A 120,126-nucleotide genomic window follows, 5' to 3' on the forward strand; every position below is an offset into this window, starting at 1 on the left:
GCTCATAATGTAGAGACGCCGGCGCGACCACAACATTGCCCAACATCAAATGGCAAATGTAATGTAAGCGGGAACGAAAATGAGCTACTCGTTATTATTGTGTGGTTGACGGACCGTTGTTTATCAGTTTGGACCATAGACTGTAAAAAATAGGTTTGGACCAGTGCAGCGCGAGCCGATCGTGATCATGCGACACTGTTACTACACAGCTCTAATAAGAGATCCAGTAAAGAAAGCATTTGAATTCGCCACTGAAGTAATAACATCGCTGCGAGATCTAGTGAGAAACATTCACATAGTTTGGCAGGAATAGTAGGCTATAATGCCTTCAAGTAACATTACTTCGGTTTTATTTTGACATTATGAATACAATGCAAATGTTAATCTTAACTAAAATAAACATTTGTTTATAACTACTACAATACATAAATACAATTACATAAAAAATTTTCCAAGGAGCTGTTTTGTTTTATATGCTCCTAAGAAGAGTCAATTATAGCTCCAGAATTGCTCAAAGTAAAAATAAATCATATTTTATGATGCTAGTTTTAATTTAAAAAAGAAGAAAAATAAATAAATCAAGGAAATTGGCATTTCTTTCTTTTTGCTGTATCGAAAACATACCAAACCGTAACACATGAGTATCGTATTGAACCGAACCGTGAATTTTGTTACACCCCTAGTGGTAAGTGATAAATTACACTGGATAAAATAGCTCCACTTGTCTTGTACAAATGGTGTAATTTTTCAGCAGGTAGGCTAGAAAAAATATGTTTATGTTAGCTACCTGCCTGACGGCAAATGCTGCTTGTAACAAACAGTTAGTGCAACTTTTTTTTTCGAACGGACGGAATATGGTTACATATTATATTATGTTTTTTTTGGGGGGGGGGGGGGGGGGCCTCCATGTCCATTTTGCTTGGGGCCCCCAAATTCCTTCAAACGGCCCTGGGTGCCCTGGGCTCATACAGTGCATAATCATAAGGGATTCACAGAGAATCGGGAAGAGGGGCTAGAATAGCATCATTCCTGTAGAATATAGTGCTCTATTAAGAGCAGATTATATCAAGTGTTCCACACAGCCAGGGCGAACTCGGCCTGGACTGATAAGTATTAGGGGACTTACACACTGCCCACAGAGGTATATAGTCGATCAGCGATCGATGCTCTAGCAGTTTTAGCATCCTGAGCCGATAGCATCAGGCAGACAATATTGAATTATTAAACCGAGAGCAGCTTAGCCTGCAAAGCGGGAACCTCTAGGTTGTAAAACCTTATAAATGTAGACGGGGAGGCCCAGCCTGCCGCCATACAGATATCTTGTAAGGCAATCCCACTAGACCAAGCCCACGACGCGGCCATGCCTCTCGTGGAGTGTGCTTTGACACCTAACGGGCATTGCAGGCCCTTAGATGTATAAGCTAGCGCTATAGCATCAACTATCCACCTGTATAGACTCTGTTTTGATGCAGCTAGTCCCTTAGAACGTCCGCTGAACAAAACAAAGAGCTGCTCCGTCTGTCTAAAAACAGATGAGCGAGACACATAGGCTCTTAACGCCCTGACTGGGCAAAGGAAGCCAGCGTCCCCTTCCTCTTCAGAGACCGGCAGGGCCGACAGGGAAATCACCTGTGCCCTAAACGGTGTGTTGAGGGATTTAGGAACATACCCGTGCCTTGGTTTGAGTATGACTCTTGAGTCATTAGGCCCAAACTCCATACACGTCGCGCTCACTGAGAGCGCTTGTAAGTCCCCTCTGCGCTTTACTGAAGCGAGAGCCAGAAGAAACACTGTCTTGAAAGATAAGTGCTTTAGGTCTATTGACTGAAATGGCTCAAATGGGGCGCCTTTCATGGCTTCCAGAACCGTGGAAAGGTCCCAAATGGGAACTGAGGGAGGTCTGGGAGGATTCAGCCTCTTAGCTCCTCTAAGGAAGCGAATGACCAGATCGTTCCTTCCCAGTGACTGGCCAAGCGCTGGTTCAGCGAACGCTGCTATGGCCGCCACGTAAACTCTGAGCGTGGATGGGGCCCTGCCCTTATCCAGCAGCTCTTGTAGAAAGAAAAGAACCTCCAACACCCCACAGTCTGAGGGTGATATGTCACGAACTGTACACCAGCTAGAGAACACAGACCATTTCGAAGAATAGAGCCGCCTAGTAGACGGGGCTCTAGCCTGCGTGATCGTGTTTAATACTCCCGCTGGGAGGTTAGCGGGTACCCGTTGATGGCCCACGCATGTAGGGACCAAAGCTCCGGGCGAGGATGCCAGATCGAGCCGTTGGCCTGCGAGAGGAGATCCCTCCTCACTGGTATCGGCCATGGGGCGGTACTCGTCAGCTGCATCAGAACTGGGAACCAGGCTTGGTTCGTCCAGAATGGGGCCACGAGTAGCACTGAGCATCCGTTTTCCCTGATCCGCTCTAATACCTGGGGTAAGAGCGTGACGGGGGGGAAACGCATAGAGCGGGCAGCGGGGCCAGACGTGGGCCAGCGCATCCCTGCTCTTGGAGAAAAACTCCGGACAGTGAGCGTTTTCTTGAGACGCAAACAGGTCTACCTCCGCTCTGCCGAATGTTTTCCACAGCAGTTGGACTGTCTGCGGATGTAAAGACCATTCTCCTGCCGGAACATTGTTCCTGGACAGTCTGTCTGGTCCTACATTCAAATGACCTGGTTCGTGCGCTGCTCTCAGCGAGCGCAGATTGTGCTGAGCCCAGATCAGGAGGCGTTCCGTCAGCCTGTGAAGGGTTCTGGATCTGATGCCTCCTTGGTGATTTATATAAGCCACCACCGACATGCTGTCCGAACGGACCAGGACGTGGTGTCCTTTTATCTGGGGACAAAAGCACCTCAGCGCGTTGTCGACTGCCACCATTTCCAGGCAGTTTATGTGTAGAAGCTTTTCCCGTTCTGACCACTGGCCGAAGAACGGTCTGCCCTCGAGCAGCGCTCCCCATCCCGAGGTTGAGGCGTCAGTTGACACCACCTTCACACTCGAGGAAGTCCCCAAGTTCACATCCGACCGGTACCAATCGGTCGCTGTCCAAGGTTTCAGAGCTGAGATGCATTTCTGATCGACCTTGAGGCGTAAGAGACCGGAGGTCCACGCTCGGCGCGGTACACGCGCTTTTAGCCAGAACTGCAGCGGGCGCATGCAAAGCAAACCCAGCTGAAGGACTGGAGATGCTGAAGCTGTCATGATCCTGGTTCTTCCTTTACTTTGTCTCCCCCCTCTGGTCACACACACACTCACACACACACACACATACACACACACACACACATTTACGCTCTCACACCCCTGATTACTTCATTGGTCATTACGCACACACATCGCCTTCTTCCCAGGTGTTCTCTTTCATTACTTATTATCCTCATCATCTGTTACACACCAGTCATCACTTTCCCTAATTATCTTCTCTTTTTCTAGCCTTGTTTTCCCCTGTCTCTTTGCCAGATTATTTCAGAAGCTATGCGTACGAATTCTCTGCCAAACATCCTGCCGTGTCGAAATCCTGTCCTGTTTTATCTGTTCTGTGCACGTAAGAGGATTGTTCTACCACTGTGAATTGCTACTAAGCTATACTTGTTACAGAGTACCTGTGACTGCGCTCGTTGCTTTCTGATCTGATCACCTGGAGGTCCCGGAGTCGGCTGGCTTTCTCACGGTACCCCCTACCACCAGAGACGCTCCGCTGCTTTGACGGAGGAATTGAGTTTAAGTTCCCGGCTTCACTTTACCGGAAGATTTTCGTTGTTTATTATAAAATGCTGAAAGTTTCTGTTCTTACCTCTGGACATTCTGACTCTGTTAATTAAAAGACTGCTTTGCTGCATCTCGCTCTTGGGTCATCTTTCTCTCCACACTTAATAGAATAATCTGGCCAAGAATGGACCCAGCGAGCAGCAACCCCTTTCAGGCAGCGGTCGAACTCCAAGGCGCGATGCTGGGCCGACATCAGGAGGAGCTCTCTGCTGCTAGACAGGCTGTCGAGTCCCTGTCTTCTCAGGTGTCGGACCTCTCTTCTCGAGTACTTCATCTGCGTCCTGAAGCACCTGCCGCCCAGGATCATCGTGAGTTGCCTGAGCCGCGGATAAACAATCCTCCATGTTACTCCGGTGAGCCCACTCAATGTCGCGCCTTCCTGACACAATGTGAAGTTGTCTTCTCTCTCCAGCCCTCGACCTACGCTACTGATCGTGCTCGAGTCGCCTTTGTCATTTCTCTCCTGGCCGGAAGAGCCCGTGAATGGGGAGCTGCTAACTGGGAGATCGACGCGGACTGTGTGTTTAATTTTTCCCAGTTTAAGGCAGAGATGATCCGAGTTTTTGATCGCTCGGCTTATGGAGAAGAGGCTTCACGATTACTGTCTACTCTTCGCCAGGGAAGGCGCTCTGCAGCGGACTTCTCAGTCGAATTCCGCACTTTAGCTACCACCAGTGGCTGGAATGAGCCAGCCTTGGTGGCCCGCTTCCTGGAGGGACTCTCTCCGGAACTCAAGGACGAGATCTACGCTCGGGAGGTACCTGCTCGCCTCGACTCGCTCATCGACCTGGCGATCCGTATAGAGAAGCGCTTTGAGTTACGTCACCGCGCGCGCCGCCAGGATTCATCTCTGCTGTCTGCTCCGCCTGTCGTTTCTACTTCGCCCTCTGCTGGTTCGGAGCCGGAGGCGATGCAGCTCGGTGGATTACGCATCTCTGCAAAGGAACGAGAGCGCAGAATTACCAATCGTCTGTGCATGTACTGTGCCGCGCCTAACCATTTCGTCAGCGCTTGTCCAGTAAAAGCCAGGGCTCGCCAGTGAACGGAGGGCTACTGGCGAGCGCATACTCCAAGGACTCTCCATCTGGATCATGTACTTCTCTTCCTATCTCTATCCACTGGCCTGACACTTCAGTCTTTTGTTCTGCCCTTATAGACTCTGGTGCTGAAGGAAATTTCCTCGACGAGACGTGGGCGCTAGAACAAGGTATTCCCCTCATAGACTTAAGAGACTCCACCCCCCTGTTTGCCTTAGATGGAAGTTCGCTTCCTAGGATTCAAAGGAAGACCATCCCTCTCTCTCTCACTGTCTCGGGGAACCATAAAGAGACTATTTCTTTTTTAATTTTCTCTTCCCCTTTTAGTCCGGTGGTTTTAGGACACCCCTGGCTGGTCAAACATAATCCCCTTATCAATTGGTCTAATAATTCGATTTTATCATGGAAATTGTCTTGTCATGTTGATTGTTTAACCTCTGCTATTCCTCCTGTCTCTTCTGTCTCTTCTTCACAGGTCGAGCCAGGTGATTTGTCTGGAGTCCCGGAGGAATATCTCGATCTGCGGGAGGTTTTCAGTCGGTCCCGGGCAACCTCTCTTCCTCCTCATCGGCCGTACGACTGTAGCATTGATCTCCTCCCGGGTACCACTCCTCCGCGCGGCAGACTCTATTCCTTGTCAGCCCCAGAACGCGAAGCACTCGAGAATTATCTTTCAGAATCGTTAAATGCGGGTACTATTGTCCCGTCCTCGTCTCCAGCCGGTGCTGGTTTTTTCTTTGTTAAAAAGAAAGACGGTTCTTTGCGTCCCTGCATAGACTATCGAGGGCTGAATGACATCACTGTAAAGAATCGCTATCCCTTACCATTGATGTCATCTGCCTTTGAGTTATTGCAGGGAGCAAAGATTTTTACCAAGCTCGATCTCCGTAACGCCTACCATCTCGTGCGCATCAAGGAGGGTGACGAGTGGAAGACCGCGTTTAATACGCCACTCGGTCACTTTGAATATCGGGTTCTTCCGTTCGGCCTGGTCAACGCTCCTGCCGTGTTTCAAGCCCTCGTAAACGATGTCCTTCGGGATATGCTTAATATTTTCGTCTTCGTCTATCTCGACGACATACTGATCTTTTCTCCCTCTCTCCAAGTGCACGTGCAACACGTTCGACGAGTCCTCCAGCGCTTACTGGAGAATCGACTCTTTGTTAAAGCAGAGAAGTGCTCGTTTCACGTCTCTTCAGTTTCATTTCTAGGTTCGGTCATTTCTGCTGAGGGAGTCAGTATGGATCCCAACAAGGTACGGGCGGTTACCGATTGGCCCGTCCCCGAGTCTCGTGTCGCGCTCCAACGATTTCTTGGTTTCGCAAATTTTTACCGTCGCTTTATACGCAACTTCAGCCAGGTGGCCGCTCCTCTCACCGCCTTGACTTCTATTAACTCTAGATTCGACTGGTCCGATTCCGCTCAACGCTCTTTCGATCGTCTTAAGACTCTTTTCACTACGGCTCCCATTTTACTCACTCCGGACATTTCGAGACAATTTATCGTCGAGGTCGACGCCTCGGAGGTGGGGGTCGGGGCTGTCCTGTCTCAGCGCTCACCTTCTGATGAGAAGGTACACCCCTGTGCCTTCTTTTCTCACCGCCTCACTCCCGCGGAGCGCAATTATGACGTCGGTAACCGCGAACTACTCGCCATTCGTTTGGCTCTCGGTGAGTGGCGTCAATGGTTGGAGGGAGCTCCGGTTCCGTTCATTGTTTGGACGGATCATAGAAATTTAGAATACATTCGTTCTGCTAAGAGATTAAACGCTCGTCAGGCCCGCTGGGCTCTATTTTTTACACGTTTCAATTTCACCATCTCGTTTCGCCCCGGGTCTAAGAATGTTAAGCCTGACGCTCTTTCTCGCCTCTTTGATTCATCAACTCCCGCCACTACCCAGGAGGAGATCATTCCCTCTGCCTGTGTGGTGGGCGCGGCAGTTTGGGGAATAGAGAGGTTGGTCAAACGTTCACTAACCCGTGTCGCTGTCCCGCGCTCCTGTCCTAAGCATCGTCTGTTTGTTCCCGTCCCTGCGCGCTTGGCTGTCCTCCAATGGGGACATTCCTCTAAATTGTCTGCCCATCCCGGCGTGCGGGGCACTCTTGCCATGATCCGCCAACGCTTTTGGTGGCCTACTTTGGTCCGTGACGCGCGGCGTTTTATCGCTTCCTGTGTGGTTTGTGCCCAGACTAAGTCCGGTAACTCGCCTCCAGCCGGTCTTCTTCGTCCGTTACCGGTCCCTTCGCGCCCGTGGTCCCATATAGGACTCGATTTTATCACCGGCCTCCCTCTTTCCGCGGGAAACACGGTCATCCTAACAGTCGTTGATCGTTTTTCTAAGTCCGCTCACTTTATTCCGCTCTCCAAGCTTCCCTCCGCAAAGGAGACGGCTCAGATCATGGTTGATCACGTTTTTAGATTGCACGGTCTGCCCACTGATATCGTCTCTGATAGGGGACCACAGTTTGCCTCACAATTCTGGAGGGAGTTTTGTCGTCTCATTGGAGCCTCCGCTAGCCTTTCGTCCGGGTTTCACCCACAGACTAACGGTCAGGCCGAACGGGCCAATCAGATTGTCGTCCGCATTCTCCGCAGTCTGGCTCTTCGTAATCCTTCGTCATGGTCAGAGCAGCTCGCCTGGGCTGAATACGCACATAACTCGCTCCCCTCGTCAGCCACGGGTCTCTCTCCTTTTTCCTGCTGCCTGGGTTATCAACCCCCGTTATTTCCCTCGCAGGATTCGGAATCTAATGTCCCGTCCGTTCAGGCGTTTATCGATCGCTGCAAGCGCACTTGGAGAACGGTGAGATCAGCTCTTTGTCGCTCGAGGAGACGCATGAGCACCACTGCCAACAAGCGTCGCGTAAAAGGCCCCCGCTACGTTCGCGGCCAGAAGGTTTGGCTTTCTTCGTCTAATTTGCCACTCCACTCTGAATCTCGTAAGTTGGTCCCTCGTTTCATCGGACCATTTCGCATTTGTAAGATCATTAGTCCTGTCGTAGTCAAGCTGTCGCTTCCACCTAATCTTCGTCGCGTACACCCCGTTTTCCATGTCTCTTGCATTAAACCGTCGATTCGTGCGCCCTCACGCCCCTCTATTCCTCCTATTCGTGTCGAGGGGTCTCCTGTGTACAAGGTCCGTCGACTCTTGGACATGCGTCGCCGAGGTCGTGGTCATCAGTTCTTAGTGGACTGGGAGGGGTACGGTCCGGAGGAGAGGAGTTGGGTGTCTGCCCGGGACATCCTGGACCCTTCGCTGGTCGATGATTTTCTTCGGTCTCGTCAGTCCCCTTCCTCGGGAGCGCCAGGAGGCGCTCGTTGAGGGAGGGGTACTGTCATGATCCTGGTTCTTCCTTTACTTTGTCTCCCCCCTCTGGTCACACACACACTCACACACACACACACATACACACACACACACACATTTACGCTCTCACACCCCTGATTACTTCATTGGTCATTACGCACACACATCGCCTTCTTCCCAGGTGTTCTCTTTCATTACTTATTATCCTCATCATCTGTTACACACCAGTCATCACTTTCCCTAATTATCTTCTCTTTTTCTAGCCTTGTTTTCCCCTGTCTCTTTGCCAGATTATTTCAGAAGCTATGCGTACGAATTCTCTGCCAAACATCCTGCCGTGTCGAAATCCTGTCCTGTTTTATCTGTTCTGTGCACGTAAGAGGATTGTTCTACCACTGTGAATTGCTACTAAGCTATACTTGTTACAGAGTACCTGTGACTGCGCTCGTTGCTTTCTGATCTGATCACCTGGAGGTCCCGGAGTCGGCTGGCTTTCTCACGGTACCCCCTACCACCAGAGACGCTCCGCTGCTTTGACGGAGGAATTGAGTTTAAGTTCCCGGCTTCACTTTACCGGAAGATTTTCGTTGTTTATTATAATATGCTGAAAGTTTCTGTTCTTACCTCTGGACATTCTGACTCTGTTAATTAAAAGACTGCTTTGCTGCATCTCGCTCTTGGGTCATCTTTCTCTCCACACTTAACAGAAGCCATGAGACCCAGCATCTTCTGAAACTTTTTGAGCGGGATATTACTCGATCACCTCGAGAATCTAGGTCTCAAAGTCAATTGGGCGAAGAGTTCGCTGTCTCCCAGTCAGAAAATATATTTTCTGGGTACAGAACTGGACTCGCTGTCTATGACGGCACAACTGTCGCCACAGCGCAGACTGAGTATTCACAATGTAGTTCTACTTTGACATTCTTTGTTGCCTGTTAGTCACTAGCAAAATATTTATTTAACTATACAAATAGTATATAACTATACAAACTGTCAACTATAATTCAACATTTGCGGAGGTGCGCGCGCGGCAAAAAATGACGTCATTGTAACAGCGCGCGCGCCTCCGCATCCGAAGATGCACGACTTTCAGCCGAATCTGCCCTTGCAGACGGATATTAGTACATCTCATCACACCGGCACCCAGTTTGTGCGTCTAAATCAGTTGTATGGTCTGGTTTTCAGTCTAAAACAGTTGCGTCAAGTATAAATGCCTCGTCTGTTTGGGGAGGTGCGCGCGCAGTCAGCGGAGGCTCGCGCTGCGGTGCCAGGCGAAAGTATAAACAAGGCTTAAGTCAGCGGTTGTTTTACAGACATTGATTATATGTAAACTATAGGCTATTTGATTGGACAGATATACCCCTTTCCCTCCCCAAGACACCATTTACTACACACAATAGGCTCACACATGGTGCATTTTAAATTAATAAATAATAATGAATAAAAATATTGTTTGTTTTTTTTCTCTGATTTTGAAAACTCTTCGCGCTCAACTTAAAATGCTTCCAAGACCGACTTGTCGATCGCGATCGACGGGTTGGTGACTCCTGCTTTAGATGGTAGCGCCGTCTTAGCACGCCGTCCAGCAGAGGGCGGGCAAAGATGGGCAGCTACAGCTTCCTCCATGGGGGGGAGAGAATGGTACTCCTTGTTTTTAGCACCGTCGACTACGGAGAATGCTGCTGACACGGAAGTACGCATTCTGGCTGAAAAGGGGGCGCTCCAGGACTTAGCGACTTCTTCATGAAGCTCAGGAAGAAAAGGCGCTGGTCTCGAAGGCGGCGAAGCACGGTGCCCTTGTAGAAAACAGCCGTCCAGTCGGTTGTGTGCAGGCTCCTGGGGCATCGACCACTCAAGGCCGAGGCTCGCGACGGCCTGCCCGAGCAGACGCATGAGCTCTGCTTCAATGTTGGCTCTTTTCCCAGAGGGCCGGTGAGAAGAAGGTGCGAGATCCGCAGAGCTCGACCAATCCTCACTGCCCGACGCTAGGAGAGAGCAACTGTCGTCCTCCACACACACGGCTTCCTCGTAGTCTCCTATGGCGGAAGCGGCAGCAGACAGCGGCCACCGTCGCTGAGTGGAGCTCGGCATGAGCCACAGGATGTACGAGGCATCTTGAAAAAGACGCTTGGCTCTTTTAGATAGGGAGTGTGTAACAGCAGAGCAGAGAAAGGATATAGACGCCGGAAAGAGTGAGCAGGAACGGCGACTGAAGGCGGCGAGTTGTCGACCAGCGGCTTCAGGTGCAAAGGCTCGTCCCGCAGAAGGCTTATCAGACGGCGCGGCTTCTTCCTCTCGGGATCCAGCAATGCGTGAGCTTCGCTTGAAGAGATGTAAAAACAGCTAGACCAGCCTCCCAAGGCTATATTTATAGGCCAAGGCCCCGCCCGTTTCGGCGGGATGTGACACAGTGAGCGCGAAGCGTCCTCATTGGATCTGACGTCACGAGGGGTCTCTCTCGATAGGCTGGTGCAGTTGCCGCAGAGCAGCCAATGGGCGCGCGAGCCGTCTCGCCCATGTCTGCATGCTGCCGCAACGTGTTTTACAATAGTACAAAATTAAGGATAATTTTTGGCTTCAATATCTCGTGGAAAAGAGTTTTGGTCACAGGTTCTATTTATTTTTATTTTTTTTAACAGGGCCCAGATGCAATTGAGTCCTGCTGACTTCAACATTCACATGAGTCTCTTTACATGAACATGGTAAAGTGAAAATCAAACACCTTGGAAATGAAAGGTATGTACAATGTTTTTAGGAATGGCACAAAGGTCTCTGTCTTTGGATCATTGTTTTCAATAGTGTGCTTTTTTGTCATTTGTTGTGTATCTTTGGATTATGTTGTGTTGTAAATAAATCCAAACAATCAAAAAGCCATTCTTTTTTAAATCTGCTCATTCTTTGTGCAAGGTTGCTCAGAATGACAGGGCCTGATAGCTCCTAACAGGGCCATTAGGGGAGGGGCTTTGTCTTTCTCAGGTGTGAAAACCATACATATTAATGATGTGTTTACACCTGCTCGCATAAAGCATTCTCACACAAAACACGTCTTACAAATTTTAAATCAATATATTGTCTTATCTGAATGAGCAGTCAGGGGGATTTTCACATAGTTTTGAAACAAATATTCTAGGCTACGTGATACAATTTTCAAAAGTCTTGTGAAGAAATAATCAGTGTGGGTTTCATGGCCTTATTTCAGTGACAATTGTTTTTTGGTATTTTCACAAACCATGCATAAATGTCATTATCTCAAAACTACAAACTTTTACATACATGCTACTGACATATTATTGTAGCAGAGTTTGCGCTGAATACAGTGTAATCAGACTTTAGCCGTGAAAATGTCACAAGTAACAGAAATAAGCACAAATGTCAGAGCTGTCAGAACACCTCCAGGGCCAGAAAACAGCTCAGACCCCAGAGGGTTAATAAATTCCACTAGGAACACGAATCACAGGGAAGAAGCTCATAACCATGCTTAGCATAAACAGTACCGGACAATGAAACAAGGGAAAACTATAGGGAACAGAACTCAGGAAAAGCAGAACAGGGAAGAAAATGAAAACACAATTAAACTAAACAGACAATCACATTTGTGTTTTTTTTTGTTTTTTTTTTTTTTTTTTTACTTTCCATCCCTGTGTCCTATTTTTCTGCAATCCAGAAAGGCAGCACAGCTGTTTGAGCTGTGCCCTTTACTGTACAGGCGTGAATTTGAATTTCATGAAGCCTAAGGCTTATTCATTTCACTTTTGGTAGTAAGTGAAAGTAACTTTCCCCAACACTGCTGATTTGCAGCAAAGAGACATTTACTCTGAAAAAAGAGTCTCTGCAAAGAGACTCTGTTGCATTGCTGAAATTGAATTTTGCTTCAGTATAACACATTTTAATGCAAATTCCTCTTTCCTATAACTAACCTATACATTTATGATAAAAAAAAATTCGTTTGTTCATGCTTTTCAGAAATGCTGAATAAATAGTTCTGTTTCCCTTTTGAGGGCACTGCTATACAGACATTATCCAGTCAGCAATCCCCTATAATAACTGGGCAGCTATTAAGTTAAACCTTGAATGTAAGGCCTCTAAATGATGCCTGTCTTTCTTAAATAGAATACCTTTTTTTTTTTTTTATTAGAAAATACCAAAATATTGTAAATTAATAAAGGTAGCCACTATACAATATTCTTCTTGCTTTTTAGAGTACAGGGTCTAGAACAAGGGTATACACAAAAATTGTAAATTTGAGCCAAAAAAAAGTGACTGCACCTAAAATTACAGTTTAAGGAACTCAAATTGTAATTTATGTAGAAATAGACCTTTTATTTATTTGTAATATGATGTAAAATCGTTTCAGTTTTGATTTCTTGTAAATGCTCTGCTGTGATCAACCCAATCTCCAAAGATCATTGCATAACTGTCTTGGAGTTGTAAGGTCATGTAATAACATGCAAACATAAAGCAGATGTGATTAGTAACTCTAAAGTTTCTTCTATAAAGCCCAGGTGCATTTTTACAGTAGGCTACTGTTGTTTACATATTTCTGTGGCCCTCATATTTCTGGACTTGTTCCAGCAAAAAGAAGCAAAGTTTTTCACCTGTTACATAATAAAATTGATTTTAATTGGTGGTGGTGGGGGGGGGGCACTACAGTTCTTTCCCTTTTTCATGTGTAATTTTTTTCTGGAAATCGTAAGGGGTGGTGTGGCGCAATGGATAAGACACATGCCTTTGGTGTGAGAGACCCGGGTTCGAATCCACTGTGAGACACCAATGTGTCCCTGAGCAAGACACTTAACCCCTAGTTGCTCCAGAGGCGTGCGACCTCTGACATATATAGCAATTGTAAGTCGCTTTGGATAAAAGCGTCAGCTAAATGAATAAATGTAAATGTAAAATGTAAATAACCACTATAAACAGATATGTACTTTATCTAGCACATGTGTAGGTTTTATAATAAGGTGATGCTACTGTGTACTGTTTCAATGAATGTGTCCTTTAAAACCAAACTGTCAGTTTATCGGGCATGTTTGTGCCTGAAAGATTCAGCTAACTTGTTTCCTCGCCAATGACCTCATAGCAAAGTTTGAAGGTACTGTATTCATTCATAATAATTTCCTCAAAAGAAAAAGTTGGAAAAAATTGACCACCAGTTGAACTTTTAGAGGTAGTTTTTTTCCCTCAGCTCAACTGTCACAGAATCACACGCAGAGGATTGTGGGATATCATAGGCAATAAAGAATCTATGTTGCCTTAACGAACAGATGCAACTGCTACCTTAAGAGTGATTTAACTTAGTTTTGATGGTATGTATAGAAGTTGTTTCAGTGATGTTAAAAAATGTATTTTTTAAGAATTTTTTTTTTTTTAGAATGTGACGCAATCATTGGGTTTGGTTTCTCGTCTTAATTCCTTCCTCCATTTTCTGCCTGCGGAGACAGAATTTTTCAGCTTTCGGACACATCATTAGGGTAGAGTGGGGGAAAACGCCCCCCTGGGGTAACCCCACCTGTTTTTCCCAAAATAACCACTAAAAGTGTTCAAGATACATTTTTACTGTTGCTATGCACTACGTTGATAACGGGGATATACAAATCTCTATGGAGAAGCTGACACCAGCGACATATTTGAAGAGAAGAGGATTACATGGCAAATGCTATAATTTTCAGATATTTGTAAACAAGTGTTTAAGAGAATATTGTTCTGCAGGATATCACAGTGATGTATGATAGATGAATAGTGAAGTCTGAAGTTTGAGATCATATGCTATTTATAAGTAATATAATTATATTTAAAAAAAAAAGTTTTTTTTTTTTTTTAAAGTCATAGCTTCAGGGGTAAAAACCCCTGAGGGGTATAACGCTGAGGGGTAAAACGCCCCCCTGGGGGCATAGTTTCTCTCTATCATAATTACTATAATAAAATATTTCTGTCTATCAAATCCTTTGTTTTACACTTAATGCAGTATAACTAGGTGGTAAAATCTAAATATTTGAACAAAACATGAAAAAATTACCTCAAGTGGGCATTATGGCCCGTCGCGACAAGACAGGCAAACCAAGCAATTGCTTGGGGCCCCGAGCTGGCCTGGGGCCCCAAGACAACGACTGGTTAAGAATAAAATGCAATGACAAACTGTGTGAGCGCCCCTTTGATAGTCAATGCAGTAAAGTGCAATGACACTGTTATCGGGATCCCCCTCAAGGGGGCCCCCCTCAGTAGTCGCTGACAGCAGCCAGCCAATCACGTGATCTCTGCTGCCGGCAAAATACAAAAACTCCTCGGCAGTCATCATGAAGCGGAATTATGCTTCAGGAAGCCAGAAAATAATGAAGAGAAAGGAAGAGGAGGATAAGAAAAAACAAGATAGTGGTAAGTAGGGGTGTAACGATATACGTATTCGTATTGAACCGTTCGGTACGAGGCTTTCGGTTCGGTGTTCGGTACGCGTTTTCAAACTGATCGGTTCGTTGGATCATTTTTCCTGCCGACCAAAATTTCGTTATTTCAAATGTAGGCGCGTTGCGCGTGGCAAGCGCGCTCATAATGTAGAGACGCCGGCGCGACCACAACATTGCCCAACATCAAATGGCAAATGTAATGTAAGCGGGAACGAAAATGAGCTACTCGTTATTATTGTGTGGTTGACGGACCGTTGTTTATCAGTTTGGACCATAGACTGTAAAAAATAGGTTTGGACCAGTGCAGCGCGAGCCGATCGTGATCATGCGACACTGTTACTACACAGCTCTAATAAGAGATCCAGTAAAGAAAGCATTTGAATTCGCCACTGAAGTAATAACATCGCTGCGAGATCTAGTGAGAAACATTCACATAGTTTGGCAGGAATAGTAGGCTATAATGCCTTCAAGTAACATTACTTCGGTTTTATTTTGACATTATGAATACAATGCAAATGTTAATCTTAACTAAAATAAACATTTGTTTATAACTACTACAATACATAAATACAATTACATAAAAAATTTTCCAAGGAGCTGTTTTGTTTTATATGCTCCTAAGAAGAGTCAATTATAGCTCCAGAATTGCTCAAAGTAAAAATAAATCATATTTTATGATGCTAGTTTTAATTTAAAAAAGAAGAAAAATAAATAAATCAAGGAAATTGGCATTTCTTTCTTTTTGCTGTATCGAAAACATACCAAACCGTAACACATGAGTATCGTATTGAACCGAACCGTGAATTTTGTTACACCCCTAGTGGTAAGTGATAAATTACACTGGATAAAATAGCTCCACTTGTCTTGTACAAATGGTGTAATTTTTCAGCAGGTAGGCTAGAAAAAATATGTTTATGTTAGCTACCTGCCTGACGGCAAATGCTGCTTGTAACAAACAGTTAGTGCAACTTTTTTTTTCGAACGGACGGAATATGGTTACATATTATATTATGTTTTTTTTGGGGGGGGGGGGGGGGGGCCTCCATGTCCATTTTGCTTGGGGCCCCCAAATTCCTTCAAACGGCCCTGGGCATTAACTAGCTAGCTTGCTAGCAAAGTTAGCTCACTGATGGAAGGTAGTTAAATTTGGCTATTTTGGACATTGCTGAAATAAATATTAATATATAGGCCTATACATGTTGATACATTACTTGCCTTTTACTTTTAGAGATTAAAAACTATTGTCTGTTAATTTTACTGTTGATCTATGAAGCAAACTGGTTGGTAAGAAAAGGGGCATTTTACCTCACCTTGGGGGGCGTTTTACCCCACCGCTGGGGCAAACCGCCCCCTTTGTACAAAAATATTTTTCAGTGAAAATACTAATTAATTATGAACGCTGAGCAATTTTAATATTTGGTGAATAACTCCTGCCATAGTCACTCAAAACCGGGATGGCAATTCTAGTCACATTTATGTTGTTTCACTGTAATGTCACATTTTCCTTAAGGGGGGCGTTTTCCCCCACTCTACCTATATTTTGTTTTTAGTCACAGTTCTGTTTTCTCAATGTACAGACTTCCTCTTTAGGTCTGGAAGGAGTATCAGGACCGAAATTCATCCGCTATCAGGACCTTTGATATACCTCTGATATTTCTCTGTTCAACCAAATCTATTTAATCAAATCTCTGACTTTTTAACAAATATTATAGTCCTAAAAATTTGATTATATAAATAAATGTTACATATATAGAGATAAAGAAGAACAATCAATATTTGATTATAAATCTAAACATAATTATTCATTACTTTCTGAAGGTCGCTTGTGGAGTAAACAGTGTTTCTTTCTTCTAATGTGTGGCACTGTCATACTCTTTATGGCTCTGGTAATCCCAGTCTCTGTCTCACAGGTCCATTGATTATAAGCTTTATTGTCTACAATAAACAAAGCTGCAGGCCGAGATTTGGTTTGTGATTATAATCATGCGAAAATTAGTCATTAAAAAAAAAAAGCAGGTGTAAATAGGAAATACATGTGCCAGAATAAATTGAAAAAAGTGGTAATCTAAAAATGGTGACATCTAAATTAAGTGGTTTAATTCAAGTCAAAAATACTATTTGACATCACTGAACCATTAATTCATTTTAATTATTTTTTTATGTTTTATATCAGGTAGAAGTAGTTCTAGCAATTGCAGGTTAGCCTACAACTTTTTACAGTGTACTTTTGTGCTTAGTGTTATCTATCGTTTCAACCTCAGTTTTTCTTCACAGTGAAACACTGTAAACTGTGATTTAAATACAGTAAACTGGCTGAGGTAGGGAATGAAGTGGCCAAATAAACACTTTAATGGAACACTAATCTAAGCTAAGAGGAATTCTAGGTGGACACTTAAACATCCGGAGTCTGATGCCAAAGTTGGATCAAGTTCATATTCTTTTGACTGAATCAAATTTAGATTACATTTGTTTGAGTGAAACATGGCTTCAAGGTAATATCCCTACAAACATGGTAGATATCCCTGGCTATGTCTGTTTTAGAAAAGACAGATCATCTGGTAAGGGTGGTGGGGTGTTGATCTATATTAAAGAAACTATAAATGTATAAGAGTTGATCTAAATACAAAAATTGAACACAAGGGCAAAGAGCCTTTTCTGTTGAGGGCTCCAAACTCTGGAACCTGTTGCCAAATGAGTTTAAGCCAATACTTGAAATAAAGTCCTTTACATTGACGGTAAAGCGGTGGTTTAAAATAAACCAGAACTGCACGCATATTTAAATGAAATCATTTTTGTATGTAAAAGTGTAATGTAATGTAAAAGGTTTTTTTATGCTAGAGTTGAAAGCTCCATTCTAATATGTATAATTTAGGTAGGTATTTGAATGTCTATAAGTGACATATTGTGGTAGTTTTATTCTATGAGTAGTAGTTTTATTTTTTGTTTTTCTTTTTTATTTTGTTTAGAAAAGCCTTTCTAGGGACCAGAGATGCAAATTAGCTTTTGCTATACTCTCTATGTGCAATACATATTTTCCAGTTTTGACTGGGATCATGTTTTTTTGTACTGTCCCTATACAAATAAACTTATAAATAAAATAAAATAAAATAATATAATATTGCAGCTTTCGCAAGAGCGCTATTGTTCCCAATATAATCAACATGACAGTAGTAGTCTTCGATTGTGAGTGTGATGGATACAACAGTGCAATAAGCAAGTGTCATAGTTATGGACTTTCATATATACAAATTATGTAAATAAACCATAATATTCTTTTATATTCTGTTTTGTTTCCCTTAGTTCCTTTTTCTCTGCTCCGTTTAGTTTTGGTTTCCTTGGCTACTTATTATCTCCTTGTTTGCTAGGGTTACGTATAATTATCACCTATCAGTCATTATGTTTGTCTTGTATTTTAACTCCCTGTTATGTCCCTTGTCGGTTCTCGCATGTTAAGTTGGTTTGCGATTTATCCTACATTTCTCTCTGTTCCTGAGTGTTATGAAGATTAAATAAATACTATTCTGAATTCCTATTCCGTCTCATCTTGCATGTCGTGTATTTTTACATTAAAGTGCGTATTTTGCATAAAAGCCAATAAAGGCAGTTATTTGTACAGACTCTCTGTCAGCTTTAAATAGTTTATTAAGTGGCCAGTCAACAAGACAAGAATTAATAAATGAGATACTTATAAATCTACAGAATATTGGTTTAGTCTTGAGGGTGCATATGTGGGGGTACAAGGAAATGAAATAGTCCACTGAGTAAAGCAGAAATAATAGGAAAAATGAAAGAACACATTAATAAAAAGTGGCAAGAAACAGCTGTTTATTTAGGCTAGGAGGTTTTTTGAACAATGACATGCAACATTAGCACATTTGAAAATGACATTTGACTGTTTGTGCCTCAACTATTCAATCACAAAACACTTGAGTCCATGCATACTTAGAATCACATCTCACATAGACATAAGCATCATCATATAACCAGTTACCTGCTAATTTATATTCAAAATTTAATTATCTTCATGCTGTCTACTATACATGCAGTTTTGGTGATATTCTGTTTATAGGATAATTTGATATATGATTATAGACCGTGTTAATTAGCACTGGATGAATTAACAACAAAGCTGTTAACTTAAAAATATCCAATAAGCGCCAAAAGGATAATGAGGAAAACAAGGAAAACAAGAGCAATAAGCCAACGAGGGTAACGAGCGAAACGAAGGAATCTTTGCATTAAGTCTCCATCAGTGATTAGTCTGCCATTTTCAGCACTCTGGTCTCTGGATAGATTTCGATTTCCACCATCTTCTGCAAGAGTGAAAGACAGCTTATATAAAATATAATACCATAGGTTTTTGTTTTATTCCTTCACATTCCTTCATTTATTTTTATAACTATAATTAATTAGGATATTGCATGGTAAGAGCAGAGCCGGACAGTAACGGAGTACATTTACTTGAGTACAGTACTTAAGTACAATTTTGAGGGATCTGTACTTTACTCGAGTATCATTTTTGGGGAGTACTCATGACTTTACTCAAGTACATTTGAGAGGCAAATATTGTACTCTTTACTCTTTACTCCGCTACATTTCTATCCATAACCGTGAGTAGGCTACCCGTTACTACTTCAAAAAAAAAAAAAAAAAGGAAAAAAGAAAAATCTCGGAAACCCTCAATTTGTTGTTTCCCTCTCAAACGTGATTGGATTGTGCAGACGCCACTGATTGGGACAGCCTATCAGCAATCACCTTCAGCACTTTCCGCCAAAGTCAACTCCATGGTCAGATTTAGATAAGAGACGAAACCATGGACGAAACAAGGGATGCAGGTCCATCCCGGGAAAGTGCCAACCCGTGGCCCCACCTCGCCAGACTATTTCAATTTTCTGAACAAGTTAATGATAGTTTTCGCTTCAAGTGTTTGCTGTGTTTACCAATGTAAGCACTGTGGCAGTAGTAATGCAATATTTAGAAAATGTACTCTTGATACTCAAGTACTTTTAAAAACAAGTACTTCAGTACTTTTACTTAAGTAGACATCTGACTTAGTAGTAGTACTTTTACTTGTATTCAAGTCAAATTTAGCAAGGGGTATCTGTACTTTTACTCAAGTAATGAAGCTGTGTACTCTGTCCGCCTCTGGGTAAGAGTGAACATTTTACTGAAGAATGAAGAATGTAAAGCTTGGAATACTTACTACTCAAGAAATAATATGAAGTCAGATTCTGGAAGGGAAATTAATATATGAATATATTTGTGTTAACTACAATAAAACACACATTCATCTTTCACTTTGGACCCTTTTCACACATTTGCTGGTTTCAGAAGCGGAAGTTGTCATGAATGGGTAAACTTCTATACAGCAAATATGATCATTGCATTCCTGCTGTTGCAATAGCAAAAGAAAAGAAAAATACACGATAGCTTTTCCACAAGTTTCTAAATGAGAAAAATATATAAAGAGATTGATTACAACAGTCAGAAGAGAAAAAGGTGTCAAATTTAGCCTACCTTCCCTCCCTGTATTTATGTTGTATTTATTTTTTATAAAAAAAAAAGTATAGTGTTACAAATGTACATTTAAAAAAATGGAAATATAAAAACTTTGCTAGATTTTTATGTTAACAACTGGAAACACATCATCGCAGTTTGAGAAAAGTGTCCATGGTGATCAACATGCCTACCTTTGAATTGAGGTACTGTGCAGCTTCAGCAATTGCATTGTCATTCTTCTGACATCTCAGTAATTCGTTATCAAAACTCAGACAGTCCACTGCAAATACGTCATGTCTCTTTATAGCATTGTTGCTGTCTGGGATAATTTTCTCAGGGTCAAACGTAGAATGGAGTATCACCATGATGACTGGCTTGAACTGACCTGTAGGGCAGTTAAAAGTGGATTGTTAATTGGATCATTAAAAAAAAAACGAAATCGGTTAAGTTTAATTAATTATGTTTTTTATTATTAATCTGGGTTCACACTTGTAACTTGATCAATGTACTTCATTGCAGCGTCAATGTCAGTTCCAGCACGAGAAACAATGGTGCAGAAAAACAGTATGAATTCACATCGCTCAAGGTAATAGACCTCCTTCAGACCAGATACTTTATTACGAAGACTTCTCTTGAATTCATCTTCAACAGAATCCATTGTCTGTCCTGGGTCCAAAAAAAGAGGGGGAAGATAAAACAGTTGAAGAACAGAATACAATTTAGAATATTCAGCTTTTTAACTAGTGACATCTTAGCCTTTCATTAACACAAACTTTCATTAAAATGTTATTTTATGAATCAATTAATTATCCTTCAATCCTTATGCAGCCTCGTTTTCATTCCTGTTGAAAAATAGTCTAAATATGAAATGTCAGCATTTTTAATGCATTTATGGTCAACAAATTACATTATTGGCAGTTTATTGTATGGATCTACTGCATGTTTTCAAATGGATGATTTTTTTTTTAGGACTCTGGCCCGCCTATCTATAAATTATGAAAAAAAAATATATATGTTTTTGCTCTCTCGTTTTAATTGCTGTGTAGTTACCTCTCTCTGAAAATCTTGTTCTAATTTTTAGGTAGCAGGAACAAGGAAGCAGCACTGGAATGTGGTCACAAATGTTCTATAAATAGAACCTATTATAGTGGGATTTTTTTTTTTTAAGTGCTATTAGAGGAGACGAATGTTGGAGACCTAACGAGAGCTAAAAACCTGACCAATATATATATATATATATATATATATATATATATATTATATACACACTGTTAGACCTTACCGGGTTTTTTTACAGTAAAATACTGGCAACACTGTTGCCAGTATATACTGTTAATTATACAGTGCTTTACTGTAATCTACAGTATGTTACTGTAAAAATGCACTAAATTAAAACTCAAGTTAACTAATTACACTTGCAGAAACCGACTGTCTTAAATTGACCAACTGTAATTTAAATGTATTAACTAAAATTTATAATGCACAAATAATGTGAGCAAAGTATTACTATGAACTTCTTTCATTTGAGACCACAAAAAAACTTGAGTAAATAAAGAGATTTCCACTGGACCAGCAACTACACAGTCATTGCCTTTTAAATAAAGCAACATGCAGCATATCATCAATGTTTGTAGATCTTCTCCTGGACTGAAGCACAGCCTCTAATCTTCAGCACAACGGTGACCCAAAAAACTAAATTTTACAGTAAACTACTGGCAACAGTGTTGCTAGTATAAACCTGTTTTATAACTTACAGTTTATTACTGTTAAAAAAACATTTCGTGGGGTTTTTATCTTACACTGTTAACCCTTTCAACACCACAGGAAAATCAGCACTACAAAGAGTAAAAGTAACATTGAGACAGTGTTGCAGTGAGATAATTAAGGGATGTAAGTGATTGATGAGCATTAGTGATGAACACTTGATGTTAACAAGCAGAATCACTGAAGGAAAGAGAAACACACGAACAGAAAATAGAGAAACACAAGACCTACAACTGACTTCCAGCCATTACACATCATTACACTTATTATTAACCAGTATGACTTTATTTCTGTCATACATCTACAGAAGTTGTTATTGAGATGTTTAATTGAAAATGTTTGGTTTGAAGTTACCATTATAGAAATCAGTGTTTGCTTTAGTTGGGATGCTGATGCTAAAACATTAGTGTTTCTTTCGCTGCTTGAGCTGTGTTTACAAGTCACACTTGTGCACACACACAGTTTATGAATGATTGCGGTTATAATGATTATGATGACAAAATCATCATATTGCCTGTTCATTCACTAAGGAATTCATTCTCACTCAGTCAGAGTTTAATCTTCAATCAAAAGTGTTACATCAGCACCACTGTGAAACCACAGCAATAAATTACAGTGACTCATTTTTTAACACATCATTCATAACCAAAAATAACAGAGCTATATAATACATATATTATAATATATAATATCTTATAGAAACACAGATATATCACAATTTAGCATATGAATCTCAACAATGGTGGCAATTTTTTTTATTATTCATGCAGCAGTGCATGCTGGGAGTTTTATATTATCCTGGAACCCAGCATGCATTGCGACATGAAACTTTTGATTGTCACCATTGTTGAGATTCATGTGCTGATTGTTGATGTCTGAGTCAAGTAGGAGCTCATAAATGTTTTAAAGCACTATACGATAACGATATTTTTCAGAAGACCTGATTACAATAATGTTGATATCATGTTGTAGACTCACAGATACATGCAAAATATGAAATACCCATTAATTCAAAGAATATACACAGAAAAGATCAGAGAATCAGAAATGTCCAGGATAATTGTGACATCATCCCAAAATCCCCAAAACATCTGATCAAGTTCCTCTTGACTTTTTCTTGCCAGAACAAATGTGTTTTATAAACTCACTGTTACAGCAGTCAGAGAAAGATGAATGGTAAGAAGTCAAGGGACAAGAGACCAACTAAAGCAAATACTGATCTCCATCATGGTGACAACAAACTTTATTATTAACTAAATCTCTGTTAATTCTCAACAAGAACTTTTGTACATGTATGAAAGAAATAATAGTAAACTGGTTTGTAAACGGGAAGTCAGTTGTAGTTCTTGTGTTTCTCTTTTTTCTGTTCTTGTTTCTCTGTCCTTCAGTGATTCTGCTTATCAGGTGTTCATCAGTGTCTCAATTCACTCACTTCTTTTCATTTACTCTGTCAAGTGGACTATATTAGTGAACTAATGTAGGGAATAGTGAATGAGGGTATAGGGTGTGATTGGGAAAACACTCTGAGCGTCGACTTTGAGAGCTGTTAATTCACAGTATATTCCTGTAATCTATTTTTGTTTTCTACGGTACATTACTGTTTTAATGGAAAATGGTATGATATTGTCAGAATTTGGCCTTTTTTTTACAGCAAGGGTTAACAGTGTACAGTACTGTGCAAAAGTCTTAGGCATGTTTCAGTTTCTTCATGTTATCACAGACGGACTCGATGATGGTGAGATCAGATCATCTTGGCTGTTGTCAGATTCCTTGTGCATACAGAAATCTCACTGGATTATTACAATTAATGGCAAAAAGAATGTTTGGAAATGTAAACTGATATTTCCTACTGACACACTACAGCAAAAGATATAAATAACTGACTTAAAACCATTTTTGGGGGGGACGGGGGCTGGGGGATATTAACATGCCTAAGACTTTTGCACAGTACTGTATATATATATATATATATATATATATATATATATATATATATATATATATATATATATATATATATATATATATATATATGCTTAATCTTTTGTATTTTTTAGCTTGGAAGTCTTTTTATCTTTCATGCTAGATTCCCATGAAGGATCTGGATCTTGGCGAGCTGCCCTCCTTCTGCTTCCTATCCCACTGAAAATTAACTGGGATGATCTCGTGGTTGTACTGTAAAATGCATCCCCTGACCAAGTGTGTAAGGTATATTAATAAAATGAATTAATAACAAATAAGTAGGTAAATACAAACAAGCTGGAAAATGTGCCAAATTTCACTTTTCCCAGCTGCTCCCGATGACCAGTCCGTGACTGCATTATATTTAGCACATTTATTATTTGTGATTTAGCCCACGTCACAAATTAAAAGACCAAAACTGGAAATAGAAAATCGGTTAGATTTCCTGGCTTTCTGAAGTCACAATTTAGCAAAAGTATCTACTGATGAAGTAGTTACACAAAAGAAAAAAAAAAAAAAAAATTAATGTCTGGTTTCAATTTTTCATTTTTGTATTTGCATTTTTGGTATAAAAACGGAACACGGACCAATCTTACAGTATTTCTGATCTATATATCATTTCGGCTAAAACATTGGTGGAAGATTTCCATCCATTTGTATTTTACAGTTCTGTGATAGGCGTATGCACTTTAAAATCTCATTCACAAATAACCAGGTAAAGTTCCAGTGGGATAAAAAAAATTAAAAAAAACATAAAAAAAGGCATAATGAAGGACAACAGCTACTTACTGTTCTTCATCTTCTTCAGAGGCTGAAAGTGCGTGAGGTCTGAGCGCTGAATCCTGAGTCATTGAGCAACACTTTCATTTTTAGTTTATTCAAGCTTAATGTTCTTTCAGTTTCGTTTTGACTCTAATGCGCAAATAAACGTCTAAAAAAAATCAGTTACAGCACAATAGGCTGCATGCGTCTGTTTTATAATTAGGCTACTGCTTAGGCTACATAATAATCGGTAGCAGAAAATAAATATTATATTAAATCATTTAATAGTTAGCCTATAGTTGTAAGTTAAGGTGTGTAATAGCCTACTGTATGGATTTTAACAAAAGATTAATTGTGTTACTTTATTATTGTATGATGATTGACAGGACGATAGCGGAGGCAATTAAAGGCGCAAGATAACTTCTGTTAACAAAAACATAAATAAAATTTTTTTTAATACAAGTGACTGTCTTTGTTTTATTGTTTTTGTTGTTTTTAATCTAATAAGTGTGAACCACAAACTGAGCCTTCGTTTTAAAGGGCAATTCCAAATATATTTTATTTATTTGTTATAGGCTATAATATGGGCATTTTATAATACAGCATAAATAAAAACAAACACATGTAATACAGTCATGGTCAAAATTGATGGCACCCCTGATAAATATGATAAAAAATGGCTGTAAAAAATAAATCTGCATTGTTTATCCTTTTGATCTTTCCTTAAAAAAAATTCGCAAAAATCTAACCTTTCATTGAAGTAAAAGAATTGAAATTGGGGGGTAAATCACATTATGAAATAAATGTTTTTCTCCAAAACACGCTGGCCATAATTGTTGGCACCCTAGAATTTTTTATGAGAAAAATATCTCTGAAGTATATTCCCATAATATTTACCTTTTTTAGCACACCAGGGTGACTAGGAACATGAAATTGTCCAGCTATGACTTCTTGTTTCACAGGAGTTTAAATATGAGGAAACACAAAGGCCAAATCCCCTTAATCATCCATCACAATGAGTAAAACCAAAGAATATAGTTCTGATGTGCAGCAAAAGATTGTTGAGCTTCACAAAATAGAAAGTGGCTGTAAGAAAATATCTAAAGAATTGAAAATCCCCATTTTGACCATCAGAGCAATAATTAAGAAGTTATAATCAACTAAAGATGTTACGAATCTGCCTGGAAGAGGACGTGTCTATATTGTTTGAGTGGCCAAAGACTCTTCAAGGATCACAGATGGAGAATTGCAGAGATTAGTTGAGTCTTGGGGGTCAGAAAGCCTAAAAAAAAATTATCAAACAACCCCTATGTCACCACATGTTGTTTGGGAGGGTTTCAAGAAAAATCCTCCTCGCTCCTCCAAGAACATACTCCAGCATATTCAGTTGTCAGACATGACTGGATCTTCAAAAAGGACCAGATTCTGTGGTCAGATAAAACGAAAAAAAGGGCTTTTTGGCAGCAAACCCAGCAGATGTGTTTGGTTCAAACAGGGATGAAGAGTACCCCATGCCTACGGTTAAATATACTGCTGGATCTTATATGTTGTGGGCCTATTTATTTGCTGGAGGTCCTGGACATCTTGTTCAGATACATTATGGTATTATGGATTCTAGCAAATACCAACAGATAAAAAATCAAAACCTGACTGCCTCTGCTAGAAATCTTATAATGGGCCGTGGTTGGTTCTTCCATCAGGACAACGGTCCAAAACAAACATCAAAATCAACACAAAAATGTGTAACTGAGCACAAAATGAAGCTTCTGCCATGACCGTCCCAGTTCCCTGACCTGATGAGAGGAGTGAACTGAAGAGAAGAAGCACCAACATGAACTTGTGAATCTGAAGGATCTGGAGAGATTCTGTATGGAGGAATGGTCTCTGATCTCTTGTCAGGTGTTCTCCAAACTCATCAGGCATTATAGAAGAAAACTCAGAGCTGTTATCTTGGCAAAAGGAGGTTGCAAAAAGTATTTAATAACAGGGTGCCAACAATTATGGCCAGCGTGTTTTGGAGAAAAACATTTATTTCATAATGTGATTTACCCCCACTTTCAATTCTTTTACTTCAATGAAAGGTTAGATTTTTGTGAATTATTTGAATGAAAGATCAAATGGATAAACAATGCAGATTTATTTTTTACAGCCATTTTTTATCATATTTATCAGGGGTGCCATCAATTTTGACCACCACTGTATATATATATATATATTTTTTTTTTTTTGCTATGCAAATTCACAGTGCCTCCTTTGAGCTGCATTAGACAGTGTGTAATGTACATCTAAATACAGGGTCAGATGCTGCTTCTGTGCCACCTATACTGCAAAGCTGGGTGTTTGTTCATACAGAGTTAATCAGACAGCCTAAAGCCTCTTACATTGTTGATTTATATTTCAAACAACAATACGACATTTGCTTGCAATGTTTTTCTTACAAAAAACCTCATCATTCTGCAGGACAATTGTCTATTACAGTATACAACACAGATAGAAGGGTGTCAATAAATCTGTGGTGATATACAACACGCTTTAAAGGAACACTCCACCGTTTTTTTTAAATAGGGCTTATTCACCTTCTTTCCTACATTTAGATAGTTGGGCAAATGCATTTTTGTCTCAGTGCATGCGTTGTTTTAGTTTGACAGGGTCGGCGCTAGCTTAGCTTAGCACAATGAATGGAATCCTTTGTTGCCAGCTAGCATGGCCCGAGTAAAAGTGAAAAAAAATAAAAAATAAAACCCACCTAATTACTTCTTGTGGCCTGCGTATTCACAACAAGTACAAATAGCGATGCAGATTAACACTAGGCGATTTCCTAGGCAGATACAGACTTGGGACTATATTAGGGGGAAGCACAGGCGAATCACTGCTGCTTAGGCGAAGCACTGCTACTTGGGCGCAGAGATATCACGCAACACATGAAATGTTAACATACCGGCGTGAATAGTAGCTGGCTATTTTTCCTAGAGTACATGAATGGCAATGAACATGGCTAATTTTGTGAGAGATGAAGAGGGTGACTTCTCAGACAGTCAAGAGCCTGGTGGTGTGAATCTGGGGGAATATGCCAATCTATCCCGACTGAAATAGTGTCTGTGCTGTAGAGAGTGGGACAAGTTTCTGCCATCCATTGATGACCAGGCTCAGCGCGTCAGATCAAGATGAGCGCGCCTGCAGTTGTGTCACAGCTACCGAGGATTTCACGGCGGTGATTCATCCTGCAGTAACTTTTACTCTATTTTTTTTCCCGGTGTGATAAAGTGAACTGGAAAAAAAGCCCCGCGCCGAATGGATCAAATGGACAACTGTCCACAGAGTAAGTGATTATTTTAAACGTGATGCATGTATAGATCGAAAAGTAAATGTGGATATGAGCAGGCTTCACTCAATGTGTACACTTGTCAATTTTAAGAGTGCTGGCCTAGATAATTATAATACATGAAGTGGGAGAGAGGCCGCACTATGCTTAAATATATATATATTTTTATTTGCACAGACGCGTTTCGGCGCGTCTGTGCAAATAAAAATAAAAATATATTTAAGCATAGTGCGGCCTCTCTCCCACTTCATGCATGTATAGATCGACCCATACCTGTATTCACATTAACATATTATACCACATATTCACATTTCATGTGTTGCGTGATATCTCTGCACCCAAGTAGCAGTGCTTCGCCTAAGCAGCAGTGCTTCGCTTGTGCTTCCCCCTAATATAGTCCCAAGTTAATATCTGCCTAGGAAATCGCCTAGTGTTAATCTGCATCGCTATTTGTACTCGTTGTGAATACGCAGGCCACAAGAAGTAATTAGGTGGGTTTTTTTTATTTTTTTTATCACTTTTACTCAGGCCATGCTAGCTGGCAACAAAGGATTCCATTCATTGTGCTAAGCTAAGCTAGCGCCGACCCTGTCAAACTAAAACAACGCATGCACTGAGACAAAAATGCATTTGCCCACCTATCTAAATGTAGGAAAGAAGGTGAATAAGCCCTATTTCAAAAAACGGTGGAGTGTTCCTTTAAGAAAAGTTTATTTCCATCACTGTAAAGTGTTTTTAGATATTACATATAGTCTATATGTAATAATACAGTGTATAGATTACATATACCAAAGATTTTACATAATAAACTGGGTCAGCATACTGTTAATTACCGTTAGTACCATGGGAAGAAGGGGTGCTGAGCGTGACCCCTGGTGTGGAGCCCATGAAGAAATATGGTTGGGGATAAAAGTTCACACAAACAAAAGTGTTTTGCCTATAGGCATACATATTACGTGTGTTTGTTTTTATTTATGCTGTATTATAAAATGCCCATATTATAGCCTAACAAATAGGCCTAAATAAAATATATTTGGAATTGCCCTTTAAAACGAAGGCTCAGTTTGTGGTTCACACTTATTAGATTAAAAACAACAAAAACAATAAAACAAAGACAAAGTCACTTATATTAAACACTTTTTTATTTATGTTTTTGTTAACAGAAGTTATCTTGCGCCTTTAATTGCCTCCGCTATCGTCCTGTCAATCATCTGTCTCATTCTCGCGGGTCGCGGATATGATTACAGTTTCAGTAAAAATGTATTTCACCATCATCGGTACCCACCCTCAGACGATTGGCATTACAGTATTTGCAATCACCATCCCGTGGCAAAACGGAGCGTCTAAAAGAAAAGTTCTGACTGCTGACTGAACATTGGTCAGTGAGCCTCTCCCGCTCTGCGCTGTCAAGCGCAGCTTCACCACACAGATTTAACTCCGCACAGCTAAATAAAACGTACTTGGTTACTAACGTAACCTCGGTTCTCTCTAGAAGAGGGAACGAGTACTGCGTTACGCTATGGGGAAATCTCTTTTCCGCGAGATGCTGAAGCCAAAAATTATCCTTTAATTTTGAAATAATGTAAAACGCGTTGGCAGCATGCAGGCGTAGGCAAGACGGCTCGCGTGCCTATTGGCTGCCCTGTGGCAACTGCAGCAGCCTATCAAGAGAGGCCCCCGTGACGTCAGATCCAATGGGGGCGCTTCGCGCCCACCACATCACGTTCCGCCGAAACTCACGTTGCGTGGGCCTAATAAATATGGCTTGATAAGCTGATCACCCTAGTTTTACTGGCAAAAGCGAACCAGAGCTTGTTGCATGCACGGCACGATACGCAGTACTCGTTCCCTCTTCTAGAGAGAACCGAGGTTACGTTAGTAACCGAGTACGTTCTCTTACGAGAGGTCTCTCGTACTGCGTAAGTATCTTACGCTATGGGGAACACAGTGTAAAACGCCGTGCGTGCTGAGATCCAACACCAAAGTCCCAAGGGCAGGTGCCCGGGGCTCATATAGAGCAAAATCATAAGGGACTCACAGGGAGTACGGGAAGAGGGCTGATAGCGTCATCCCTAAATGAATAGCACCTGATAAGGGGCCATTTATACTGTTTCACACTGCTAGGGCGAGAAATCGGCCTGGACAGATGAATATAATGGGTCTTATACACTGCCCGTTAGAAATATATTTGATCGATCTGCGAGCGTTGCTCGAGCAGTTTCAGAATTCTGAGCCGAAGCATCGGGGCAGATAGTTCTGATTTATTGGACCGAAAGTAGCTTAGCCTGCAAAGCAGGAACCTCTAGGTTATAAAACCTTATAAATGTAGACGGGGAGTCCCAGCCTGCCGCCATACAGATATCTTGCAAGGCAATCCCACTATACCAAGGCCACGATGAGGCCATGCCTCCAGTGGAGTGCGCTTTGACACCTAATGGGCACCGCAAGCCCTTAGAAGTGGATAGGGTCTGTTTCGATGCAGCTAGTCCCTTAGAACGTCCGCTGAACAACACAAAGAGCTGTTCCGTCTGTCTGAAGACGGATGAGCACGACACATAAGCTCTTAATGCCCTGACTGGGCAAAGGAAGCTCGCGTCCTTCTCCTCATTACAGACCAGCAGAGCCGACAGAGAAATCACCTGAGCCCTGAACGGTGTTGAGGGACTTAGGAACATATCCGTGTTTTGGTTTGAGTATGACCAGATGACCAGATCATTTCTCCCCAGTGACTGGCCAAGCGTCGGTTTAGCGGACGCCGCTATAGCCGCCACATAAACCTTGAGCATGGAAGGGGTTCTACCCTTGTCCAGTAGCTCTTGTAGGAAGGAGAGAACCTCTGTCACTCCACAGTCTGTGGGTGATATATCACGAGCTGCGCACCAGCTAGAAAACACAGACCATTTCGAGGAGTAGAGCCGTCTAGTAGACGGAGCCCTAGCCTGCGTGATCGTGTTCAGCACTCCCGCTGGGAGGTTAGCGGGTACCCGTTGATGGCCCACGCATGTAGGGACCACAGCTCTGGGCGAGGATGCCAGATCGAGCCCTTGGCCTGAGAGAGGAGGTCGCTCCTCACTGGTATTAGCCATGGGGGAGTGCTTGACAGCTGCATCAAAACTGGGAACCAAACCTGGTTCTTCCAGAACGGAGCCACTAGCAGCACTGAGCATCCGCTTTCCCTGATTCACTCTAGTACCTGAGGTAGGAGCGCAACTGGGGGAAAAGCATAGAGCGGGCAGCGGGGTCAGACGTGGGCCAGCGCATCCCTGCTCTTGGAGAAAAACTCCGGACAGTGAGCGTTTTCTTGAGATGCAAACAGGTCTATCTTTGCTCTGCCGAAAGTTTTCCACAGCAGCTGGACTGTCTGTGGGTGTAGAGACCATTCTCCTGCCGGAACATTGTTCCTGGACAGTCTGTCTGGTCCCAAGTTCAGATGGCCTGGCACATGCGCTGCTCTCAGTGAGCGCAGATTGTGCTGAGCCCAAACCAGGAGACGTTCTGCCAGCCTGTACAGGTTTCGGGATCTGATACCTCCCTGGTGATTTATATAGGACACCACCGACATGTTGTCCGAACGGACCAAGACGTGGTGTCCTTTTATTCGGGGACAAAAGCGCCTCAGCGCGTTGTCGACTGCCATCATTTCCAGGCAGTTTATATGTAGGAGCCTTTCCCGTTCTGACCACTGGCCGAAGAACGGTCTGCCCTCGAGCAGCGCTCCCCATCCCGAGGTGGAGGCGTCAGTAGACACCACCATCACACTCGAGGAAGTCCCCAGGCTTACACCTAACCGGTACCAGTCGGTCACTTTCCAAGATTTCCAAGACACATCCCTGAGTGACCCTGAGGCGAAAAAGACCAGAGGTCCAAGCTTGCGGTGGTACTCGTGCTTTTAGCCAGAACTGAAGCAGACCCAGCTGGAGCACTGATGATGCTGAGGTCATGAGACCCAGCATTTTCTGAAACCTTCTGAGCGGGACTATTGTGCCGCGGCGGAAGGATTTCGTCATGCGCTGGATGTCCAGCCTGCGCTGTGGCGATAGTTGAGCTGTCATAGACAGCGAGTCCAGTTCCAAGCCCAGAAAAGAAATTCTCTGGCTGGGAGACAGTGAACTCTTCGCCCAATTGACTTTGAGACCTAGATTCTCGAGATGCTCGAGTAAAATGGTCCTGTGTTCTATGAGCTCTGATTGTGATTGAGCTAGAATCAGCCAATCGTCCAGGTAGCAAAACTCGCATGCCCCGCAGTTTCAGGGGTGCGAGCGCTGCGTCCATGCACATCGTGAATGTACGGGGTGCCAGGGACAAGCCGAACGGCAGGACTGTGTATTGATAAGCCTGGCCCTCGAAGCCGAATCTCAAGAAGCACCTGTGACGTGACGCTATTTGTATTTGAAAATACGCGTCCTTCAGATCTATTGACATAAACCAGTCCCCCTGGCGAATTTGCGTGAGGATTTTCCTGGTTGTGAGCATTCTGAACCGGCGTTTTGAAAGCACTCTGTTCAGCTGTCTTAGATCTAGAATGGGTCTGAGACCCCCGTCTTTTTTCGGAACCAGAAAGTATCTGCTGTATAGACCCCCTTCGCTCTGAGCTTGAGATAAAGGCTCTATGGCCCCTTTGCTCAACAGTTTCGCTATTGCGGCTCGAAGTAGATGTGCTACTTCCTCTTTCACCGTAGTTTCGATTCGCGCCGCATAACGGCGGGGACGTCGAGCGAACTGTAGCGAATAGCCTCCCTTTATGATGTTTAGCACCCATTCTGATACCCCGGGAAGCTTTGCCCACGCACTTGCATGAATAGCTAGGGGTTGAATGAAATCTGGGCTCTGGCCGCGATATGGTGGCGACCGGAGAGCTCCGGTGTGCTGAAACACAAACATCGCGCTTGTAGCGTTCGAGGCGGGGGGCGCGCTGATCACAGCGGGCAGCCTGCCCGCGCTCGACTCTCTTACGGCGGGTTGCCGAGGGAAAGCGAGCGGGGGAAGCCCCGTAGGGCTTGTCATGTCCGTGAGTGAATGCGGGCGCGGGACAGCGGGCGCATTTACTATACTGAAAACACCGTCGGCGTGAGCTGACTGTATGTGCGTTAGTTTCGTTTTTACAGAAACCGTGGGACATGCAATGTGTAGTGTTTGTGGGCACTGGGTCGTGGGCACATTCACTACGTTTAATGCACAGTTAAATTTTCGATTTTTCGAGTCGATTTTATGTGTGCAAACCCTGTATTTTGGCGGGCTGTGCTTGTGTGTAGGAATGAACACTGGGTTGTGGGCATTTTTACTACACTCATAACACCATCGGCCGTGGCCGGAGTACCAGAAAATACACTCTTTATGGGATTTATCTGGGTCGCCGTAAAAACGGCATTTGTGTGCAGGCAAACAGGCTGTGGTACCGATTTGTTTACTGCCGATTACACTGGAACAGTCGCATTTACTGGAACTGGACGAGCGAGAAGTTTTGGTGGAAGTCTGGCCACAGCGGGACTTGAACACCGTTGTTTTCCTAGGCTGGCTAGGAAGACTTTCAGGCCTCGGGCTTTATTTCGATCTTAGGCCGGGGCCCACGTGGTGGGGGGCGGCGGCCAGCAGAGCAAGAGCGTGGTCTTGTGTCCCGGGCCTGTCGACGCTGCGAAGCGGCGGCGGGCTGAGGCTGCGGCTGGGAGCTGCAAGCAGACGGCTGTTTAGAGTGACCTGCCGCGGAGCTGGAGCGCTTGGGCAAAAAGTGCTTCATGGCCTGTGACGTTTTCTGTACCTCAGCGAATCTATCCGCGAAATCTTTGACGGAAGACCCGAAGAGGCCGGCAGAAGAGATGGGGGCGTCGAGGAATGCGGAGCGCTCAGAGTCCGCCATCTCAGAGAGCATCAGCCATAAGTGTCTCTCAGCCACGGTGAGAGAAGCCATGATTCGCCCTATGGCCTGTGCAGCGGACTTAGTAGCGCGAAGAGCCAGATCTGTGGCGCTTCTCAGGTCCGGCACGCAGATAGCTTCCGGTCCTTCCTCGTCCAGTTTACCGAGAAGGTCGGCCTGGAAGATTTGCAAAATGGCCATTGTGTGCAACGCAGATGCAGCCTGTCCAGCGGCGGTGTAAGCGCGACTGTGTATAGCTGAAGTAGTGCGGCAAGCTTTAGAGGGCAGCGCCGTTTTAGCCCACCGTCCAGCAGAGGGCGGGCAAAGATGGGCTGCTACAGCTTCTTCCACTGGAGGGATAGAGAGATATCCTCTGTTTTTAGCATCGTCGACAACGGAGAATGCTGCTGAAACAGAGGTGCGTACTCTGGCTGAGAAGGGGGCGTTCCAGGATTTCGCGACTTCTTCATGAAGCTCAGGAAGAAAAGGCGCGGGTCTAGAAGACTGTGAAACGCGGTCCCTTTGCAGGAAACATCCGTCCAGCCGATTGTGCGCGGGTACCGCGGGCACCGCCCACTCAAGGCCGAGGCTCGCCACGGCCTGCGTGAGTAGACACATCAGCTCTGATTCGATGCTGGCCCGTTTCCCAGACGATTTGCGAGCAGAGGGAGCGTGATCCACAGAGCTCGACCAATCCTCACTGCCAGACGCCAGGATAGAGCAGCTGTCATCCCCCACAAACACGTCGTCATCCATAACGGAAGCGGCGGAAGCGGCGGCAGACGGCGGCCGCTGTCCGGCGGATAGAGACGCAGGCGAAGCAGGCGGGGAAGCTGGCGGGCGAACCGGCGAGCTCCCACAGGCTGTAGGACGTTCAGGGACCCGCTGAGAGCGGTGCTTCTTGCGGCGCGGCGTCGCAGCGGGCGGAGATGCAGACTCAGAGAATGATGCCAGGCGAGTCCGTCAGCGAGCGCGAGAGCTGCATGAGCTTCACCCAGGCATGAAACGCAGATGACATGGCGGTCCCCGTCGCTGAGTGGGGCTCGGCATGAGCCACAGGTATGAGGCATCTTGAAAAAGACGCTCGCTCTTTTAGAAAGTGAGTGTGTGTTGCGGCGGCGAACACACACTGGCAGAGAAAAAGGATATTACGCCGGATAGCGTAGCAGGAACGGCGACTGAAGGCGGCGAGTTGTCGACCAGCGGCTTCAGGTGCAAGGGCTCGTCCCGCAGAAGGCTTTTTCAGCGGCGCGGCTTCTTCCTCTCCGGATCCAGCGATGCGTGAAGCTTGCTGAAGAGATGAAAACTAGGGTGATCAGCTTATCAAGTCATATTTATTATTACTCTCTTGATAGGCTGCCAATAGGCACGCAAGCCATCTATGCCTGCATGCTGCCGTAACGCGTTTTACATTATTTCAAAATTAAAGGATAATTTTTGGCTTCAGTATCTCGCGGAAAAGAGATTTCCCCCTAGCGTAAGATACTTACGCAGTACGAGAGACCTCTCGTAAAAGAACAGGCTGGTGGCAGACTAATAATTAATATTTCTGATGTAAAGATTTCTGTGAAACGTGTAAAGTTGCACAGAAGAAAGCCCAATAGGACCTGCCCTGTACAGTTTAAGAATCTGTAGCCATAGTAGAGGACTATTATTTTGTTGAACAGACCTGGGCTGCGTTTCCCAAAAGCATCGTAAGCTTAAGTTGATCGTAAAAACGATCGTACGACTGATCTTAATATTACGGTCTGTTTCCCAAAAGCATCGTAGCTTAAGTAGCACTTGAAAATCTTCGTAGAACTACAAGTGCTCTGGAGTAATCGTACATCCCCAAGTACATTGTAAGAAGACAGATTTATGAGGACACCTGCAGGACAACCGGCAGATTACACCTTTTACTTTATTCAAATGCAATGTGATTATAATATAAGGTTTTGATTGTACTTTATTGTACACTTTATTACTCTTTTTTGTTGTTGGTTAAATTTATGTATAAATTAAATAATTAAAAAGGTCAGAAAACAAAACAAAAAAATATAAATAATTTAATCTAATAATTTTAATCAAAATTAAATAAGTGAACAAAAAAATAAATAAAAGAAATCCTTTAAATCTGTTTAAAATTACACCTTTGTTTCGCTCTATCTCCTCTAAAAGGACATTAATTTCATCTTTTTGAAAGATATATATATATTTATTTTTTTTAGCCATTTTGTCAGTGCCACCGCGTGTGCTTTATATAGACTTGTCTTGATTGCTAATCCACAAAAGATGACAATTATGGTTAAACGTACAAAGATGCCTGTAATGGTTAAACGTTCAGAATACGATTCCATAAGGTTATGTTTCAGCACCTCACGAATGGACAGCGACTCTTCGACAGCTAAGATACATCGTTATCGGGAAACCCGGCCCTGAGCGACATCTGACGTCACATGCTCAGATTTGCTTGACCAATCGGCGGAAGGGGGCGTATCAGGCCGCCCACATGTGGAAAACGAATTTTGAAGTCATTATTCGTTTTTTGCCTGTGAACTAAAAAGCGAAAAATCAAGCCGAAATCTCGTTTTGTCGTTTTTTTGAAAAAAACGAAAAAACGAATAAAGGGTCTGTTTTCTCGTTTCTGCTTATTTTATTTCAAATTGGAAAACAAACTATCAAAACGTACACGGACATTCTAAAATCCATTATTTAGAGTATATTATGTGTCTGCCAGGATAGAAAAATATAACTTTAAGTAAATATTAAACAAAGGCAGTAAAATGATAAATTAAAAAATGATTAGTTTTTTCGTTTTCTGTTTTTTTTTTTATTGAAAACGGATTTGGAATGGACGGAAGATACCCTGATTCCTCCCGACCTTTGTTACATGAAACTTCATTTAGTTTAAAAAACGAAAAATTAGATTTTGGCTCGATTTTTCATTTTTCGTTTGTGGTTTACAAATCGGTTTATGGGTTCGATATTTCATTTGCACACGTGGGCATTTATGCATGCATGCTACATTTCATCTCACTTGCACAAAATCAGATTCAGTATTCCTCAGAAGCACAGGAACATTTATAGATTATACAACCACGAATAACACAAACAATATCAGACAATGAACTAAGGAAATGAAGGGCTTAAAGGAACACTCCACCGTTTTTTGAAATAGGGCTTATTCACTTTCTTTCCTACATTTAGATAGGTGGGCAAATGCATTTTTGTCTCAGTGCATGGACTGTTTTAGTTTGACAGGGTCGGCGCGAGCTTAGCTTAGCTTAATGAATGGAATCCTTTGTTGCCAGCATGTCCTGAGTCCTAAGTGTTTTACTTTTTTTAATTTACTCTCATAAATGATTTATGATTTACTCTCATAAAATCAGCCATGTTCATCGCCATTCATGTACTGTAGGAAAAATAGCCAGCTACTATTCACGCTGGTATGTTGACGGAAGTCGTGGGATTTTATGTGTTGCGTGATATCTCTGCGCCCAAGTAGCAGTGCTTCGCCTGAGCTTCCCCCTAATATAGTCCCAAGTCAGTATCTGCCTAGGAAATCGCCTAGTGTTAATCTGCATCGCTATTTGTACTCGTTGTGAATACGCAGGCCACAAGAAGTAATTAGGTGTTTGTTTGTTTTTTAATTTTTTTTTATCACTTTTACTCAGGACATGCTAGCTGGCAACAAAGGATTCCATTCATTAAGCTAAGCTAAGCTATTGCCGACCTTGTCAAACTAAACCAATCCATGCACTGAGACAAAAATGCATTTGCCCACCTATCTAAATAGGAAAGAAGGTGAATAAGCCCTATTTCAAAAAACGGTGGAGTGTTCCTTTAAATACAGGGTCAAGCTTAAACAGAACAGTTGCAGAGCTAATTAATAACCAAGGAAACTACTAGGGAACAGAACTCAGGCAAAGCAGAACAGGGAAGAAAATGAAAACACAATTAAACTAAACGGACAATCACATTTGTGTTGGGTTTTTTTTGTTTGTTTTTTTTCTTTCCTTCCCTGTGTCCTATTTTTCTGCAATCCAGAATGGCAGCACAGCTGTTTGAGCTGTGCCCTTTACTGTACAGGCGTGAATTTGAATTTCATTAAGCCTGAGGCTTATTCATTTCACTTTTGAGTGAAAGTGAAAGTAACTTTCCCCAACACTGCTGATTTGCAGCAAAGAGACATGTAGCCCCTCTGTTGCATTGCTGAAATTGAATTTTGCTTCAGTATAACAGATTTTAATTCAAATTCCTCTTTCCTATAACTAACCTATACATTTATGATAAAAAATAAATAAAAAAAATCAGTTTGTTCATGCTTTTCAGAAATGCTGAAAAAATAGTTCTGTTTCCCTTTTGAGGGCACTGCTATATAGACATTATCCAGTCAGCAATCCCCTATAATAACTGGGCAGCTATTAAGTTAAACCTTGAATGTAAGGCCTCTAAATGATGCCTGTCTTTCTTAAATAGAATACCTTTTTTTTTATTTAATTAAAAAATACCAAAATATTGTAAATTAATAAAGGTAGCCACTATACAATATTCTTCTTGCTTTTTAGAGTACAGGGTCTAGAACAAGGTTATACACAAAAATTGTGAATTTGAGCCAAAAAGTGACTGCACCTAAAATTACAGTTTAAGGAACTCAAATTGTAATTTATGTAGAAAAATACATTTTATTTATTTGTAATATGATGTAAAATCGTTTCAGTTTTGATTTCTTGTAAATGCTCTGCTGTGATCAACCCAATCTCCAAAGATCATTGCATAACTGTCTTGGAGTTGTAAGGTCATGTAATAACATGCAAACATAAAGCAGATGTGATTAGTAACTCTAAACTTTCTTCTATAAAGCCCAGGTGCATTTTTACAGTAGGCTATTGTTGTTTACATGTTTCTGTGGCCCTCATGTTTCTGGACTTGTTCCAGCAAAAAGAAGCAAAGTTTTTCACCTGTAATTACATAGTAAAATTGTTTTGCTTTTTACGACTTTGAAGGATTGTTGAATAAACAATTTTTTTATTGGGGGGAAAAAGTACAGTTTTCTCTTTTTCCTTTTTTTCATGTGTAATTTTTTTCTGGAAATTATAACCACTATAAACAGATATGTACTTTATCTAGCACATGTGTAGGTTTTATAATAAGGTGATGCTACTGTGTACTGTTTCAATGAATGTGTCCTTTAAAACCAAACTGTCAGTTTATCAGGCACATTTGTGCCTGAAAGATTCAGCTAACTTGTTTCCTCGCCAATGACCTCATAGCAAAGTCAGAGGTACCTCCTGATTTCTTGCTCAAAATAGTCAAAAGTTGGAAAAAATTGACCACCAGCTGAACTTTTAGAGGTAGTTTTTTTCCCTCAGCTCAACTGTCACAGAATCACACGCAGAGGATACTGTGGGATAGGCAATAAAGAATCTACGTTGCCTTAGCGAACAGATGCAACTGCTACCTTAAGAGTCATTTAACTTAGTTTTGATGGTATAAATCAATATATAAGTTGTTTCAGTGATGTTAAATAATATATTTGTTAGGAATTATATATATATTTTTAGAATGTGACGCAATCATTGGGTTTGTTTTCTCGTCTTAATTCCTTCCTCCATTTTCTGCCTGCATGCGGAGACAGAATTTGTCAGCTTTCGGACACATCTATTATATTTTGTTGTTAGTCACAGTTCTGCTTTCTCAATGTACAGACTTCCTCTTTAAGTCTGTAAGGAGTAAAGGCTTATTCTTTCTTTCTGAGCGTCTGTCTGCATCAATCTCTCACTATATAAACTCTCCTCAGTTTGTCTCATTTTACAGGTTAGCTATGGCAGAGTTTAAGAGCTGTAATGGAAAAATTTGATTTCTATTGATCTTCAACGTATATTGCAAAGTAATGTGTCACATGTCTTTATTGTCAGTGTGAGAAACAAGATATATGTATGTACGTGCCTGGGGAGGGGCTTGGTGTGACGCTTCAGGAACATATGGGACAGGATCTTTGACCCTAGTATCTGACAGTTTGTGTCTTTAGGTATAGAAACTTGAACAGCAATGGGTCCCTTATCTATATGGGTCAAAGAAACAGCCGCCGGGAAGGTAAAAACTGATTTTCCTGCTAAGACCAAACTCACCCTGCAATAAAGCCATAAAACGCACCCTGGACAAAAGATAGCAAAGACAGAGCACAGGACAGACCTGCATTATTGAGTGTGACTTCGCCTGTCCAAACTTTTCTTCTTCCTTATCTCTGCATCCCCCTCTCCTTCCTCCCTTCCTCTTCTCACGAGTCAAGTCACCAAAAGTTCACTAAGAATGTCTATATCACATAATGATGTATCTTGTGAATCTATTGTTTTTCCTTTTCATATTTGGTATCATTTTAAGTGTCTCATTTGTAAAATGGTCTTAATTTCATTGCAGTCACTGGTTTAATGAGAAAGATTGAGAACTTAGGCGAATCCTGTTGTCCTCTCTGGGTGACAATTTTTTTTTTACATTTGAGCCAAAAAAAAGTGACTGCACCTAAAATGACATTTTAAGGAACTCAAATGGTAATTTATGTAGAGAAAGACATTTTATTTATTTGTAATATGATGTAAAATCGTTTCAGTTTCGATTTCTTGTAAATGCTCTGCTGTGATCAACCCAATCTCCAAAGATCATTGCATAACTGTCTTGGAGTTGTAAGGTCATGTAATAACATGCAAACATAAAGCAGATGTGATTAGTAACTCCAAAATTTCTTCTATAAAGCCCAGGTGCATTTTTACAGTACTGTTGTTTACATGTTTCTGTGGCCCTCATGTTTCTGGACTTGTTCCAGCAAAAAGAAGCAACGTTTTCACCTGTAATTTCATAGTAAAATTGTTTTGCTTTTTGCGACTTTGAAGGACTGTTGTATAAACTATTTTTTATTGGGGGGAAAAAGTGTTTTTCATGTGTAATTTTTTTCTGGAAATTATAACCACTATAAACAGGTATGTACTTTGTCTAGCACATGTGTAGGTTTTACAATGAGGTGATGCTACTGTGTACTGTTTCAATGAATGTGTCCTTTAAATCCAAATGGTTTGGATACAGAGGTACTTCCTGAAACTGTATAACTATAGGCTATTCATTCATATTAATTTCTTGCTCAAAATAGTAAAAAGTTGGAAAAAATTGACCATGCACCAGCTGAAGTTTTAGAGGTAGTTTTTTTTCCCTCAGCTCAACTGTCACGGAATCGCACGCAGAGGATACTGTGGGATATCATAGGCAATAAAGAATCTATGTTGCCTTCAAAAAACTGAACAGATGCAACTGCTACCTTAAAGGGATAGTTCACTTTAAAATGAAAATTCTGTCATCCTTTACTCACCCTCAAGTTGTTTCAAACCTTTATGAATTTCTTTCTTCTGCTGAACACAAAGGAAGATATTTTGAAGAATGTCAGTAACCAAACAGTTAACTGGAACCATTGACTTCCATAGTAGGAAAAAAAAAATACTATGGAAGTCAATGGTTCCAGTTCCAGTTCCAACCAATTCTCTGTCAGCTTTAAATAGTTTATTAAGTGGCCAGTCAACAAGACAAGAATTAATAAATGAGATACTTATAAATCTACAGAACATTGGTTTAGTCCTGAGGGTGCATATGTGGGAGTACAAGGAAATGAAATAGTCCACTGAGTAAAGCAGAAATAATAGGAAAAATTAAAGAACACATGAATAAAAAGTGGCAAGAAACAGCTGTTTATTTAGGCTAGGATGTTTTTTGAACAATGACATGCAACATTAGCACATTTGAAAATGACATTTGACTGTTTGTGCCTCAACTATTCAATCACAAAACACTTGAGTCCATGCATACTTCTTTACTAGAATCACATCTCACATAGACATAAGCATCATCATATAACCAGTTACCTGCTAATTTATTTTCAAAATGTAATTCTCTTCATGCTGTCTACTATACATGCAGTTTTGGAGATATTCTGTTTATAGGATAATTTGATATATGATTATAGGATAATTTGAGCAGCTGACAGTTACTGCTGAAAATCACAAAATGCTAATTTCATTCTTCATTAAATGAGAGGCAGACCGTGTTAATTAGCACTGGATGAATTAACAACAAAGCTGTTAACTTAAAAAATATCCAATAAGCGCCAAAATGATAATGAGGATAACAAGGACACCAAGAGCAAAAAGCCAACGAGGGTAACGAGCGAAACGAAGGAATCTTTGCGTTGAGTCTCCATCAGTGATTAGTCTGCCATTTTCAGCACTCTGGTCTCCGGATAGATTTCGATTTCCACCATCTTCTGCAAGAGTGAAAGACAGCTTATATAAAATATAATGCCATAGGTTTTTGTTTTATTCCTTCACATTCCTTCATTTATTTTTATAACTATAATTAATTACGATATTGCATAGTAAGAGTGAACATTTTACTGAAGAATGAAGAATGTAAAGCTTGGAATACTTACTACTCAAGAAATAATATGAAGTCAGATTCTGGAAGGGAAATTAATATATGAATATATTTGTGTTAACTACAATAAAACACACATTCATCTTTCACTTTGGACCCTTTTCACACATTTGCTGGTTTCAGAAGCGGAAGTTGTCATGAATGGGTAAACTTCTATACAGCAAATATGATCATTGCATTCCTGCTGTTGCAATAGCAAAAGAAAAGAAAAATACACGATAGCTTTTCCACAAGTTTCTAAATGAGAAAAATATATAAAGAGATTGATTACAACAGTCAGAAGAGAAAAAGGTGTCAAATTTAGCCTAGCTTCCCTCCCTGTATTTATGTTGTATTTATTTTTTATAAAAAAAAGTATAGTGTTACAAATGTACATTTAAAAAAATGGAAATATAAAAACTTTGCTAGATTTGTAACTGGAAACACATCATCATAGTTTGTGAAAAGTGTCCATGGTGATCAACATGCCTACCTTTGAATTGAGGTACTGTGCAGCTTCAGCAATTGCATTGTCATTCTTCTGACATCTCAGTAATTCGTTATCAAAAATCAGACAGTCCACTGCAAATATGTCATGTCTCTTTATAGCATTGTTGCTGTCTGGGATAATTCTCTCAGGGTCAAACGTAGAATGGAGTATCACCAAGAGGACTGGCTTGATCTGACCTGTAGGGCAGTTAAAAGTGGATTGTTAATTGGATCATTAAAAAAGAAAATCGGTTAAGTTTAATTAATTATGTTTTTTATTATTAATCTGGGTTCACACTTGTAACTTGATCAATGTACTTCATTGCAGCGTCAATGTCAGTTCCAGCACGAGAAACAATGGTGCAGAAAAACAGTATGAATTCACATCGCTCAAGGTAATAGACCTCCTTCAGACCAGATACTTTATTATGGAGACTTCTCTTGAATTCATTTCCAACAGAATCCATTGTCTGTCCTGGGTCCAAAAAAAGAGGGGGAAGATAAAACAGTTGAAGAACAGAATACAATTTAGAATATTCAGCATTTTAACTAGTTACATCTTAGCCTTTCATTAACACAAACTTTCATTAAAATGTTATTTTATTAATCAATTCATTATCCTTCAGTCCTTATGCAGCCTCGTTTTCATTCCTGTTAAAAAATAGTCTAAATATGAAATGTCAGCATTTTTAATGCATTTATGGTCAACAAATTACATTATTGGCAGTTAATTGTATGGATCTACTGCATGTTTTTTCCCGCCTATATCTATAAAAATTATTGTTCTTTTTTATTTTTTTCTCTCTCGTTTTAATTGCTGTGTAGTTACCTCTCTCTGAAAATCCTGTTCTAATCTTTATAGCAGGAACAAGGAAGCAGCACTGGGATGTGGTCACAAATGTTCTATAAATAGAATTTTTTTTGTTGCTAAATATAGTGCTATAGGAGACGAATGTTGGAGAGCTAATTAGAGCTAAAAACCTGTAGGCCTATATATTTAATGTATTTTTTCGCTTGGAAGTCTTTTTATCTTTCATGCTAGACTCCCATGAAGGATCTGGATCTTGGCGAGCTGCCCTCCTTCTGCTTCCTATCCCACTGAAAATTAACTGGGATGATCTCGTGGTTGTACTGTAAAATGCATCCTCTGACCAAGTGTGTAAGGTATATTAATAAAACGAATTAATAACAAATAAGTAGGTAAATACAAACAAGCTGGAAAATGTGCCAAATTTCACTTTTCCCGGCTTCTCGCGATGACCAGTCCGTGACTGCATTATGTTTAGCACATTTATTATATTAATAATAGCTAAAGACTATGGCACTTTTGGTGAAAAAAGTCATCCTCTATGTTCAGTCTTTTAAACATGACAGTCCACGGCCACACCCCCGTGCTACAGCCCACGACACAAATTACAAGACCAAACCTGGAAAAATAGAAAATCGGTTAGATTTCCTGGCTTTCTGAAGTCACAATTTAGCAGAAGTATCTACTGATGAAGTAGCTACAAAAAAAAAAAAAAAAAAAAAAAAAACCGTCTGGTTTAAATCTTTCATTTTTGCATTTGCATTTTTAGTATATAAAAAAACAACCTCAAGCGACACGGACCAATCTTACAGTATTTCTGATCTATATATCATTTCGGCTAAAACATTGGTGGAATATTTCCATCCATTTGTATTTTACAGTTCTGTGATAGGCGTATGCACTTTAAAATCTCATTCACAAATAACCAGGTAAAGTTCCAGTGGGATAAAAAAATACATAAAATAAGGCATAATGAAGGACATAGCCAACAGCTACTTACTGTTCTTCTTCAGAGGCTGAAAGTGCGTGAGGTCTGAGCGCTGAATCCTGAGTCATTGAGCAACACTTTCATTTTTTGTTTACTCAAGCTTAATGTTCTTTCAGTTTCGTTTTGACTCTAATGCGCAAATAAACGTCTAAAAAAAATCAGTTACAGCACAGTAGGCTGCATGCGTCTGTTTTATAATTAGGCTACTGCTTAGGCTACATAATAATCGGTAGCAGAAAATAAATATTTTATTAAATAATTTAATAGTTAGCCTATAGTTGTAAGTTAAGGTGTGTAATAGCCTACTGTGTGGATTTTAACAAAAGATTAATTGTGTTACTTTATTATTGTATAGGCCTACTCAAGTTCTCTTTCATACACTTAATAAAATGAAAACAGGCCTACAACAATTTAGAAAGTGCGAAGTTCAAAAATAACCTGTGACCTAAATAATTAGCTTGACCAAATTCTTCTTAAAAAAAAAAAAAAAAAAAAAAAAAAAAACCTGGGTTAATACAAAATAAACTCATGTTCCAATCTGTTTACCTTTTAACCCAATCTTCCATGATAAATCTTGAAAGTTGTTGTAGAAAAATTGATAGTTTTTTTCATTAACTTTCTTAGACATTGTGTGGTTTTAAGCATTCGTTTCTCTTCTGGAATTTATGTATGTTTGTGCACCTTGCGTAAGCAAGACACACACAGTAAGACAAATGATTAAGAACCTTTAACTCTTTAGGTATGGAAGATAATTTAGCCAAGAGGGGTTAGAGGGGTCATTCTAAATCAGCTAGATGTGGCCATGCTGGGTGAGTGGAAAACTACAGAGGAAAGACCTCAAAGAAGGAGTAAAGAATGGAATTTCCTGGGCTGGGTGTCACAGGGTAGCTGCTGTGATTTTGTGACTAAGCCTCATGGAAGAGAAAAAATATCTTTTAAAATACAATTTGATTCTTGATGTCTCTTATGCAGTGATGATGATTGAGAGACAGAGAGTGTTGTAACTTCAGGAACCCAACTTCAGGAAGATAAAATGTTCCTTCCCTATATGCATCATAGTGTAACTTAAAACATTGAACTTTAACTTATTAAATACTTAACTTATTAAATCATAAAAGTTAAAGTTCAGTGTTTTAAGTTATATTTAGTAACATGCTATAATCATCATCATCTGATCTGCTGACAGTTAGCCAACTGACTAATTAAAAAATGTCAGTTTGTTAACCAAAATAAATAAAAATAATCCACGTGAGAGCTCAATGGTTATAGGCTACTTTTCTCAAGAGAATGCACTTTTTTTAGCAGATCTTTAGCAGTTTAATTCTTATGTTATTTAAATACAATGTAGTAGAGTATTTATAATAAATGTAAGACAGCCCCTGCAAGTCTACTGGGCCATCTAGTGGGCCCCGGCGAATAAGTCAAGAACCACTGTTTTCTGTTTTAGCCGGCCGATCATGGCTCTCCAGTTCGCTAGATGTCAGTAGTGCACACACTCAGATTGAGAACCACCACAAATCAACACAAGAAAAAGAGTGGTTCTCTTACTAAACTTCCGGGTATGGCGGAGAAGAAAATAGCCGGTATGTTTGCCCTCCTGTGTATCAGTTGTCTGATAATAGTGCATGGTAAAAAAAAAAATTAATAGGCCTAAATAAATATAACGCAATACTTGTAAATCTCTTCCCAGCCCCGTGTTTTATTATTTGCAGCAGAACATGTAAACAGCCTAGCTATGCATCATCACACTATCAGCCCTATTCTGTAACTGTTAATCATGTAAATCCAGCTGTAGTGCACATTCAGATGATTTGTCCTCCTCAGTCCGATCGCAGGATCCCGGCCAGCGGCGCGTGCTGGACAGCGCCACGCGCCAGCGCCGTTTGACCCGCCAGCTCGAGGCGCTCGAGAAAGACAACTTCCAGGACGACCCTCACGCGAGCCTCCCGCAGCTCGTCAAGCGGCTGCCGCAGTTCGACGAGAGCAACGAATCGAGTCGGTGTTTTGCATCGTTCAATCCCCATCCATTTGCACGTATTAAATATATCGAACTCTATCCGACTCTGTAACGTTGACGGTTGTGTTGTCTTTATTTTGATTTCAAGGCAAGCGGAGGAAGAAGACAAGGGGTGATCATTTTAAACAGAGGTTCCGCAAAAACTTCCAGACGCTTCTGGAGGAGGAGGTAAAGCAATCGCGTATTTCACTCATTAGCACTACGTGCTGAGAAACTCAAACACACCCCTCACTTTTTAATGGTGAATGTTACGGAACCCCAAAAGAAACCGCAAAAAAAAAAAAAATTAAAACATTATCATCATTTACTCACCCTCAGGTCTTTCCAAACCAGTATGAATTTCTTTCATCTGTTGAACACAAAATAAGATATTTTGAAGAGTGTTGGTAACCAGATAGTTGACGGTTGTCAATGACTTCCAAAGTTTTTTTTTTTCCTACAATGGAAGTGATTGGGTACTGGTTACCAACATTGTTCAAAATATCTCATTTTGTGTTCAACAGAAGAAAGAAACTCCTACAGGTTTGAAACAACTTGAGGGTGAGTAATGATCATTTTCATTTTTGAGTGAACTATTCCTTTAAAATGATAAATTACTTATAAATCATGGTAGCATTTGAATAAAAGTTACTGTTATGACAGTATGGATGTAAAAATAAATCTTCAAAAGTGAAATTCCAGGGCATAATTTAACAATCTCACAATGTAAACTTATGATTAATTCTAAATCTAGGCTGCAGCTGCTACTTTTCTTTTCTTTTTGGAGTCCTGAAAATATTTCCGTGCCATTCACCCTCTTACACATTTTTCTTTTTCTTCTTCTTCTTCCAGGACTTGAGTGTTAGTGAGGGTCCGAACTATCTGACTGCATGTGCTGAGCCCTCTAAGTTTCCTCAGCGTCATTTCTGTGCAGTGTGCGGCTTCCCTTCAAACTACACCTGTGTGTCGTGTGGATCTCGCTACTGCTGTGTCCGATGTTTAGGTACACACCACGAGACCAGGTAACACACTCGCTCATGCATGTGTGGCTGGAAGGCAACACACTTCCTCAAAAGTGATACCAGATAATAGTAACACAACTTACACAAGAAGACTACTCAATTTTGTTACTGCACACAGACACCAAAAGGAAAGATGACACAGACATATTAATAGTCATTTCACCCTTAAAATAAAAACTCATTTCGAATCTGTATGACTTTTTTTTTTTTTTCTGTGGAAAACATTTTGAGGAATGTTTTTCTAGAAATAAAGAAAGTCATACAGGTTTGGAAGGACATGAGGGTGAGTAAATAATGACCGGTCAAGATTAAACACCAATATGGTAAACTGATAGGACTAGGCAAGAATAAATGTGTTAAATTGTGCTCCTTGTCTTTTCAGGTGTCTAAAGTGGACGGTATGATCGGTTCATCTGTCCTGAACTCCTACCAAAAGCAAAGCAAACTTATGGGTCATACTGCACTCTTACAAGCTTATGTTCCTAGAAAGCATCACAGCTATTTACCTGCAAAATAAACCTATTGAGGCATATATTACTAGCAGTCCTGGGTCTGGATGCTAAAATAACTATCGGTCATGCACCCCTCTGTACAACAAATAACAATTGAAAGTCCATTTAATCAGATGAAATGGATAGAACATTTGCCAAACACACACACAAAAAAAACAGCTGTTGAAGTTTTGTAATCAGAGTTAATTCTGTGGCAAATAAGCTTGTTCTTAAATATATAAAGAATGACAGTGGAAACTGCAATTTAAGTGTTTTTGGAATAAATCTCCCCAATTGGCAGAAAGAAAAGGCATTATGGCTACAAAAGCTAAAACATGTTCTATTAAAAACAACATGCTTATTCAGGGATTTCTTTTATCATAATTAAAGTAACCTACAGCAGGTACAATGGTATTTGTATATGAAGTTTTGTAATTCAACGCAAAGTATTCTTCAAGCTTTTGTATGTAAATATATGTACATAATTGTTTATCTTATTGTTATAAAATGTTGTTGTCTGAAACAAATAAATGACTAGAAGTGGTAAAAATGTGCTGGTTTTATGATCCATTTGGCATAAATTGAGAGGTACTTTTAAGACTTTGTGATTATAAATGCCACCGACGAATTTAAGGTAAAAGCATCCAAAACCAAATACATTTCGAAATCCTCCATGCATCCGATATTAAAATAATTCTGAACTGTAATCATTCCATACTATAACCGCCCCCAAATTCTCTTCATACATACATCTATGATGAGCACTAATATTACATTTCTAGTGTTTCAGCAGGAATAACTTCAAAACTATGCAAGTACTGTGATGAAGGTGAGCAATCATTTGATTTCTTTTCTGTATGTTCTGTTAAGGCACATATACAGTTCAATATGAATAGAGCATTATTGTGATTTAGAGCCCAAATTGCATTCATTCATTTGGTTCATTTTGTGCTTGGAGCATAATTTTGGAAAAGTTCTAAAAAGCTAAAACATTCACATGGCATCAGTACAAAAATAAGTACATTTTCCTCTTCTTGTACCTGTCCCACATTATTTTCCAGACAGTTGTTTCATTAAAGCTGCAGTCGGCAAGAATTTTTTGATCATATTCACAGAAACCGACACTATGCTCCGACAGAACAACCTGGTTCTTTTGGTCCAATCAGCGCAGGGCTGTGTGAGATCTGACTGTCAATCACAGTTCGTGCACACGCCACAGATCCCCCTACCCCCTCGCGCACGTTAAAATATCACATGCACACGCCTGAAGTTCGCTGGAGTGGAGAAACGGCCCGGGGGGGTATAGTCTTCATCCGAGACATGTGTCTCGCTTTCAAAACTCTAACTCTAACAAATCAAATAAGATCATTTAGAGTATAATTGACGTTAGCAATAATTGATATCTATGGGTAGATTAGCCAGGGCATCAATACCTCCGAGTACTCCATGGTGTTGATTGATGCTGATGAGACGGGCGCGCTCACAGAAAATCTGGTGCGCACACACAGACGAGCACGAACTCGATGGGAGGGTGCTCGGTGGTAGCGGGGGAGGGGCATGAGAGTTGTAAACATTCAAAATTTGGCCTAAGTCCACTCAATCTGCCAGACTTGCCGACTGCAGCTTTAACTTTGTGTTTTCCATAATTTCTATATGAAGCGCAGCTCGTGTGTTTCTGCCAGTCCGCAGCTGGTCTTATGTCTGTGGAAAAGTTCAGACAGAGCCTTCATGTATAGACTGTGGTAATGATCCACCTGTTCCTGAGATGGACTGTCAACCTGTGGCACTGTAATGGGATGGCCCACTGGAAGACAAAAAGGAACGTTGCAATCATACAACAGTTCACCGTTTCAGCAGCAGACAGATTGGTTAGTGTCGCAACCAGAAAAATAATTTGAGAAATCTTTCGAACTGACCCACGGTTGTGACAGGACGTCTGAATGGCAGAAGCAGCCAGCGCCCCCCAGTGAAGAGACAAGGAGCAAAACCCACAATCTGCTTAAAAAGAGCCTGCAGCCGTCGACCCACACTGCCCTCAGACAGAACCACCTGCGGGAACAGCTCGTTCTCACCAAAGGAGTACACAGGAACCAGGTCAGCCCTGAGTACACAGCAAAAAAATGTATTGTGCAGTCAAGTCAAACGTGAAAGTGAAAAGTATGTATTAAGTTGGCAGTTGCTGCTTACAATATGTGTACATTTTATTTCACCTTTCAAGTTGCTATTGCTGAAATTTCCAGGGTTCCCAACTTCCCACAATTTTTTTTTACCAATTGATTTCCATGATTTCTCCATTACTGTCTCTATCTCCTGTCTTTCTAGTTAAAATTGTTGCCATTCTCTGTTTAGAGCAGTTTCTCTCAACCTGGGGGCAGGGCCGACTAAGGGGAGTCAGCAAACTTTCAAAGCTTAAAATTATATAAAATAAGACAAATCAAGCTTTAAAATAACATACTGTATGCAAATAAGTTGCAAATATATACTCAGCAAAATGTATGCTGTCATTGTACTTATTTTAGTTTGTTCCCTCAATAACTGTCATTTTTATTTAAGAAACAAGGTTCTCATGGTCTTGAGGGAAATTCACAAGTATGATTTATAGACCTGGAAAAGTCATGGAAATTTTTATAATGAATATAAAGTGATGCTCTAGAATATTTTATAGAGTATCAATTAGAATAGCTGAGTAGTTTAGATTAGTTGCTATTTGTGAGACAAAATAAATAAATACATTTTAAAAATGCAATTGCAAATTACCAAAGTGTTACGTAAATTCAATGGTTATAAAACATATAATAAATATATAAAATTAAAAATTCTGAAATTATGGAATGCAATTATAATTATTTCAATATAATTACCTCTCATAGTTTTTGTAAATAAAAAAGTTTGAAAATGAGCAGCTTTGTTATTACAGCAGAAGCACCAGAAACATCTTGGTGGTCTTTTATATCATATTTGACAATGGGCGACCTTGAAGTCACAAATTTTAGGAGCTATTGGAATCAGAAAGGTAACCACTGATTTAGAGCATTTGGGAGAGGGGTCAGAAATGAGATAATAGTTAAATGAAACTAGTTTTTCCCAAGGCCCTGGTTGAGAACCACTGGTTTAAACTAGGGCTTTTTATTTCAATAAACTGGTGCTCAATCTTCTTGTCTCTTTCTCACCCATGCTTAAGGGCCAGTCGTACAAAGCCTTTCCTGTGTTTCATGACTACAGTGTTTATTCCTGGAGACGAGGTAAGTGATTCCTCTGCCCCACCAATGATGATGACCACAGCGTTACCCACACCAGTACGGCTCAGCAAGTAATCCAAACTCTCCTTACTGACAGGCAACAGACCTGAAAATGAGAAATAGTAGGAGAAACACTTTGTTTTCTTGTCTCTCTCATTGAGTTCTGCTGTAGCTATTTTTTTTACTGACCTGCACACAAAACATATTCTCTGAAGAGAGGAAGGCGGAAAAGTCCAGCCAGGATTGCAAGCGTGGAGCGTATTCCAGGAAAGGTTTCCGCAAATCCGTTACGGTCTGTGCTGAAGCATGAGAATGCTCCCACACACATGATGCCATGAGGGTGACAACCCAAAACATAGTTCTTACTGGGATTTAATTCAGCAGTCTTTACCAGCTGAAGGAATAGCGAGTCAAAGAGAGAGAGAGAGAACAGCAAGGGTAGGAGACAGAGAAGATTCAAGAGGTGAGGCTGAAAACAACTGATGTCTTTTTTCAGTAACTGGGTATAATGATTGTGTTATTTACCTTCACAGGAAAATAGTCTCGGAAGTGTTTCCATACTTCCCAGTTTCTCACAAACTTTGTTCTTCTGCCACCTAGTGGACATATAAATCATTAGCATTTTTTTTTTTTCAATTCTATCAGACAATGAAAGCTCTTTTATATTTAAAATTGAATTGATCTTAGGTCAACCTGTGAATTTAGTTGGAAAATTATAGGTCTGCAACAACTAATCGATAAAAATCGATAATGAAAATCATCGACAACGAATGTCATTATCGATTAGTCGCGTCTTTCTATGGACAAAATGTGTCCAAAAATAGTGGAGGAAACAGAGTGAGCTGCTGCTGGAAAGGTATATGATCCAAGCAGCCCAAAACATGAGAATTCTTGATTTTAGGCTTCTAGCTGATGCATTAGCGTAATGTTTAACCATGTTGGCCTGGTACAATATGAAATGTTTTAAAGGGCCCCTATTATGGATTTTTGAAAATAACCTTTCATGTAGTGTGTAACATAGCTCTAAGTGAATGAAAACATCCTGCAAAGTTTTAAAGGGGACATATCATGGCAAATGCACTTTTTTAGCCCTTAAATGCATTTTGTTGTATATTTGGAGTGTTTAGAAGTACAGAAAATATGAAATTATTCTCTTCAGGTGCTTCGTTGATATCTTTATATTCTGTTTTGGTCATATTTTTCAACCTGTTCCGATTTTTCTGTTATCTATGACGTTTTTTGAACTATTACGTCACAGTATTTGCAGCGGAACTGCCAAATAAGGACATTGACTTCCAGCCCAACACTTCGAGCAATCCGCCATTTTTATTTCTCGCTGCAATTTTGTAGTCCAAGCTAAAGGATGCAGAAGTTACGAGAGGGTAAGTTAAAATGTTCGGTTGTTGGATGTAGTAACCCACACGCTTCATTACACCGTCTAATGTAGATAAACTGCCGCGCTTGTGACAAGGGCGCATGTTTAACTGAAAGAACGAGCAGAGAGAGAGACCCGGTCGCGCGCGCGCTCACTCTCTCTCTTCAGAGCCAGGCGAAAGTGTAAACAAGACATCACCGTCTCCAAACTAGACGCTGTCTTGTTCTCTCTCCCTCGCATATATTAATCAAAATAAATCGACACGGTGGTAAAAGGTCGGAAGGCCAAAGTTTCATGTGTAAATACAGTAACACACCAGTGCGATACATCCATATGAAGACGTTGTTCTACAGGTTCGTCGTGTTCATTTTCATCTCGCTCCGACTCCGACTCTGACTCTGACTCTGGCTCGAACATGTAAGGCTGGCTGGACAAGTCTTCCGTTGTTGACATTTTGTTAATAACGTGTGAATAAAAAGTTTCTGTGCCGCTAGATAATCGTATCTCTGCTATCAAACTACAAAAATGGCCGAACGGGGTGGAGTTGAACCTCTGCAACCTGGAGAGGGGGCGGGGTATGAAGTGTCTCAATTGTATTTAAAGAGACCGCACCAAAACGAGTTAAACGCACACCAGAAAAGGGGTAGAAAAGGGGCCTGTGGAGCTATAATAATGAAGAATTCAGACCCAAGCATTGCAGTTCCGCTTTATAATAGACTACAAATGTATGATTTATATGTAAAAAGGAACTATTTAAAAGCATGATATGTCTCCTTTAAATCTGAAAGTGTTCCATATATAAAGTTATTGTCTTTCAAAAGAGTAAACTCTGAGTCAATTAAATTAATCGTTTTTCAAAGGAGTCATAAGCCGTTTCGTTGTGACATCAAGACGAAACATTAGAATATTGCCCGCCCACTTATTGGGTGCAGACACCTGGGAAAACTTGAAACCGGCAGCTGATTCCTGTGGATACTGGATAGCATCATGTCGAGAAGACGCTGTGCTCTACAATGTGAAGGTAAAGCCAGTTTTTTTTTTTCACTACCCAAACTTTTGCTGTGTTCCCTTTATTTCACTGACGACTACTTCTCAAATCTCGGAGTTCAATGCAGGATTCGCAAACCGCTTGCTCTTGAAAGATGGTGTTCAAAATATTTTGTTTTGAGTTTTATATTGTGTAGGTCTCCTGCTAACTGGCTAACTCACGTTATCACTGTCTTAGTGAAATACTTCTGCTGATCAGTTGTGGGCCACGATTATCTATAACTGTGTATACATGCACTGTTATTGATACAGTTTCCACATGTTCACCGCAATGTATTAGAAAAATATTCGGTAAATAAATTAGTACAAGTAAAATAATTGGTTTGCTGATGGACATGCACTTGTTAATGCTGATGGTGAGGAATTACAGTTGCAACATCTCATAATGTACCTCAAACTGAGTAGTGTTCATCACTGAGAAACGTTGTGCTCGAGAACTAGTTCTTCCAGTGTTTCATCATCGGACTCACGCTCGCATTGATATGGTAAAATCGACGTCATTGTTCGTTACTGTGTTTAGTTTACGGTGTAGGAAGCCTCAGGACAAGCAGAGCTGACATTGTTATGGCAATTGGCGGTTTTGTTTTCGACGCGCTGTACACGGTAGCCCAATCGCAACAGACTGAGCTGTCTGGCCAATCAGAGCAGAGTATATCGCGGAAAGGAGGGATTTAGAGAGATTGATTCATTTGATGAGTCGTTTGAGAGTCATTGAAAATGTGATGATGTGCAGTGTATATTATGAGGAAATTAAACAGTTTTTTTTACCTTTGATGCATGTAAACATGTTGTAGGAGACTCCTCAACAACATTAGGAAACTTTAAAATAGCATAATAGGGGCCCTTTAATCAGACAACAGACGAGCATCATAGCATAAGATAAAGAAAATATATAGAAATAAAAAATAAAAATTCAAGAAATAAAAGACTAGCAAGTTTCTCAGCAAGTTTAAGATCCTCAATCAAAGTACATAAGATCAAGGCATTCTTTTCCTTCATTCATTTTAACAATAAGAAGTAATGACAGTTCCTCATGAAAAACATAAAAGTTTTGAGTTTTCAGGAATCCCAAGGATAATAAATGTTAACTGCCAAGTCATGTGTTTCATCTTTCATCGGCGCAAAACTTTCATTTTACAGTTATATCCTTATCTGTAAGTATTACAAATTCACACAAAATATTTCCATTTTGCATGAAGGTTCGTCCTGACAGACTGCGTTAAATTTAGACTTTAATGAATCAGTGCGCGTCAAACAGAGGATTAGGTTTAAAAGTCAACATGTAATTCAAGTATTTTATGGGAGTGGTAGGCTAACTGTAATGGGTAACTGCATGTAATTGAATATTTTCAGACTTTTCTTTACATTTACAGGATAAAGAAATGACAGCAACAGTTTACTGTGTTCAGAGTGAATGTGTGTGTTCCTGCAGAGCATTCCTATTATCTGTTAACACGGAGTTCGTGTTTTTATTTATTACTATCTTCATTTTTTATTTCATTTTTTATTCATTTTTAATAGGGATTTAAACTGTCCTTTTCCTTTATAACCCTGTTCGCTCTTTTGCATCTAGATACATTCACTATATATGTTATCATAGCATTCAGTTGGCAGGTTTGTTCGAAGGATAGCATTGGGCAGTATGTATAATAGTATGTTTTGTCAATAAGTAAAAAAAGAAAATTGGCCTTTTTTTAAGTCCGATTAATCAAAGAAATAATAGTCCAACTAAGCGATTATCAAAATAATCGTTAGTTGCTGCCTATGAAAATTCTGTGATCATTTGCTCACCCTCATGTTGTTCCAAATCTGTCTGACTTTCTTTCTTCTGTGGAACTAAAGAATGTTGGTAACCAGACAGGTTTGGTGACCATTGACTTGGGGGGAAAAAACATTAAGACATTTCCCAGAATGTCTTCTTTTGTTTTCCTCAGAAGAAAGTCATACAGGTTTTTAGGGCTGCACAATTAATCGCAATAAAACTGCACGCGATTTGGCAAAGGCTGCGATTATTTTATGTGTAGCTTGTTAGTGCTGCTCCATCTGAACGCCAGAGGGCGCTCTCACGCAGACACTCCAAATATGCCCCGCCATAGCACACATCATTCCAGTAAATCCCTATCGCTGTAGCTGAATAAACAGAAGATTGAAACGCTTTGATTAAACATGACTAATAAACACACGACTGCCTTATTCTGTGTAAGAAGCTACATCATCTCATAGAAGGATGCTCAACTGTCATTATGAAGTGAGTTTGGAGTAAAAGCATGTTATTAAATGTTGTCTTTTGTTGGACAAGAGGTTCACAAATGCTTCTCATGTTTGGAAAGATTTTTCAAATGCACGTTATAAGTGACTCAAACTCAGTGCTTTCAGATGGAGCAGCGTTTACAGAGCCGTACATCAATGACAAGCTGCACATCAAAAATAATCGCAGTAAGCCAAATTGGTTTAAGTGCGATTTCATGTAAATTGCGATAAATCGTGCAGCCCTGTTTTGAACGGCATGAGGGTAAGTAAATGATGACATCATTTTCATTTTTGGGTGACCTATCCCTTTAACAATCCACGTGTGTTTGTGTGTTGTAGTCATAGGTTGACCTCTCTCAGGTGTTTGCCAATCATAGATCTGCCAGGAGATGTAGAGAATGGGGATGAGCCACAGAGAGGTGAACATCAAGTAGATCATCAACAGGACACAGGACACTCCTGCATATACACACACATACAGCATTGGTAGTAATCTTACAATGTAATTTCAACACACAAGGCAATGAGAAGCAACAGGTGCAACAGGTCTCACCTAAAAACAGAAATGAAATCACCAGTTGTAAAACACTGATATCCTCGATAAACTCCTTCCATTGAGACTTCGCCTCCTTCCTCTTTAAATCTGAAACTGACAAAGAAGGGATAAAACAGAGAGGAAACATTATGAGATGTCTCACATTAAGGTTGTTCAGTGTTTTAACTGCTGAATCTGAATCACATGTCTACTCCAGTTGAACTGTGTAATTTGAGTGGAATTTGACAAAACAAAACATTTTGTCAAATTTTAATACATTTGAGTTTAGGAAAATATGTGTAACCGCAGGCGCTAGTACAGTAATTGAACCATTGACCTGAACCTGTGCAGGCAGCAAAGACCTCAGCCGTCAGATTCACTCACTGTAAATCTGTCATACAAGGTGAAATACCTTCATTGGGCAATCTGGCAGTCACAGTTCAGTAGGCAGTGAGATCAGAAATGAACCTTAACTTAGCACTAAAATGCCACATATTGTAAATGTGGAGACACAAAAATGGCCTGTGAATGTCTTAGTTTAATTTCTGCTATCTAACATTTGATGCATTGTATTCTATTACAGGCCTTTTGTAGTTATGGGTTTAGTGTCTCGGTAGACGCTAGTGGCATGTATAATATCGCTGTATAATCTAATAGAAGGACTGTTTAGTTATTTCAAATGGATTCTAGCAGCTCTTTTGTTACGCAGATCTTGATAATTATTCACAGCTACTAACTTGATGTTGATTTGAGTTTACAGCTAATAGCCATAATTGTTCAGATTGAAACATCCCCCCCATTCAGGTTTCTGAACAAGCCGTAGGCAGCAACGTCATTGCAGCTTTCAAGGCCCAGAAAGGTAGTAAAGATATCGTTCAAATAGTCCATGTGACAACAGTGGTGTAACCTTAATGTTACAAAGCGATGAGAATCCTTTTATTGCAAAAAACAAACAAAAATAACAACTTTATTTAACAATTTCTTCTCTTCCGTGTTAGTCTCCTACGCTGATACTACCTTTCTGGGCCTTGAAAGTTGCAATGACCTTGCTGCCTATGGCTAGTTCAGAAATCTCTCGGCTTTCATCAAAAATATCTTAATTTGGTGTTCCAAAGATGGACGAAGGTCTTATGGGTTTGGAACGACATGAGGGTGAGTAATTGATGAAATCAATTTCAGCTTCATTCAACTATCCCTTTAATAATTCAGTAACAGTGAACAGAAAGTGCAACTTGAAGTTCAGCAGTGAGCCGGGACCTTTTGTTGCACCTGGGATGTGTGCAAGAGCACAAAATTCGTTACTCATTCGTTACAACAATATTCAGAAATTGGTTAACTGTAAGTTGTCTTACCAGACACCGTGAAAAATTATATTTAAAGAATAAATAAAATGTTACTGTTAAATTAAGTATGAATTATCATTATAAATTATAATATATAAATACTTGATGTATTTTAATAGTAAAAATCACTTAATGTACTGTGAAAATCTGTAAAAAGATGTTTCCAGAAATTCTTGTGACTCATTACATCTACTTGTGCACTTTGATTTTGTCTTAATCAGTTATAGCCTATACATTATATTATATATACATTATAATGTTTTGTGACATTTTATGTTTAGTATTAAGTTTGTGTTTGTACTGTTACCCTGATGGTATTTTGTGGGTAATGTATGCTGCCTATACAGTTAATTAGATAATTACAAATAAAAATGCCAATCTTGATGAACTTTAATTCATCATGTGGCTTTCTATTTTTACAACCTGTCTTTATGGTGCTTATCAGCATCACAAAGCAGATTGTAGGCTACTTCAAATAAATGAACATCAACATTATATCGTTAATGTATATATTTATCCCAAAATATCCCTATTAATCATTAAATAGAAGTATTTCATGAAAACGTGAAATTTGAAAACTTGTTTCAGTGTAATATGACAATAAGCACATTTTTTTAATTTGGACAATCTGACATTCTGACCCCACATTATTACCTTTCAGCAATTCAAATCCGCGGTTGGATTTATTTTAAATTGGAAAATAAGTTACCTTATATGGAGGCTGCTAGGTACATAGGCCTACTTGCAACATTTAGTGTTATGACAGACTAACAAATTGATAATATTTAAACATTTGGGCCTAATGTTTAACCAGATTTGCTTAATACAGACATAAACGTATACACTTTGCGGTTAAAGCTGCGTTTAAAAATAAATAATCAAATGTTATATCATTCTCCCGTCAAATCATTTTACAGTACTGACATTTGCGTGAGCCTACCGTTATCTGTGCCCATTAAGTGGTCAATTTTAGTGATCCCTGTAGCAAACGATTCCTCTTCCTCACCTTCTCTGACTGAACAAGCCTCGCGTTTCTCTTGTTTGCACTTTGATCGGTTCAATTGGTCAAACAGATAGCGATACGCTTTCTAATCGCGTCATTGTAAATGTATGTGGGCTATCTTGTGTTTATCTCCAGCCACATATGAATCCGCGTCCGCATGACTGAAAGCCGTTTAAATCACCATTTGCTTTAACATGAATCGTTCTTAAACAGTGAAGAAAGCATTTTGATTCTTTGCTGTCACACCTAGGCAACGAAAACGCCACAAGCGCCTACTCTTATGCCCGAATAATAGCCTACATGGGGTCGTAAGATTTCTCACGACCCGGTACGGCCAGCGTCGCGATTTGGTTGAATGTACGAACGATCCTCGCGCGCGTGGCCGCGTCAGACAGCTGTAGGAGGAGCGACTTGACTGTGTGTGTGCGCGTGCTCTACCGCTGCATTTGAAAAATGTTGCTTAGTTCCTAAGTATTGCTTAGTGCTTGCGACTTGTTGCTTCATGAAGAGCTCATAGGAAATGTATTGTAATCTCTCTTTTGTAACGAGTCCAACCCTGTTTTTTTTCTCTTTATATTACTATTCATATTTAATTACCTTATAGATCAATATTTTTGCTATGTAGCTATCAATATCTTTCATCAGTATCTTTCATTTATTTAATATCTTTCATTTGTCTAGTGTCATGTTCCATTCAGGGGTGAAAAAAAGAATAGCCTAATTAAATACAATAACTCTATTTTTTTTTTTTTTTTTTTTTTTTTTTGGCTTAGAGACAGATTGAGACTGATGAGATTTTCCCAAAGTAACTTTGAATTAAAATTTGTGAAGCAACCTGACCAATCCCAATTGTATTAATGTACATGTGTGAAACATTAAGAACCCAGTCTCTCTAGCTACTTACTTGTGTGCTTAAGGAGATACTAGGAAATAGATATTTATAAAGCACTTAAAATGTAAAATCATGACAATTTTCTTGTGGTTGCAGAGTGATCATCAGGCTGCAGCTGGTTCAAAAGTTGTCATCTGACAATGTGCCCATGAAGCAATTTGCAGCATCGGGTCGCGTATACTTCTGGGTTTGTATGGACAAGCCAAGCATCTGTCTTTGACAATTGTTGAAGTGCACAATTCTTTTAACTATAGTCTGTGCTTCACCCCTCTGGTTGGTGTCAATCAAAGGTTGGTAATGTATATTTAGCCCTGAATTTAGGATATAGATAATTGGATAAGACATCATTTTTATCTTTCCATTGAACATTTAAATATAAACCAACATTTAGATTACATCTGAACATTGATATAGGTTACATTTAACATCTGACTCAGTCTGTCTTGATAACGAATTGTTTAGACCAATTTTGTGCATGCCAGTTTAACTGATTCGGCAAAAAAGATCTGACTTAAAAGTTGTTCACTAATAGTTATTGCTGGTAGATTTCCCTTTTAACATTGTGGCAAGGGGGGCGTGGTTCAGCAAAGTCTGTAACGGGAGAGAGAGAAAGGAGACGAGCTGAAAGTAGATGATAATGATGACCGTAAGTAGGTCAAGTGCAAATGACGAACACCTGTGGCATGGAGAGACCGGATATAAGCCGCTCTGGAAAGAGAACGGGAGAGAGAGAAGGACTGAGGACTCGTACAAGATCGCTGGGGAAAGAGTATTGTGAAATAACCTGCTGGAAAGAGGGACAGAGCCTGTTTGTGAACTACTGTCTGTGCTATAGCGAGTCTACGGTGAATGCGCTGTGGGCACAACTTTTGTTTGTTGTTATTTTGAAGTCATCCTAATAAAAAAGTAAGAGTCCCAGTCACGCCGACCCTGTCTTCTTCCTTCCAACCTTGAACCTCATCACACTGGTGCCGAAACCCAGGAAGGAAGAAGATCGCCGCCGCCATCATGCAGTCTCTGTCGGGATCGCCATTTGCAGACGTCATCTAATCGCTCGCGAGTCTGCATCAGGAACACCATCAAGCCCTGCTGGGCTATGAAGTCCTGAAATGTGCCATCCTGCAGTGGGTTGGCCAGAGCCCAGAACAACATCGGCAGAGGTTCAGATCGTTGGACCTCGGAGAAACCGGCCGACCCTTCGTGATGGTGCAACAGCTCCAGGACTCCTGCTGCAGATGGCTGATGGCAGAGGGAAGCGACGTCGAGGGTGTCATCGATAAGGTGGTGCTGGAGCAGTTCGTGGCACGGCTTCCTAGGAAGACTGCGCAGTGGGTCCAGTGCCACCGCGCGACGTCGCTGAACCAGGCCATCCAACTGGCGGAGGACCAGATGGTGGCGTGCCACGGGGTCGGCGAACCCCTTCCAGCAGCTTCTCTCTCTCCCTCTTCCCCTGTTTTCCCCCACTCCTTCCCCCTCTAAACCTGTCCCGCTCCCTAGGTCTCGAGGGGGTTTCACGCCCCAACCGGCACCCCGATGGAGGAGTGGGCCAGTGGCAGAACTGACAGCTGGTCCCAGAGTGCTGCCCAGGGGGGTGGGGCTGACAACCAGCAACACCGCTGCAACTCCCGTTCCTCCGCGGCAATTTCTTGACCCGCTTCCCGCCACTAGGCCTGTTGGTGTTGCGGGGACCCGGGTCATTTTTCGATCGGTGTCCAGTGATGGAGGTGGGGACACTGATCCGGGTCCCGGACGCTCCGCAGGCCGCCCCCAATCAAGCTGGCCTGTACCAGAAACCTGTGAGTATTAAGGGAGGGTATTCAGGATGTAACCAAAGCTCCATTCATCAAAGCCTGATTCAACCAGAGGCATTGGATAAGAGCAGCATGGTTAAAGAACGGTACGTGCACGGGGAGGTGGTGAACTACCCCTTAACGTCGGTGGCTATTAAATTTAGGGGTCAAAAGCATAATATAGACGTTGCGGTTAACCCGCACCTCCAACATCCGCTAATTTTAGGAACAAATTGGCCAGGTTTTAGTGTATTATTGGAGTATTTATGTGCGGATGTCTCTTTTAAGAAGGGAGAGCGGGGAAGGGGGGCGGTCGCTCAGCTAGGAGAAGCTGAGCCGGGACCAATAGGAGATGAGCGAGGGGAACGGAGCGCTCTTGAAAGGAGAATCCTTACAGAGCGCGATAATTTTCCCCTGGAACAGTCCCAGGACGTAACACTCAAAAATGCTTTTGAACAGGTCCGTACTATCGACGGGCAGCTTCTCCAACCAGATCAACCACTCTCATATCCTTATTTTGCTATTTTAAAAGAGAAGGTGTATCGAGTGATCCAAGACACTCAGTCAGAACAAGATACAACTCAATTGTTGATACCAAAAAGCCGTAGAGAAATGCTTTTTCAGGCGGCTCATTGTAATCCGATGGCCGGGCATTTGGGACAATCAGCAACACTTAATCATCTAATGACCCGATTTTTCTGGCCGGGTATTCACGAGAACATGTGCAGGTGGTGCACGTCTTGTCGGGAACGTCAGCTGGTGAATCCACCAGCCAATCCAAAAGCTGTGCGCGAGGTCCCCCAAGCCTCCACAGGGCTTTCCCCTTTCGAGCTTCTCTATGGGCGTCAACCCCGCGGGGTGTTAGATGTCCTTAGAGAGACTTGGGAGGAGGGACCTTCGAACAGTAAGAACGGAATTCAATATGTACTGGACCTGAGAACAAAACTCCAGACTTTGGGGAAACTCTCTATGGAGAATTTGTTACAGGCTCAGGACAAACAAAGCCGGCTACACAACAGGGGAACTAGACTACGTGAATTTGCACCGGGAGATAAAGTGCTTGTATTGCTCCCAACTTCTAGCTCTAAATTACTCGCGAAGTGGCAAGGACCCTTTGAGGTCATACAGTGAGTCGGGGATCTCAATTATGAGGCTGGGTACTGCTCGATTTTATTCGATGCTGGATTTAAAGAAAGGGTATTGGCAGATCCCCTTGTCTCCTATATCCAAAGAAAAGACAGCTTTCACAATGCCGTTTAGATTACACCAATCTGTTACACTTCCTTTTGGGTTGTTCGAGACTCTGGCCACCTTTCAGCATCTCATGGACAAAATTCTCCGGCCGCATGCTGCATATGCCGCTGCCTATCTGGATGACATTATCATCTATAGCAATGACTGGCAGCGTCATATACAGCACATGCAAGCTATCCTGAGTTCGGTGAGAGGGGCTGGACTAACGGCCAACCCGAAAAAGTGTGCGGTTGGGCGTGTGGAAGTCAGGTATCTGGGCTTTCACTTGGGTCACGGACAGGTGCGTCCCCAAATTGATAAGACGGCAGCAGTTGCAACCTGTCCGAGACCAAAGACCAAAAAGGAGGTGAGGCAGTTCCTGGGGCTGGTGGGATATTATAGAAGGTTTGTACCTAATTATTCGGACCTCACCAGCCCGCTGACTGACCTCACTAAAAAGGAAGCACCAGGTCCAGTCCAGTGGATGGAGCAGAACCAGCAGGCTTTCACCCAGATAAAGGCTGCAGGCCGGATGGCTCCCTGACCCTTTCGGGCGGTGGGGGTATGTGGCAAGGGGGGCGTGGTTCAGCGAAGTCTGTAATGGGAGAGAGAGAAAGGAGACAAGCTGTAGATGATAATGATGACCGTAAGTAGGTCAAGTGCAAATGCCGAACACCTGTGTCTTGTTGCAGTAATTGGTGTCGAGAGACCGGATATAAGCCCTCTTCTTCCTTCCAACCTTGAACCTCATCACAAACATATCATGAAATAAAAATTGAAAAGTCACCACAAAATCAAAATGGACAATCCTTGTTTTTTATGGAGTATTGCAGTATTTATTATTTATCCAATGCACATCATCATTTTTGTTTAAAATTCATGTGTCTTGTGATCTTTGATCTAAATATGTTTCCCCTTCCTCTTGCAGTAACATCTCTTCTATTTTCTGATGATGTGTTTACTGGCGTGAGGGAGGGATCAACCTGTTACTCACATGACATCACAGCTGTAGCCAGTCACAACCATCAAATCAATTCCCAATGGTCAAAATCAAGTCTTGCCCTACTTTTTTCATGTTCAAGAATCCATTTCACTCGGATGTACGTCACAACAGGGAAGAAAAGACTTATCACAACTTCCGTTTCATGCTGCCTTTAAATTGAGCAGTCATCTGAGGTATGACCCATTACATATCCACTACAAAAATATCTCCAACCAAGTGAATTTACAAGTGTACTGTTGTCTTCTCTGTTGTCCTATTGTCTTTATCCATCTTATCATATTCATTTATACACATCAGGTATATTACTAGTTATTTATTGACTATACTGTATATCATATTTTTTCATGATTTACACTTGCATCTGGACCTGTGATTTCACAACTCACCATCTGTTCAGTCAGTGAGCTGCAGGGCTTCACCAGATTAGGACCGAGTGTAACCCCTCCGGTACTTACACCGCTCCGAGCTGGAGTGAGGTTTTCCCGGACAGCTGTAGCCAACTCGCTGGCCTCCGTTACTCAAGAAAATTTCTAGTCTTTTTGTTTGAACCCAGTCATAGATTATGAGAAACAATCTGGATTACCAAACATGACACCAGTAGTGTTCACAAAGCTTTACTCATTACTCAGCAGCACATGCTATTTTCAGTGCAAGTTCTTCTTATGTGCAAAGGCAAAGTGTGATTCATTACTGATCAATGGTTAGGCCTATATTCTTGCTATCCGACTATTCCTGTGATGCAGTCTCATGCCATTTGCGCATGAGCTGCGCTAATTAAATGTGTGATGACACGATGACTGTCTGCCATCCTGAAGTGTGAGTACTTCACTGTTATTTTTATCTTTTGTTTTCATGTCTTCAAGTCCTACTTTTCACATTTCTCCTTCATCGCTTGTCTCTTGCTCAAATCACAACGTTTTCTCACTCTAGCCATGGATAGCACACGAAGGAGAGGTGCATCTAATAATAAAGTGATGGAAGTGTGGGGATGGAGTGAGAGAAAAAAGAAGAATGTCTATGGAAAATGTATGGAAAAATAGGACTGTCATCAATAATGAGTTGTTCTTGCTGTTGATGGATGGTCTGATGGCTAGGTGATTCTGTGGATGAGTGCTGTAACGTACCTGAACATGTTCAGGTGAATTAGGTGATTGCCCAGCTCAAGCTGTTAGAAATGAAGAATTCCAACACCCAGCTAAATTTATGTTCTAAAAACGTTGTGGGAACAATGATTTGCAATTTTTCTAAAATGTTGCAATGTCATTGTCCGGTTTTCTTGTTGTATTTAAAATGATACGATAATGTTACAACATTCTCCTAACCTTTTTTTTTTTTTTTTACTTCTAACATTCTTAAAGCATTTAGCCTATTTGTAATAGTCCAAAAAGGATAACATTACAAACAAATACAAATAACATTATAAGGATGTTCAGAAAATGTTGTTTCAGAATGTTTTCTCTCACCGTTATGAGAACGTCCATCAAGTAAACATTCCAACGTAAAAAAAACGTTCCAAAATACGTTGGTCAGAACGTTTCTTACAACATCATGAGAACGCATGTTATAATGTAAGAGCGTTCTATAAATGGTATTTAAATAACGTTTTATATTAGGCTAATATTTACATTTAACCTTTGCAAAACATTATAGTGAAAGTTGAAACGTTCCCTGTTACCTGGATTTTACGATCTGACAGTATCTGCGAAAGGCTATACCAAAATGCTTAGGTGCTAAATTCATATAGGATAAACACAAGTGTATAAGTGAAAAGAAAGATCACTTTAAACAATAATGGAATATTCAGCAATTACTTAAATGTTGTCGCGCGCTGACAGACTGCATACGTCTGCACACCGCGAACGTGGACACAATTGTAAATACGTTCGTCGAATCAGCTGTCAGAAAGGTGGAGGCAAGGGCAGGCATAAACGTAACAACGGCATAACAACAGTCGGTGGAATTTATATTTATTATGGTGAGGGCAGAAAATGTCGACCCTTCGCAAAAACAGCAGCATGATACAACGTCATTTTTGGAGAGCGAGGCGCGCATCAGAACGGAGTCAGTAGCTCGGCATCTGCTTCTCCGTTGACCGACGAGCTCTAAAACAGGAATATTAATATCAGCGCGAAGTGCGCCGCCACCGCCGACATATCTGTTTATCTGTGGACTCTGCATTCATTACCGTGAAGTCGTCTCGGGGTTATAGTGAGCAGGCACTACCAGACTGCATTTGTGAATGGTTCTATGGGCCTGCTTTGAACGGATGTTTTGTTTTTTCTCTCTCTAACGTCGCAGTGAACTGCACCATGGATAGCGAAGCGCTTTCTCATCGTGCTCCGCGCGGAGGGTGAATGGGGATGAGGATGTTGTTTACAAAAAGCAGCCAGCCGTCAGCGTAGGCTACTGATGGTCGGACTCCCCGAATATATATATATTTTTTTTCATCTAATCTTTTATGACACGTCTGGAAATTACTGTCACCTCCGTCTTTCCTCTATAAAGAGGGCAATGTCATCGTCAGCAGACCGGCGTGGATTTGTTGTTGTCTGATTTTACTACTTGTCCTCTGCAATTCGACTTCACGCCATTTATGTAAGTCAGTCTATTTTGCACCATTTTTTCTCTGTACATTGAAAGCGGATGTTTAAATCATACAATTTGTGACGAAATTCGACCTCAATTGGTATTGACTTGTGTGTGGAAATATAATTACAAACATGTAGGAAAGGCTAGCAATGCGATCTCCCACAGAGGAATTGACCAACCACCTATTAGGCTACCGTGTTTGTCAATATAGTCTATAAATATTTTTTTCGTTGACTACCTAATTCATGCGTTGTAGTATTTCTCAAGACAAAAAGCTTGTCCATGAAAACAGTTGTTTGTAAAAATCAGCCGTGTATTTTGTTCGGTATTGCGACTGTTCGTAATTTTTAAAACGAAAAATATGTCATGGTTGACTTGTGCTTACACCGTCTATATTTCCTCCACAAAACCCGACAGAGTCCCTAAACAGTGTAAAAAGAGTAATGTGTAAAGGTAGCGGGTTTGTGATCATTTGAGCGTATAAAAGTGACGCGTCTGGAGGAGCGTCTTCAGGTAGAGTCAGAGTGCGCGCGAGAGTTTTAGAGTTCGCTACGTAGGAAACGAACCGTTAACGGGTGATTTATGAGATATGCCATCAATTCTGTCATTATTTAAAAGCATACACGATGCATTTGTCTTTTTTTCTTTTTCTTTTTTCTATTTTTGTCATTCATAGACTTTGGTGACGAGTCGTGTAACCTGGTCTGTTGTACCGGCGAGTGTCTCTTGAAATATTCGCCTCACGTAAGGTCTGCATAAACCGCGCGTGAAGGTGGCATCAGAATGCCAATGGCACGTGCGACAAGCTACAACTGCAGCCAATTTTATTACAGTCGTGACTCGTGATGTGATAGTAGATGGGAGGCGTGGCTGCGCGTGAGCGTGTATGTCTGTGGCTTGAACCTGGTCGTCTCCGCATCTTGTGTATTCCTGGTAAAGATTAATAGCACTAAGTTAAAATGACCAGCGGAGACATTATTCGCGGATTAAAAGCAAGAGAGGTGGGGTGAGCGAGGGGAAAGCCAGTTAGGCGAGGAGGTGTAGACTGGAGTACACTGCAGACATGAGGAGACCAGCCCCACCTTGTCTGGGGGTTGTGGAAACGCTCACACAGGGCTTTTTTCGGGGGCCATTATCATATTATGAGACATTTTTACAATACAGGATAAAAATAATTTGATTATTTTACCTTCAACCAATCCTCCTCAATTAATCAAATAGTTGTAGCAATGTGTATTTCCCTTTTGGGAGTGATGCATCTAAATTAGTGATGGGTGTGTTCTCAAATTGGAGTTGGATATCAGTGTGTGTGTGTATGTATGTATGTATATATATATAGAGAGAGAGAGAGAGAGAGAGAGGTGTCTACAACCTGTTTCAGATCAAACCCCCTTTGTTGGAATAGAGACAGATACACTCACTGTATAAAATTAAGTGCTGCATTATAAGCCTGGCCTATAATTACATATTTTATCAATGTATCTACATTCTTTATGATGCTTACACTGCATAGCTATTAGTCATAAATATGCAGAAACATTTACTTGCACATGCATTTTAATTTAATACATTTCAATATGGGAGGGGCAATGAAACATTTAGCTGAATTAACTATTAGAAAATTAACTTAATATTACAATAAACAAATAGCCTACATTTTATTGTAATTGTATTATATTAAATGTAAAATATTACATTCATCTATTTATTGTAATAATATCTTTCTCAAAAATTGGACCCTTTGCAGTACCACCACAGATCCTCTGGACTAAAATCTAGCAACTTCATTCAAATTCACAGCACAATAAGAGTGACTTCTAGTGGCTGGTAAGAGAATACCTACTGTCTCTCTATCTTCATCTCTCACTGACTCCCTGTCTCTCAGCTCCCATTAATTTGTTTTTGAAACTTGATGAAACAGCATTTGACAACAGCATGTGCGATAGAGAGAGAGACATGAGAAAAGAGCAGAAAGGGTGAATAAGCATAATAAGATAATGAGCAGATAGTTTAAAAGACTGTGAAATTTGAAAATAAGAGAATGGTAGTGCAATTGTGAACAAGGTAGAGAGAACATGAAATGATCTTAAGAGACTTGAGGATGTTTCAGGATAGAAACCAAGGAGAATACATGTGAGTGTGTTGGACAGAAGGAGAGAATGTACAGTATGTTTGTGTGGCTCTGATTAGACTTTGACAGATGTTCCCCATGTAAAGCTCATTTTTCGGGTTGGGCTTTAGTCCTGTCTGTCTTTCTTTCTGGATGATCCAGGCTCAGGCTTTACGCTGTAGATTTCCTGAAAGGACCGAATTGAATTTTAATGGCATGTTTGCATCTGAGCACCAGCATGATGTCTGTTTTAGGCTTAAATCAAATGAGATATTGGAAGGGTGGGTGAAGAAGTAGTGATGAATAAAGATGAATGTTCGCTAATGTGAAGCAAGACAGAATTATTAAGGGAAAGCTGGGTTTGGTGTACATTAAAATGAACCCTTCAGGCACTGAGGCTTACTGTATGCTTGGCAGAGTAGCAATCCATGTATTTCACAGTAATGTTCTGTTAGTGAAGTGCTGTAGCATACTAATGTAAAATATAACTTGGTTAGTAAAGCGTAACACTTTAATGTAGCATTGTAAAGTAGTGCTCTCAGACAGAATGGTAGTTTTAAGGATTTTTTCTGACAGCAACTATATGTGGATTTTCATATGTACACGCACTTGCACATACACATCCAACTACTATTAGGGGCCATTCACACAGAACACGTTTTTCCATTCAACTGCGCTACTTTTCCATTGTTTTTCAATGTAAACAAACGCTAGATGGACATCTTTAACTGTAGCACTCGCATCTTTTGCAGCGCCTCGCGGATGACAAGGCATATAGGAAGTTAAGTTTTTTTTTTTTTTTTTCATTTATCTGACCTGCGTCTGAATGCGTTAAAAATGCATTCTGTGTGAACCGGCCCTTAGTCTGTCTTTAAAAGTATTGTAGATAAAAAGAGGAGCACTGGATCTGGTGAGTGCAGAACATGTTTTGCTCAGGACTCCAGGCAGAAAATAAAAAAGAATGGAAGAGAAAGAACATGGAGGAGAGGCCAGCGTCATTGGGGACCCTCACAAGCAACATCAATGTTTCAGATTCAATAGAGCATAGCTTGTATACAGACTGAGGGAACAAGAGGGGGCATTAAATTTTCATGGTTTTAGTTAGATTTGTGGACCTGGTTTCTACTGAAGGAATTTAAAAGCAACAGAAGAATTACCACCACACAAGTTGTGTGTTCTAGGTACAAAATAGCTACTGATACTTAAAAAGTCAAATATTTCACACTGTCTTCCACTTGGTTGCACAATATGTCATATCTGTTGCAGGGTAACACAGAAACACTTTCAGGTCAGAGAGTCCAATGCTTTTAGCAAGGAAGACAGAGGTTTTTGGAATAGTTGTGTATGTATGCATTAATGTGTTCTGCACTAAATAATTGGGGGATTTGCTTTACTGGAGGAGTATCATGTGGCTGGATCTGGCATCTGTCAGAAGTAGTGTTGCTGTGAACCGGGGGAGTCCTACACAACTGGGGCAGAGCAGGTTACCACTTTGCTTTATTTATGGTTGCGATTCCTATTCAGGGGTGCATGTAACTCAGGGGTACTTAAAAATTATGGTTTTGCCTTGTTAAACCTATATCAGAAAAAAAAAAAAAAAAGTGTTTCAGAAAAATAATAGCATGTATAATGTCTGCAAGATCTAAACATTTGTGTTTAAGATATAATTTGAATATTTGTTCATAAATATTAAAATATTTGTTGCTTAAAAATGTAAAAAGTTAATATGTATTTTGCACTTTGTATACACACATATATAACGCGTATATACACTTACCGGCCATTTTATTAGGCACACCTTGCTAGTATTGGGTTGGACCCCCTTTTGCCTGAATTCTTCATGGCATAGATTCAACAAGGTGCTGGAAACTTTCCTCAGAGATTTTGGTCCATATTGATAGCATCACACAGTCGCTGCAGGTTTGTCGGCTGCACATCCATGATTAGAATCTTCTGTTCCCACCGCATCACAAATTTGATCTATTTGATTGAGATCTAGTGACTGTGGAGGCCATTTAAGTATAGTGAACTCATTGTCATGTTCAAGAAACTAGTTTGAGATGATTGAGCTTTGTGACATGGCGCATTATCCTGCTGGAAGTTGCCATCAGACGATGGGTACAGTGTGGTCATAAAGGGATAGACATGCATGGTCAGCAACAATACTCAGGTAGGCTGTGGCATTTAAGCAATCGGTACTAAGGGGCCTAAAGTGTGCCAAGAAAATACCCCCCACACCATTACAGCACCACTTGCCTGAACCATTGATACAAGGCAGGATGGATCCATGCTTTCATGATGTTTATGCCAAATTCTGATCCTACCATCTGAATGTCGCAGCATAAAACAAGACTCATCAGGCCAGGCAGCATTTTTCCAATCTTCTATTGTCCAATTTTGGTGAGCCTAGCAGTAAAAATATTGTTGCTTCTCTCATCACAGCACCCACGTCCTTGTCCTCATCTTACCTCTGTACACACATGCACACACAGACGAGCAGTCTTTTGTTCACTTACATACTCAGCACATGAAACAGATGTGCAAGAATGTACACATGCACTTACACCATATACAAAGCAATACTCAAAACAAAGTCTTCCCTAGGGATGAGCATGTGAAGGGGTTCATTACTCCACCGTCTGCCCCTACTTTAGCATGTGTGAGTGTTACTGTGTGTTTTTGTGTACACATATATATATATATATATATATATATAGGCTATAGGCATGTACCATCATGTTGGGGCTCCTTCCCAAAACACACATCGTTGTTTAAAAGACAAATCTTTCTTTTTGTGTAGAAGACCCCATTAATGTGATATTTAAGGTTTTCTGGTATGGTACACGCAAACACACACAGATGTTACTATGTCAGATTGTTTCCTTTTTCCATTGTCTTGTCTTCACAATTCTGCTTTTGCAGGATGTGTGAGTGTGTTTGCGTCACGTGTTTGCATAAGTGCGTTTGCATATGTATCGACATGCATGTGTATGTAGCGTGTCACCTTGATTGCTGCAGATTACAGTGAGAATCATGAAGCCAAGGGCAAACTAGGAGAAAAAGAGAGAGAACAAGGGAAAGAGTGAAGCGAGGAGGAGGGGGAGAGGAGGTCAGTGAGTGCTTCCGTGAATAAAGTGAGAGTGAGTGAAAATTGGATGCAGAAAACAGGAGAAGAACAGAGTGAAACAGCAGTTGAAGGGAGGAGTGAATCGGGACAAGGAAATATATTTTGTCAGCTTGCAGAATAAGGCAAATACTGGTAGTCCCTGGTGATGGTGCACTTTGTTTCGACAAAACACACTTGGACACGTTCAGATGAGTGCTGCTTGTAAGGAAGCGGTTGCTCCTCCACAGTTCCTCACTAATTGGCAATCTGCTGCAGTGCTCAGTGTGTGTTTGCTTGTGTGTATGGGTGTTTTCCAGACGGTGCAATCAGGCACAGCTACCCTCTCTATGGAGCGTTACTCTGCTGGACAGACGGACTGCAGTTTGTGTGCCATGGTATTTGGTTTTAGCCTCCTGGAGATGCAGAATAGTTCCTTGCGTTTTATGTGTGAGATAGCAATTTGGATAGAGAGATGGAGAGAAAACAGGATATTTTTAGTCCAGACTCCATTAAATATTCATCGGAGTGTGTTGTTGATCTTTGGGGAGGGTACTGTATGTGTATTTGTGTGCAGGTCAAGTTGTGCCTAAATTGCGGGGATCAAATGTCCCCACAATTATAGTAAAAAGTTAAGTCACTTGCGTTGTGGAGAGCTGCCAACATTTCCCATGAGGACAATGGCTTAATAAACATAAATGTATGACTAATGCACAAATTTAAGGTGTTGCATTAACTGACATACTAGGGCTGCATTTAAGTCCACTTTTTTATGCCCTTCTTTCGCTAACTTCCCTCTGTTTTGTTCACTCGAATGTCTGCACGAGTGCCCATGGACCCCTTGCAGTGGGTTTAAATGGAACACCCTAAGCCCTTGATCACTGAATCTGCTATGGAGCCATGCTGTTTAATCTCAGTATAACTCTTCTTAACTGCATGATTGACCTAACTTAACTTACAGGTGTAAACTACTTTTCCCTCCATCGTTTGAATCGTGTAAGGTTTGTAGGTAAATTAAGTTGTTGTGACGTCACATTCATGTTGCATTGTGGTCTATGGATCTGCCTGAAGTGTACATTCGAGTAGACTTGCTACCTCTGTCAAAATTGAGGGGTCAAGGGGCTAAATAAGTAAACTTTCCTTGTCCACTTTACAAAGTTGAAGGCAGTTCAAAATGGTGGTGGGGATTCCCCCAAGGGGAAGTGCTTAGGGAAGTTTGTGAGTGCATGTCTAAAAGTGGAGTTAAATGCAGCCTAGAGCAGGGTTTCCCATGCGGGGATAATCAAACTCCTGAGGGTTCATGAAGGATCTGCCACAGGTTTCAGAGTGAAGTATCCTAGGATAGAATTCAGGGCGTATCCCATAATGCCTCTCATAAACAAAATCCAAATGTCAGTGTATGGAGATATAGGGGGCAAGAAGAGAAAGGGAGGGGAGAGATGATTTATTAGCATAGCATGTTAGCATTATACACAAGGACATGATCAAAGCAGGTTAGTGTGTCACCATGAACAAACAGAGCGTACACATGCACAGAAGGCCACAGCACCAAGCCAATGACTGAGAAGGGTCTGTTTGCAGTACTATAAGCAATGCCCCTACGAGTTACACCTATTACTACTAGTTACGCCTTCCGCAAAGAAAAAAACATGGATGTCGTTTACGGAAATAGTAAGGCTGAATTATATTGATTTCAGATATTACGAAGAATGAAATAATAGCTATTAGTGAATAATGCAATAAATTATACAATCAAATGCATATTATGTGGTAATTAGTTACAAAACCTAAACCTGACCCTATTCGTACCCCTTTAATAAAAAATGTAATTACTATACCAAGTATAAATGTTTGACTTTTACAGAAAAAATACAGTGCAATGCTATAGTAAAAACATGTTAATTGGTTAACTGTTAGTGACCTTACTGTATACAGTGAAAAACTGTAAATAGTTTTTTCAGTAAAAATTACATGTAATGTGATGTAAACATCAAATTTATGGGTTTTGCAAGTAAAAACTATGATTTACCATATAACTTATGGGTCCTGGGTAGGCTAAATTATTTACGGCAGCGGTAATGGACAGTTCCACTTCCAACCTGTAGGGGGAACGAAGAGGAAAAATGCTTTAAGTTAGTATGTGTTGAAGTGTTGAGCACTGTTTGTCTCGATTATACTATCTGAATAGGGTTTATCTGTAGTCCCACAAAACACACACTAATGCACACAGGTGCTGCGCTGTATATGTACCACCTGATTTCCCTGTGGGTGACACTCCCAGCAAGTGTGTGTCCTTGCTTGCATCTATCATTTATCTTGCTTTTGACTCCATCCCGTGACAGTTCTGTCTGGTTGAGTTGCTGAGTGTGTTTTAATAACAGGTTGAGTGTGTTTGATAAAGTAAAGCGATGCGAGCATGCACACACGCAGACTGGAGTCCTACAGTGTGTGCATTGAGATGGAGACAGACAGAGAGGGATGTGGACGGCAGTAGACAGTGTTGCTAGGAGACCGCACACAGTGACTGGTGTGAGAGACATGGTTTCACATCCCTCCCCCATCCCTACAACACACTTCCTTTTCTCTCCGCCTGTTTTTTCATTCTCGTTTCTTGTGTTCATTGTCTCCATATTCCCCTCCATTCATCTTTCCGCACTTGTCCTCCTGTCTGTCTGCTCTGATCTATCTTTCTGTTCATATCTGTCTTGCTGCGCTCTCTCTCTCTCTCTCTCTCTCTCGGTTTCTTTCGTCTTTCTAAGCACTTCCTGCCAGACTCTTTAACCTTCCCCAACCTCTCAAATGTGGTCTCCTCCCTCCTTCCTCTTTTTCTCCACCTTTCTTTCTACTTCTCCCGTTTCTCTCTATATATCGAATTCATCTCTGTCTGTGTCTTTCATTCACACTGTCGCACGAGAGCGCTCTGAGCTTCTGAAGTGACAGGAGAGCAGTCGCCAAAGCGACAGCTGGCCGGTCACCATGACAACAGCCAGGTGCAGTGTAAAGGGACAGCACAATAAATGAGGGATGGGTTATGTGACTTCAGTTCACACACACATGCACGCATAGATTTTGGGAAGATCTGCAAAATCTGCCGTTCAAATAAAAGATTAAATTACACACATACACATTTGTTTGTGTTTTTTGTATTACTTTGTGTATTGTCATCATGTGGTTGGTTGTTTATGCAGTGGATGTATTTGTGTGTGTGTGTGTGTGTGTGTGTGTGTGTGTGTGTGTGTGTGTGTGTGTGTGTGTGTGTGTGTGTGTGTGTGTGTGTGTGTGTGTGTGTGTGATGTGTGCAAATGCCATCTGCTCCTGAGCTTTAATGATCTGTATTACTGACCTTATGACCCACACATCTATATAAACGCGTGTGTATGTCTTAACTGGATGTTGCACCTGTAATGAGCTGCTTGAAACAATGTTATGTGCTTAAGTATGTGTGTGGACAACATTTATATACAGTGCATATAAATATATCACTCATTTAAGTAAATTTGTAACATTGATCATATAGCAGACACATCATGTGGCAGACACACGACACAATATTTTTCTTCCATTTAAGCCCAAGATGCTCTATGGATCATTCTCAAATCATGATAGAGAACATGATCATCAGCTTTTACACAAACTGCTTGAGTGCTGCTGTCATTAAAACAGAAATTATGATTTTTCAATTCAACTTTATCATTATTATTAAATTGTTATGCTGATTGGAGAAGCCGGCATATGTCATCAGAGTGAAGTCTGTAATTTCACCTGAATATCAATATTTTTGACAAGGTAAAAAAACAAAAAAACATGCATGGATGAATCATCCACCATAAGATCAATAACATACATTAAAATATATATATAAATAGATATAGATACTGTAGGGTGAATTTTCATTTCATGCTGACTAAAAATAAATGTAAATAAAAATACCAAATGGAAGGATTTTCATTAGTGTTCATTTGATGCTTGATGTGTATACTAAAGTTAAATTGTTTTAAAGTTATAAAATATAAATTAATACATGCAGATGGGATTGGCCTCTATAACATGTCTAACTAATTATGTTGTCATAACATAAAATATGCTTCAATAAATCAGTAAATGTGTCTTAAGTGATGCTCAATTCAGTATTTATACTGAAGCCCACCTTTGTGATCAGTATGTTGTCAGTTACAGTATTAGACTCTCTGTGCACCTTCAAAATTGTATCTGTGATTCTGTATTTGTAAGTCTCTGTTTTTGGTAAAGTAACAGTATATGTGATTTCTCAGGCTCTGTGTGATGTATAGTGTTATATTATATGTTGTGGAGATTGTATTTGCCTCTGATTATTGTAGCATCAGTTCTGTTGTTGGATTTGGAGGGAAAAACTTTGAGGGGAGCATGTTCGTGTAATCCTGCCAGGAAAAACAATATCCACACTTCCTCAACTCTCGATATCTGTCTGTCTTACCATAGTTATAGCCTAGGGGAGCCTTCATTGATTCCCATTTTCAAGTGTCTCTATTAGACAGCAGAACAAACCTGCCTAACTCCCTCCACAGCTCTCATGTGTGTTACACAAACATGCGTACTAATCGATACGTGATATGATTATGTATGACAGTTCCTGTGTTGGGTACGCTGCCAGAAGCTGGTGTCTGGTTATACATCTCGTTTGCAGCAGGTCATAACAGCAAAAGTGTGTTCTACTAAGTATTAAAGATGCTAGCCTTGAAGGGGTTGAATAATTTTGAGACCGCAGAAGTCATTAAAAGTTGCATTTTCAGTTGAATTTGGGGAACCACTTGAAACATTTGTTGTGTTAGGCTGTTTGACTTACTTTTGTTTGATTTGTTCATTGCAAACAGCTGAAAGTCTGTATATTTTGTCATTAAACCTGATTTGCAATGGGGGTTGAATAATTTCAATTACAACTGTAATGTTGTTAGTCGATGATTTCTACCTAAAGGGACACATTAATAAAGCACAGAAATGATGTTAACAAGTACGGGCAGATGGGAATTATGATGCCTCCTGAAATGGATGGATTGATTTTCTTCAGAATGGTCTAGACTGTCCTTTAGGTTCTGAGGTTACAGATGCAGATGAGGACCATAATATAAAGAATTGAGTCATCAGCATAGCAGTGAGTAGAAAAACTGTCTATTAAGCAATCTGGTTTAGAAGCAGAAAAGGAGTCAAAACAGTGTTATTCAGGTTGTGAGCATGTAGAGTGAACCGAGTGAGCCTCTCCAGCTGACTTGGTAGTTAATGTTATTCAGGTAAAACCTAAAACAGTGGTCAAGAAATAGCAGTCTGGTGATCATAAGCGTGTTATTCACAGTTTTAAAATCTTCATAAGAATTAGAATATGCTCTCATCTGAGACAGTCATCATCAGCGGGGTGGATGACTGGACCATGCAGTGGGTAGTGTCAGTGTTGGTGGAGTTGGAAATGATGACCACTTTCAAAATGTTTCACTCTGCCTCTGTGTTTGTTTCAGCAGTGAGTGTGGAGGCATTAGGACGCGGAGGAGGATGGAGAAAGATGAGAAGGTGGAAAACGGGCATACGTTAGAGACTAAACTGTTCATTCATGTGTTTGCTGATTTGTGGTGGCAGAATTTTTTTGGGGAGGAATATGGTGATAGGTGTGCTATGTATACTGAGGTCTTCTGAGGAGAGGAAATGATTCAGGGGTTGACACATGTGATACATGAACAACATCATTTGAAAAAGCTAGATGCCCTTTTTCACAGTGCCTTTCATTTTATTACCAGTTGTGGCTATCAAACACATTACACTTTATATGCACTACCTTCTGACTTTTTTGGCATATTTGGACCGAAGTAGGAAATAAAGACTTGAAGGTACAATATGTAAGATATTTACATTAAAATATCCACACACACAAAAAAACACTAGAACAATGTTGTATATTTGGTGACCTGTATACTAACATTATTCCAAATGTTTACAACAATGTGTAAATCCAGAGAAATTCACAATTTTAACTAGTTTAATTCCACGCTCCGTCATTGCGTCATCAAGCTGTATCTTTGTTTTTTTGAATAAGCGACCTCTAGCAGTGAAACTTACATGCTGTGCCTTACATTTTCTATTTCTGTAAATGTAGATATATATTTAGTTGTTTTGAACCAGGTCAAATATGTTACTGCCAGGGCCACAGTTAGCAATTACCTTCGCTTTCCACCCCCCTCCGCAATCCAGTCTAGGCGATGGATGGATGGATGGATGGATAGATAGATAATAACATGTAGATACTAAAAAAAGATGCGAACTTTTGGTGCCTGCTGAAAAAATTAAATAAAAATAATGGATGGATAGATAATTGATCCATGTGTTGTTCAGTTGGTGAGCATTTAGACTGAACAGAGTGAGCCTCTCCAGCTGACTTGTAATAGTTCCCATTATTCAGGTAGAACATTAAAAAAACAATGTTCCGGACTCATGACAAAAGGTCCAGTTTTATCCCCTTTTCAACAGCCCTGGTTACTACTACTAGTACTTGCTTCTCTTAAATGTTCTTCTCTGATGCATGTTGTGGTCTTCTGTTGAGTCCTATAAAGATCCATGAAGTGGTTTTGAGAGCAGCAGAACAACTGTACATGGAGCAGAGAGCATTAAGTGTTTAATAAAAGGTGGAGTTCGGGTTAGGTGAGGACTTATTTTAGAGGAAGTCCATGAAGGTGAGCACTTTCCAAACTTGCATCCATTCTTTCCTTCCTTAAAGGAAAACTCCGACTTTTTGGGACTTTAGCTTATTCACAGTATCCCCCAGAGTTAGATAAGTCCATACATACCTTTTTCATTTCTGTGCGTTCTGTAAGTGTTATTTGACGCACCCACCGCTAGCCTAGCTTAGCACAAAGACTGGATGTAAATGGATAATGGTAGCATACTAATCCCAATAAGTGACAAAATAATGCAAACATTTTCCTATTTACATGTTGTGATCTGTATAGTCACAGCGTGTACAAATAACAAGGCTATATGAGACAGAGACCATTTTTAATCGTATAAATACTGGGAACTATATTCTCACTAGGCGTAGGAGCACACGAGTAATTAGCGCAGCACACGAGACGGAACCATCAACAGGGCGTCTCGTGTGCTGCGCTAATCACTCCGCCCAAGTAACGTTAGCTGTGCTCCTACGCCTAGTGAGAATATAGTTCCCAGTATTTATACGATTAAAAATGGTCTCTGTCTCATATAGCCTTGTTATTTGTACACGCTGTGACTATACAGATCACAACATGTAAATAGGAAAATGTTTGCATTATTTTGTCACTTATTGGGATTAGTATGCTACCATTATCCATTTACATCCAGTCTTTGTGCTAAGCTAGGCTAGCGGTGGGTGCGTCAAATAACACTTACAGAACGCACAGAAATGAAAAGGGTATGTATGGACTTATCTAACTCTGGGGGATACTGTGAATAAGCTAAAGTCCCAAAAAGTCAGCGTTTTCCTTTAACAGATTTCTGCAGATAATTTTCTTGTCTTTTTCTTGAGTCCCACATATTTAGTCTCTATTTTTGTACAGTTCTTTGTGTTTGTAGAGAACACAATAAAGTAGACATCTGAAACAGCTGAAAGGTAACTGAAAAAAAGAGATCTGTCCTTGTATTTTTTTTTTATTCAATTGAAGCATCACCATACTGATGTGGCTGAACTGTTAAAGCCACATATAGAAATATAAAAACCCAGGGGCCTCATGTATAAAACTTTCCGCAGATTACATCCTAAAATTGTACGTATATACAAAAGTTAGATTTTGCATATGCACAGAAGTTTTCAGATTTATAAATCCATGCGCACACCTGAACCTGCACAAAATTACCTTTATAAAACTCAAACTCAAAATCAGCAGAAAAAAAAATATATATATTACATCGCTAATATATTACATCGCCTAGTTTTACTATGCATAATGTCATCTGCATATGTAATTCCATATGCATATTCCTATCCACGTGATACCATGTTTTACGGTACAAGACGTTAAGAAAACATGAAATTCGGACTATAAATGCCATATTCACCTTAAATTGCAAAAAATCATTCGGTACCCTTGTCTTGTTTATTCAAACTTGTTTATGGAAAGCATGTCATTGACAAAACATTTTAAAAAGAAGGAAGGAAGGTCTTTAGGATTGCTAGAAACGTCCAGGAGCAGGATTGGACACCCCTGTTAATGAAACCAGAAGCTTGGCTCACTCTTAACACAGATAAATTGTTGGCATAGGAATGATGAAATCAGCTGTTTATCTAACATTTTTAATGGCAGGATTGTATGAAAATGTACCGAATATGTAGCCTGGCTCCACCCTCCTATGCACTTCCGCTCAATTTTCATTTTCCTTCAGTACTCCGTCTGGGTTTGCGGTATATTCTTGGGTTTTCTTTGGCCAAATTTTTACCCGTCCAATCAGCGAACAGAGGGGAGTGGCTGAGAACGATGACGCTGAGGTCGTGCGCTAGTTTGAGTTGTAGGGTTACGTCACGACCAAACGTTAGCGATTGGTTATGGCAGATCCAGAGTGGCTCTGGGCAGATCCAATAGTTTTAAACTTCAACAGAGTACCCGCCTTCAAGGAAGTTAACGCTTGTCAATGGAGGGTGGCCAGACTCTCTGTACAAATGAAATGTACGAGAGTCTGGTAGGACCAGGCCAAATATGTACATGCATAGTATGAATATGTCAGGATCTCCATCCATCGGTCCATACAGTGGCTTTGTTGGTTCATTGATCTGTTTGTTATCTCAGTCAAGTATCAGTAAATGTGTCTCAGTTGATGCAGATAAACTGCCGTGTATAAAAGTTTGAGTCAGTATAAGCTGTATTCATCTATGACACTCTGTATTGCTCCATATTCGTCTCTAGCTCCCCTCTACTGTAAGATCTGACCCAGTTTACTATGAAGTTTAACTTGCAGGCATGGGTTTAATGAGTAATTATATAAATTCATTTATTTTTCATTCATAGCTTCCTTGAGTTAGGCAAAGACTGGAAAAAAACTGCCCGTGTAATCCAAATAAATTACATCTGCTTGCGTGATTGCATGTGTGTTTGGTCATGTTTGACTTTATGAACTGTTTAGTGATGCATGACTGCATAAGTGGGTGCCTGGATGCTCATGAGTCATGAATTATTATTGTGTATGTGTGTGTATTAAATGTGTTTGTTGTCTTTAGGACACTAAAACTGTGTGAAAACATTGGAGTCCAGCTATATTCCTGTTACATAGCAATACTGCTGATGCGCTGGACGTACGTACACGTATCTGCACATTCAGCAACATACTCAGCTAACCCACTCACCTTCTTCTCGTCATTGCTCTCTATCTCTCTCTCAGTCCCTATCTCTCCTCCTCTCCCGCGCTTTCCCTTTTTCACTGTCCTGGAAAAACACTGGAAAAGCACAGCAGTTGACAGCTGTATCCTTTTTAGCCAATCAGAGCTCTCTCGCGTACTACCCGGCACTCAAACTCAGAGCACTCTGTACAATATCTGCCCCACAACAAGCAGCTCGAACACACTCATTCTCTCTCTCTCTCTTCTTCTCAAGCTAGCTTGTTCTCTCTACTGCCAGAATGCCTGTGTACTACATGTGACAGGCTGCATTACAGACCACAGATTTACACAGGCACAGCCGGGGCAGCCCTGGGGCCTGCAGCCAACTGAGCCTCTCATTCTTACTCAGATCATCTTCCTCTGATCTTACTCAGATCATCTTCCTCTAAAGGCCCCACATGCCCTTTACAGTCCACTGTGATAAAGATGAAGATGAAAGTGCAGTGGTGATGACAAAGAAGTGGTGACAAAAACACTATTCGTGTGGTCATCAACACAGGGGTTTTTCAGATTTTCAGTCGTGCCATTCTCTCTGTATTTACAATCCTTACAACGCGCTGAATGCCTCACTGGAAATCGAAAAGTAACTCACTCCCGCTAAATGTTTACTCTTTGAATTCTTGCACCTGGGAACAAGAAGTATTTCCTACTAAAGCAAGGTGGTATTTGACTCTTGTCAAGCGTATCCATAGCGGACTGGTGGGTGTGGCCTTGGATGGCAACATGCCCAGTGCATTATGGGTGTTGAAGTTTTCCTACCGATTTAGCAAAAGGGATGACAATTCTTTTCTTCTCTGTTTTCTCTAGTCAGGTAGCACGGATTTCAAAATTGCTTCAAAATTCTACTGTATAGGCAGCCATGTTTTATTGAAAGCCCATTTTGCCAGAGGTACCCCTTTAACCAAGCGTCTGCATTTCCCTCTTTTACAGGTAACTGGGACGGGTAAAAGCTTTAAAATACCTTCCCTGCTCCTGATTGGTTCTCTATACCATGAGCTCTGGCTCCGCCCAGGATGTGGCGGTGGAGAATTTCCTGCGTGACATAGAGAGGCGGGGCCAGTGGCTGCACTGCGCTGTTATTGGCTGTGAGGAGGAGCATCCACGTGGCAACATGAACCTGTTGTACCGCAAAAGTCGACTGGACTGGAGACACAGAGATCAGGAGGGCAAGAAAAGGTAAAAGAGAGAGACAATAATCAGAAAGAAAGAAATCTGTGAGCCTGCTGTAGGAGAATAAAGGAATATGTGAGGAGAGAGAAAGATAGAGGGGGTTACAGAGATGCTATGCAGTGCTTAAATGAAAGGTAAAGAAGGGGGTGAGAGAAAGATTAGTAAAATGCTTACTTGATAAAGAAGGTGAGGAAAAGGTGAAACGGAAGGAGCGTATAGAATGAAAAAGATTATAAAGGAGAAGAGAGAGAGAGAACGAAATGGAGGAATATGACACGATTAAGAGAAGTCTTAACTCTGAAATAGAGACATTTGTCTTTCATATTTTATGCAAAGCATCCAAATCTTCCTTTCGTCTGAGAGACAGGAGGGAGAGAGCAGGATTCAACACAATCTGCGGTCTCAGTGGATCAGCAGCTGGACATTTGGAAAACAGACTTTTTGTTTAATTATCTTACAAATAAATATAATTAACCGTATCAATTTAATCAGGGTTTTTTTTTTTTTTTTTTGCTTTTAACTAGTTCACTTTAAATTATAAAAAGTTGTTTTTGTATGTTTTTTTTTATATTTTTTTAATTAATTGTTTATATGTATCAACAGGTGAATCATGCACTGATATTACAATTCTGGCCAATAATTATTTTTATCTTATGGATAATAACCAAGAAATTGTTGGTATTAAATATCTGTATTTTATCTAAATAAATTAAAATAAAAGACTAAAAAATAAAATCACTTGTTGTAAATGTGACAAGTGAATTTAGGCATCACAACATAATGCATGAAAAATGGATGTTCATTTTGAGATTTATACACAATATTACATTTAACAGCAGTATTAAATGTATTAGTGTTTGTAAAGATTAACTTTAAGTTTGCATTAGATGATCACAAAGATAAACAATAAAATATACAATATCGACTGAGACCGATAACCTAAAACTGATATTAAATGGTAGTAATATCATGCATCCCACAAAATAAAAACACTCCTTTTTGTTTTGTATATGTGTGTACCTACTTAACCATATTTTGGGGACAAATTTGTACCCAGAGGTGAGTTAAATCAGACAAAAACTCCTTTTGGGGGCAAAAAAAAAAGTTTATTGTAAAAAGTCATAAGGGAAAAATTATGTTAGGTTTTAGTACGTTTAACTATTTAAATACTAGTAGTGAACTAATCAGAAAAGAAGTCTATGGAATATTGCCAATTTGTAAACGCGTGTGTGTGTCGTGTCAGCTGTGATTTCCTGTCCTAAATCCACATTTCTTCTTTAAGACACATTCAGTTTCATATGTAAGTCTGTATATTACCATATTCTGCAATGCTTTGTTTACATCTTCAACTGTGTTCTTTTGAGTGCTTTGTTCCATCTTTAATTCCTTTTATCTGGGCCGGATTGATTGCAGCCTTAACGCCTCTTTGAGTTCCTCTTTCTCCATCTCTGTGTTTCTGGATGAAGAGGAGAATGCATTTAGATGATTGTCTCTGACACCTGTGCAAATGGACATCAAAGCGCTTTTCATCCGCTCTGTGTTCTACATTCATGACACACGCAGAACCCACAGCACATCCTGAGCTTAGACAAACACGCCTGCTTTTATTATAAACTGCTCACACAAGCAGACAGACATGTGCTGTCACATGAAACATGCTTTGATGCATGCACAGTATCTTCAAGTAGTGATCTCGATCTTCTTCCAGCTCTTTCTCTCCCCTTTACAGACATAAAGAGATACACAAGAGGTCACCCACGCATGCTCGCTTTCTGTCTGGAGGATCTGTCCACTTCCTCTCTCGTCCTCCCACTCAATCCCTCCATCCTCCTCCTCTCTGCTGCTGAATGCAGATGATTCTCATTCATTTATCCATCTCTTCCTGTTCCCCCTCTGCTTTTCTCGCATCTTGCTGTCAGTCTTTGCATTTGAGGGGCAGCAAATGAATGAATGAATCAAGTGAATCATTTAGGATGGTAGTAAACTGATTCTGCACTCTAATGCAAAGAGAAAGCCATGTAAGAGCCACATGTTGTGCAGCCTTAAGCAAAACAACAGAAATAGAGCAGACATAAATCGCTTCAGTTCCCCGTACCTTTGAGCTTTCACTCTGCCATGTGAAGCATCGCGTCAAATAAAAGTGAACAACCCAAAATCCTCAGCTATGAGAGAAAACCTCATGTGACTGTCAGTCTGTTCGCTGTCATATCAGATTTTAACGTTCCGATTTCTTTGGCACAAATGTGTTACAAACCATAGCATTTTTTTTTTTTGTACAGTGATTATAGCATAAAACTTTAGTATACCGTTCAAAAGTTTGGGGTCAGTAATTTTGAAAAAAATAATTTAATACTTTTATTCAGCAAAGACGCATTCAATTGAAAAAAAAAGTTTGCTGTTCTTTTGAACTTTCTATTCCTCAAAGAATCCTGAAAAAAAGGTTTTAAACATTGCTAATAATAAGAAATATATATTGAGCGCTAAATCAGCATATTAAAATGATTTCTGAAGGATCATGTGACACTGAAGACTGGAGTAATGATGTTGAAAATTCTGCTTTGCCATCACAGGAATAAATTACATTTTAAAATATATTCAAATAGAAAATGGTTATAAATTGTAGTAATATTTCACAGTATAACTGTTTTTAATGTATTTTTGATCAAATAAATGCAGCCTTGGTGAGCATAAGAGATCTCTTTCGAAAATATTTAAAAAATCTTACCGACCCCAAACTTTTGAACGGTAGTGTACAATATTTTGTTTCAGTCACCAATTTGTTGTGGACAAGCGACATTCCTGGAGTGCTGATATTTAGCACTGGGACGTTTCACTCATTGTATCACCAACCAGAACTGACACATATGTAGTTGATACACAGATCAAGTGTGGAATATTGGCTTTTTGATTTTGAGTTTGGAAAGCATCCAAAATTAAACATCACACAATGAGAGAAAATAATTCAGTCCAGTGGTTTGTTCTGAATATATTACTGTGGTGTGTGCAGCTGAAACTGTGTGTCTTTCATGGATTTTATGATGGGATGATTAAACCCATTCTGGTCTTTTTGTCCAGATTATACCTGGAAGTCTCCATTGCCAACTCATATGCCGTGTCCCCTGCCTGCACATCATATCCTGTGGTGCTGTTCTTTTCTGTTCGTGTGTGTCACACTCTACTAGCTCAGCATCTTCTCTGCCTTCTGCCTGACAACAGAGACTCACACACACATGAACACACACACACATACACTGCAGAACAGTGTATTGATGAGTCGCTTCCATCTGGACTTTGTGCACATCAACCTTCATAAAGGTCAGAGCAGGGGGACACGGTGGACTCTGGACAATGTTTACACATCTTAAAAGTTGACAGGAGGAAGAATTTCTAATATAACAGTTGAGCATAGGAAGAAAAAATATGATCACAAAAGAGATTTGAGATTACTTTCCTTGTTTAGGTTTTTTTAATTAATTTTTTTATATGAAATCAAACATTTCTCATCAAATGCTTGAAAAGACCAAATTGTCTACAGTATGTTTTTATTCTATCCACATTATTTATATTGCTCTATATTTTTGCTGTAAGAATTGTCTCATTTCTGTTCTCATGTTTCATTCAAAGAACATCTAGAAAACACTTGATACTAAGCTTAAACTCCATTAAGTCTTGAGATATAAAAAGAGCAATATCAGTTTCCTCTGGGTGGTTCTGTTACAAGGAAAAACATCTCTATCTCTAAATATCTCCAAATAGTCTAACTCACCCCATCACCAGAAAACAGCATTAGTGATTCATTTCTCTTTAAGTGTGTGTGTGTGTGTGTGTGTGTGTGTGTGTGTGTGTGTGTGTGTGTGTGTGTGTGTGTGTGTGTGTGTGTGTGTGTGTGTGTGTGTGTGTGTGTGTGTGTGCACATATGCCAGTGTGTGCTCTGTGTTTGTATGTTTAGAGAGAAAAAATCAGCAAACAATAAACAAATGACCGGCTAGTTGCCTTGGAAACAGGGAGAGCATACTAGTAGATTCAGGAGAATAAGAGAAGATGCAGAGAGAGGGATGAAAGGAAAGACAGGGCCCATGGTCAAAGTCTTTTTTTGTGTTGGGGAAGAGAGCAAAAGATCAGCTGATTAAACAATGCTTGCAAACATGTCATGGGGAAATATTAAAGGAGTAGGGCAACCATTTTTATATGAACTATCCCTAAGAAATCAGGATATAAAGTCGCAAAGACATACAGAACGTCACCAGAGAGAAGTGTGTTGTTAAACCGGAAGGTCCTGTTGAGACTTCTTTTTTTTTTTTTTTATAAATAGATAAAATAATCATATACATGGATAGATTTTTCACATCTATAACATGAATTTAGGAAGAAGAAAAAAATAGGGTGATTTTAAGCTGACTTTAAGAGAATTGAAGAGGGAGAAGATGAAACAAAACAATGAAAGAATAAGAAAGACAGAAGGGGACCTGAGGACAATGGAGGAGAAGAGAAGGATGGGAGGGTAAAGGAGGCTGTCACAGGTCTCTCTGGGTGTCTCACAGGCTGGCATGAACTGTTTCCTCTCTCATCATTCATCCTGAGCGTGTGTGTGTGTGTGGACCAAGTGTCCTCACAAGGATAGTAAAACCTGAAATTGCCTACATTGTGGGAACCACAAAAAAATGCATAATGACCATATTAAATATTATTTTAATGAAAATCTAAACATATGTCTGTGAGGGTTTAGTTTAGGTTTACAATACAGAAATCATTAACTCGTTATAAAAACTATATAAGTCAATGGAAAATTAGAGTGTACATATTATTTGTATTGGTCTGTTTGACTGTGCAGTAGTAGGGGGGATGTATTAACTCCGGAAATGAGGAATGGATGAGAGTGAATAACGGGGGCTGTAGAGACAAAAATGAAATTGACTGTGAGCTATTAATAGAGCCTTTATCAGTTGAAATGAGGAGAGAGGGAGATAAAAGAGGAGAAAGTGGGATGCCTACAGCACAATGAGAAACAAATTTATTATTCTTATCTCATAAAGAATCTCTCCACAAAGAAACTATTCCTTTTTTCTCTCATTCCCTGATCTTTTTTTCTCTATTCCCATCTCCCATAGCTCCAACTATAAAGATGCCTCCTCTGCAACAGTCGGGAAGGTTCGGGATCTGGCGTCATTTCGGCGTCATTTCCGAATGGGATTTATGACGATGCCAGCGTCCCAGGACCTGTCGCCTCACTCTTGTGCTGCTGCCATGGCACCACGCTCTCAGTCCTGTCATGCTGTGGGCACCGGTGAGGGAGAGGAGTTTGAGAATGGATATTATCCAGACTCAGACCCTCAAAACCAGTCGAATTCATCCCGCTGCCCCCCAACCAAGCCTAAACGCCACCCCAATACTCGTCTCAGCTCTACGGGCCAGCAGGAGCACCCTTCCCGTGGGGTCCACGCACCACCTGACACTCCGCCACCTCCACCTCCCAATCACCCACCCAAACACCCAGAGAAGCGGAATGGTAAGTGAGCAAATCGATAGTATATTCATGCTAAAATTAGGGATGTGATTCTATTTAAAAAAAATTATAATCTTCACCAGCGATGATTCTTGAGTAGAGGAAGTTCTCATAAATTGCTGTAACTCTGATGATTCGGATATCAATAAGGAGCCGTCTGACATGTAACATAACCTTGCATCTAAATTTGTGAATTATTTTTAAATATTTGTTGCCGGGAATCTTGAACTGGGAAACTCCCATGTCTAGTTCTTAATTATAAATGCTAATGACTCATGACTATTAAACCATCCATTGTTTCCTGACAGTATATTGTTAGTCATTCATATATATTTTTGATTGAACTATTATGGAATTGATTTGAATCAAAGATAACTTCAATTATTATCTGTACGGAAATTTGGGCCTTTGTTCGGCTTTCTAATTGTCTCGATTAGAATACTTAAAAATTTATGATAATGAGTGTTATTTTTCTGGCTCAAGAAATTATTTTATTCATAAGATAAAATCTATGAAAGCAGCTTCTTTTGTATTTCACTGTCATTTTGATTCATTGTTAGAAAAAGAAAAGATGCAATTTTAATTTGTATAAAATCATGTACAATAAGACTAGGAACATGTATTAAGGCGAGACACTACAGGTGAATAGGGTAAAATTTTAAAATAATAGATATCACCATGAAACTTCCTCAGTTCATTACTTACACAAGTTCATAAAAAAAATGTTTTACAAGTTTTTGAAATTTGTATGTTTAATTATGCAAATTAGGTATTATCTCATTAAATATGTGCAATTTTGCATGTTTTTTCAGTAGATATATCTGAAAATATGATAAAGCCAGAAGCAAAATTATTTTTTCATTTTGATTACACACAAGATGAAAAAAGATGTTCAGAGGGATTTCAGGATATATGCTTTCATTAACTAGGAAATCAAAATATACTGTCCATAGCCTTAAAATATCGATTTTCACCATTTTTTAAAAATTAAAATGTCACATAAATCAGGCCAGGAATGATTTATTAACAAATCCCTCTGAACAGATCTTCAGAATACTGCTAAGTGTATAACTGGAAAGTTTGGTGTACATAGGTGCTACATAGGCTGAGATGTTTGTACTGGAGAATGACAAAAAAACGCAAAAAAATTATTTTGAGAAAACGGCAGTTAAAGATTTAATAGTTCTAAATGAGATTTCGTCGTTAGCTTTAAATCCCCCTTTGGACATTCACGATTGGTTACTGATAGAAAGGAAATGCCCATATTTGGTTTACATAGCGTTGTGCAGGAGACTCAGAGCTTTACAACGATCCCGGACATGACAGACTTCAGTGAACAGACGGAGCTCGGCATGTCGCGTTGGAATACTAACTTCCTGGTAAATTCGGGAGAAACTTACTGCCGCAAGTAAACAAAATGTAATAAAATAAACATCGTAATGTATATTTTCAGCGTTTTCTTTATAGCAGCTTGAAAGAATACATATTGAAGGAGTAAACTCGGCCAAAATCTCAAAACTGACCACTGCATGAAAAATCGATGTTTTTGCCTGCCGTGTCTCGCCTTAATAAAAGTAAAATGAGTCACATTTGATTTAATGAAACCAGAAAGCTGTACACACCTGGCATGTGGTCTCTGTAAAAATGCCCTCTCTCTCTTAGCCTGTGTGTCACTCTTTTTTCCCCTTTTTTCTCTGCTTTTTTCTGTTAAACAGCAATGAAAAAATCTGATTCAGGTGAAATGTCAGGACGAAAGGTCCCTCCATTGAAGCCCAAACGGAGTCCAAGCACACAGCTCTCCTTTGACCCCCCGCCCCCTCGGGTCCCTCCCCCAACCACACCCCTTCCCTTCCAGAGCTCTGAGCCCTCTCCACGGGGCGAGGGTGGAGATGACGAGCCGGTTTACATTGAGATGGTGGGCCAGGTCTTCACCCGAGAGACTCATAACGCCCCGACTCCTCACCCACTCACGCCCTCCGCCACCACGCCTGATTCTGACTCAGACCAAGGAGAGGCCATTTACGAAGAGATGAAGTACCCCTTACCAGACGACAAAACTCGAGAAGCCCACCGCCGCTTGCCACTCAAACATGAGCGTATGAAGTCCTCTAAAGCATACCACTCTTCCATCATCTCGTCCTCCACCTCTTCCTCGCTTCCACGCCCCTCTTCCTCTTCTCCAGCCTGCACCTCTTCCAAGCCTAAAGCTACCGTCTCAATCTCTCACTCCTCTCCTCTGCCTTCGTCCTGCTCCTCTGCATCCTCCACTCCCGTACCTCAAGCCCTCTCCTCATCACCACACCCTCCCCGTGCTCCCACACCCTTCTTGCTGCCAGGGTCCAAGCCTGAACATGAGCCCAGCTCCAGTAAGATCCCAGCACCCTTCCCTAACTTGCTTCAACACAAGCCTCCTCTCCTAGCTTTTCCCCAGCCGGCCGCTGCCTCCAGTGGGATAGGGGCTCAACATAAGACCAGCTCGGCCAAGATCAGCGTGCAATCAGCCTCCAGCCTGCCATCATCTACCAGCACCTCCTCCAGCACAAGCTTCACCAGCACTTCCAAAGATTCCACCGGAGTTGAGAAAGAACGAGAGAAGGAGAGGAGGGAAGGACAGCTGGGACCCACACCGGGACTCAGAGCCCGCAGTCATTCCACTCCTCTTCCTCCTTCATCAAAGTCCTCTTCTCCATATTCCCACCATCATCATCATCACCACCCTCACCACAGGCCTTCCCACTATCACCATTACCGCAAGCCTGAGAAAGAGATGTCTTTAGTGGGCAAGGGGTCAGGACAGTCCTCCACCCAGACGCAAACGCAGCCTAAGGAGGGCAAGTCTGTCAGCTTCCTGCTCAAGTCCGAAAAATCTGAGAGGGAAAGGGACCGAGAGAGGGATCGTGATCGAGATCGAGAAAGAGATCGAGATCGAGATCGAGAGAGAGATCGTGATCGAGAGAGAGACCTGAGCAGCACACCATCTTCCAGTCATTCTGAGACCCCCTCCTCAAACACATACACACACACTTCTCAAACCGGCACTAGCACCACGCCAACGCCGAGTCAACCGTCATCGTCCACAGCAGCCACGCCACCTTCCTCCTCTTCTTCCTCCACTCAGCGCCCTCCATCTCGCTCTCACATGCACCGGTCTCACACCCCGCACTTGTCCCATGGCCTTCCTGCTTATAAACCTCCCCCCTCTGACAGCCCCCTGCTCTGGACCTACCCCTCAGTTGGCTTCCGCCGACCGCCTGCCTATGATAGCTTGCGCGGGGGCTTGCAGTTGCCATCCTTGCACACAGACCCCACTAAAACTGGATCTGCAGCCCAGGCATTGCAGGCCAAGGCCGGGTTCATTCCCTGGGAGAGTGCAGCTGCCTTGGGGCTCACAGAAGAACAGGCTTACTGGCCCATGCAACGAAAATTATCATTCAGTCATGGGAGCCGAGACACTGAGAGTGAGTAATGGATGTAGGGAAGGTGGAATGAGTATGAAGGATGATTATTGAGGGGGTTCTCTTTCTATTGTACTATCGTAGATGTTTAATTGTGTTTTTCTCTCTAATGCTCTGTAGAGGAAGATGGAGGTGTGTGGAATGGCAGTGCAGATGCTCTATTGAGGAGAGAGAGGGATGACCTAGCAGCCATGCGGTGTGGCGGACACTCTGGAATACCTGTGCGGGCAACAGGGAGACACAGCGAGAGCTTGGCTGGGGCGGATGGACCACCAGGGTTGAGAGGACTGATACGAGCGGGCCTGCCCTTACCCTGCCAAACCTTCCCAGCATGCCGCAATGGAGGTGAGATCCAATTGAAATGACATTAGCACAGGCTTTCTGCCATGACCTCAGTAGTTAAACTCTGGATATAGATCAAGCATGTTTAGGTTAGAGATAAAACATTTGTCGACTTAGCTCATAAACAACTGATTGAAAAGATTTAGTTGCTTTATAAGATGTAATTTGATGTTAACCAGTGTTGTGCAAGTTACTTCCAAACTGTAATACATTATACATTTCTTGTTACTGTTATTTAAAAGCAATTCTTTACCTTACAATATTACTGTCTCAGAATTGTAATGTGTTACATTACTCCTGTATTACTTTTGAGTTACTTTCACCAAAATAACTACAGAAGTAAAACTTAACATTCTAAAATGACTAGGGCTGTAACGATATGCGATATGAAACCGAAATCGCGACACTCAGATCCACGAACCTGCGTCGCGGTGTGAGAAGGCAGAATCGCGACACACCCCATCCAACTCCCATGTTATCCTTCCCGTCCAGATCCAATGCTACCACATCTTTAAATTACTATTAGCATTATTTGAAGTTAACATTATAAAATACGTAGACCTACACCACACAACTAGTTGAGGATAAATTCTTTAAATTGGGCAATTCCAGCGTTATGGACGTGACATTTGCAGTAAAAACTTGAAATATAAATTCTCAGAAAATGCATGTAATACCAATATATTGAAACGTCTGTTTATATATCCATAGGCTACTCCCTTAATAAAGGAGTCCAGACATTAGAAAAATATCAGTCTACACATGCGTTTTATATTTAATATGAGGGAAATAGGCATGCATGCAAGCGTGACACAAAAAATCTTTAACTTTTAGGTAGCAAAATATTTTTTTGTAATTCTATGAATTACACTAAGCAAACCAAAAGTAATACTACCCACCGTATGAAGAAGGGTTGGCTCTCCACAAAACATAATATATTAATTTTATTTAATTTTTCGTGTTGGCATTTATGAGGAAAAAACAATGTCACGGGCATGTCAGTTGTCAGTTACGGACATGAGCGCTCTGAAAGCGACACTAGACTGCTTTAAAACCTTCACAGAGACCTCAAACACAAAGCACAAAGCCTTTCTTTAAAGTGAATTTCGTTTCTTCGTATCTTAATTTTAATCAATGTTTCATCAACCAATTGCCATAAGAAGTAAATATAGTTGACAAGAGATAATCAGGACACGGAGGCGCCGACACGTGAACTGGACTCTCGTCTCATAAATGAACCGAAACTCAGCGCCTACTTGCCTCACAGACATGTCTACTTTTAAACAGAACAAATCAAAACAAAACAAAACAGACTGCTCTCTGCTTATGTAATCCGTATGAAATGTGCATTTCTCTCTGGCGCGTTCACTACTGCGAAGATCGTGGGTCAGCATCGTCAACTTCATCTTTGCAGCCGACACTGACACAGAAAACACTTGTTTATTAATAAACAATAAAAATGTCTCCTTTTTGACATATTCATAATCATAACTTTTGCCGGTTCTTTGTGACAGCTTTTAGGTGCTTTTATTGGCAGCGCCACCCTTACATGTTACATGAACGTGTCACCACCGCATCAAAAACATGATTGCGTGATGAAAACATGATGAAAAACACCAACTAAACATAGCCTAACTGGTTAGAAAGAAAACACAGAACAAACAGAGTAATGCGCATACGTCCATCTCGCGAATGTACAGTCTTCTTCTACCATTCTCCCATTAGCCGCTTTTCCACTGGCCAGCGCGAGCACAGAGACCAAAATCATGCCCCGCGGCACTCCTGTAAAACCTGCCCTAAACACGCCATTACTGGACTATGTCACACAATTCAAAGGTACACCAGCAAGAGGGAAATGAATTAAATAAATCGCCATTTAAATATATCAGAAGCTGTCATTTAGTCTTTATTTACAAACTTAGACACCACACGCGGCTATTGACTGACCACGAACAGGTAATAACTTACTTGCATTTTTCATTCGGTAATGTCTCGCGGTCTTGCTGTTTTTTTCCCCCCGTTTTTTTTGAACAATTAAATTTTGGGCTAAAAGTGTGTTGTAACGCAAGCGTTACTGAACATGTACAGAGTAAAATATTACTGAAAATTGATTAGTAATGCCTTACACTACTGCGTTACAGCAAAAAGTATTATGTTACTGTAATGCATTACTTTTGTAACGCGTTACTCCCAACACTGATGTTAACTCATATGGCTGCTAGGATCAGTGTGCATTGATTTGTTTGAAAAGCATCAGATTTCATTAAAGAATGATAAGATAACTATAATGTCATTGAAAATAAAGTTTTAAACCATAATGAAAAAATCCGAAAAATCATGTTACACAATTAGCTAAGCAGAACAAATATTCCTAGCTAACTAGCTGCAGTACCTGTTACAGTTATGGGATATTATTGGATATTTAAGAATTGATAACTGTATGCCACCAGTGGCTTACCGGACGGGCACGCACTGCAGGGGGGCCCCGCTTGTTGGAGGGCCCCGCAATAACCGTGCCAGGTTGCGCCGATAGACGATGATATGGTGTATTGACAATAGCCAGAGATATTGTCAAAATCATCAGCTATCGGCCTTATGAAGAGGATTTGGCATTTCAAATTACTGTATTAAATTATTATTATTACTACTACTACTTTTATTATTAAATTAATATTACAATTAATTTGCCCCACAATAATTTTATAGTGCATCACCCTATAACCAACGCGCCATGAGGAAAATAAAAGCTTAGCAAGATTAGCTTACTCATTTCAAAAACAACTTGTTTGACATAAATACTTCTCTTCTCATTTTTTCACTGCTTATGGGCCACAAGAGAAATATTAAGAAAATAAATTAAGACCGTTTTATACCATTATCAACATGTTGAAGTAGACTCAGCTCTCATCTCGTCATTATTAAATAAATGAGTAATTAAACAAGTACACTAAATCACACACCCCCCACCCCCAACCAAGGGGTGCCTCGGACTTGCCCCGCGAATTTGCCACAAATGCTGTGCCACTGTTTTCCATGATACATTCAGTGAATTGACTAAACACTTGAGCCATGCAGTATTCATGTGCATTGCACATTATGCATTTAATTCACAGTCTAACTTAGCCAAGCAATACATGCATTACACTGTGCAATGTACTTTTAAATTAAGTCAGTGTCATTTTTACAATGCAAACACACCTGCTTTCAATGCAAATGAGGTTCATTATAGAATGCAACGCATTTACAGACGTCAGCGCTATTTGCTTGCTGCAATTAATACTGTGCTATTAGTGGAAAGTAGTGTGGAAAGCAGGCTGAATTTCATTATTATCTGTAGAAACAGTTTGTGTACTGCTTCTATTCATCAAGGCAGCAATAATTCATCAAATTATGAAAACGAAGGATAAGAGTGTTATAAACGAGCACATATCCAGATGGAACTTTTAAAGAATGATTTAGGTGGCTGGATTGCAGTGGTGGCGTGTTGCTGTACAGTGCCAGCATGCACGGCAAGCATGCCAGATCATGGTGTACTGCATCCCATCCTCCACAACCTTATGGAACTGCAACATGCAAATTTCATCAGCCTTAATTTTTGTCCACGTTAGCTCTATTGCGTTATTTGCATAATTCCTTTATATGAACAATGCTATCAGCGAGCATAATTCCTTATTAGTGATATCCCCCTCCATGCTCTTGAATGCTGTCATGTACATTTTAAACATTAATTCTGCTTTCTAAAAGATGGCAATAGGAACTGATTCATGTAAGGTTAAAACTATGCGACTATTTCCATTATTAATAGTGCAAGTTAAGAATCAAGGATATGTAAACTTTTGAACGGGGTCATTTTTATGAATTGAGCTTTTTTTGTCTTGTGGACTATTTGTAAATCTTTTATGTAAATATCTTATTCAGGACAGTACTAAATAAAAAAATAACATGAATTTTGTATAATCAGATTCTGCAAGGTGTATGTAAACTTTTGAGCACGACAGTATTTTAGATTTGACTTCTTGAGACTTAACCTTGCAAAACAATAACTTGACTCTGTGTCTATGATCTTTTATAGAGTTGGGTCGCCTTGGCAGGTCTTCCTCCACTTCAGGAGTGAGACAAGCAGGGGGTGACGTTCAAAGGCAGAGCAGCCTGCCGGCCAGAGAAGCACTCAACCAGGTAACACACGCCAGCACTATTAAAGCTGTCACTAACTCCACATAAACACACTCAGAGAGTTATTATATACCTGCAGTGTTATAGTTTTCTTCAGCCCTGTTTAAACACACTCATCTGGGTAAAACTGCGATCACATTAGGTTTTGAGTATGAAATTACTTTGGACCTGCAGCCATTTCTTCTGCACAACTTCAAAGAAGGTATTTTGAAGAATGTTTTAAGTGGTTTTGTTCATACAATGAAAGTCAGTGGGGTCCAGAACAACACTTTTGTGTTCCACAGAATAAAGAAACAACTATGTTTACATGCACAACTTTTGTTTCAACTGGACTGAATTCATTCCAATTGATGAATCTGAATGTAGTGTTTACTTGAACGCTAAACATGTTATTGGGTTGATGTGCGCGTTTATGTCACAAGCTTCAAATCGGAATATATTTTTTGATATGCACGAATATACTTTCCCGCTGTTTGCGTATAAAAACCATTCTCCAGACTTAATATTTATCCATTTGTGGTCATAATTTGGAGACAATGAGTATATGAACCGTTGTGCCATGCTGCTTATATTTATCACGCAGTAAAAATGTCCCTCCCCGCGCCCAAAACCAGTTGTCTGTGGATGAGAATCCGAAGCAAGGACTGGTGGGACGTTGTCCTGATCCACTTCACAGACGCAGTAAAAGGAGAATTTTAGAATGATGGGACGCTCATTTAAATGACACTTTATTCAACAGGAAGAACAGCTCGTTCCGCGCGTTATAGCCTACGTCATTACGCTATTTCTACGTCATTGCACATGCGCAGTCCTTCAGTTTCGGGTTTCAATCCGATCAAGTGTTTACATGTCCTCTCGATCGGATTAGAAAAGGTCCAAAAGGAATAAACCACCCCTTTCAATCCGATCAAAATTTCATTCGGATCGACCTCAATCGGATCAGTTAAGATGTTTACATGAAGGCTTCTCAGTCCGATTGAGCCGTCAATCCGATTACTAACAGATTATTTGGTTGCATGTCAACGTTGCCAATGAGTAAACAGTAGCTACGTTTACATGGACTCAATCGGAATGAAATCAATACGATTGATGAATCCGAACAAGGTGTTTACATGAATGATAAATAAAGTAATCGGGTTGATGTGCGCGTTTATATGTCACAAGTTTCAAACATGTTTTGACATGCGCACACTGCACGAATATACAGAGTTTCCCGCTTTTTGCGCATAAATATTCTCCTCTATTGGTTCTTTATTTGTTTTAAACAGCAGACGTAATATTAATTCGTCTCTGGTCATAATTTAGAGCATATTAACCGTTTTGCTGTGCTGCTTATTGATCACGCAGTAAAAATGCCCCTCCCCGCGGCCAAAACCAGACGTCTGTGGATGAGAATCCAAAACAAGGACTGGTGGGACGTTGTCCAGCTTCACTTCACAGACGCGCGAGTGAAATGAGAATTTTAGAATGACGGGAAACTTATTAATATGACACTTTATTCAACAGGAAGAACAGCTCGTTCCGCGCGTCATTCGTCGTTATAGTTAACGTCATTGCACATGCGCAGTCCTTTCAGTTTAGGTTTTCAATCCGATCAAGTGTTTACATGTTCTCTCGATCGGATTACAAAAGGGATAAACCACCCCTTTCAATCCGATCGAAATTTCATTCGGATCGAGCTCATTCGGATCGATTAAGGTGTTTACATGAAGGTTTTTTAGTCCGATTGAGCCGTCAATCCGATTATAAGTGTCCATGTAAACACTTTTAATTTAGGGGTGAACTATTCCTTTAACTAATGTTAGTTTATATATCTTGAAATGCTAAATATTTATTTATATATGTTGAAAATATGTAAATAAAAGTCAGCATGAAACAGAAGTTGTGATCATGTCATCAGAGAAGAGATGATGTTGCCAGGGGGAGGGGAAATTCATCTTTTTGATCAAAGATTAAGAGGGCACATGACCTGCCAAAAAATAAAGATGTGCACTGATGAAACAATACTCCAGTTTTGATTTCATAGTGACCTTAATAAATGCTGTAAAATAAAAGATTTGTAGAATGTAGCAACAGTGTAAAGTACAAGAAGATTTACCATATTTAACTCAACAGCGGTTCTCCCAAAAATTGGGAAAAAAAGCTTGCATTTTCTGTCTGGGCCTGATTATAGTACTGTAGATGCTGTTACAATGACCTTTAATTCACCTCGTACACCAACCTGACACTCTGAGAAAGAGCTTATTTGCATATTGTGTTTTTTTTGGGGAAATTCTTTGAATTCACACCGGCTTGTTCAGCCTCAGTCGGTGTAGATACTGCAGTAATTAATTAAATTCAGTTCAACTGGTTAACATGCTTAAGTGTAATTGAAACCAAGCTTGACAGTTACGGCAGGTGATCTGAAACAAATTTCATTCCATTTTGTGCCCCTGTGGCTGCTATTCCAGACAGTCATTAGGTAAATCGCGGAGCCCATTGAGTCACCAGCATCCCCACCCAAACATGTCTGTATCTGCACTGCACTCCGCTGCAGGGTCAATGAGTGCAGAGAAAAAGGGGGATGAATACAGAGCGGGAGCGAGGCAGAGAAATGCAGCAGAGGGAAAGACAGACAGAGGGAAAGGGGGAGAAAAATGCAGCATAGAATGGAAAAACGTGGCGACAGAATGAAAGAGAGGGGACAGACACAGCACACGGGTGGAGAAAACAGGTGCAGCAGTAAGAAAGACTGTTTTTTGTCAGTCTGTGGCAGGCAGACAAACACTCTGTGAATGATCAAACTCAAACCTAGTCCCGCTGCCGGTGTCTCTCCGTGTCGGTTGGTGACAGGCTTTGATTCTGCCGTCTGACTGTCTCTGTCAGCGGTTTGTTAAAGAGCCATTTTTGGAGTTTAGTATGTTGAACGTGTGAAAAGTTACAAGGAGAATCCAGGGAGACTGTGCACATGCAAAGCAGCTTATGTTTTTTATGTGTTAACAAACAGGGATATTCCAAGTCCTATAGTTCTAGCGGTGTGTGTATGTGTGTGTTGTATTATAGACAGACTGGTGTGCAACACATGCAGGAAAGAATCTTTCATTTTCAATCTTGTTGAATGTTAGCGGCTGTACAGAAGCCTCTTCTTTTCCCCTGGTGTGCTGTTGTCTCTTGGCAAAAGTTCACATGCTGACACAGTCATAGTGTGTGTGTGTGTACACCACAGAGATTGACTCGGTGAGCTGATATGACCTTCCCACTCAGAGAAGGGGGATGGGACGGATGCTGTGAGTTGGCGCTATGCCGCTATCTGGTGGCGTTCTTTGATATAGCACAAAGCACACACCCAGAGTCCACAAAATACACACGTTAAGTGGAAAATGTGAATAAAACTAGCCAGTAACTTTATTAGTGGTTAAGGTTGAATCGTAATATCTATAGTCTGACGTGAGCGATGCCTGATGTGACTGCCATATCATAACCATTTTAATCTTAAAAAAAAGTACTATAACAATTTATTTTCTCCAGGAAATCCACAAATATATATGTATATATATATATATAAAAAATACAATTTACAATACCAAATCTCTTTCAAGGCGAGTATTAATATCTGTGGCCTACCAACTGTTTTTCTCCCCTTTATTCCTCAACCTTGGCCAAAAATTCATAATGAAAATGCATCAAACAGCAAAACAGAAACTTTTCACTGTTGTATGATATATAATCAAATATTTGCAATTTATTTGTTGTTTGTGAAACGATTTATTCAATCTAAATATATGACTAAATTTTAATCACCCCTCAATGTTGTTATCGTTAGCTAAAACTATTTTCGGTTGAAATAAACTTCATATTGAAAAAGGTGAAATAAAATATATTATAACTATCAGATGAAAACAAAAATTAGAAAAAGTTGAAGTCGAAGTACTAAAATGATTGAACTACAACAGAAAAAAAATATTAAAAAAAATTGTAAAAAGTTAATTAAACTAAAATTTAAATGAAATAATTAAAGCTCATTTAAAATATTAATAAATGCTATAACAGTTTATAAAAATCACCCTGATCGCCCTCAATGCACCTCTCGCTTTTGGCAGCCAGATGGTGTAGTAATGGCGTCTACCACTTGACATGCAAACCAGCCAAACCTTTATATCTTTATATCAAACAATCACACGACGAACCACTACATTTCATCTGCTCTGAACTATGCAAACTAAATTCATTTCAACAATGTTTCTCTCCCTTTCACCTCTCAACCATCTGTACCGTCTGCAGCTCCACTCTCTCTCGCAGGTTCAGTGTCAGGCTCCCTGCAGTCCGTCTGTGAGCCGGCAGCAGCAGTACCAGCAGCAGGTCCAGCTCCAGTTCCAGCAGCTGGCACAGCTCGCCGCGCAGGCCCAGGCTCACATCGGCACCTCCGCAGCCCCGGCCCAGCGAGACGGCAAGCTCCTGGAGGTGATCGAGAGAAAGCGCTGCCTGTGTAAGGAGATTAAGGCTCATCGCCGGCCGGATAAGAGCTTATGTAAGCAGGACAGTATGCCTATTTTACCCAGCTGGAGGAGAACGCCGGAGCCCCGCAAGACTGGAACGCCGCCCTGCCAGAGGACGCAGGCTGTGGTGTGGGACACGGCTATCTGACCAAGGTAGAGAGAGGAGAAAGGGTAGGGAATATGAAAGTCATGACTGATAGAGACGGGGGAAGTGGAAATCCTTTCTTTTTTCTTTTCTTTTTGGTGTAAAAAGACAAAATGGGAATTTCGCGAGAAATGAGAGAAGTGGCCTTTGAGTGAAGAGATTAAAATAAAAGTGGAAAAACAAAGTGAGAGCATTTTGCCAAGAGAGAATAGCATGATTTAGATTAAATCTCTCTGTAGAAGCAGGAGAAAACGTGTTCACACAGTGTTTATGTGCCATATAGATGCAGCAGCCGTAACACACACACACATTGGAGTCTGAACTCTCTCTGAGCTGCTGCAAATATAACCTGTGCTGCTGAGTTTACAACCCTTTTTGAAACGCACTGGAAACCTTTGGAGCATCGCAACGTTCGTACTCAAAATATAATCCATCAGCGAGGAGAATAGACATGCTTTTTCCTCCGAGGATCGAAGAAATTATCAAAACTTGATGCGTCAAGAGTGAAGAGACGCTGAAAGATAATAGTGGGGCTTTTCCTCATATCATAAACTCTCTGTGACTTTGGACTTGTGTGTTTTTACTGACCAGATGTACTCGGATATGCTGCTGTTTCCTGGGCATCCACTAGACTGATGTTTTTTTACATTCCAGAAGAGTGTGAGAGAGAGAGTGTGTGTGTGTGTGTGTGTGTGTGTGTGTGTGTGTGTGTGTGTGTGTGTGTGTGTGTGTGTGTGTGTGTGTGTGTGTGTGTGTGTGTGTGTGTAATGGTGAACTTTGTAGATGTATCTTTGCATCAGAGGTGTGTGAGGTTGGATGTAGAACAGAGACGAGAGGAAATTCAGACACACAGAGAACAAAATTTAAAAGAATACAGGGAAACGTCAATAAAACAAAATTCGACATACTGTATGTATACACAGATAAAAGTCAAACTCTTGCTTACACATTCAGACACGATGATGGAAACAATGATGAAGGTCTGTGTGGTACCGTCGTAGATTGTAGAAGAGATCCATTTTAAGTCTACTGCTTATTGATTGAGCGCCAATTTGCTGAGTGCAGTGATACACTGCACTGAGTGCAGTGATATTTTGTCTCTGAATCTTGAGAGAATAAGAAAAGCTGGTCAGCAGAAGTTACGTGACTTTTGTAGCAATATTCGTTAAAGCAGGAAACTGATCATTTGCCCCAGTCCAATACAAAATCATGATGGAGAAAAAAAGATAACCAATAACACTTAGGTCAGATCCACATTGCATTATTTTGCAAGGGCAAATCAACTGTTGAAATTCACTTGATGAAACTAGCGACCAGTAAGATCACCGGGTGAGCTTCATTACAAAAACCATCATAGGAAAGAGAGTGAGGACCAATGCACAGGCTGCTTTAACACAAGGTGTCATTGTACTCACCTAAAAACTACCATATTTATGCATCTGTTTACATTTAATCTGTATCTGAGCATATGCGGAGCTAACATCCAACTGTATTTTTCAGTCCTTTTGGCAGAATAGTCTCATGTGTCAGTCAACTGGGGTTTGATAAGATAGAGTGACATATATAAAAGGTCTTTGTCTTTGTAAGATTGAGCAATCCAGTCACCCTGTCTCTTAGACAATAAAACAACAAAAACACAACTTTCCACACTGTCCAGTGCTCATGCACACATGCATATACACACAAACGCACACACTCGCAGCGCCTTATTGGGAAAAATGAACATGCAGGGGCGCTCCTCAGACCGACGTTGGAACTTTCCGCACAAAACAAAGCGACCCACATGATATCGAGATTAAACAAGAAAAAAATACACAAGTGTTCAAATCTGTAAAATAAACATGTACAACTGTATTGATTATGTAGCAATTATTTCCACTTTCATACTTGTAATCAATAAATATATTGTAGCATATAATGTATAAAAGTACAAGGTGTTTAATTGTTTTATAAAGAAATTTAGTAGTTTTATCTGTGGCTACCTGTCTACACTGTACTGAATGGACCGCTGAAAGGCGAACCCTCTCTACTAAAGGCACAGTCTCAGACACTCACAAACACACACCAATGTTTTTACAGCTAGTGTCATGCAAGTCCCTTTAAGCAACTTAAGTCTGATCTCACTCATACCCCACCTGGCTCGTTGGAATATCAGTTGGATATTTTTGAAGTACTTCTGCTGCTATATTGAATTTCTACTTTTGCTTACATATCCCTCACTGCTGTTGTTTCATTTCTCTTGTTCGTTCTTTTGAGTGCTCTATGATTTTTGTTTAGTTTTTTTGGGGGGAGAACATGCTAAGGAGTTTTGGGGAGGTGGATCCTTTTGTAACTGTTGGCAATTGAACGTTTCTCAGTTGTTGTTGTTGTGGTTGTATTTAAAAGTTGTTGTTATTTTTTGAATAGTTAACAGCACCAACCTGTACAGTTCTCACCCTGGCAACACTACTGTAAATGTGATGGCAATGTTGCAGTGATGTTGCCAAGGGTTTGACATGCTGTCACCGCGACACCGGGGTTTCACTGCACCATGTCTTTATCAAACAGTACGGCGGACCACAGTAGAGGAGGGCTGGTGCAATGCATGCTGGGAATTCTTGACAGATTCCCTTAAAGATTCAGTTCAAGGTTGGGCTGCGTCCCAGTCTTTATAAATTGTGCCCAGTTTGTACTTCAGATATACTAAATAATCACCTAGTGGCAATTTATTAAGATGAAAAGGGTAACTTAAGTATTATTGGGTAAACTAGTTTACAGAAACTGTCGGCTTTGCGTGTCTACATAAACGGTGGCCATATTATGAGTGCCATAATATATTGGTATGGTAAGATACGGTGTACCTTGGAAATCACTGTAGTGCTATATTTGCATTGATATCGTCATGAAATAAATTTTATATGATGAACATAGCATCACGTGTGCGAGTAACAGTGTGTGTGTGTGTGTGTGTGTGTGTGTGTGTGTGTGTGTGTGTGTGTGTGTGTGTGTGTGTGTGTGTGTGTGTGTGTGTGAGAGAGAGAGAGAGAGAGAGTAAAAGAAACTGTTGAAACCCACATGGCTTTAATGTCTTCTTGTCCTGCAGTCTACTCATGATACGATCAATTGGATATCTGCTATCACAGTCTGATGTGCTAATGTTTTTATTCATTCATTCACTCTCTCTTCATCCTGACCTTCTAGGCTTGTTGTTTCAGCATCCAGTTTCACTGTGGGCAGTTGTTCCTTACTCAAGTGTCAGCATCATGAACACAAGGTGCTGTAACAACAACAGTCTGTTGCAGAAATGTGTGGACTTGCTGTTCACTAATGCCCTGTATCAAAGATGCAGCTCTCATACAACGGTCTCCTGTATAAGATATTGTTGGCCCTGATCTGCCATCTGTCTCCTGAACTTCATTACACACGTTGTTTGACTTTTTTTGATATAACAGATGCATCAAGAGTGCAAGATTTAGACTTCTGAAGCTGGACTTCTGAAGTATTGGATTTATATACGTAATGATTTGCTGTCCAAAGCATCAGAAATATTAAGTAGCCAATATAGTTAGATAAAAAGAATGCTTGGCCACTTCCCAGTACTTTTTTTGTTTCCCTGCATTAGGAAAAATGGTACTGCTTAATTCTGCACTGTAAAATTGGGATGTTAGAACAAAAAAAAAAAAAATGAAACCAAGAGTTTGAATGTTTGGTCACACTTTAGATTAGGGTTCAATTCTCACTATTAACTATGACTTTTGCCTTAATAAACTCCTACTAACTGCTTATTAATAGTTAGTAAGGTAGTTGTTAAGTTTTGGTATTGGGTAAGATTAAGGGATGTAGAATAAGGTCATGCAGAATAAGGCATTAATATGTGCTTTATAAGCATTAGTAAACAGCCAATATCCTATTAATATGCATGCTAATAAGCAACTAGTTATTAGTGAGAATTGGACCCTAATTTTTAATTACATATTATTAATTCTTTATATAATTTATTATTTTAAAATAAATCTCTTACTGAACGTAAAATGTCAAATTGCCATTAATCTGCTATCATTTTAAAAATGAATTCTTGACATCAAGACAAGGTTTTGAACATGATGAAATCAATGGCAATGTAAATAAAACTTGCAAGTAGCCAAGCAATGTAACCCTTGCTGAATTCGGAACCGCATGCTAATATACCACTCTTACTACTTTTACAATATCTTTCTATGACAGAAATAGTTGGGGTAGTATGCGATTCTGAATTCACACATAGGCTATTTAAGTATTAATGCCCCAGTGCATGCTGGGAATATGGCAAATAAGATTGCCAATTGACAGTCAGAGTAGTATCTACGTTAATCAAGTAAATCTTTTAGTTATTTATTTTCAGTACCATTTACTTAAAGGGATAGTTCACTTTGAAATTAATTTTTGATATGTTTTAGCTTACCTCAAGGGCATCCAAGATGTAGGTGTCTTTGTTTCCGCAGTAGTTTCAATTTTGATATTTTTAGGTCAAACCGTTCTTGTCTGTCAGTCATATAATGCAGGTCTATGGTCACTGTCTCAAAACACAAGCACAGAGTCCAAATTAAAACAATTCCCCACGTCCAAATGAAACAATTCCCCATCATAAGTACACATTGATGGCCTAAGACACGAAACGAGCGGTTTGTGTGAGAAAACGAACAGTATTTATATCGTTGTTATCTCTTGAAAACAGCACACGTCCAAATGATCTGACGGCGCGGGCGGGTATAGATATATACACTAGATGTCGCTTGGCTACGGTTTCGTTCCAATGAACTGCAGTAGCCAAGGCGACATCTATGTATATATCTATACCCGCCCGCGCCGTCAGATCATTTGGACGTGTGCTGTTTTCAAGAGATAACAACGATATAAATACTGTTCGTTTTCTCACACAAACCGCTCGTTTCGTGTCTTAGGCCATCAATGTGTACTTATGATGGGGAATTGTTTCATTTGGACGATGGGGAATTGTTTTAATTTGGACTCTGTGCTTGTGTTTTGAGCCAGTGACCATAGACATGCATTATATGACTGACAGACAAGAACGGTTTGACCTAAAAATATCAAAATTTAAACTACTGCGGAAACAAAGACACCTACATCTTGGATGCCCTTGAGGTAAGCTAAAACATATCAAAAATTTATTTCAAAGTGAACTATCCCTTTAATCTAAGATTATGTTTTTACAGTGCAACTGATAATCTGAGGCCTTTGGGAGTCTTTGCACATCCTGAGAGGAGTTTTTCCTGACTTCAACTGAGACTTCCCATTGCAGGGCACACGACGAGTGTCTCCTTGGCAATGGCCACATGAGATACTGACAGCTGAAAGATGCCCCACAAGTGTCTGCCATCACGGCCTTTATAATTTGTCACTTTGCTGATGGGGCGGGGCTAAGTGCGCCGCATAGCGTTGCTATTGGCCAAGACGTGACTTGAGTTTTGCCCAGGGATGGCAATTTTTCTTTTTTTTTTCTTCTTCTTTTTTTCAGGCAGAGCTTGTCCTACTGCAGTATAGGCACATTAGTGCTGCACTGCTCGCTCTCGCTCTCTCTCTCTCTGTCTCTCTCTGTCGCTCTCTCTCGCTCTCGCTCTCTCCCTCTCTCTCTCTCGCTCTCTCTCTCTCTCTCTCTCTCTCTCTGCGGAATGCGCACTGCACTTTTGGGTGGGCAGAACACCGGGCGTCACAGAGGGAGCGAGATCTACTCACACTCAGTTCTCGCTTGAGTGCTCAGGTTTCGGCAGAGTGCCTTGAGAATCGCTTGTACCCTGTTTTTCAAATAAAAAACGCTTTCCATTGAGACCTAAAAGCTCGTTTTAACCATTTCTCTACACTATTCAAGGGTTGAATAGCTCTTTATTACTCTCAAAGAGAGTGTTAGCCTCGAGGCGTTGACTCTGTGAGTGCACATTTATTTCGGCAAGGAAAATGGCAAAAGATGATAAGGAGGGCGGGTGGAAAGAGTTCTTCTGGAACCCGAGGACGCGCGAGTTCTGCGGGAGGACCGCGAGCAGTTGGGGTAAGTCTTACACCGCATTGACAGGATTACACTCATGCATGTATGATAATTAGTTCCACATAATTTTGCATTATAATATGTAACTGATCTGCAAACTTTAGCACAGTGAGTCTCACTGTTTGTGTGGAGAAGTTCTCTGAACAGACACATCGCTGTCCGAGGTGCTGAAACTCCAGTTGCTTTGCCGGACTGTAATGCGTCACATGCGTTTCCTCTCCTCGGCGTGTTTATGCAGCTGCAAAACGTAATACGTTAGAACTGGTGTGTGTTTATGCTTGCCAAATTAACGAAATGTGTATGTACGGATAGATGTTACTGTACTCAATGATTATTGTCTTATTCTGGACTAGAAGTGTTGAATGCGCGGCATCAGCCAATGAACAGCGCGGAGAAATGTGATGCGTCGAGTTACTGCAAAACTCCACAATGCGCTTCTGGCAGAATGTCTAAAGCTGGGATGGGCAACTTCGGTCCTGGAGGGCCACTGTCCTGCAGAGTTTAGCTTCAGCCCTAATCAAACACACCTGAACAAGCTAATCAAGGTCTTCGGGATTACTAGAAAGCTACAGGCAGATGTGTTTTTATCAGGGTTGGAGGGTTGGAGCTAAACTCTGCAGGACACTGGCCCTCCAGGACCGAAGTTGCCCATCCCTGCCACGCATCAGTATTTCCTGAACCACATTCTGTAAAGAATGGTAATTTTAACTGCAAAAGAATGTCAAAATTCTGCAGTAGTTAAATACCTTACAATGTACAGTTGTTTATAGAAGTACAAAGTATTCATTATTGTATAATTTTTTGTGAAAGATTACAACCTACTTAACGAGGCAGTTCAAATATAGTGAAAATACTGTATAAGTGATGTTTTTGTTAAAATTATGAATCACTTTAATTGGAAAAGGGGCATTTCCTGCTCAAACAGAAGGTTAGTTTCTTTGTAGCAGTTATGTAGATTGGAGGGCTTTATGTTGTATTTTATAATGTTTATTGCATTATTTTACCATTGTGTGTGTTACCATAGCTACCCAAACAGTTGTTAGAGAGGCCAGTTTTGATTAACTTTAGCCCTTAGTGTGCCGCCTTAATGTGCATTTGATCATAAGGCTGGTATAAACCCAGTTTAATGACAGTTAGGAACTGTAACATATACAGTCACCAAATGCCAACCCTTCATTTTGATAACATCATCAGCCAGTATTTTTATTAATTTTATTAGGTGGTTAGGCAGTTTTACAGTGTTCATTCTGCCATTTGGTTTAAACCTGGTTAAACTTTCCAAACATATCCAAATCTAAATAGAAGTGAACCATAAAACACCTTTAGCCCATTGCATGCTGCTGCAAATTGTCTTTTGCAGTGACATTGGGATGATTTAATCTAGCCAAGGGCCATTTTGAGTGTGTGCGTGGGGGTTTGTGAATTAGTGTAAGATGTAATCCTTTACTAATAGGCTCATTGGTTGCCTTGGTGAGGCTATCATGTGGAGACGCAGCCTATTCAAGGGCCGTAGATTAATTCTGGAACTGAATGTATCTTTTAATCAGGGTGTGATGGCATTAATTGCCATCCAAAATGGCCCGCCGGGCATCTATAACTCAGCTGTCAATGCTATGGGATTGTGTGTGTGTGTGTGTGTGTGTGTGAGAGAGAGAGAGAGAGAGAGAGAGAGTGCACTTGAGTTGGAGAAATGCTAGATCACTGCCCTCAAGACTTCCATGTATGCCAGCACATTTTGCTCTAGGGAGCTGAGTGTGTAACACTTCACCGAGTGTGTGTTTGAGTGTGTGTGTGTGTGTGTGTGTGTGTGTGTGTGTGTGTGTGTGTGTGTGTGTGAGATGCTCTGAGGACTAGCTGCCCAGTTAAGCCAGTGTGCTCTCTAAGACTCCTTAATTAGTCTATTTTTGTCTGTGCCCAAACCAGAGTGAACCTGGGTATGCTTAGATTCTTTAACAAAGTACATCCTCATTACTGGAGCTTAATCGTGACCTATGGAGGACGGTGGAAGCTGCAGCTACATTCATACAGCTGTGTCTTCTATTGAAACATATCCAAGGTTTCTTTCAGGATTCATAGGACACAGAGGGGTCAATACATCCGATAAAAGCACTTAAACCTGATCTCACTACAGCCCTCTGGAGGAGCATATACAGCCTGTGCCCCATCTTGTTGTTAAACATCACTCTTGCAAAGGCTGTAAGTGCATCTCTAAACCACTCCTGAGAATTACAGAAGTAATTACAGAATTACATAATGCAGCATCCGACAGCAGAAGATCTTGAAGTTATAACAACATACGTTTTTACATTGCTTTAATTGCGTCAACTTTAAGTTATACGCCAATAAGTTATACAAGATTCAACTCATTTTTAAGCATTTTTAAGTTGAAATGACTTAAACATTCAAGTTGATTGTACTTAAAAATTTAAGGCAGCAACCTTTTTTTTACAGGGAAAGTTTTGGAGATATTATAGGGCTGATATTCTAGATCAGGGGTTCCCAAAAAAATGATCAGCCAAACCCCTTTGACATAAAATGTTATTTAGACTTTAAGTTAATATTTCAATAATTGAACAATTCATTTGCATGAGTATGGCTCTCTGAAGACGGTTACCAGTAAGTAAAAAATAAACTTTTTTACTTTTTTAGTAAGTATTTAATTTTGACTCAGATGAAATTATGTAATTTTACCTGCATATTATCCTTAATATTGAACTACAAAAAATAGTCCACTACAATGTACAAAACAATGAGCCTTGCATGGGGAACACTAACAATATTACATTCATATTAAAATGAGGTCTTCTGAAAGTAGCAGCAGGTTTTTTTTAACCTGATCTAACCCTTAACTTTGTAACTTTAATTTATTCAGTGATTATAAGTAATTTTGCCTTAAATAAAAACAGTTAATTTAGTTACAATGTGAAGCACATTGTAATGTTATCATTTAGTTACTATATTTATTACAAAGTTCTTGTTGCCAAAACAGGAAATTGATATTCACTTGATATTCCCTTTGTCTACATCACAGCTGTGTGTTCCTCTGAAGCTGTGTTTGATAGTATGGTGGCCTGGTAGGTTTGATGAATCAGAAAGGATGTGTGCATAGATCTAAAGAGACTGTTTGTATGGGTTTGTGTCTGTATTAATGAACAGATCACAGCGGCACATTTTGCTCCTGTCTTTCAGGTTGCATTCAAATTAGAGGGTTGAAATAGGGAGGGTGACTTTCATCATGATGAGAGACAGATAAAGAAACAGAAGAGCACCGATAGTGTATCACTCTCACCCGGTGCAGAATTCGCCACACACACACACACACACAGATCGTGAGGAGGGCCAGCAGAGCTAATGAGGATGTACCACATTTTAACCCTATAACCAAGTTCAGCAGGTAATGTTTGATAATGCAGGTACTTGGTGTCCTGATAGAGCTGTTATTTTAAGGCTCTCCTGCTGTGAGATTAAGTAATGCTTAATGATTTGATCATTTGGGCATTGTAAGTCTCTCTGCATTAGGCAACGTTCTCACCTTATCTTTGCTCGCTTTTTCTCTTACGCATCCATTGCGTCCTTTTTCACTCTCTCCATGCATATTAACACACACTCCTGTGTAATCCTAGCCTGAAGAGTAACCTCACATTGCACTGCTGTTATTGATCAGTGAAAGCCTGTCTGTGCGGGGAGCTCCTGGATGGGGGGGGGGCAGAGATCCGGTATCCCTCCTCCCTCCTCCCTCGGCCCGGGGCAACCTGATCGACGGTCCCCAGGGGCCTCGCTGCCTGGAGCTCAGGTGTCCCGTAGCTTAATGAGCTCTCCTCAGGCGTACACACTCCTGCAAACATCCCTCATATCCCCTCTATGGAATGATAGAGCCTGATCTGTTCAAAATAGCAACCATAAATTATGTAATGTGATGGTGAATATGTTTTGAAGTACATTCTTAGTACAGAGGCAAATGGAGGAGCTACTTTTTATCAGAGTATTCAGGTAATTAACATAAAATGTTAGGCAGTCCAAGTGTCCTACAAGATATACTATTTTGAGCAAAATTTTCCTGATATATAATATAAATACTACATGTTTCTTGAGCCGCAAATCAGCATATTATTTTACAATGTATTTGATCCCTGTGATGTCAAAGCTGAATTTCCAGCATCATTACTCCAGTCTTCAGTGTCACATGATCCTTCAGAAATCATTCTAAACTATTTTTAATTGTAATGATATTTCACAATATTACTGTTTTAATGTATTTTATTGCAGTCTTGGTGAGTAGAAAATACTTGTGAGTAGGATGGTAGTGTATATAATTATTACTATAATTATTATTACAAATCTATTGCAAAAAGGTGTTTAAAATAGTGAACATCATACATGTTCCCATACACATAACAGTATATATGCATTTTAAACTTTTGACATTAACTGTCAGCTATGTCAACTACCCATATGATAAATATTACCGTTATATCAATGGCTCATAAACAATATTTATTTATGCAAAATGGCTCCGTCTGTCATTAACATCAGCAAAAACTCCTGGCTCTTTTATAACCATATATGGTGCCAGATTATTTTACAAAATTACAGTACAGAGTACAGACATTAAATTCCTCATGAATAAACAACCATTGGCATAATTTAGCCATTCATAAGTGGTACTGCCAAATATCAACCAATAATGCCAGTGCTGCAGTCTGTAAAGATACCTATTTAGCGCAGTTGTGTGGACAGTCATCTTTATGATTAAGAGTGCTTGCATGACTGTCTGTAGAGACATAGGCTACTCTGGAGTTTTTAAACCATTCCCTGAAAATCCCCCTTGTGATTTAATCTGCCCTCTTCTCCTCCTTCTGTCACCATCCCTCCCCTTTTCACCCCTCTTAACACACATCTGCCTTGCAGTAATTCAATTTTGTCAGAGACATTGACCAGAAAGGATTACAAGAATTCTTGTATGGGACATTTGTGTGTAAAAGTATGAATGTGTGTGAGACAGAACTGCAGTGAATGTGTATTAATGCACTGTATAAATATATGAATGAGGAGAGGAGCTTGGGATGCTCTGGTGAGAAGTTAAGAGGATTAGGCCTACTAGTCTTCTTTCTTTTCTCAGTTACATCAGCAGGAGGAGGGAGAGGAAGCAATAAAAAGTGCAAAAGATGGTTATGGTCATATAATATTCTGTATATCTTATAACAAACACTCTGATCACAAATATGGTTTTATAAAAGAGTGTAGAGTGTAGAAGTTACAATAAGGGAAAACAAGTTTTATCCTATAACATTTAATTGAGTCATTGGGTCAAGACACACTAAATGTATAGCTCTGATGTAATTTCTGTCAAGAATAAATAGGGATTGTTTGCAAGACATACTTTTGCAAACTACTCCTAGACTGCTGGCCCAATCTGAAAAAATCTTTGGAGTCCCTATGCAAATTGGCTTAGTTCACCCAAAAATTTAAATGAACCCATAATTTACTCACCATCAAGCCATCCTTTGCATATATGACTTTCTTTCTTAAGCCAAAAACAATCTGAGTTCAATTAAAAATATCCTGGCTCTTCCAAGCTTTATAATGGGAGTGAATGGTAACTGCGATTACCGGACGTTACCGGAAGCCAGTGATTACAGTTTATAAATGTGTAAATATTGATATTTTTCTTATAAAAACGCATCGCTTCACTTCAGAAGGCCTTTATTAACAACCTGGAGCCATACGGATTACTTTTATGATGTATGGATGCGCTTTTTTTGGGCTTTAAAATCCGTTACCATTCACTCCCATTATAAAGCTCGGAAGAGCCAGGATATTTTTAATATAACTCCGATTGTGTTTGGCTAGAAGAAGAAAGTCATATACGCCTAGGATGGCTTGAGGGTGAGTAAATTATGGGTTCATTTTAATTTTGGGGTGAACTAACCGTTTAACATTTATCACTCATTAATATGAACCTTTCATCCAGCATGGCTGCCACATAATGTACCAAAATAAATGTATTGGCTTTGGCCACTTTTACTTTAAATGCTGTAACTCTTAAAAGAATGAGATATGCAAACAAACTTTGGTATATTAAGGGCTCAATTTAAGGACGCATGGCAAATTTGGAGGGACTTGGCCACTTGGCAGCACTTAAAAAACCTTAAAAATGGCTCTCACTATACAGGACTGTTGTTCAATCTATATTTTGTATGTAGTATACTTGTTCCATCAGTGAGGACAGTCATATATATAAAATAGCCGCCATCAGCCAATCAGTATCGCCTGCAGCTATTACTGTAGACAGGTTAAAATGATCTGCTCAAAACACATATAAAGTGGGAGAAATTTGTGGACAGTAGGTGGCATCAAAAATGCCTTCTCCATATGGCTCCTTGAAATGTATGGGGCATTTACATTGTCATTGTGCTATCTGTCTGTCAAAAATGCTTAATGCCATGCAAAATATGGGTTCATGGTGCCTAAACTCCAATAATTCCTGTATGCAGCTGTATTTATTTGTCAATTAAAATGAATCAGCATTATTTATTATTATTATTATTATTTGTAGTAGTAGTAGTAGTAGTAGTAGTAGCCGTAGTAATTATTATTAATAATTAATATTCTTAATATTATTCACCCATAATTCCCTTAAAAAGTCTATTTTGATGCTAAGTTTGACCAGTGACACATATTTTGCATGTACTGTATGGGGAATTTTCCAAGAACTTGAGTGCAGGATGTGTTCGTTTAGAGTTTGCATTTGAATGTGTGTGTCCATGTAGGTCTGATCCTGCTGTTTTATCTGGCATTCTACATTTTCCTGGCTGGATTATTTACTCTCACCATGTACGCAATGCTGCAGACACTCGATGACCACAAACCAACATACCAAGATAGACTTTCAACTCCAGGTGATACACACAGACTTGTTCCTATACATGTGCAAACCTTTTATAATATGTTTTTAAATTAAGCCAATTATAACCACCGCACCCGAATGTTACCATTAATTGGTCTATTCATTAGCGTTTTTGATGTAGGCCTATAATAAATGCAAAATAAATGCAAACATATTTCGGTCACAGTGATTATGCCAATTAAGCCATGTTCGTGGATCAATATATTTTGTTGATCCTGGAACAACATTTCTGCCTGTAAATGTACCTATCATATCGTTACCCCTAACTTAACCCTACCCATAAGTTATCCCTAAAATCAGAGGGAAATGATAGGTGAATAACACTGATGTAGAAGCACCTATATTTGTAAGCCTAAACTTGACATAAACTGTAAACTTGTCCCTCAAATCTGACTGGTTGATTGGAATGTTGTTCCAGGATCAACAAAGATCCAGAAACATGTTGTACTTGGTGAAATCACGGTGACCCAAACATACACACACTCACAGACTACATCTGTGAACATCGCCTCTTATTGGTTCTCTGTTGTTTTGTAGGGATGATGATCAGACCTAGAGGAGAGCAGTTGGAGATCGATTACACAGTGGAGTACACAGAGACCTGGGAAAGATATGTCCAGGCCCTCAATAACTTCCTCTCTCGTGAGTACAGTGAGGTTTTCGAACAATAATATATGTAGGCCTATTACAGAGAAACTGCTGCAGTTATTTTTTTACTAATAATTCACAGAAGGTCATGTCCTTTTGCTTCTTTTATGCAGCCTACAATGACTCAGTCCAGGCCCAGAAGAATTACGAGTGTAAACCGGATCAGTACTTCATCCAGGAGGACAGCGGCAGTTTGAAAAACTTCCCCAAGCGTTCCTGCCAGTTCAACCGCTCCATATTGGAGGATTGCTCTGGGCTCACAGATCGTTATTATGGTTACAACGAGGGCAAGCCCTGCGTCATCATCAAGCTCAACCGGGTAAGACGTCGAGCTTGGAATGGAATGGAGTGAAATCTTTGTGTCAGAAACATTTACAATAATATCCAAAAAGTTGTACCAGTAATGGACAATGGTCAAATTACAGTTTATGGTAACACTTTAGTTTAGGGTACAATTCTAAACAGTACCAAATGGGTTCTTCGGCGTATAACAATAGCAGAACCCTTTTTGGTGCTAAATAGAATCCTTTTTATAAGGTTCCATAAAGAATATGCTTTTAAAGTGCTATATAGGACCTTAATGGTGGTATAAATAACCTTTTCAACAATATTTATTTTCATTAATATTAGTTTATTAGTATCTTCATATTATTAATATTAATATTATTTTTGATAAATTATTTATTAATATAGTTTTTTAAGTCCTCTATCTGCTTGGTCTTATATCTTGTTGCCTCTTTTTAGGTTTTACATAAAAAACAGCATGTTGTGTCAATTAGGTAGCTACTTTTATTTTTTATTGACATGGCAGGTTGTAGCAAAAATGACAGTGCTCTAACAACAGTTGACAGCTGAATACATGAATAAATAACAATTGACATTGAACACAATATAGATGTAGACCAAGTTCCAGTGAAATATCTTCAGAATCCTCTATGATGTCTTTACGTCCTTCATTATGTGTGTGTATTCTGAGTGGCAGTTTGTCTCTGAGGTTATGATTTGGACAGCATCTAAAATACACAATTGAGTTTAAGTTATGTCTCTTCCATTTGATTATGTAAAAACAATTATGTTCATGAAGGCCAAAATTAGCAAAAATTGATAGTAGGCTATGAGCCATACCATGTTAAAAGGAAAAAGTGATTTAAAGTCATGGGATGGCTTTAATGTTTTTGTGACTGGGTATGTTTAGGCATAAAGTCATAATAATAAATAAAATAAAAACAATTTGGATCATAAATTCCATGTCTCTGTTACTTACTTTGTGGAGAAGAGAAGATGAGTAACGTTATCCTTAAATGACCAGAGCTGCTAACCCTTACATGTTCTGCTAAACTAAAAAGAGACAAAGACATGATTGTTAGGAAATGATTGTTACCATTTTAAAGTTATAATTTATAGACATTTTAAGAAAGAAATCATTTACCTGTTGAGAGTATGTTGACAATCTGTGTAGTTGTATAACTGAGCTCCAGAAAATCAGTATGAGGAGGCTTTGACAGTTACAGATTTGAAAAACAAAAAGGCGGGAATAAACAACCCTAAACTCTAACATAAAGAACCATTTCAACATATAAAGAAAACATCTTCAGGACGATACGGTTCTAAATAGAACTGTTACTATGTGTAAAGAACCATATTTTTTTTTTAGAGTTGCTTATTAGCATGCATATTACTAGGATATTTGCTGTTTATTAGTACTTATAAAGCACATATTAATGCCTTATTCTGCATGATGATATTCTACATCCCTTAATCTTACCCAATACCTAAACTTAACAACTACCTTAATAACTACTAATAAGCAGTGATTAGGAGTTTACTGAGGCAAATATTATAGTTAATAGAATTGGGCCCTAATCTAAAGTGTTACCCAGTTTATATGCAATATTGTACCGCTCAATCCTTCAATTGGCAAATCAGAGACAAGTATTCCTGCAGACTCTCCCACCTGACTGTTTATAATAGTTCATGAGAGTTATTTTAGATTCGTAACGAGACCCAATTTGACCTTTTGGTTCTTATCTGTGGGTCACTTTCTTTTTCTCTCTCATTTCAATCTTTTTTGCAGGTGATCAATCTGTTACCTTCTACAAACAGGATTCCTCCTTACGTCACATGTAATGCTAAGGTAAGAGCGCTCTGTCTCAGTCTCCCACTCTCTTCTTATCCTTCAGTCTAAAAGGGATTGATTTCAGATTAAAGTTACATGAGCCATTCAACAAGGCCACCAGATTAAATTAGCCAGTAATCAGAACTGCGGCCAGCTTCGGAGAAAAGCTGCCACGACCGACTATGTGCTGCCGACTCACATGCAAATAAACGAGAAGATCCAAACGGAAATGAGAACAAGTTAAGAAACATTGGTGTGTTTCCCATTCATTGTAAGTCAGAATGCATTCAGCATTTATTAGTTGGTGCAAGATTCAATCTCTTTGCACTGTTTTCAAATTCCATGTAACTGAGAGGTGGGTGTGTTTAAGCCATTACCTCATTTGCGTAATTACTTTAGATGTTTAGTTTTAGAAAATGAAATAGTTTTAGTTAACAACACCGTTGCTTGTTTGTATTCACATACTGTAGGTTAGTTTAAGTTGCCACACATTATCAGGTAGTAAACTTTGATCTGTATTGCATTAGAGCAGATGTTTTTCATGCTCTTTCCCGGAGCTTTCTCAATAGTGTGTGCCATTGGAATCCGAATCAATTATGTTTGTGTTGGAACTTGGTTCTGGCTGTCGACCAGTGGTTTAATCTGATGGTGCCATTCAGGCTCATGCAGATATGTTCCTTTTTTCATTTTAACACATCTTGCCCTTTTGTCATCATGGACACATCATTCCTCCTCCTGTGTTCTGTATTGTTGTCATTTAATTGTTGCTTTCATTGTTTGTTCAATGAGTGTTGTTTTACACCATTGCTCATCATCTTCGTTTATGTTTCATGTGGATGATTTGTTTTGTTTTTTCTGTCTCATCTGTTCTCCCCATCCATTCTTGTCAGAAATACAAAGTTGGGAAAGACGAGTGGGTAAGAATAATAGACAGAATAAAGAATAATCATTTTAACAGAGTATTTTACTAGCTGTATTTTACAGCTTCGATATTCTGCAAGGAGAGAAAAATATTTTTTCTCAAACTGACCAATCTTTATTTAAGTTTAAAATCTATGTTTTAGCAGCAAAAGATAAAATGATTATTCATACAGTCAGATCATATGCTAGATAATTCCAGCATAAGATCATATCAAGGGGTAATTAGTTTTTCTGTTCATTTGTTTAATATAGTAATAGTAGTTTTGGTATTAGAACAGGTTGATACCCTCAGATCAAATGCTGAGCTGAGATGAACTGAATGTATCCCTCCCTCTGTAGACGGATGACTCAGACAAACTTGGTGAACTGCAGTACTTTCCCCCCAATGGCACCTTGAATCTTATGTACTATCCATACTATGGCAAGAAATCCCAGGTACAATGCACACACACACACTTGGAGAATACACCTGTAAGCACACAGACACACATCTTGCATATGTACTTAAAGTCAGCATGAAATTAAAATTCACCCTATCTGTTTTGATATATGTATGTTTCATTATTATTATTATTATTGACCATTTTAAATCAAAATGCAAAAATAGAATTTTCCGGTGAAATGTCATACATCTCTCTCTCATATACTGGAATTCTCCAATCAATTAGTCCACTTAAACCCCGCCCCTTTCTTACAATCAATCTAGAGATCGCATTCAGATCTTCCTCCGTCCAATAATCAATTGATGGAAAGAATTGTCCCCATCCTACTTTTTTTTTCTCGATAACTCGTTTACTCAGATGTACATGATTAAATGGAAGAAAAGACTCAGGCTGCATCTGAAATCGCATACTTCTCTACTATATAGCGAAAAACAGTAGCCTATGTGACAAAAGAAGTATGTCTGAATTCATAGTACTCATAAAAGAGTAGGCAAAAAGTATCCGTAGGAACCCGTAGGAATGACCTACTTCTTCTGGCGAGATTCTGAAGTGTGCATACGATGTACACTTTACTATCCCATGAAGCCACAGGAGAGGATTTATGAATGGCAGTGAAGCGACGCAACTAACACTGGTAGGTCACATGATAATGACAACATGGCGAATGTAGTATGTCCAAATACACACATTCATACTACATATAACATACTTTTTAGTGGTCGTGAAGTAATTACTTACCTACTCAAGAGAGTATGCGCTTTCGGACGCAGCCTTCAAGTGCAATCAGTGGCTGAATCAGAAATCGCCCCCTATACCCTCAAATAGGCCCTTATTTGAGGGGACAGCCAGTTGTAGTGGTGTCCGAAACCATAGTGGACGTTATTAAGTGCACTTATTCAATCCCAAATTGCACTGCAACAACGAGTGTTCAACCGATGTACGCTCAACGTCTGTCCGAATTCGCTCACTCCTTTTCATTCACTCCTTCAAGTGAACAGTGTTAGTGGACTAATGTAAGGAATAGTGAATCAGGGTTTAGGGGGCGATTTCGGATTCAGCCAGTATTTTATGTTGTGCTGACATGGTATTCATCTGATACTGACACCTAGTGATTTGGATGTAGCATCGCAGGAAGAAAAAGGATAGGAAAAGTTGACAGTTACCAATGTCATTTTAGAAATGTGCTATGCACAGCAAATGAAAGTGTCCAATAACAGGAGGCAACTGAGATAAAGCGAGTTGTATTCAGCTGCTCATGTGATCTCAACATCTCAATCCAGCTTTTATTAGGCCACCTTTAATAAATCAGCCACATCTCACTCTTCTTCTGCTGCAGGTAAACTACTCTCAGCCTCTGGTGGCCATCAAGTTCCTCAACATCACCATGAATGAGGATGTCAACGTGGAGTGCAGAATCAACGCTGACGGCATTGTCACGGGCAGTGAGCGAGACAAGTTTGCTGGGCGCATTTCCTTCAAACTGAGGATCAACTCCAGATTTTAAATAGATGAAATTATGTTCCTTTATTTTACACACACACACACACACACACACACACACACGCACACACAACAGAAGGCACAATATGCACAGAAGGCACAGCTAGAGACATAAGCCAGGCACAGCAATCCTCAGCACAGACAGATCAGAGAATAATACTTCAACATTTCAAAGAAATATATCTATTTTTTTCATTTGAGACTGTAGTGAGGTTGTAGAGAGTTATCAAGGTTGTGGTTTTGTGTGTATTAATGTGTGTACATCTGTGTGTGCGTGTGTTTGCATGTGTGAGTTGAGATATTCCAGTATTTATTTTCTGAAACAAAAGTTAAACCGCATGCTCAGCTATGAGAGCTATTTATTAAATAATATATTATTCTATTAAACAATAGTAAGAATAAAGGGACATCATTTTTTAAAAGGAGAAAAAGTCAGAACTTAAAAAATGCTGTTTTCCTTCCATTAGTAGCTGTAATAATTTAGCAGAATATAATTATGATTTCAAAGCAGTTGTCTATGACTTAATGTGAGAGATCTCATGTTTGGATCTCATGCTCTTGAGTGCTAGCTAAGAAAGGTGTTTTTGCATGCATGCATGCATGTATCAGTTGTGAAAAGTGGTACTGAAACCTCTCCTCTGTCTGATTTGTGGATATTTTATACCAACATGTAGATAACACTGATCAAAGTCAGCTCTACATTCATCTTCAACACACATGAAAAATCGGATACATTCTGATTCATACAAACATTTCTGCATTCCTATTGGTTTCGGCACTGACTGTCATATGCGTCACGTTTCATTTATTATGAGGCGTGTCTATTTAAGTTTGTTTATATGTATAAATAGATCTTTTGCAGTATTTTCCTTTTTTTTTTTTTTTTTTTGCATGTGTAATCCTATTTGTCTCACATGGTGAGGGGATATGATGTTTTGTATTGATTTGCAGCGGCTCAGAGGATGACAACAGGCCTGGGTTCAGTTCAAAATCTGAAAAATAGGTAGAAAAAGTGTGTGTGAGAATATGTATGGATTTCTGCATGTGTGTGTGTTTTATTTGATTTGATTTCATTTCTTTTATGTTAATCTTTGTGCACAATTTACTTTCTGAATATATTTGGATTTTGTTGTAAGTGATTCCATAGAGACAGATAGAGAGGCTCTAAGAGCAGGAACAGCAGGCTTATGTTTCTGCTGATAAGGGAGACAGAAGTGAATCCAACCCGGTCCTTACCCTGCATGAGTCAATAAAACAAACAAACAAAAAACAAGGTCACCCACCTCATTTCTCATCATTTTTAAAATCTCATTTCTTTCTTTTTTTTATGTTTTTAAACACAAAAAACTCCCCTTTTGAGCACATACACCTCATGCTCCATGCTGTGAGTGTCTTATGTTTAATGTTTAGGCTACTGTCATACAGAGAAGAGAACGGATCGCCCATAAGAATATACACACGTGCTTCTCTGTGCCGTAGTCGCTCTGACAAGAGTCTGTGTGTACACTTCCTCTAATGCCCTAATCCTTTAATCTC

The 120,126-nt window shown here is 40.1% G+C and overlaps 5 protein-coding genes and 1 long non-coding RNA gene across 11 annotated transcripts; 3 read left to right on the plus strand and 3 right to left on the minus strand.

The window, feature by feature from the left end:
* Positions 1-18,135: 18,135 nt before the first annotated feature.
* Positions 18,136-24,615, minus strand: LOC311293137 (uncharacterized protein). The gene is made up of 5 exons (XM_084413182.1): positions 24,525-24,615; positions 20,499-20,675; positions 20,201-20,394; positions 19,714-19,741; positions 18,136-18,823 (listed from the first exon to the last, which is right to left on the minus strand). Exons 1-5 carry the CDS (start codon positions 24,532-24,534, stop codon positions 18,648-18,650), a joined length of 585 nt encoding a protein of 194 aa, XP_084269308.1. The 5' UTR covers positions 24,535-24,615; the 3' UTR covers positions 18,136-18,647.
* Positions 24,616-41,361: 16,746 nt separating this feature from the next.
* Positions 41,362-44,496, minus strand: LOC311293019. 3 transcript variants are annotated; one of them, XR_014627871.1, is made up of 6 exons: positions 44,401-44,457; positions 43,805-44,019; positions 42,891-43,067; positions 42,597-42,790; positions 42,120-42,147; positions 41,362-41,954 (listed from the first exon to the last, which is right to left on the minus strand). It is a non-coding gene; the product is annotated as an uncharacterized lncRNA (long non-coding RNA). The 3 variants fall into 3 exon arrangements; XR_014627872.1 differs by having other exon boundaries at positions 43,422-44,019; XR_014627870.1 differs by lacking the exon at positions 43,805-44,019 and having other exon boundaries at positions 44,401-44,496.
* A 1,395-nt stretch (positions 44,497-45,891) lies between these two features.
* On the plus strand, positions 45,892-48,447 carry znhit1 (zinc finger, HIT-type containing 1). Its single transcript, XM_084413263.1, has 5 exons — positions 45,892-45,971; positions 46,213-46,383; positions 46,494-46,573; positions 47,237-47,406; positions 47,789-48,447. Exons 1-5 carry the CDS (start codon positions 45,950-45,952, stop codon positions 47,808-47,810), a joined length of 465 nt encoding a protein of 154 aa, XP_084269389.1. The 5' UTR covers positions 45,892-45,949; the 3' UTR covers positions 47,811-48,447.
* On the minus strand, positions 48,007-58,890 carry mogat3b (monoacylglycerol O-acyltransferase 3b). 3 transcript variants are annotated; one of them, XM_084413260.1, is made up of 9 exons: positions 58,627-58,890; positions 56,362-56,457; positions 56,160-56,267; positions 51,662-51,732; positions 51,326-51,530; positions 51,068-51,242; positions 49,814-49,998; positions 49,558-49,701; positions 48,007-48,976 (listed from the first exon to the last, which is right to left on the minus strand). In XM_084413260.1, exons 1-9 carry the CDS (start codon positions 58,640-58,642, stop codon positions 48,948-48,950), a joined length of 1,029 nt encoding a protein of 342 aa, XP_084269386.1. In that variant the 5' UTR covers positions 58,643-58,890; the 3' UTR covers positions 48,007-48,947. The 3 variants fall into 3 exon arrangements, with proteins under 3 accessions (XP_084269386.1, XP_084269387.1, XP_084269388.1); XM_084413261.1 differs by having other exon boundaries at positions 56,362-56,451; positions 58,627-58,783; XM_084413262.1 differs by lacking the exon at positions 48,007-48,976 and having other exon boundaries at positions 49,423-49,701; positions 58,627-58,783.
* Positions 58,891-65,499: 6,609 nt separating this feature from the next.
* nyap1 (neuronal tyrosine phosphorylated phosphoinositide-3-kinase adaptor 1) lies at positions 65,500-102,939 on the plus strand. Its single transcript, XM_084415084.1, has 7 exons — positions 65,500-66,202; positions 81,704-81,949; positions 87,052-87,449; positions 89,162-90,904; positions 91,022-91,246; positions 95,316-95,419; positions 99,677-102,939. Exons 2-7 carry the CDS (start codon positions 81,765-81,767, stop codon positions 100,037-100,039), a joined length of 3,018 nt encoding a protein of 1,005 aa, XP_084271210.1. The 5' UTR covers positions 65,500-66,202; positions 81,704-81,764; the 3' UTR covers positions 100,040-102,939.
* Positions 102,940-105,693: 2,754 nt separating this feature from the next.
* atp1b2b (ATPase Na+/K+ transporting subunit beta 2b) lies at positions 105,694-119,838 on the plus strand. 2 transcript variants are annotated; one of them, XM_084415263.1, is made up of 8 exons: positions 105,694-106,058; positions 112,826-112,954; positions 113,500-113,604; positions 113,724-113,929; positions 115,685-115,744; positions 116,617-116,643; positions 116,987-117,082; positions 118,427-119,838. In XM_084415263.1, the coding sequence occupies exons 1-8, from the start codon at positions 105,968-105,970 to the stop codon at positions 118,592-118,594; spliced, it is 882 nt and encodes a 293-aa protein (XP_084271389.1). In that variant the 5' UTR covers positions 105,694-105,967; the 3' UTR covers positions 118,595-119,838. The 2 variants fall into 2 exon arrangements, with proteins under 2 accessions (XP_084271389.1, XP_084271390.1); XM_084415264.1 differs by lacking the exon at positions 116,617-116,643 and having other exon boundaries at positions 105,868-106,058; positions 118,427-118,687.
* Positions 119,839-120,126: the final 288 nt, after the last annotated feature.

Source organism: Rutilus rutilus (genome assembly GCF_951802725.1).
Source record: "Rutilus rutilus genome assembly, chromosome: 7".
NCBI lineage: Eukaryota > Metazoa > Chordata > Actinopteri > Cypriniformes > Leuciscidae > Rutilus > Rutilus rutilus.

What these genes read in the sequence shown, in the direction of transcription:
- LOC311293137 (XM_084413182.1), bottom strand. An exon ending in CACAGTACCTCAATTCAAAG is followed by an intron (nt 19,742 to 20,200) that starts GTAGGCATGTTG and finishes TTTCCCTTCCAG; the next exon opens with AATCTGACTTCATATTATTT. An exon ending in TTCATATTATTTCTTGAGTA is followed by an intron (nt 18,824 to 19,713) that starts GTAAGTATTCCA and finishes TCACTCTTGCAG; the next exon opens with AAGATGGTGGAAATCGAAAT.
- znhit1 (XM_084413263.1), top strand. Translation starts at nt 45,950, where the DNA reads ATGGCGGAGAAGAAAATAGCCG. An exon ending in CGACGAGAGCAACGAATCGA is followed by an intron (nt 46,384 to 46,493) that starts GTCGGTGTTTTG and finishes TTTGATTTCAAG; the next exon opens with GCAAGCGGAGGAAGAAGACA. An exon ending in AGACGCTTCTGGAGGAGGAG is followed by an intron (nt 46,574 to 47,236) that starts GTAAAGCAATCG and finishes TTCTTCTTCCAG; the next exon opens with GACTTGAGTGTTAGTGAGGG.
- mogat3b (XM_084413260.1), bottom strand. An exon ending in GATTTCATTTCTGTTTTTAG is followed by an intron (nt 56,268 to 56,361) that starts GTGAGACCTGTT and finishes GTGTATATGCAG; the next exon opens with GAGTGTCCTGTGTCCTGTTG. An exon ending in CGACTGGCCCTTAAGCATGG is followed by an intron (nt 49,999 to 51,067) that starts GTGAGAAAGAGA and finishes CTGTGTACTCAG; the next exon opens with GGCTGACCTGGTTCCTGTGT.
- nyap1 (XM_084415084.1), top strand. Translation starts at nt 81,765, where the DNA reads ATGAGCTCTGGCTCCGCCCAGGATGTGGCGGTGGAGAATTTCCTGCGT. An exon ending in GATCAGGAGGGCAAGAAAAG is followed by an intron (nt 81,950 to 87,051) that starts GTAAAAGAGAGA and finishes CATCTCCCATAG; the next exon opens with CTCCAACTATAAAGATGCCT. An exon ending in CCAGAGAAGCACTCAACCAG is followed by an intron (nt 95,420 to 99,676) that starts GTAACACACGCC and finishes TACCGTCTGCAG; the next exon opens with CTCCACTCTCTCTCGCAGGT.
- atp1b2b (XM_084415263.1), top strand. Translation starts at nt 105,968, where the DNA reads ATGGCAAAAGATGATAAGGAGGGCGGGTGGAAAGAGTTCTTCTGGAAC. An exon ending in CCTCAATAACTTCCTCTCTC is followed by an intron (nt 113,605 to 113,723) that starts GTGAGTACAGTG and finishes TCTTTTATGCAG; the next exon opens with CCTACAATGACTCAGTCCAG. An exon ending in AAGTTGGGAAAGACGAGTGG is followed by an intron (nt 116,644 to 116,986) that starts GTAAGAATAATA and finishes CTCCCTCTGTAG; the next exon opens with ACGGATGACTCAGACAAACT.